General features: G+C 38.7%; 8 protein-coding genes, 1 non-coding gene and 1 pseudogene across 18 annotated transcripts; 7 read left to right on the forward strand and 3 right to left on the reverse strand.

The window, feature by feature from the left end:
• Positions 1–2,396: 2,396 nt before the first annotated feature.
• LOC131330026 (uncharacterized) lies at positions 2,397–3,678 on the forward strand. Of its 2 annotated transcripts, none has more exons than XR_009200932.1 (2): positions 2,397–2,712; positions 2,839–3,308. XR_009200932.1 is itself a non-coding variant. In XM_058363497.1 (2 exons), exons 1-2 carry the CDS (start codon positions 2,568–2,570, stop codon positions 3,493–3,495), a joined length of 303 nt encoding a protein of 100 aa, XP_058219480.1. In that variant the 5' UTR covers positions 2,408–2,567; the 3' UTR covers positions 3,496–3,678. The 2 variants fall into 2 exon arrangements, 1 of the variants encoding a protein (XP_058219480.1); XM_058363497.1 differs by lacking the exon at positions 2,839–3,308 and adding an exon at positions 3,338–3,678 and having other exon boundaries at positions 2,408–2,712.
• A 6,463-nt stretch (positions 3,679–10,141) lies between these two features.
• On the forward strand, positions 10,142–10,746 carry LOC131328565 (cysteine-rich repeat secretory protein 1-like). The gene is made up of 2 exons (XM_058361499.1): positions 10,142–10,480; positions 10,624–10,746. Exons 1-2 carry the CDS (start codon positions 10,142–10,144, stop codon positions 10,744–10,746), a joined length of 462 nt encoding a protein of 153 aa, XP_058217482.1.
• A 15,136-nt stretch (positions 10,747–25,882) lies between these two features.
• Positions 25,883–30,265, forward strand: LOC131330019 (heat stress transcription factor A-4b-like). Of its 3 annotated transcripts, none has more exons than XM_058363478.1 (3): positions 25,883–26,269; positions 26,639–26,914; positions 28,988–30,265. In XM_058363478.1, exons 2-3 carry the CDS (start codon positions 26,699–26,701, stop codon positions 30,047–30,049), a joined length of 1,278 nt encoding a protein of 425 aa, XP_058219461.1. In that variant the 5' UTR covers positions 25,883–26,269; positions 26,639–26,698; the 3' UTR covers positions 30,050–30,265. The 3 variants fall into 3 exon arrangements, with proteins under 3 accessions (XP_058219461.1, XP_058219463.1, XP_058219462.1); XM_058363480.1 differs by having other exon boundaries at positions 25,981–26,269; positions 26,665–26,914; XM_058363479.1 differs by having other exon boundaries at positions 25,982–26,269; positions 26,649–26,914.
• A 3,314-nt stretch (positions 30,266–33,579) lies between these two features.
• LOC131330017 (probable sugar phosphate/phosphate translocator At1g06470) lies at positions 33,580–77,754 on the forward strand. Of its 5 annotated transcripts, XM_058363474.1 has the most exons (14): positions 33,592–33,842; positions 34,117–34,180; positions 35,798–36,361; positions 36,477–36,646; positions 39,093–39,178; positions 39,380–39,429; positions 40,594–40,661; positions 42,071–42,171; positions 42,350–42,362; positions 49,908–50,092; positions 50,330–50,416; positions 52,566–52,660; positions 53,577–53,742; positions 54,377–54,772. In XM_058363474.1, exons 3-13 carry the CDS (start codon positions 35,904–35,906, stop codon positions 53,707–53,709), a joined length of 1,446 nt encoding a protein of 481 aa, XP_058219457.1. In that variant the 5' UTR covers positions 33,592–33,842; positions 34,117–34,180; positions 35,798–35,903; the 3' UTR covers positions 53,710–53,742; positions 54,377–54,772. The 5 variants fall into 5 exon arrangements, 4 of the variants coding, with proteins under 4 accessions (XP_058219459.1, XP_058219456.1, XP_058219458.1 ...); XM_058363476.1 differs by lacking the exons at positions 34,117–34,180; positions 50,330–50,416; positions 52,566–52,660; positions 53,577–53,742; positions 54,377–54,772 and adding exons at positions 73,400–73,486; positions 74,088–74,182; positions 76,677–76,841; positions 77,473–77,754 and having other exon boundaries at positions 33,580–33,842; XM_058363473.1 differs by lacking the exon at positions 34,117–34,180 and having other exon boundaries at positions 33,580–33,842.
• On the forward strand, positions 57,425–59,014 carry LOC131330021 (F-box/kelch-repeat protein At3g23880-like). The gene has a single exon (XM_058363482.1). It carries the CDS (start codon positions 57,538–57,540, stop codon positions 58,780–58,782), a length of 1,245 nt encoding a protein of 414 aa, XP_058219465.1. The 5' UTR covers positions 57,425–57,537; the 3' UTR covers positions 58,783–59,014.
• Positions 62,017–63,819, reverse strand: LOC131330018 (G-type lectin S-receptor-like serine/threonine-protein kinase SD2-5). The gene has a single exon (XM_058363477.1). It carries the CDS (start codon positions 63,675–63,677, stop codon positions 62,250–62,252), a length of 1,428 nt encoding a protein of 475 aa, XP_058219460.1. The 5' UTR covers positions 63,678–63,819; the 3' UTR covers positions 62,017–62,249.
• On the reverse strand, positions 75,246–75,353 carry LOC131331599 (small nucleolar RNA snoR100). Its single transcript, XR_009201413.1, has one exon. It is a non-coding gene; the product is annotated as a small nucleolar RNA snoR100 (small nucleolar RNA).
• Positions 77,755–79,924: 2,170 nt separating the features above from the next.
• Positions 79,925–82,894, reverse strand: LOC131330016 (G-type lectin S-receptor-like serine/threonine-protein kinase SD2-5). 2 transcript variants are annotated; one of them, XM_058363472.1, is made up of 2 exons: positions 81,339–82,894; positions 79,925–81,296 (listed from the first exon to the last, which is right to left on the reverse strand). In XM_058363472.1, the coding sequence occupies exons 1-2, from the start codon at positions 82,669–82,671 to the stop codon at positions 80,158–80,160; spliced, it is 2,472 nt and encodes an 823-aa protein (XP_058219455.1). In that variant the 5' UTR covers positions 82,672–82,894; the 3' UTR covers positions 79,925–80,157. The 2 variants fall into 2 exon arrangements, with proteins under 2 accessions (XP_058219455.1, XP_058219454.1); XM_058363471.1 differs by having other exon boundaries at positions 79,925–82,893.
• LOC131328566 (G-type lectin S-receptor-like serine/threonine-protein kinase SD2-5) lies at positions 82,827–92,600 on the forward strand (annotated as a pseudogene).
• A 6,848-nt stretch (positions 92,601–99,448) lies between these two features.
• LOC131330023 (uncharacterized) lies at positions 99,449–104,511 on the forward strand. Of its 2 annotated transcripts, XM_058363494.1 has the most exons (4): positions 99,449–99,813; positions 100,886–100,991; positions 103,572–104,015; positions 104,093–104,511. In XM_058363494.1, the coding sequence occupies exons 1-4, from the start codon at positions 99,803–99,805 to the stop codon at positions 104,255–104,257; spliced, it is 726 nt and encodes a 241-aa protein (XP_058219477.1). In that variant the 5' UTR covers positions 99,449–99,802; the 3' UTR covers positions 104,258–104,511. The 2 variants fall into 2 exon arrangements, with proteins under 2 accessions (XP_058219477.1, XP_058219476.1); XM_058363493.1 differs by lacking the exons at positions 99,449–99,813; positions 100,886–100,991 and adding an exon at positions 103,135–103,490.
• The last annotated feature ends 19,291 nt before the right edge of the window (positions 104,512–123,802 follow it).

Raw genomic sequence — 123,802 nt, forward strand, 5'->3', positions numbered from 1 at the left:
TGGCAATTTGCTACCAGACCCATGAATTTGTCCACTTATAACCCAATTTGCCCATATTGTATAATAGGTTGAACCCATATGAACCATATTGACATGGATTTCAAAGCTATCTGCTTCTCTTTGGCCACCGCTCGAGCTATCTTGCTCTCTTCTTCCGCCCAGTTTCTGATTTTTATTCAGCCAAAATCCTCTCTTCAAAGTTAGGGTTTTTGCTGTTTAATTTTTCCCTTTACTGTTTTTATATTCCAATATAGGAAGTAAAATTTTCAAATCATTGTAACAAAACAGAAGTGGATATAGCACTGAAGTTATCGTTTAAACGGACCTTCATGTGCTTCTTCTTTGTCTGCATCTCTATATGATTGAACCTCACTAGCAAATCAAGTTATCGTTGTAAAAATACCAAAGCCCTACTGTACTATTTAGACCCCAAATAAAATATCATAAAACCGGTGGGGAAGTGAGAAATTAGATTGACCTCGTCACCATCAGGGCTGGCTCATATATTTTAGAGGTCGAAAGCGAATTACCTATATTGAGCCCTTTACATTCTCATGAATTTCTTAAAAATATGATAAAAGTACAAAAATAACAAAAACATCAAACTAAAAGGATACAATTATGAGTTTTTGAAGAAAATAAGATACAATTGAGTTATCATTTTGGAAACGTTCTAATATTACTATGTAAGTTACATTACAGTAGGGTCTCAATTTGGCCAAAATTCGAGGGTCGGAAGCGGTCGCTTCTCTCGCCTCCCTAATGAGCCGATGGTAATGGCCTGAGGAGGAACAGAGAAGAAGAGAACGATTAATGGTTGTGGGTTTTCTTTGTTGGGTGACAGCGGAAATGTAGAACAATAACGAGGGGAAGATACGAATATTCCATAAAACGACGTCGTTTAGTTGAAACAAAAAGAAGGGCTGTTGTGGGTCGTTGGATTTTCTCATTAATGTGTTGGTAACACCACATTAAAAACCTCACATGATCATCACAGAAAAATTCTCATAGATGATCCGGATCCGATTTCATGAGAAGCCCAGCTTGCGCCTGTGATCACGTGGCACAAATTAATTATTCACCAAAAACCTACATGAATACCATGTGGTTTATATATCTCCAATTCTCTATGATTTTGGTTTTTTTGGCATGAGCAACGAAACCTTATGTGATTAAGAGAGAGAGAGAGAGAGAGAGAGAGAGAGAGAGAGAGAGAGATATTCAATAGCGATAATGAAATTGATCAGTGACGTATGTACACCAAGTTGAACTAATAGGGGTTTTAACCTTTTGCCATGCAACTGGAGGAGACCGTACTCACCAAACAAAAAAGGATTAAATACAAAAGAAATAGTTTATAAATGATAGTATTTATTTAAATCTGCACTATATGTTTAGTGATGAAAAGCATACTAGAATGGAGTGCATCGAAAAATTCACAATCAGAAAACTTAAGAATACAGTGCAGAAAAGAGAAATTAATACTCCACTGGCTATTGGAATTGCTATATAATTGATAATGTTTTCTATGATTCTAAAATTAATTAAAATCTATCAAACAAAATTCATATTGAATATGAAAAATATTACTTTATGAATTAAAACATATAGACAATTTTTTTAGAAGTCCCAAATAGTGAAATATGGGCAACAATTTGGGATGGAGTGGGTATTTTTAATCTCTCAATAACAGGATAATGTTGAACACGTGATAGAGTTTAATAAAGCTTATTTGATTGATCTAAAATTTAATTTGAAACAACCCTCGAATCTTTTATCAGATTTACCCATTGGGTACTTTTTTTTAAAAAAAAAATTCTTACAGAAAAATATACCCCAAAATCGTGGGATTCCTTTTGCCCATGAAATTTTATTAGCTGTAAAAACTAAAAGTTCATTACGTGGTTAGGTTAACTTAATGTAAAGAATGAACAATTTTTAGATGATGACACATGTCGCTCGCAGAGGGCTTCTCACAAAAACATTGCCTGCAAGCTAACTATAGAAGTATAGATGGATTTAAAGATTTCGTACTAAATTGGCCCATGGGATCTTACCAGATCGAGCACTGCATAAATTGTTGGAAAAAAGAGACTCAGTGATAGCATAACCCAATTTGTTTTTCAATTAGAGAGAGAGAGAGAGAGAGAGAGAGAGAGAGATATTTATTATTATTATTTTCATTAGTACAGCATATGGAGGTGGGACAAAATAAATTAAAGAAAGAAGCTCTGATGTAACACATGAAAAAGAAATATTGGACCAAAAAAACCCAAAAGATAAAAGAGAGGAAAGAAAGCATTGGTAATACTATGGAGTATATAAATAGCAATCGAAGGGTTAATTAATTCAGTAAGGCGGCTTATCCTTCCCCTTCCCCTCCATAATTAGAAGCACTTTCGCTTGCCAATTTTGGCTGATTGTGACAATTATGCTCTTCAATTGTTGGCCTTATGTACTGCTGTGGTTGCCCATAATTGTAATTTACCACTTTCCCCACGTGGCACGATGTTCTCACTTGATGACTTTCCACAGTATCAAAAAGAACACGCCATCCCATTTTGCAGATGGCGACAACCACGAAGAAAACCCTCCTCTTCCCACCTCCTTCGCTATTTCTCTCTGTTCCGCCTCTGCCCAACTTCCTCCGCCTCGCTCCGGACTCCGGAGACCACCTTCTGTGGCCTCCTCTTGAGACGATACTGCTCGATGGTACGGATCTCGATCACTGGCTTCTTTGTGATGCCTTCTAGGGTTTCGAATTGATTTCTCGGAATATGTAGACAATTATCCTTGATTGTGTGCTTATTTGTTAATTTTGGGTTGTACTTTTTGTAGGAGAAAGGTTCATGGATCGATGGCTCGTGCTGGTAAGGTGAAAGGCCAAACCCCGAAGGTGGCCAAACAGGACAAGAAGAAGAAGCCAAGTGGCAGGGCTCACAAACGCATGCAGTACGACCGTCGCTTCATTACCGCCAATAATCATCTTTTAATATTTTAGTTTCTGATGTTTTCCCCCTTCTTGATTTCTATTGCATGTTAGTACTGATGGTTTCATTGTTTCGAAATCATAGAGTACGTCTGATTTGTTGATTTTGTGCCAGTTTTTTCAGAAATTCCTCTGTTTGATATGCTTGGCTGGTTTTGATGTTTTTTCCCTTCTTCATTTCTGTTGCATGCTTGCTTTTTCCCCTTTCTTGATTTCTGTTGCATGTTAGTATTGAGGGTCTTGATGTAGGGTTTTTCAGAAATTTCACTATCTGGTATACTTGATTGGTTTGGTAAGTGCAGTATTAGAAAGTGAGGAGTAAGTAATTTTGGGTTGTTCTTTTTGCAGGAAAGGTTCGCGGATCGCTGGCTCGTGCTGGTAAGGTGAGAGGCCAAACCCCAAAGGTGGCCAAACAGGACAAGAAGAAGCCAAGTGGCAGGGCTCACAAGCGCATGCAGTACGACCGTCGCTTCGTTACTGCCAGTAATCATCTTTTAATATTTTAGTTTCTGATGATTTCCCCCTTCTTGATTTCTATTGCATGTTAGTACTGATGGTTTCATTGTTTCGAAATCATAGAGTACTTCTGATTTGTTGATTTTGTGCCAGTTTTTTCAGAAATTCCTCTGTTTGATATGCTTGGCTGGTTTTGATGTTTTTTCCCTTCTTCATTTCTGTTGCATGCTTGCTTTTTCCCCCTTCCTGATTTCTGTTGCATGTTAGTATTGAGGGTCTTGATGTAGGGTTTTTCAGAAATTTCACTGTCTGGTATACTTGATTGGTTTGGTAAGTGTAGTATTAGAAAGTGATGAGTAAGTAAAAATATAGTCTGATTTGTTTGTGTGTTCAGCTACTATTAATATAATAACTTCTAATTGAATATGTGTTGACGTGTTTTTAATTGTTAAAGTACTTGTTTTATATATGATGATTAGAATATACATATGTTGACTTGTGAGTATCATAGATTAACCTTCGAAGAAGTGGATGAGAAGACGAAGCCTTTCCAAGCATCTACTGCTCGCCCTCTCCCCTAAATCTACTGTCCCAAAACCCATTATAATAGCGATTTAGTTTCTGAAGCTTTACGTTAGAGTTTCACTGTTTTTGAAAATTTGAGAAAATTTTGTTGAAAATTAAAATTACATTGAAATGTTGTTTAATTTACGCAGATTTGAGAGTACGTAATTCTCCAACTTTTTTTGTGGTGACCAAAAACGGAAGTTTTAGTTCCGGAAGATAAGTTTTGGCGAAGAGGTCAACGTGTGATTGATCTGATAGCCTTTCAAAAAAAAGTAATTGATCTAATAATTTACTTTCTTATGTATGTTTTCTTTTTCATTAAGTACTTTGTGGTGTATGTTCGCTAAGTATTTTGTAGCAAAATAAGTTAGGGTTTTGGTGAAATAGTGAAGTTGTGATTATGGTGACACCAGTTGTATGGTGCAAAAGCTAGTACAATTTTAATTGGCGAGCTTTGTTTTTTTGGTTTTGTGAACTTATAAGCCATAGCATGTTAGTTTTTATACTTCTGTTTTCTACCTTTTGTAGTTGAACATTCCCTATGAGTTGAGGAGATGTTGCTTTTCAACTCAAACTTCGATGGTACCCAAAGCAACCATGTATATTGTGATTTTGAGAGTTCGGTTTTGTTCTTCAATGGGCAGTTGCCACTTGCTAGAGTTCATGGTATGTAATAGATACATATGGATGTGCTAATTTGTTTGTGGATACATCACTTCATATTTAAACTCCCCCCTGCTCTTCGTCTCTTAATGCATGTATGTGGGCTGCCGGGCAAAGCCTAGCTTGGAGTTGAATCCGCCCGAATAGCACCTGCCCAACAAGGACATAGCAATCGAACCATTGCAAATGAAGAAAAATGGCATCATTAGGTATGCTACTGTTTGACAAATTAAACTATAGTCTCAAAGTAGCGAAAGTTTCTTGGCTTGTGCATAGCTTTTTAAATCCAACGGCTCTTCGGTGTAGACATAAGGAAGCACTCTTTGGTTTACAATTCTTTTGTATGTGCACACCTTTCAGACACAAACAAGGACACAATTCTCTTACAAAACACGAGTCTTGCAGTTTGTAGACCCTGTGTGGATCAAACCCCTAATGAGAATATGTGAAATTGTTATGCGCTCATAAGAAAACTAAAACAAATGCTGGTGTTCGTGGGTATTTGTTGCAGATGTTTGGGTTTTGAGGAGGTTGAGAGCCCCAAGTTTGAATTTAATGTCATTTGGCCAAACCTCCATCATTCTTTCTTCACCTCATCGAGAGAGATCTGGAGACGAAGCTTTCAAAAGGACCATGGATAGCTACAGCAGCCATTGCAGACCCTAAAATTCTCCCTTGAGTTCATCACATCTTCTTCTTTGTATCCAATTTTGAATCATTTGTTTAGACTCTTAAGGTACATTCCTTCTCTCTCTGTTATATTACTGTTTATTTTTGGTAAATTTAGTTATTTGTATGCGGCTACCTTGGTCGTCGAAAGTGGAATTTTTACATTCATTGTATTCTTTTGATTTTTGGCTTATGTGGTTCTTTATTGTTATTTTTTGGTTAGGGAGAAGGATCTTGGCAGATACAATTACGTTGATGGAATAAACTCTACCTAGAGCTTTTGCTTTGTCTGACTAGAATAAACTCTACCTTTTGCTATGTCTAATCCTTTGGCAATTGTATAAATAACCCAATAGCCAAAGTCATGCAAGTAGCTGAATAACTTGAAACCTTTTTTTCAGTGCAAAAACTTATCTAGGCCATAACTTCTACAACTATCAACTTCTGATGATACACTTGATCAAGCTTATCCATATAACCTTTGCTATGATCAACAACAGCCATAATTTAAACAAAATCCAAAACACATCTATACAACAGGCATGAATGACATGTTGTACACGTCGGCATGCACCTAGTTATGAATACAAAAATGTTTAATTTCCCAATTTCAATAGTCGCAATGAAGTTTTTATAATTCTAATGCATAACACATACTTAAAATTATAAACATCTAACATGTTTGTCAATTTAAATTCATATAAATTGTATTTACAAATTATATATGATTTGGACTATCCCAATCTGCTAGGATCTACCAATAATATTGGAATCTCTAATTAGAAATTATACCATTTTATTTGATAGAACTATATCTTAACATCTTAATTTTTTTTTTTATAATTCTAAGATCACTTCTAATGTCCACATATTTTATTTTAATTGTCTCTAGCTAATTCTTATACTTGGATACAGACATTTCTTTGATTACAAAATGAAAACTCTCTTTGACGTATCTTGACGGAAAACTTTCTTTGATCTTCAATTGTTTTTTTTTAAGGCAAAAAATTTCATTAATCATTGAAGTTTTTATAATGACAATAGGAGCAAGGAGAACGGCATCATATTTCATTAATCATTGAAGTTGATAGTCAATTGTAAGCTATTATGTCAGCAATTCTTATAATTATATTTTTTTTCCATATTTTAAGGAATAAATGAAATCAAATTTTCTCAATGTATTTATTGACTGGAGTACTAGACTACCTCATCATTCATTCATCGGATGGACTGCTTCGATGATTCATTCTTTGACTTTTCTTGTTCACTGGATTGCGAAAGTGTCACGATCCCAATCCTAGGGGCGGTCGAATTATCATGACCGGCCAGTGATTCCAATATTCACCTCAGACCTCTTGAAACACAAGTAAAGTACAGAACAATCCTAAAGCTTTAAACAAAACTTTTAAACAGCAAAAGAAAAAAGATTATATCTACAAAATACCGTTAGAGTCGTTCGACAAACATTGATCGAGCATATACAACACTAACGAATTAATCTACTAACGTATAGGAGGGTGGGGAAAAACTTAATTTGTTAGTATAAATAACAAGTTCTTTGGTATATAAGTATTTCTCGGGAATTGAATTTTTGTCACATAATACAACGATTGTAAATCTTTAGGATTTCGATTAAGGAATCAATGTTTATAAGAAATCAAAATGATCAGTTTAGTATGAGGCTTATTATGAAGATGAGTTTGGGTCGAAAGTTTTAAACTTTAATTACAAAGAGGAACACAATATTGGTTTAAAACACAGTCCACTTTTCAAACTATGTTTAGGACTCACCTATAAAATTTATAATATTATTAAGAGTTAAACACACTTTATCAATTCTGATTATATCTAAACATCTCAAATACTTTTTGATATATTTTTTTTATTTTTCCTACTACTTTTTGTAATATCATATGTAAGGGTCAAGCACATCACCTTTTCGCCTTTTCGGGGTATATAGTGTGCATTACGTAACATTTATCCAAAAAAAAAAGACATAATATTTTACCACAAAGAGACATAACATTTTGAATAAAAAAGAGGCATATCCACTGCACCATAATGAGACAAAATATTTCATTCAACTTGGAATTATGTAGAAAGTACTCGTCATTGCACAAGAACGAATATTATCTATACTACAAGATTTGGCTTCAAAAGTGTAATAGTAACTTTTTTCTCTTTATTAAAAAAAATCGCATTTGTTAGTTTTGTGTTAAAATTTTGTAACTTATTGATTCGTCTCAGCGAGAGATTTTAAAAAAATAAATTTTTTTTTATGGAAACTCACAATTTAAAAAAAAAATCCAAATAAGTATAAAAAAAAAAAAAGAAGTTATCTTTTTGACTTATTTTTGTCTTTATTCAAAAAATTTATGAGTTTCGATCAAAATTTTTTGCTTTTCTGATTCCTCTCGTCGAGACGAATCAATAAATTATAAAAGTTTGACTCAAAACTAACAAATGTAAAAAAAAATAAAAAAATCGATCAAATAAAGACAAAAAAAAAATAAGTTACTAAACTTATCAGTCCAAACCCAAAGGTCCATTTGCCCAGGAGAGCTCTAGAAGGTCCAAGTGGCACAAAGTGATTGGCCAAAATGATTAGCTAGTTATTATAGCAATCTAAATGTGGATTGACAAAATTATTAGTGAGCTTACTTGGTTAACTTACCATTTGATTTGAGGGGTAAGCTTTTGAAAATTGACAAAAACGAAAATAATACAATCAAATGACATTCGCAAAATTCTGAATACAAAGCGTACTAATCTATCTTATCCACACCAAGTTCCCGCCAAATATTTGGATATTTTTAACTCATCAACATTTTATTGGCTCACCTATTTACATAAATATGATAACTTATGGATGTGTGTGTACTTTCTAGAGATGGAGCGGACATGTTTTTAACTCATGTATTTAAACCTTAAAAAAAGGAAATTGATTTTGTCACTCTTTTTTTTGTTAATGTCACTCCTCTGTATCTCACAAAACAAATCATCTAATAAAGACAAATGGGATCGACATTAACAAAAATGGGAGTGGCAAAATCACTCTCCAAAAAAAAATCCCAACATGCTGAAGAATTTGATGGGGTGTGCCTCCAACTTCTGGCAAGAGCTAGAATTTTGATTTGCGGGGGCAAACAAGAAAAACAAATTCATTTGAAAAAATATACTTTGTATATTAATGTCTTTTGTATTGTTACGTACGTAATACACTATCTTTTGGTCTTATTGGTCCAATGCAACAAGAAGTATGCAAAGTTATTTGTTTTCTCAGAGTAACTAAAACACCAGTAGTGTACTTATTTCTTAACTATAAAAATAGAGTATTGCTATAAGTACCGATGGGGTGTGTAGGGATTTCGTACCGTCCGGCCGCGCTGGGCCGTCTTCGGCCACCGAACAGCCAATTCGAGCCATCCAAAAATTCTATTAAAAAAAAACCGAGGGGCCTACGCAGGAATCAACGGCATCCGAGGTGTGTAGGGTGCTTGATCCGAACACTCCTTTTTTGTGTATATACACGTATATACATATATACACGAAAAAGTGGTGCTCGGATCAAGCACCGTACACACCTCGGATGCCATTGATTCCCGCGTTGGCTCCCTCGGGTTTTTTTATAGAATTTTTGGACGGCTCGGATCTGCCGTCCGGTGGCCGGAGACAGCCCTATGTGGCCGGTCGGTACGAAATCCCTACACACGGTCGGTACCTCAATCATTTTCGATAAAAATAACTGAGTGAATTTAATACGAATATGTACAATTATTGGAATTATTACTAAATTAAGTAATATATATATGGGGCGGTTCCGAGAACACCTAAAAAAACACATCATAGTTCCCAATCAAATTTTGATGATTCGAGCCGCTCAATGTGATCAGAACGTGATTTTATGGGTACCCATGAGAAATCATCAAATCCGAACAGTTTCGAACAGTTTTTATTGAACGGCTCAAATAAAAACTACTCAAATCAAGCATTTCCCGGCCATTTTTTTTGCTAATTTCTCGCAAGCACCCTTAAAATCACATTCTGCACACATTGAACGGTTGGGATCATAAAAATTCGATCGGGAACTATAAGATTAAGATTTTGGGTGTTTTTTTGGGTGTCCCTTGAACCGCCCCTATATACTCCCTCCGTCCCTTTTTAAATGTCCTACTTCGTAACTCTAACATATTAAAAAAACATCATCGTTATACCTTTCACATCAACTTTTTCCTCCACTTTCTCTACTTACCCATCATCATTACACTTTTTACTCCCTAACTTTTCAAAATGGAATCTACTTTTAAGGACAAAATAGACAATGTACCAACTTTTACCTACTAACTTTACCAAATGGACACTTATTAAGGGACAGCCCAAAATGGAATACTGAACTATAATAAAGGGACGGAGGGAGTATAATTTATGAGATTATTAACTATTTATATGCTAACTATATGAAGAAGTATAGAAAATTATACTAACTTCAAGTAGAAAAATAGACATTTTGGGTGAGGCTTGAGCCTCGTCGGCCCATTATGTTTAGTGTCGTCCTTATTGCGCACTATCTTATTTGCATAGTTTGACAATTTCAAATTAAATAAAAAAAGAGAAAAGAAAAGCCGTCCTTATTCAATGCTTTTTTAATCTTTAGTAAATATGTGTACCTCTAGTTTGATCTTTCATTTTCATTCCTTTCTTGAACATTGCGAAGCAACCCTTAGGATTTTTCCTATAAAAATGCATAAATGTGCCAAGGAATTTAAGCATCCCTCTCATTACCAAACTTAGCATACCATGTCTTCCTCAAGACTTCTCACTCCTCTCTATCTCCCCTCCATCTCCATCCTCCTCCAACTCACCCTCGCAACCAACCCACTCTTCTCTGATTGCCCAAGCTCCGCAAATTTCACTGCCAATGGCCCTTACAACAAGAACTTGAACGGCCTCTTGAGTTATCTCAACTCCAAAACCCCGCTGACCGGGTTTGGTTCTGGCTCATTGGGCATGGGCGGGAATATGACCTATGGCTCCGCTCTTTGCCGAGGTGACATCAATAGCACAGTTTGCCAAGCCTGTGTTGACGAGGCAAGCGTAGAGATTCAGCAAGTTTGCCAATTGAAGGAACAAGCAATCGTATGGTACGAGTATTGTATGTTGAAATACTCGAACGTTAGTTTCTTGGGCAAAATCGATTACAATTGGTGGTACCAGTACAATTGGGTCACTGCAAGTGACCAGATTCCTTCAATGAAAATGTCTTGGAGTTACTTGGTAAGTTGGAGCAAGCAGCTTATGTTAGCCCAAAATTGTATGCTGCTGGGGCCATGAGTGTCGGGACATCGATGGATCTTTATGGGCTTGCTCAATGCACTGGAGATCTTTCTAGTGATGATTGTTAGACCCGTATTGCTTGGGCTATTAGCATGGTTCCGAAAGTTATGTACGGAAAAGAGGAAGGGAAAGTAGAGACCGGGAGTTGTAATTAATGTCCGTTTTGAGATATACCCTTTTTTACTTGCCTAGATAAAATGTAGCAGGGTTCTTAAGGGGGTAACCATCAATAAGTGTTACAAGAACACCAACCACTTGAGTTTGAATAAGGGTAAATCACCCCATTCTCTTTGTGTTAGCTAGAATTGCTGCATGTTTTTTTTAATGTACCAAACTGATAAATGAATATCATGTTTTTTATAAAGAAAGCAAGTATGTGTGTTTAGTATGGTTTCTCGACTTAAATTATCTATCTATACTATATACTAAGCAAATGTAGTTTCCAAATATAAAATCGAGCTCTCGCCTTAATTCTCTCTCCTATGTGGCATTCTCTAAATGAAACTCTCTTTTTCTACAATTTTCAAAATACGAAAACTAAAATAAGAAGTTAGAAAAAAGCTTTTAATCTTCCTTTCATACTCAAACATTCTCTCGTTAAAACTTTAACATTTTATAGTAAATAATAAATAATCAAGGATAAATAACATAACAAAACGTTAATCTTTGCTATAAATAACATGAAACATAATAGGATTTTTTCCGTTCCCGTACATAGCATGGGCATGAAGCTTGTTCCTCTTATACACATGTATGCATGTCACCATCAGACTAAAATGTGTTTATATGTAATTCTTGCAAACCGATCGACTGCCCGGTCGATCAATCAATCAATCGATCCATCTCTTATTTACCAAAAAATATATATATCGATCCGTCTTGCCCCAATATACGACTAAACTATCCAGCAAGCTCTGGAAGATACTCTAACTGCTAAATCGATCGATCTCCTTTCAAACCGATTGATCTAATCTCTTACCTTTGGTCATTTGATTCGCTCTCACACAATCACATAAACGTCACTCCTTTCACTCTCTACTCCTATACAAACTCACTAACTTAGAAAAAAAAAAAGAAACAATATTAGAGCCACAATCGGACTCGTTGCAAGAAAAAGAAGTTGAATGGGGAAGGCCACTTAAACTTGATAAAAATGGGATACAATAAATGGGTGATTTTGTCAATAGAATTGCAACCACATGCAAGGGAACGACAATTGGAGCTTTACAATCTGTTTTAGGTAGTTTCTGGTATATACTAACAAAATGGAGGATTAGTGAGGAGGCCTCATGTGACGACAAGTGCCGCTTATCCATTGGTTAATCTTTTTTAGATTATTTGAGAACCCAAAAATAATGCGATAAAAATACTTACAGATAAGATAGAGATAAGATAGGCTATAGAATAACCAACTCATCTCAAAGTTCCAAAAACTCAATTTATATTAAGTCACTTACAGAAAACTCAAACTCCAACTCCATATATATAGACCAACAATTCACAAAAAATAACCCTTGATTACAGAGCTTTGAGTAGATTCCCTCAAACAATTAGTTTTTCTATTGATACGGTACGTATCGGTACTGATGAGATATCGAGTACCATTTCGGATTTAACTCTATTTGTTAGAAAAAATATATAAAGTAGTCTGATATTGCCCGGTACCAACCCGTATGTATGTCCAGTGCCGGCTCATAAATTTTGGAGGCCGGAAGTGAACCTCTTGAATGAGGCCTCCCTATATTTTTCATACAAAAGTTGGTCTATACAAAGTTTCATAAAAAAAAATATTACAACAGATTTACCATTACAAAATATAAGCATATAGTTGTCCAAAAGTAGTCTGATACTGTCCGGTATTGACAGGTATTTGAGCCAGAACGATATTAGAGGTGTAGGATACTGAATTTGGACAATGTTGGGCCCAGAGTGCCTCGATGGATTTTTTTTTCCGGTCAATCGGAAATTACCCCATGGATTTGGTAGCACAATGTCACTCCTTGCGACCACTTAAAAACAGATTTGCGGGTGCAATGTCGAATATCATGAAAGATTTAATTGAAGCTCTTCCTAACACCAATTGATTTTAGTAGAGATGGTGGAAAAGCGGTCCGACAGACAATACGGTACAGTACGAGATTCATAACCTTGATAGACTAACATTTCACAAAAAATAACTTTTGATTACATAGCTTTGACGAGATCCCCTCAAACAATTAGGCTCCGTTTGTTTCGATGTAAACTGTTTTACAATGGAAAATATTTTTTCACAAAATAAACTTTAAAATTTTTACTTTTCGGTGTTTGGTTGACAATTAAAAAATATTTTCAACAATCGAGAAAATAGTGTAGAGAGAGGGAGGGCTTAAACGGTGAAGAGATCTAAAAATATTGGAATTGAACGTGGGTCAGTACGGACAATCGAGGGAACTGAGCAGTGAAAATTGTAGCACAAGGCAGCCGGTTCATTTCGGAAAATATCTTACAGAATATTTAAGGGCATTTTTTACACAACAAAACACTGAAAAATAGGTAAACCATTTTACGGAAAAATATTTTACGTACAAACAAAGGTAGCCTTAGTTTTTTTTTTCTTTTCTGCGGCCATCTTTATAATAATTCGTACGGATTACAATAATCTTTTGCCTATTTTTATTTCTCGTCTTTTACGTCGTTAATGTCTTCTTTTTGAAAGCAGAGGGTGGGGATGCATTTGGATGGCCTTTCTTGGAGATCATGACGGTGCCGATCGAACAATTAAGCTGTGCTACAAGGAAGAAGGTAACATAAAAAATTAAAATTAAAATAAAATTAAAAACGCGGTTCTTTTATTTCCGAGATCACGATTAAATATGTCATGTGTTCCATAACTAATCATATACTAATTAATATAACAATAATAGTCCCATGATTTAAGGACTTCATAAGGAAAGATCTATATTGATCCATTACCGGGAAATAACTTGGGGATGAAAGGAAAAAATAATTAAGAGGAAATGAGAAGGAAAATTGAAGACAAATGGGGAGGAAAATTGAATCAGAATTTGAAATTTTCCCTTCTCGTTTTTGAAGAACCAAACACGGGAAGAAAAAATATTAAAATCTTCTCTTTTTCTCGACTTCTTTCCACAAGTTCCAAACAGAGCCTTAAAGCTACATCCACGGCCCCATGCACTGCAGTATGCATCCTTTCATGTCACTCGTGGATCATATAATCTCTAACCCTTCATGCACGTCATTGATGAATCTTATAATCTATAACTTCTTCTTTTTTTTTTTGTAGTTCTGAGGTACTTAACATGCATTTTGATCATTTCAGATTCTTAATTTTTTTTTTCCAGCGGTATATAAATCTCATGTTGATGAAGACCGGAATTGGTTTAGTGTTTTCGTTAATTTCCTTTATAACCTGTTTTTTTATCAGGTAATTTTATTGTTTTTTGTATTTTCGTATATGAATACATTAAAACATATCCGTAAATTCGGATATACGTTAGGATGTTGGAAGAAGTACTGAACATATAGGCCAAAAATGGGTTAGTGTTTTCCATGATAGGCATTTAAGTGGTTGGCTACCCACAACTCTCCTCCTCAAATTTTTTTTTTTTTCCGTGTGTGTTGTCAAGTCTATTTTCAAAACTGGGTTAATTTTTTTCGACTATTTTTTTTTTAATTTTGGAACCCTCAAAAAAAGTGTTTCATTTGGAAGTACAACAAATTACTGGTGCATTCTCCCGAAACAGCAATTCCTACAAAAAGAGCAAAAATGAACAGATTTTGTGCATAGATTTGTTGTGGGGCCCACTACGGGTCCCATACAAACGATCTAAGCCATTCATTCAGGTTCCGTTTGTTTCGACGTAAAATATTTTACATGTAAAATATTTTTTCAGAAAACAAACTTCAAGCTTTTAATTTTCAGGCTCCGTTTGTTTGGGCGTAAAATGTTTTCCAGTAAAATATTTTACCTATTTTCCAGCGTTTGGTTGTGTAAAAAATGAGAAAAATATTTTACATGTAAAATATTTTCCATCAATTGGATGAAAATGACTTACTCTCAAATTTTCCGAATAAACCGGCTACCTTCTATTGCAATTCTCACTGCTCAATTTCATCAATCGTCAGTCCTGACCCACGTTCAATTCCAATACTCTCAGATCTCTTCACCGTATAAGCCCCCCACCCTACACTATTTTTTCTATTTTCTTAAAATATTTTTTAAGTGCCAACCAAACACCGAAAAATAAAAGTTGGAAGTTTGTTTTCTGAAAAAGTATTTTACATGGAAAATATTTTACATTGTAAGACATTTTACATCATAACAAACGGCAATGTTTGGTTGACACTTGAAAAATACTTTCAGAAAATAGACAAAATAGTGTAGAGAGAGAGAGAGAGAGAGAGAGAGAGAGAGGGTGAGGCTTAAATAGTAGAGAGATCTGAGAATATTGGAATTGAACATGTGTCAGGACTGACGATCGATGAAATTGAGCAGTGAGAATTGCAGGAGAAGGCAACGAGTTCATTTCGGAAAATAACTTACGGAAAATTTTAGGGTAAATCATTTTCATCCAATTGATAGATAATGTTTTACATGTAAAATATTTTTCTCATTTTTTAGACAACCAAACACCAGAAAATAGATAAAACATTTTACTGAAAAATATTTTACGCCCAAACAAATGGAGCCTAAATGTAAAACATTTTTTCAAGGACTCTTTCAAAAAATCAACTCAATCCGATACTTAGACGTGCTCGATTTAATCATCCAACTTTTCCTTTGGATTTTAGGATAATGAAAAGTTGGATGATTAAATCAAACATCTATATGTATCAAATTGAGCTGATTTTTGGCAGGGGCCCTTAAAAAAATATTTTACGCCCAAACAAACGGAGCCTAAATGTAAAACATTTTTTCAAGGACCCTTTCAAAAAATCAACTCAATCTGATACTTATACGTGTTTGATTTAATCATCCAACTTTTCCTTTGGATTTTAGGATAATGAAAAGTTAGATGATTGAATCGAACACCTATATGTATCAAATTGAGCTGATTTTTGGCAAGGGGCCCTTAAAAAATATTTTAATTTAATGAACGGCTCGGATCATTTGTGTGAGACCCCGAGTGAGCTCCATACACAGATCTTTGCGCGATCTGTGTGGGAAAAGTATGTGTGAACAGACTTACTGCTCCTTAAATTGATGTACGTATCTTTGTCTTCATGGTATATTTGCACTTATTTTGTCTTTATGGTTTAGACAACTAAGACAAGCATGGAAAAATGAATCATTCGGCCAATACTTCAGTAGGAATACCAGGGAACAAGCGGTATTTTGCCACTTCGGAGAAGTTAAAAAATAATAAAATAAGTATTAAGTAGAATGGACCCTACACATCAGCACAAGTTTTTTTTGTTACACCCATATTGTTGGTCTTGTATTCTATTTTTTGGCGTCCCAACATATTTGTCATCTTTGAAAATTCAAATTAAAAAGTGTGTAATTTTACACGAATTACCCATCACTAAGGATTAAAAACAATTTTTAATTAAGCAAATAAGGGGTAAGATTGAAAAACAAATTATCAATCAATTTAAGAAGACATGCACTAATTGCATGTCCTCTTACAAAAGTTTGATTCTCCGTACAAGACAAGTAGACAAGCAATATGGGACGGAGGAATTGTATTTGTCTTGCAACAAACTTCCGTGCATAACATGGACTTTATGCTAGTTTCTCTTCCTCAGGCCCCGTTATAGAAAGAGCTTCTTTTAGGCCGATCTTATGTGAGTGGACTTCTTCCCAACAAGTCCCGCCCAAACTAGCAAACCAAAAGTCACATCTCATCAGGTGATGTCCATAATTTTTGTCCAAAAATACCCACAGGCCCATTAAATACCGCATCCTACACGCTTGCGTGGGATTTATTTCCCTCTGCGGCTATGCCAGTCTGTCAGCGGGTGCAGCAGCATGTGTCGTCTCTTCTCTCTCTTCCTTTACCGGCGTTGACTATTCTCTCCCTTTTCTCTCTTCTCTCAATTAAATTTTAATTAATAGTGATATGATAGTGTTTAAATCGTTCTAAATTTATAATTAACATTTTAAATTAATAATTAAAGTGTAAAATTACAATTATCAATATTATGTTTTTCTAAATTCATAATTAGCACTGTTCATTTGTTTCTAAATTTGAAATTAACAGTGTAAAAATTACAATTAACAACATAAAAATCACAATTAATAGTGTTAATTAGTTAATTGACAGTTTAAATTTACAATTACCAACATTATTTTTTTGTGTGAGTTTTCAAGAAAAGAATTACCATAACATACAATAAAACGTGAAAAAATTAAGCATCATGCAAATTTGGATCTCTATTCTAAATTTACAATTAACATTTTAAATTAATAATTAAAGTGTAAATTTACAATTACCAATATTATGTTTTTCTAAATTCATAATTAGCAACTGTTCATTTATTTCTAAATTTGAAAATAACAGTGTTAAGTAGCAATATTAATTTTTATATAAATTCACACAATAATTAACAGTGTTAATTAACAGTTGGTCCATATAACCTCCTACACCATCACAACTCCACCGCCACCACCATAACACCGCCACAATGACCACAACCACACCGCCGCCGCCATCACAATGACCACAACTACGGTGCCATCACCACAATTAACAGTGTTAATTTTTATCCAAATTAACAGTGTAATTTTTGTCTAAATTAACAATGTTAATTTTTATATAAATTCACAACACAATTAACAGTGTTAATTAATAGTCAGCCCATAAAACCTTCTGCACTACCACCATCACGACGCCGCCACCACCATCACCATCATCACGCCACCACCGTCGCCGCCACCACAATGACCACCATGCCGCCGCCACGCCGCCGCCGCCACGCCGCCACCAACATAATTGACAGCGTTAATTTCTATTTAAATTAACAATATTAATTTCTATATAAATCACACCATAATTAACAGTGTTAATTAACAGTTGGCTCATATAACCTCCTACACCACCACAACGCCGCCACAATGACCACCACCACACCGCCGCCGCCGCCATTGCTATCACCATCACAATGACCATCACTACGCCGCCATCACCAGAATTAACAGTGCTAATTTTTATCTAAATTAGCAGTGTTAATTTTATATACATTCACACTACAATTAACAGTGTTAATTAACAGTCAGCACATAGAACCTCCTGCACCACCACCACCACCGCCGTCACCACAAGGACCACCACGCCACCGCCGCCGCCACCACCATCACAATTAACGGTGTTAATTTTTGTTTAAATTAACTGTGTTAATTTCTATATAAATTCACACCATAATTAACAGTGTTAATTAACAGTTGGCCCATATAACCTCCTACACCGCCACCGCCGCCACAATTAATAGTGTTAAATTCTATCTAAATTTATAATTAACATTTTAAATTAATAATTAAAGTGTAAAATTACAATTACCAATATTATGTTTTTCTAAATTCATAATTAGCACTGTTCATTTATTTCTAAATTTGGAATTAACAGTGTAAAAATTACAATTAACAACATAAAAATCACAATTAACAGTTTAAATTTACAATTACCAACATTATTTTTTTGTGTGTGTTTTCAAGAAAAGAATTACCATAACATACAATAAAACGTGAAAAAATTAAGCATCATGCAAATTTGGATCTCAAATAAAAACAAAACTAAGAAATATTCCCCAACCATCTTCTAAATTTTTAGGACGCAATTGAGCAGGAAAATTACACAACACCAAACAAATTCAAGCACTCACCATTGAATCTGAAGCTAATTCATGGAGTAATAAAAGATCTCCACAACAACATCAAAACAAAAAACTACAAATATTCCTGTGCAAATATACAGACGCATCAGCTTTAATGTATGTGTGTGTGAGAGAGAGAGAGAGAGAGAGCAGCTTCAACAGACGCATCAGCCTCTCGGCGACGAGGATGGTGCTCGAGGAGATCACGGTGAACACCGTTTTCGCCGACGACGCTTGGTTGCGGCGGCGGCGGAAGAAGATGAGGGCTTCGCAGACGACGATTGGTTGCGGTGGCGGCGGAAGGAGACGAGGGCGGTGACGGAGGAGGGGGGAGCTTGGTCCATGAGAGAGAGGCGGTGGTGTAGGGTCTTGCAGAAGCCGCCATTGTCTCTGTGCTTTCAGGAGGAGATCGACGGCGATTAGGGAGAACACATAGCTTCAAGGGAGAGTGACGGCGACTGGGCACAGAACGTGAGGGACGGGAGCGGAGGGCAGCGGTGGCGGGAGGGGGAGGAGGCACTGCCTCTCCCCACCAGAACCCTGAACTTTTGATGTTTCTCCTTCGAGAGGGAGAGAGATGCTGGAGAGTGTTCTGACTTTATGTTGTATATTAGATTGGGTTAAATTGGTAAAATTGCACCTCCAGGACCTACAGGGACATTGCACTAATAGGGCAAGGATTTAGGCCCTGTTTCAAAATACCTTTTTAAAAAATAAGTATTTATTTTATATTTTTAAATTTAAAAATAATTTTTTAATTTTTTTTGCACTGTATTAAAGATCTTGATGAGATTTATCAAATAAGATCCATATTGGTAGGAAAATTATTTGCTTAAGCACGTGCTTTTTGAGCTTGAAATTGCCTTCTTAAAAAATAAATACTTATTTTTCTTTCCGGAACGGAGCCTTAGTGGGCTATGAATTTGAAAAGCTGGACCGGCTGGTCATTTTCTCTTCTAGAAACGGGAATAAGTACTTATTTTTTAAGAAGATAATTTCAAGCTTAAAAATTATGTGTTTATGCAAATAATTTTTTTAGTAATATGGATCTTGTTTGATAGATCTCATTAAGATCTTTTAAACAGTGCAAAAAAATAAAAAAATAATTTTTTATTGACATTATTTTTAAGTTTGAAATGTGAAATAAGCTACTTATTTTTAAAAAAAAATTCTGAAAGGGGGCCTCAAAATACCAAGCATCGAGAATGTCCTTAGATCTCACTATCCTCTTGCCACTTTTGGCACAAAGTAGCTAGTTTGGTTCTCAAAAAAAATTCCTAAGGCATAGTTTTATTATCCCATAAATGGCTGTTAATGGAAGTTCAAGAACCAAAAGACAAGCTCTATAACTTGGGGATCAATATCATTGATCGTTCCGCATGCTCTCTCTCTCTCTCTCTCTCTCTCTCTGATAAGTCTTCTGAAACCCTATGAACCACCTCTTCTTAATTTGAATTAGGCCTATCAATGGGCCGAATTCGATTTGGATCCGATAAATCCGATAGTGGTAATTCGGACCCGAATCCAAAAAATTCGGATCCGATTCGAAAATCAGAATCCGATCCGAAAACTTTTTCACTTCAAAAATTTTAGCAAATTTTTTTTTTTTTTCAAAAAAAAAATTTATCCAAAAAAAAAATTTTAAAATAAAAATAAAACTTCTTAAACATTTTTTTTTTCAAAATAAAAAATTTACTGTTTTTTAAAAAAAAATTTAAAAAATTAAAGCTTGGATTCGGAATTATAATGGATTTAATCAGATCCGATCCGAATTTGAATTACCGGATTCGAATTATCAGATCGACGTTATCGGTTAGGAATCCGGTTTATTGACAGGCCTAATTTGAATGTCCCTTCGATTTCCAACCAAGTATGAGTTGACATTGGATGCTGATCATCGATCTATGCTGCATTCCCAAAGGCCCTGCCCTTAATTTGGTCTCAAAAGTGGACTGGCCGGTTCTCTTCTAATTATAACTTCCAGAGGGAAAGGTTTCCCTAACGCTATAAGAATGCTTGGGTTTGCTGTCTGTCGTTATCTATTTTCTATGGCAAGGAAGGGATAACAGAATTTTAGAGGCATCCAAAAGCTGGCTTCAGCTATTGTTTGTCCGATCAAGTATGAAGTCAAGACCATTACAGCCTGTTTGGATGGGGGAGAAGCTCCCGGATTTGTGAGGTCCCCTGATTACCAATCCTCCTCCTCGCCATATCCGGTGTTTGAAAGAGAAAAGGGACGCTTGATTTGGAAGGGGGATTTGTTACTGTTGGGATTACAAATCAAGGGGAAGGTGGATTTGCTAAAAACTGGGTTACCCCTGTCATTGTTATATCTAGGTTCCCATTTGACTGTTCTGCCCTCCCATTTTATCTTCCATCACCAATGGAGAGAGAGAAGACAAAGACAGAAGACGAAGATAGAGAAAACAAGACAGAAAACGAAGAGAGAGAGAGAGAGAGATCTATGGGTTGTCGCGGTGGGTTTTAGATATGAAATTTTAGGCTCTGTTTGAAACTTAGGAAAAGGAAAATAAAAAAGAAGGAAAATTAGAGGAAAATAGGAAAGAAAATTTACTATTCACTACACTCAAAATCTTTATTTTCTTCTCTCTTTCTCTACAACCAAACAATAGGAGGGAAAATTCTTTAATTTTCCTTTCTTTTCCCTGAGTTACAAACAGAGCCTAATCCCATACAATTCTCTTCTTTTTCTGATCAGAGAGGGCTTTGATCCAAAAGGTGGGATGCCACCCCTTTGATACGGAGGAGTAGTTTTCTTTTTCTTCTCTCTTTTCTAATCTTTTTTTCTCTCCATTAAAATTGAACTTTTCTTACAGTATTCTAGAATCTTCTCACAAATTAAAAAAAAATTGGTTAATGGTATGAAATGAGAGTCATACGAAAAAATAACTCCAATTTTTTTTTGAAAACATATAAGGTTTAAACATTTTAAAGATTTAATGAATTTATTTTATTCCACAATTAATGATAAATATGTATTTATTCTAATTATAGTGAAATTAATCTAATTTGTCCATTAAATTAAAAATATGGGGGCAATAAAGTCATTTCACACTTATCCCATCATATCCACCTTCCAAATCCCCCTTCTCAAAAAACCATCCAAACACCTCATTGTAAATCCACCATTCTTAAGAGGTGGGGCTACCCTTCTTAATATATCACCCCTCATTACATATCCACCTTCAAATCCCCCCTCATTACAAATCCACCCAAAACAAATTCTCCATCAAAACGGGCCGTTAATGCTTTTCAATGCAGGAATATATATCAAGCTTACTCCTTTATTTTTCTTGTAAAGGCTTATGCCTAAGGGACTTGTAACTCTCGAGGATCTCCTCTTGTTAATCTTTCTAATAAATGGTTTGATTACCAATTAAAAAAATTCACAAAAATATTCTCCACAAAAGAGGTATGTAACATAACTATGAAAAAATCTGCAATAAAAAGCTACATTCATGGCTAGTAGAGGGTGAGATTGGATCTCTTCTCCAGGATTACTTGAAGTGCACATAAGTTGGTCCCAACATGCACCCTGAGTTATGAAAAAAAGAAGCTAAGGCCTATTTTGGCAAAATAAGTCAAACATAGCTTAATTATTTTTTTATCTTTATTCAAATTTTGTATCAAATATTTGTGGATTATTGATTCATCTTGATGAGAAAAATTGTAAAAAAGACCAAAATAAGCCATAATTTTTACTCAAAAAAATGAGTTCCGCTCAAGAAACAATTTACTCAAAAATCGAAAAACTAATTTTTACTCAAAAAATTATGAGTTCCACTCAAAATTGTTTACTTTTCCGATTCATCTCGTCGTGACAAATAAATAATCCACAAAAGTTTAATGAAAAGCTAACAAATGTGAATTTTTTTTTTGAATAAAAGCAAAAGGAAAAAAAAAAACAAGCCATTTTGCTTATTTTTCCAAAATGGGCCTAACATCTAGGCAATACTTCAGTGAGACTGATTATTATGATTTGTCTTTTTGGAAATAAAAATAAGGAAATTCTATGTACATTGCTTAAATCACTAGATTCGGTTCTAAAGTATATAATGAATAACCAAATTAAAATTGCCGATTGTTAGATTTTTAAGTACCCTCAGTGACCTTAAAAAATAGAAGAAATAGAGCTGCTTAGGTCTGGCTTAGACCGATTTGACAATTTTTCTAATTTTCTCAAAAACACTACAAGAAAAATTACATTGGGTGACGAATGAAAATCGTCGCAAATTGCATATTTTTCGTCACAAATAATATAGGTGATGAAAAAAAATTTGTCCACTAAAAGTTGTCGAGGATTCTTACCTGGTGACGAAATCTATTTTTTGTCATCTATAGTGCCTTTTGATAACGAAATATTTTGTCACCAAAAAGTGAATAATTGGTGACAAATTTTTTTTCCTCGCTTATTGTGTTTTTTGACAACGAAAAAATTCATCACCGATGGGTCACATAGGTGATCGACGAAATTTTTCGTTGCAAAAGCGTTTTCATATGAGAAAAAAATCCTTCTTTCTTGCTCCTACTAGATTTCGAACCCGAGTCCCTTGAGTTTTTCGCACAAGCTCCGACCAACTACGCCACACACAATTTTCAATAAATATTTAAAATATCTATTATATAACATATATGTTTAACATAAAAATATATTTCGAATGTAATTTTGAACTTTTAAACATTAAAATTAGTAATTTTGATAAACATGAAAGTTGTAGACAATTAAGTTATTGTTCAAATCCAATTTGAATTATCTCAATCAGAGTTTTTAGTAAAGAGTTATGTCCCAAAAAAATATTTAGTGACAAAGCGTAATTCATAAATTTTGTTACCACTTTTTCACCACCAATTTTCATTTTTCTTGTAGTGAAACCTCATAATCTTGAATTGAGAATTTGATATAGACATGTCCACAAGCCTCATTTGTATCATATTTTTAGAATTGCATTGACCTCTCTCTACTTTAGTTGTTGGTTGCAGATTCCTCATATCGCCAGGAGACCAATACTATTAGATGTTTAGGTCTCTAAATTGTTTTTGGTTCTCCAAATATGGTGACTTTATTCTCATTTTTCTAGACAAAATCTCTTAAAAGTACGATGAGTCTCTACTAGATTCTCTCATAAAGTGCAAAATGTGGGAATAAATTACAAAATTTTCCTCCAATATGTCACATTCATTCTCTATTTTGGAGTTTTAAAGATGAGTTTGAGATGCTAAGGGCATCTCCAATCCATCTCTATTCCTCCAAAATAGAGCATGGATGTGACATATTGAAGGGAGATTTTGTAATTTATTACTTTTTTTTTTTTTTCATTTTTTGTACTTTTTGGGAGAAACTTTAAGGAACCCACCGTCCTTTTTAGAGTTTGGTCCTCTAAAAAAAAGAAATTTGGAATACAAAATCTCTCCAAACTCTAAAAGTACGATAGGTCCCTCAAAGATTTTTCCAAAAAATACAACAAGTGAAGAAAAAAGGGAATGAATTATAAAACCTCCATTTAATGTGTCACATCCATCTTCTATTTTGAAAGAATAAAGGTAGATTGGAGATGCTCTAAGTAACGGAAATCGCTGACATCACCAACTAGACCTATTTTGTTACCTATTTTACTCCCGTAAAATGATGATTGGACATCAATGCCCTTCCAAATTTAATTTAAAAGACATTAATGTCCCTAACACCAACTAGACCTATTTTGTTACCTATTTTACTCCCGTAAAATGATGATTGGACATGAATGCCCTTCCAAATTTAATTTAAAAGACATTAATGTCCCTAATGACAATTTCTTAAAAGAGTTTTATACATAAATTAAACACACATACATTGCTTTTAAATATGCATTTATAAATATTTTTGAAGTTTTTGAAGTTTCAAAAAAAATTGAATATTTTTTAAGCCACATGTATTTGTAGGCATATAAACACAAAGAAATTAGAATCTCTTTCCTTCTTTATGATGCTTAAAAAAAAACATTGGCAAAGAATAACAAAAAAAAATCTTGCATATAGGACTTTAAGTTAAGTTAATTTAGGGTACATGTGTTGGATTAGGTTTTATAGAAGGATGTATTTTCTTTTAATAAGGATATTGTTGGATTTTTTATATTTCTGGATGGAAACAATGTAATTCAAACCCACTAGAAGGGAGACTTAGGCCTCATTCTTTTAAACTTTAATTATTTTCTTCGTTTTGTGTGTTTTGCTCGTTTTTTTTTAATTTTAGTTAGATTCGAGTGATATTTTTTGGAGTAATCGTCCATCCAATGAGAAGAGTCTAAAAAATACAAAATTATGACCGAAAACAAAAAGAAGTTCACTCAAGACGAAAAAAGTATCAAACAGTGATCTTATTTGTCTAAAATGTCGTCTTATTTGAATTTTTTCAACATCAATCGATATTTTTATACCGTTCCGATTTGTCTTGTCAAGACAAACAATTAACCCCAAAAATTATGACGAAAAGATAAACAAAAAGTAAAAAATAACAAAATAAGTTTTAGAAAAAGTGCACATTTTGTTATTATTCAATTTTTTTTTGTATTTGTTAATTTTGCGCAAACTTTTATGAATTATTAATTCGTCTCGTTGAGACGAATCAGAAATATATAATTTTTTTATTTTTACCAAAATATTTTAAAAAATAACCACATCTAAGCCAAAAAAAAGTCAAATAAACTACTGTAACAAGCAAAATAAATTGAATAAGAACGAAATGTTCACTTTTTTCTAAAAGTAAAAAAAGTGTCGGTGGACCTCTAGGCTATGAGATCCCTATTTAAGTTTGTCTTTAGCTCTAGGCTGTATGATCCCAATTGATTTTGGCGATCTACTTTTACACACAAGGGCTCTATTTTGTACATAAATTTCACTTTAAAAGTGAAGCGCTAATGTACGGGGTGGAGCGCCAAAATAATTTATAGAATCTAAAGTCTCAATTCTCAAATGGAAATTAATTTCTATACTCTATTTTTTGATATCTATACTTCATTTTTTGTCTTTTAGTAAAAAAAAACACACTTTCAACACTAAAATAAAAAAAAATTGTGATTATCAAAAAAAGAAGTGTAGAAATCAATTCATTTCTCTCAAAATCGAGAAATTTTTCAGTAGTGGGTGGGTACCATGTGGTGTCCTCTCGGCACATCCGAGCCGTCCAATATACTTTTGGAAGGCTCGAATTTGGAGAGAGAAAGAGGAGGGGTGAGAGGAAAGAGAATGTTTTAATCTGAGTCGTTCAAAAGTATATCGAACGGCTCAGAAATACCGAACAGACACCACGTGAGATATATCCACTCGACACCGAAAAATTTCTCCTCGAAATCTCAATCCTTTCTCTCTCCATGTCCCTCCTTCCAAGGACAATTCCATGACCGCGTCTTCTCGAAACCACCCAACCCTCAACAAATTCCACAATAGAAATAGAAATAGAAGCCAAAAACAATCCGTTTCGGAAATCAGACTAGACGGTCCCTTTATCTCGACTCAGAAGCCCGAATCTTCGCCTGGTAAACAGAGTCAAACCCCCCTCTCCTTCCTTCTTCCTTCTCCCTTCTCTCTCTCTCCGCTGCGAAACGTATTGAAAAAAACCCCACAATTCTCCCATCTTCTCTCTCCGTTACAATCACCACTTTTTTCTTTCTAGAAGCTTTCTAGAAGACACGGTTTCCTTTGAAAATTGTTGGATTTGATCCCGTAATCGACTAAAAGGTGGTTAGTGTTCGGTTCTTTGTATTTATAGGCGGGCTTCATGAGGTGATATACTAATTCCTGTATTGTCGTTCGTGCAATATAGTTCGCTCCTGTTAGCTTGATTACTGATTTTTTTTCTGAAACACTTCTCTTTGGGATTTCAATTGTGGGTTTTGACTTAGATTTGGTAATAATCAATGATGTTCAATTTGGGTTTTGATTGGATTATGGAATTGTTTGAGAAATTGATAGCATGCTGTGTTTGTTAACTGTGAATCCTAGACCCATTTAGGTTTAAACTTCATTTTAGGGGTTTTTGTTGTACTTAGGGTTTATACGTTAAGCGTAATGGACAAATTGGGTTCGGTTTAATCCGGGGCATTTGGAGGTCTGCAACTAGTTGAATTTGTGGGTATTAATTTCTTTTTATAGGGAGTTTCAGTTAGTGGGGATTTTAGATTTTGGAGGCTGAGAAGTTAGTAGGATTCAGTGATGGATGGATCTCAAGGTGGTTCTAATGCGCCACCACCTTTTCTCACGAAGACTTACGAGATGGTGGATGACCTGGTGACAAACTCCATTGTTTCATGGAGTCAGAGTGGCCATAGCTTCATTGTTTGGAATCCGCCCGAGTTTGCTAGAGATTTGCTTCCGAAGTACTTCAAGCACAATAATTTCTCCAGTTTTGTCAGGCAGCTCAATACATATGTAAGTGCATCGGTATTATTTTAACTCTGTTTTAAGTTCTTTCTATTTTCTATGGTTCAATTATTCTGGGTAATTTCGTGAAACTTGTAACGCAGTATCCTAGCTCCATTAGCTTGCTGAGAAATTTTTGATCAAGTGAAGAATGTATGATGAATGGAAGAGAAAAAAACTAGAAAAGAACTATAAACATTAAGGCTCCGTTCAGTTGTCGAGAAAGTTGTGTGGGAAATTGGTTCCCAGAAAAAGTGAAGTAAAAGAAAAAGAAAATTATTTTCCTGTGAGTGTTCATTTGACAAAAGAATTTTGCAAGAATAATTAAGGTTTAGTTGTTCATTTGTCAGGAAAAAGAAACTTTCGGAAAAATTTTGTGAGTGTTCACTCATTTTCCTTTTTCCGCGACGCAAAATCCTGTGTTTTTTGCAGGATCACTTTTGCAGGAAAGTAATTCTTGCAGGAAAACTTAAAAACATGTTTCCTACTACTTTCCTGCCAACTGAACACTGCAAAAATCATGGGAAAGTTGATTTTCCCATCCTTTCCTGGCAACTGAACGGGGCCTAAGTGAGAAACGATAACCCCTTTCCCTTGGGGCATTTCCTTCTTCCATTTACTAGTTCCAGGGGGCCAGAACCGTCTTTACACGTGCTAATTTCAGCAGTAAGTATCCAAAATCACAATTATGAAGGTAAGTTTGTTTGATGACAATACTAACATCATTATAGCAAACTAACAAGAAAAAGCAAAGTCCCAACATTTGCATACCTTCATATTGTCCTCACAGTTTAGAATATATAGCAACAAATAGAACACAAAATCCAGCAGGATCTAATCACGAAAGAACATTCCTACTGGCTACTTCCTAGGACATCAAATGACATGTCATGTTACGCCCCCTATTGGCTTTGGTTAGGGTTCTGTTGTAGACGTGATTTTTAGCCACCGTGCATTTTTCACCAACATCTTCACATAAGAGTGAAAGTTGATGTGCACGTTTATGCATCCACATTTGTAGCAGATTAAGGTTCTCCTTGTTGAAAGATGATAAAATAGGGCTAAAGGTTGTTGCAACTTTGATACTGCTGCATTTATAAAGAGGGAGTTCATATCTACCTCGATGTTAAGTAGAACATTAAGGATTTTGCATCTCATGAAAGTTCTTTCTATGTTTATTTTCGCAAAGAGTGTTGCGAGCGTTGCCTCTTCCAGTTCAACTTTATGAAACTCCTACATTGGACATACTTAAAGGGCTTTGATTAGCATCCACCTAATTATAGATACAGCCCATGTAATCTTATATCATTTAGTCACTTGGACAATTCGTTGACAGTGAACAATTGAAGTAAATATAGAATGAGAAAAAGAAATTTAAAACCATTTACCTCTTTGTTTCTACCTTCTATGGTTTGCTCCTGAAATTGTGTATGAGTATGTCCCTTTTGCCTAATGGGTGTAGCCTGTGTGGTGAGTGATGGTTTAGATGGAAAACCAAGAAACAGCGTCTATATACATTTTTTTTATCGGCATCTATATACATTTGTACTAGGTTTGGTCCGTTGATGGTAAATGACTCATCGACACCTTCATAACTCTAAAGACTTGGTTCATTACAACATGTGGGTACAGACAAACAATTACGCTACTGTTTTGGGAAGTGGGAATTAGCACAAAAACATCAGTGGCTGCCATGAATTCCGGAGTGTATCGGTGGCTCCTACTTTTTGGAAGATACCAGGACCATCCTCTATCATTTTAAATCCTATAATCATCAAGTTATTGCATTCTCCTCCAGCTGGTATGGGTACGACTTACGAGAAGATAGGAGGAAGTTTCCAGTTGTAGAATTACTTGGCCAGTTAGGCATATGAGCTTGGATATAAGACTATAAGAGTACAAAAGCTAAAATAAACTAAATGGTGATTAGGTTTGGCTGATAGTAGGTAAACATTGGTGCATGTCCATCTCCCTATATTGTAGTAAGATGGTACAATGAGTCAATCTTTGTTCATTTTTTGTTTAATCTTGTAAATTGGGGTTTGGTATCTGTTTTTTGCTGAGAACTCTTCTTTTATCTAGGGTTTTAGGAAGATTGATCCTGATCAGTGGGAGTTTGGAAATGATGAATTTATCAGAGGACAGAGACATCTTCTAAAGAATATTCACCGTCGCAAGCCAATCCATAGTCATTCTGCACAAAATTCTTCTGTTCCATTAACTGATGCGGAAAGGCAAGAGTTTGAGGAGGAAATTGATAGGCTGAGACGTGATAAGAGCTTACTTCAGTTGGAGCTTGAGTCACATAAACAGGAATATGAATACCAGTTACGATCATTCGGAGAGCGTCTGAAGGCTATAGAACAAAAGCAAAGGCAAATGATAGTGTTCTTGGCGCAAGAATTGCAGGAACCTAGGTTTGGCTTCAGTCACATTCAACTGTCAGAAAATCATAACAAAAAGAGAAGGGTTTTAATATCCAATCGCTTATATGCTGAAGCCAACATGGAAGAAAATCAGATCTTGACTTCCCTTGGGGACAACCCAGATGCTACATTCCCGGTACTGAACTCGGATTTTATTGAGAAGTTGGAATCGTCATTACTTTTCTGGGAAAATTTTCTACAAGGAGTTGATCAAATTCCAAGTGAGGAAATGAATGAAATTGGTTTGCTTCCACTGCCTTCATCCGTCACTATAACGGAGATGCAGGAGTCTTCTAGAGATTCTGATGTGAACGCTGACCCGTCATCGTTTTCACTGAATCCATCATCCCCTGATTCAAGGGATGTTCATTCTTCTCCTGATTTGGCTGGGTCTTCTACCCATTTCGAAGCCCCCGCTACATCGTCTATTGCCCTCCATGTGGACGTGAGGCCCAAACCTTTGGCCATTGACGTAAATTCAAAGCCAGCTGTAACACCTGCAGCTGTGGCAACCGGGGCTAATGATGTTTTCTGGGAACAGTTTCTGACGGAGACTCCTGGGACCTCTCACACACAGGAAGTTCAGTCTGAAAGAAGAGATATTAATGGGAAAAAGAGCGAGAATAAGCCGGATAGCCATAAGTTTTTGTGGAATATGAATAACGTAGATAACCTTACTGAACAGATGGGACATCTCACTCCAGCTGAAAGTATTTGATATGGGTTCTGCATTTTACTCCGCATTTATATCCTGATGGATGGTGTATGATAACTTGAGGTACGAGTGCTTAGGTCATATATCTGTAGATAGTCCACACTTTGAGTTTGATGTTTCAGTGTTTCCTTTGTTTGCTAGATTTTGTGTTTGTACAATATCTGTTGTTATGGGAATTCCGTTCATATGATTTCCTTGCAATTTTGGATTGTTCTGCTATGCTTTTTGAAGTACTTATCTACGATTTTGTCTTTTGTTCTCTGTTTTTATTATGGCGACAGCTGCAATATCATTTCCGGTGGAAATACGTTTAAAACTCACGAATAGATTATATGATTCACATCTTAGGAGTTCTAAACAGTATAGGGGTTTCATTTTTGCTTCCAAATATACTTGGAATTTGGCAACTGCTGGGATTTCATCCTGGTTTACATTTTTAAAGTTTTAAAATGCATATACCATGATCTTTTATTGAATCAGCTTAGTTAACATTGCTTCCCATTTCCTAATTAGTCGAACTTCGGTTGTGCATTGACTAGAAATTCGTGGGAGGGAGCTCCGGTCTGCATGCTCTTTGACTCTTTGTTGTTTGCACAGTTTGGATGGAGGCGGTAAAGTCTCTTAGAACCTAGAATTTTGGTTGCTCTACCGTCCAACTCAACTGTCTAACAAAGCCTTCGTGTATAGTGTTTTTCTCTTTCGTAAATTGAGGGTAAGTTGTGCCACGTGAGATATTACGCAATCGTGGTGAACTCCTGTTTATGTAGCTCAGTATTAACCCATCACGTTAATGAGGGTGACGAGTGAAGTAATCAATAGCTGTAATATGTAGTGTGCGTTCTTGGAATGGGGAAGCTAAGGTGGTACAGTATAATGTATCAACATAAGCTAGAGATAAATTAGTTGGTGACAAAAAAATATGGAGTTCAGCCGGGGTGTGCCAGCTGATATTTGCCCATCAGTTTCTGATCTTGCAAGTGATGATGGTTATGTAGTATACATGTTGGCGTAAACTGTCAAATTTGAGGGTTCCTCTCCACTTCTAACAAATTTGTAAATTCTCCTTCTTTTGCTGCTTATTGTTATCGGTGTTTGTTTTCGATTTGATAGCAGGGCCCTGTATATGCCTTTTCTCGGGTTTTCTGGAAATGCTACAAGGTCAGGGGTTTGTTTCATTAGTTATAGTTTGATGTGTTGATTTTGTTTTGCTTTACGGGAAACTCTATTTTGCGAAAATGACATTTATTGTTGACTGTAGGCGATTTGTGACCGCAGAAAACAGTCTTGTACTTCCCCGTGATACAAATAGTATCTTGTTTTCCGCCCCTTAACAGTCATGTACTTGGGCATGATTGGTTATTTTCAGATAGGATGTCAATAGAGGTCCCGACCGGGTTCCACACCAATCTATGGGATTCCACTTCAGACTGAATAGGCTAGTTAACTGCTATGGTTCTTCCTCTCCCATCTTTGTTGCAAGTGAAAGCCCTGCTTGCTCAATGAGACTTTTGGGATGCATAGCATTTGTTTTCCAGTGTCAAACAGGAGCAGTTTGTTAGTTCTACGAATCTTTCCCGGTAATTGGACGGGGATTTTGTGAAGTAAGAGGATATGGCATGCTTCATGGTCTCGTTGAGTTCCCTTTTTCCCTCAAAAGGCCTCCATAGCGAAGAAGTTCGGAAAAAAAGAGAGGAGGTAAAGCAAGAAAGACATCGTCCTCATTTTGCACCAAAAGGAAACCCTAAAACCACACAGCTTTTGAAAGTACTCAACTTTGAGCTGAAGAGCAGTACATGATCCATGGTCTACTTGAAAATCATTTAGAGAGAAATTTGTACAGCTTTTGAGACAAAACATAGGAGTTGAAACCTTTTTCCGGACTTGCTTATCCGCGGTCCAACTGCAGAGAACCTATGTAGTTATATCATAGCCATTCATCTTTGTATTCAACCGTTCAATTTTTAAAAAACTTTTCTGGGGAAAGTTTAACTTTACTTTTCTCCAGAAAAGTTTTTTTAAAATCTCGACCATTAAAAACACCATCCGATGGTTGCAAACACTCCAATCGCACCTCTACAATTTAAACATGGACTGCATACAAGCCTTGGCCTTTTTCCGGTCCTTCAAATGTATTAGAAGGTCCAGTTTAACATGTTTGTGAGCTCCTTTGGAGTCCACCTCAATGATCCGAATGGTACATATTTTAGAACGCATTTAGAAGACCAATTATGCTAAAAATTACATTGATTGAATATCAATTGTCCAATTGATATGGTTTTGGAACATAAGAAAAATGAGATCAATGTACCACGACTCAGTGCTAAAATTTTTCCTTCAAAATAGATGTGTTTTGAAATGCATGAATCGATATCTGTGCAATGTATGTTTGATATGATGCTCTAGACGAGTTTTCACAGTGAAAGTGGGCTAAAAAAGAGCTCACAAATAACCTAAATTGTACTTTGCAATACATTTAAGGAACTAGAGATGATTCCCAGAACAGACTCACATGGGGTCCCGCGGGGGCACATGCCCCCAATTGATGTCGTAAAATTATAATACTAATGTAGTATTTTTAAATATTTAAATTGTATTCAGTAAATTTATGCTATCATTCCAATAAAATTAATTTAGATTTCTTTTTGAGAATATTTGTCTGATCTATTTCATAAAGTGCCATAATTTTACACCATTTTTTGTGCGAGTACACCCCTTTCTGATAATTATAAGATGGAATTACATACATATGATCACCATTTTGTTATTTCCCAACGAAATATGTATTAATTAAGGAATTATACGCATATAAATTAAGTTTACTAATTTGTGTGCCACACTAATATAGATTTCTGAGTCAATCCCTGATCATGATCAAACTGCCAAACAAATTCTAGATCCATAATACATATCAGAAGTTTTACTCATCATACAGGTATATGTACAGATCACCTTTAATTGGTATGGACCAAGCTCCAAATAAATATTAATGGATTGTAGGAACGGATAAAAAAAAAAAAAAGATTGTATGAAGAAAGTGGGTTTTATGAAGTAAATTATGGGTTGCCAATAGCGGCGGAAAAAAGAAAATCGATGTACAGTATTTTTTACAAGGAAATTGAAATTCATACTTTCTTTTTTTACTATTTACTCTCTCTCTCTTTTTATTTTTTAGCAAACAATTATATACATTTTTAATACTAAAAAATAAATAAATAAGGTAAAACTGAAAGAAAAAAAAGAGTGTAAATATCAATTTTTACTTTTTGCTGGAAAAATACTTTTAAAACGTTAAACCGGTATTGCTATTGTTAGCCCAATAGGATGGCGATAAACACACTATAAGACAAAAAAAATACGCATTTCTGTGTACTTTTTATACCTTTTAATACACATTCACACAATCACAATAATCAGCCACTAGACTAATTTTATAATTTTCCTTAAAACTAATAAACGGCTGTGGGATCTGGCCCCACAAAAAATTCGGGACAGCCTTTCTATGCTTTCGTAACCAAGTACGGACTCACCCTCCGGTGTTGCGCCTCTGTTAGAAAATCGCAAATCTCCCTCTCTCTCTCTCGCTTTGCTTCGTTTTCAATCAAAAATACGTAACAGTCTTCATTTCAAATACCAAAAGCAACGCACCAACTCATCCTCGAGGCGACATTCACATCTAAACCACCGTACGAGTACCCAACACCAAACACTTCCCGATTCCCAATCTTCTCCCCCCGCCAAAACCAGATCAGATCTCTCTCTCCTCGACCAAACGGGCCATCAATCTCTTCGGATCCAGGTCAGTCTCGCTCCGTTTCTCTCTCCCTCCGACTTGGTTGTTTTATTTGGGAATTGCGATTTCATTTATGATCGTGCGCGCCGCTGGTCGTTCTTATTGAGCTCTGATTTGGATTGTCTCGGCTGGAATCCTCTTACATTTTGGTTGAATTTTTTATTTTTTTTGAAAACAAACGGATTACGAGATCTGTCAGTGGCCATAGATCCTTCTTTCAATATTTGGTTGTAATTTCGTTCGTTTAACTCTTGTATGTGTTTGAATGGCGTAATTCCAGCTGTTTTGATGGAACTGGTGGCAATCGCAGGTCCCATTTCAGTTGCTGAAATAATTGGATTCGTGTACTTAACGACGACATTTTCCCTTTTTGATTTCGTGGTTTAGTTTCGGATTTTTTTAGTGGTCACAACTTAAGTCACATAATGTGGGTGGGCTAGCATGAAAGGTCTTTCAAAAACATCTCAAATTACTAAGATTCGAGAGAGCGATCGAAGCTTGAAAGCTTGACGGGAGGCCCTACCGAAGGATTATGTGACTAAGGTCACAACCATGATTTTGAGGTGCCATACATAAAAGTGGTTACAGATCAAGTTGAGATGAAATCTGACCATTGGTTTCCTAAAACTTGGGACACGTGATGGATGTTTTAATGAAACGTGAAGTTAGGTGAAGTGGTTTTGCAACATTTTTACTTACCATACACCGTGAGATCATTGGTGGCTCTAGGAATTTGTAGCAGGGTATTCATAAATTACCTCAACTCTACTAGCTGATCTATGACCATCAATATATGTAGAAATCTCATATATTAGTATAAATAGTGCAGTAAAAAATACTTAAAATCTGTTCTGAAAAAATTATCTACTAGACTACTACCAAATGAGAACTTAAAGAATAAAGATACATATAATTGTGATCTTTTTTTTCTAAAGTTCTTGTATTGCGTGGTGGATTTGAGAATGGAGGGAGTAAGATTTTAATTTGTCCTAGATGAGTTCTCATATGTTGTGCCAACGTTAAACCGACGTCTTAATCTACTAATACCCCTTTGAAAGAAATTGTGGAGAATAGGTTGGGGCTGACCTCTTTAAATGTATGCTATTTTTAGGATGAGATGATGTGATTTTCTATTGTAGTCCTGAATTCGAAGCAATATTGTTCAAGTTAATGAGGTTTTGCAATGTAGTTGAATTTTTTTAAGCTTTGTCCCGAATTTTATAAGCTAACCAAACAAAAAAAAGTTATTGTTATGAATAAGAAAATAACAAATTTAGACCATCCACAATAGACATTGGGAGAGAACGCAGAGCATAACACTTACACAATATATTAATTCTTTCTCTCTCTCTCTTTTTTTTTTTTTCCACATTTCTTTCATTATGATTGTGAGCTTTATTTGAGGTAATGTGTTAGGTGTTCAAATACGAATTACCTGGATTGATGGGTTGTAATTGGGTTCTGGCTCAGTATTCAATTATTTTTGTTTTTGGGCTAGGTGTTCAAGACTGTGATGATTGGGCGTTAAAAAAATAACTAAACCAAAGTTACTACATGTATTCTTACAAAATTAAAAATTAAAAATTAAAAATTATAAGGGTGTTCAAGTGACCATTCATCCCTGGCTGTAGAGCCACCTCTGCGTGAGATACTTGCCAGTGTACATGGGAGCACTAGCAAAAAATTGTGCAACACTTGCCACTATATACAGATGAAGACACTTGTAGTGATTGTGGAGCACTTGAAGTAAATTGTGGAATGGCTCAAATTTTTATTCTTCTTATGGTAAACCAAATCCAATTTTTGCGTACGGTAGATGCACCGCTTCGTTTGAGACCTCTGGATTAGTACATTTATTTTTGTCTGCACAAGCTTTGATTTGCTTTGAGACTTATTCAAGTTGGACACTGTAAGATCTTGTAAGAATAATATGCCTTTTCTTTTTGTATGACACAACTTAGGTTTGTACCGGAAGAAACTGAAGTTAGTCTGAAGTAAAGCTGCGGACAATTGGGTGGGTACGGAGTGTCGGACTGTAGATGGCTCTGTTATCATATAGGCAATGAGATGGTTGAGAGTGATTCTGATACAGAAAAGGTTAATATCACGGGCCATAAGTTTGGTGAGAGAGGAAGTCAAGGGTCAGGTATTCCTAGGGCGCCTTCATTCTCAGGCTGGTGTGACAAAGATGGGGTGACCAGTGCAGATGGTTGTCTAGATACTGCGGATCAAATTGTAGAAGACTTCCACTTCGAATTGCCTTTGGTACATCATGTTGGGTTAGGAAAGGAGCGTTTAAGCGGCGAGATGCAGATGAATGGAAATGGAAAGTCTGTGCCCTTTGATATTGAAATTGGACCGGGGAAAGAGCAAACGCTCTCAAGCCTTGGAAATAATGACTTCAATTCTATGGATGACAATGCACCATCGAAGTCAAAAAGTAACAGCTTGATTTCTGCCGTTGATGTGCTGAAGACATTGTCTTTCATACTTGTCTGGTATTTTTTCAGCACGTCCTTGACCCTGTAAGTTTCTCCTCGACTCACATTATTAATTACATTCTGTACTTGAGTCATCGAACTCTGGCTTTTCACTGCTTGAAGCTTGTTTGGTGTTCTAAATATGGTTCTTTTTGGCCAGGTACAATAAAAATTTACTAGGAGATGATTTAGGAAAGTTCCCAGCTCCTTTATTGATGAATACAGTCCACTTTACTATGCAAGCTCTTTTATCAAATGCCATAACATGGTTCTGGTCTCAAAGATTTAAGCCCACTGTATCTATGTCGTGGAAGGATTACTTTCTAAGAGGTAACTCTATGGCTTTGATGTCCTGTACTTTGCTTCTACTTTTTCGAATCGGGTGCAGGCACAGGTTTTCTGCCCATGTTGAGGAAATTTAGAAAAATTTGGTCGTTGTTTCTGACTGACTTTGTGGATAGCCAGAGTATATGAGGTGCCTTAGCCACTTTACATGCACTCTACCGAAGAAGTATTGAAGTTTAATGGCTTTAATAATCTAGATATGTAACTATTCCACAATAGCCAACCAAGGCCAGTGGTCTGATCATATGGCTTTACGAAGAGAATTTCAATAGTTCAGCCTAGCCTCATGCCTTAACAACTATGCTTAGGTCAATGTTCTAAATGGTGCTTGGCGCTAGTAGGGCGGAGACCCACCTCCAAGCGCCAAGCCGCCTAGGCGGCGCCAAGCAATTCGGCGTTTTTTTTTTTTTTTTTAACAAACCATTATCCAATCAAACTATATTCTATGTATCCATAATACAAGTTCAAAGTTCTACATAACCATAATGCAAAGTTTAATGTACAAACCCAAATGAAATTAAGTAGTAGCAACTAGCAAATAAGTTGAATAAGACAATAAGTAGAAATAAACGAGGTCGGAGATCCCTAATGCCAAGTTAAAAGTTCATCTCCTTTCTATAACTCTTCTCCTCCATACCCTTCCAAAACTTGATCTACATTAGTTTAATACTATACATTTTAGGCCGCCAAAGGCCTCCAAAGACGTTGATGATGCCGCCAAGGCCGCCTAGGCGGCCGCCAAACCTCCCTGGGCGCCAAATCGCCGAGACCGCCATGGCCGCCAAGGCGGCCGCCAAGACCGCCAAGCCCGCCTAGGCGGCCGCCAAACACCGCCAAACCTCCCTGGGCGCCAAATCAAACGCCAAGGGGTATTGGCGTGGCGGCAGGGTACCTCCAAGCGCCTAGGCGGCCTCGGCGGCCGCCATTTAGAACAGAGGCTTAGGTTTGACTAGCATTTGTGGCTTTAGCTTCGATGATGTTATGTCAGGTTTAAGAACTGTTTTACTATAAGTTTAAATACCCAATGGCTCTTCGGCTTTGTTAATGGATTTAATTGGAGGACTTGTCCCACTGCTTTCCAAATCTTTAATATGATCGTATGTCTCTATAAGTTTAAACATCTTGCGGCTCTTCGATTTGCTTAATAAATTTTACTTCAGGAGTTGTCCCAATGCTTCACGAAATACGAATCTTCTATGTTTATGTCATTGTGGACCATATCATATGTTACAAATTTTCAATCGCATTGGTCATTGGGTCTTAGTTTCAGTGAATGGAGGTGAAATACATCTTCAATTGTTAATTATGTTTTTGATAAGTTGTTGAACTGTGGTGATTTTTGTTGTATTTGGATGTTCACTGGTTTAGAGTGGTGTTTGAGAATACATAGGATTTTTTTGCGGATACTTTCACTTAATTGGTCTTCATGCAAGAATTGATAATTTCCTATGTGCATATATAGGAGGTGTTTGGGAGCCTACTTTTTGGCTTTTCATTTTCAGATTTTTGCCTTTTTGACTTTTTGGATTATGGTCAAATTGTGTTTTGAGTATGGTAGGACTGTTTGAGAGATACGTGCAGAATGTATTTTAGGAGAATCCAAAAATGTTTAAAGGAAGGAACCAAATAGCTCCATAAGCAGGAATAAAATGTATTTTTAGTTTCTTGTCCTTCAGAATCAAAGAATATATCCTATTGTCGTGAGCTAGTATTTTTAAGTGATGAGTCTGTTCTTAGGATTTTTGTTATTATGATGAGGCAGTGTTCCAAGCAATTTAACTCTTTTTCAAACACATTTTTAAGGACTGTTTTCTTGATTTTTTCTTTTGTAATATGGAACATATATTCTGCTTAACTGTTGTAGATTTCCGGTAAATATTTATCTATTTATATAGAATTTTATTTATGTTGTGACTTGCAAGCAATATGCAATTTTCTATCTAGTGTAAAAAAAGTGTGTTCCGGCTACTGATCGTTTGTGTATATGATACTTGAAGTGTGCAGGAGGTTCTGGTAATGTGAAAGTCGTTTCTTGTCTGCTAACCAGTCATTTAAGGTGATTGTATCATCACGAATCTGGAATGTATTCAGGAGTGGTCCTAAATGGTTACATTATTGTTTGAAATTCATGACGGTTGGTTTAATTTGCCAACAGAGAAATATTGTGGATTACCTGAATTGGCCCCTGACTGCATTAGTCTGCATTAGTCATTACTCTTTGGCAGATTATATCCTGTCTACTTTACATTCTTCATTTCATATCTGAATGATCGTTCTTTTATGCCTCCTAATCTCTGATGTTGCGCATTCCCATTCTCATCCCCTAGAATTTTTAACCTTCGTCTGTTTAATCTTTTGGGTTTGATATTCTGCTGCCTATCTATTAACTACTCAAATAACTAATGCTACAGATGGACTTTGCCTTTCACAGTTGTACCAACCGCCCTGGGGACAGCACTGGATATCAACTTAAGCAATGCCTCCCTTGTTTTCATCTCCGTTACATTTGCCACTATGGTTGGTGATGTTGGTCTTCCTTTTAATTCTTGTTGCATCTAGTGATAACATACCCATGTGGATCCTTTTCTCATTATTTCTGTTGCCTCGCTCCACCGCGCTCATTAGTTAATGTCAAGTTCTAAAGGGAAAGTCCTATTTATGTTTTCTATCATCATCTTACTGTACTCCTGACTTCAAACTTTTCCTCTGTTTTTGCAGTGCAAATCAGCTTCTCCTATATTTCTCCTTCTATTTGCTTTTGCTTTTAGGTAAAACGTTGTAAAAATACCCATTTTATATTGCTTATCTTTCTGTAGATGTTCCTTAGTTGAACGTTTTGGTATATAAGTTTATAACTAATGGACCTTTGACTTCCTGAATTAACTCATCTATTTCCTGGAATTTTTTATGGAACCCTTTAGTTTGTGGTTGGGATACTTTTCATAAAGACTGTGAATAGCATATTTTTTCTAAGTTTTAAAGAAAGTTGAAGCTGCTAATTGTATACGATCAAGCATTAATGATAATTGTTCAAGATTCATATTGCTTCTGCTCCCAGATTAATCTGATTCCATCTTTGGTCGAACGGCTGCATGATTGGTTGAGGGCTTCATGTGAGCCGCATTCTGATGAATTTAATTTAATTATTTGCACTTATTCTAGATGCAACTGAAATTTAATTGAAACTCCAAGTGAAAAGCTTCTGTCTTTATTTGAAGTTGAAACTGCCTTCAAATTTTGAAATAGTAGTTGCTTTGCATTATCTAACACTCTAATAGGGGAGCCCCCAAAATTTTCAGTTTCCAGCTCTTAGCATGCAAAACTATCCTGAAGGTTTATTTGTTTGAACCCCCAACATTTTCAGTTTCCAGCTCTTAGTGTGCAAAACTATCCTGAAGGTTTATTTGTGTTGCTGTCACCACTTATCCTGAAAGGCTAAGTTATTAGGACAGGTTCAAACAATACATAGTAAGCTCTCCAATACCCTCCCTCGCATGCGAGATGTTGCAGATGGAGATGGGTAGTATCCGATGCGCTGGGAGAAGCAGAGTGCCCAAGAGCCAAGAGTAACATATGCAAGTACGGAAAGGGGAATATATGCAAATGTATAGAATTGAAAATAAGATTTCCCCAACCTGAGCTGTGATAGCAATGTTTGATCGCCGCTTATTCCAAATCGTGTGTTTCATCAGGTGTATCCAAATTAAGGTCACCGGGTGTTACATGTCTTTGTCATTTGATTAAAATCAGGTGTTCTTTTTTGGTACTTTATTTCTGCAATCAATAAAGTATGCGCTGTGATTCTTCAAGATTATATTATTTGATCATCCCTTGACCAGAGTATGGCTACTTACTTGCTTTTTAACTTGTTTTATGGCTGCTGGGATTTATTGGGTCTTTTGGTTTTTTTAATTGGAATGTTTCTGTGGCAGGTTGGAATCGCCAAGCTTTAAACTTTTGGGCATCATCTTTGTCATATCCATTGGAATACTGTTCACAGGTGTGTAGCTTCATCATTTGCATAACTTGCTACTCTAGAAATTTCTTCAGAGTGTTTCTTCTTTTTGCTTCACATATTCTCTTCAAAAGACACTGGCTACGATAATCTTGTACTACTTTTGTTGCAAGTCAGTTTTGATGGTAATAGTTGGTCAATGAAAGCTTTCTTGCATTTCCTTGTTTTTTATTTTGGGAATCCTAAGCTGATAGGATGCAGTGTAGTGGGCTCCTGCCCATTTTGTTTAATGTATATACAAGTAGTATGGTATCACCTTTCTTCTTGCATATTAAGCGGAGCTATCACTTCTGATGGATGAAAAATCATGCATGGGCACAAATGATTTACGTGGTTTGGCTTAAAGCCTATGTTGATATGGGAGGAATTTCACTATGAAAGTGGAGTATGCGATGGGCGAGCAGTAGCCGCAGCTCTCACAATTCACATCAGACCCTTGACCCTCACCCTCAAAGAAAAGATGTATATGAGAACCCTACATACGAAATCGACCAAAAAAGCTACCAATAAGAAATCAGGTCAGACCTAGTGGGTTATTATTGTAGTCTGTGTGGATTCAAGACAACCCACAACATCGATAATACATGACATGGACCAAATGGTGCATGAGAAAGGGATTTCCAATTTCCAGATATTACCTTCTCGTTAATTGCTTGAGGGTAGAAGGGTAAGTGTGATTCTAGGTTGCCTTTGAACTAGTGTTTAGAGATGGATTACCCCTCCATCAGGCCAAATCAAGTTGGTCATTGATTAGTGCATTAGGGACAGAAGCGAATTAGAGGAATCAATGTTCTAAAACAAGGAATTAATCGGTGATCCGATTAATCACTGGCGGGGCCTATTCAGTTAAGTTCGAATAACGAATAATCGCTGATTTTTAATTAATATGCACCGATTAATCCTATTAATTGCTTGAAGGTGGCCGACTACCTGACTAGTGCCCAGCAACTTTGAGAACATTGAGAGGAATCGTTTATAATAGTAATATCATCACTATGCTGGTCTTGCTTTCATGTCTAGGACAATTGGGTCAGTCTGAATTTCTTGGTTGCAATATCCTTTCCTTTTGCTTATGTTGTGGCAGTTAGTCTCTTGTATTGCAACGGGGTGGTACCTAAGTAAGTGACGTATAAATGTAACAAAACCATCTGGCGATGCTATCATTGCATGTAACAGTTGTTTCACATAAACCTTCTTCAAACAAAAAAATGATCTAATTGTCTTTAATCAAACTTATGGCAATGTATTCTGTTTCACCCATTTGAAAAGGAAAATCAATAGCAAGGTAGCAACCAACTCGCAGTTGTTAAGAACATATCAACTTCATTTCTGTTCTATCCTATACTATTGCGGCGGTGGTTATCGGTCCTTACGTACTTCTGTGTGCATCACAGTTGTAAAGGAGACCGAATTTGAGTTCTGGGGATTCGTTTTCGTTATGCTTGCTGCTGTTATGTCTGGCTTTCGTTGGACCATGACTCAAATCCTTCTTCAGGTATGGCTTGTCTCTCTTTGTATTTTGCATACTGTTTGCATGTTCAGTTTTTTTTTCTTCGGTTTCGTTCTTCGTTTCTTGTTGCATGCTTCATAAATGCACTTACTTTATGTTGTCTGCTGGCATGTTACCGGGGAATTTGTTCTGTTGGACGTGCTATAACAAAACGGGCGTAAAGAAAGAAGTATATGGTAAGCATTTTCTTGAAGTTACTTTTTAATGGAAATTTAGCATTTCCGCGGGTGGTTAAATATAAATCCTCATGTCCAGGTCTGTATGATAAAATTTCCCCATTGTGCAGTCAATCCTCATGGTAGAATCTTTTTTGTATAACCATACCCAAAGCCCTGCTTCTTGTTGACGCTTTCTAGAGTCACTGTCTCCTTGGTTATATGCCACATATCCTTGTTATTGTTCCGTTTATCTAAGGAAATATCAACACCTTAGTGGTAAAGTCAATGTTTTCCTTGAAAATATTTGATTTTGTAGTGAATGTGCACTATTATATAACAAGAGGAAATGAACTTCGTGTGGTTTAAGGAACCTCTCAGTAAGGCTGAAGCTGGTATAGATGAGATGCCTTAGTAACAAATACCAGATTTCATATGGAATCCAATGAAAGAATGGTGGGGTTTTGACAGTGCGACATTGAAGCACCACTTTTAGAGGGAAAATGGCTTTGCTGTGAAAAGTCCCACCCCATCATTGGAAAGAAGAAATCTTTCAAAATGCACTTGATGATGTAGTATTAAATGTTAAGAAGTGGATGATAGAAAACAGAGAAACAGAGACGGAAAATACTGATATTATTTCTGAATGAATTACAATGAGGTGAGTACATCTTTAAATAGAGTAAAGCTATGCCTAAGAAAGGAAGATTACAAGATTTGATTACGATATGATTACCCTGTGATTACGATATGATTACCCTATGATTACGCTATGATATGATTACGATATGATTACCCTATGATTATGCTATGATTTGATTACGATACATGTCCTAAAATAGCATATTACAAGAAGATACAGAATATATATTCTAGATACAGAATATATATTCACACCCCCCCCTCAAACTCAAGGTGCGAGGGCAGAGAGCATCGAGAGTTTGTCAAGGAGAAAGCGGAAACGAGCAGCGGTATGGGTCTTCGTGAAGAAATCAGCCAGCTGCAATGTGGAGGAGACGAAGGGTAAAGCAATGGTGCCAGACTGAAGATGCTGACGTATGAAATGACAATCAATCTCAATGTGCTTCGTGCGCTCATGGAAGACCGAGTTGTGGGCAAGCTGAATAGCACTCTTATTGTCGCAGTAAAGAGGCGTAGGAGTAGTAACAGAGACCCCCATATCGGAAATAAGCCAGCGAAGCCAGACGATTTCAGAGGTAGCATGGGCCATGGCACGATATTCAGCTTCCGCGGTGGAGCGAGCAACAACAGATTGCTTTTTGCTTTTCCAAGAGATAAGAGAATCGCCTAGAAAAACACAGAGGCCAGAGGTAGATTTGCGGTCATTGACATCACCTGCCCAGTCAGCATCAGCATAAGCATGGAGGGTTCAGCTTGATGTAGAAGAAATCAGAAGGCACTGATGAAGGGTACCACGAAGATAACGGAGAATACGTAAGAGGGCAGCCCAATGCGTAGTCCGAGGGGCAGAGACAAACTGACTAACAATGTGAACTGCATAAGAAATATCTGGCCGAGTAACAGTAAGATAAACTAAGCAGCCCACCAATTCGCGATATTCCGTAGGATCCTCGAGGGGGACACCATCAGAGGCAGAGAACTTGGCATGGAGTTCAAGGGGAGTATCAACAGTCTTCGTATCCGTGAGACGAGCACGGTGAAGAATATCAGTAACATACTTGGACTGTCCCAAAAGATACCCCTGAGGAGAGGAAGCAACTTCAATACCAAGAAAAAAACGTAGCGGGCCCAAGTCTTTCATTTCGAACTCACGGAAGAGATGACTTTTGACTTCAGCAATAGCAGTAGAATCAGAACCAGTGATGATCATGTCATCAACATAAAGTAAGAGAAGTACCAGGCCATGAGAGGTGCGACGGAGAAATAGAGCAGAGTCATGCATGCTGGGCGTGAAGCCAATCTGAAGAACAACATCCTGGAAGCGTGAATACCAAGCGCGAGGGGACTGTTTCAAGCCATAGAGAGCACGACGCAAGCGACAAACCATACCGGAAGGATGAGAGAAGCCAGGAGGAGGCCGCATATAAACCTCTTCAGAGAGATTGCCATTGAGAAAAGCATTCTTTACATCCAACTGAGAAAGAGGCCACTGGTGCACTGCGGCCACTGAGATCAAGGTGCGAACAGTGGTCATTTTGGCAACGGGGGCAAAAGTTTCCTCATAATCAATCCCATACTCCTGAGAAAACCCTTTAGCAACTAAGCGGGTTTTATACCGTTCTAAAGAACCATCAGAATGAGTCTTAACCTTGTAGACCCATTTGCAACCGATTAGATTCTTACCATCCGGAAGTGAAACCAACTCCCAAGTTTGATTGTGAGCAAGAGCAGTAAGTTCAGCTTGCATGGCATCCATCCAATTGGGATCATTGCAAGCTTCTTTATAGGACCTAGGCTCAAAATAAGTGTGAATGCGGGAAAGGAATGATTGATAAGAGGATGAGAAACAAGTATTAGTAAAGCCATATTTTACCGGTGGTTGACGATTGTCGCGGACGGGATACCGGCGGGCAGGCGGATCAGGATCCGCAGAGGCAGATTGGGGAGCAGCTGTAGAAGTTGGACGACGGGTGTAGACCTGGGTGATAGGAGCACGACGAGGTGATACTGAGGCGGCTGTAGAAATATCAGATACCTGAAGAGTGGAGGTGTACTCTTCGGGAGGCACATCCAGATCCATAGGAAATGGGCCAATATGGATCAAGTCTTCTTTGGCTACTGGAGCAGGGCGAGGTGGAAGAGTAAAATAGGGAAGACGCTCTAAGAAGACAACGTGCCTTGAAACATAAAGCTTTTTGGTCACAGGATCATAGCACCGATACCCTTTTTGATTAATGCCATACCCTAAAAACACACCTAAGACACAGCGGGTGCTGAGCTTAGTGTGGTCTTTCTTGGGGAGGAGAACAAAACAGGTAGAACCAAACACTCGAAGAAGAGAGTAATTAGGAACCTGACCATAAAGCCGCTCATAAGGAGAGCTACCAGAAAGAAGAGGGGTGGGCATCCGATTCAGGAGATAGGCTGCAGTGAGAACAGCTTCTCCCCAGTAACAGGACGGGACGGAGGAAGATAGGAGTAGAGACCGAGCAGTATTAAGAAGGTGACGATGTTTTCTTTCAGCTCTACCATTTTGGGCAGGAGTGTCAGTGCAAGACGATTGGTGGATAGTCCCAAGCGAATCTAGGAATTTATGAAACTCTGAAAGTGAATATTCCCCACCCAAGTCAGACCGAAGAATTTTAACCGATGTAGAAAACTGATTTTGAACCATGGCATGAAAAGTCTTATAAATCGTAAAGAACTCAGATTTGTGTGTCATTAAGTAAACCCAAGTATACCGACTAAAATCATCCACAAAAGAGACATAATAGACAAAACCACCTTTAGTAGCAACCGGAGAAGGGCTCCATAAATCAGTGTGAACAAGCTGAAAAGGCGAAGTAGAAACAGAGGTACTTTTATTAAAAGGTAAAGCTGACATTTTTGCAAACTTACAACCACTGCATTCTGAAATATTACTGACTAAAATATGACCCAAATGACCTGACTTAACTAAAAGTTTTAGACGTTCACTAGACAAATGTCCTAATCTAGAATGCCAAAGATAAAATGGAGATGACTTATGAACTAAACAAAAAGATGACGCAGCAGTGGAAGAAGGTTTTATTGGGAGATGCAAGTGCTCCAAAAGATAGAGATCACCAACTCTACGGCCTGCCCCAATCTGCTTCTTGGAATCCCGATCCTGCACAACACAACCAGAGGAAGAGAAAACAACATCAAAACCAGAGTCGGATAATTGGCTGATTGAAAGTAGGCTCAAAGACAACTGAGGAACATAAAAGACATTAGGAATAGATAGTGAAGGTGCAGTAGAAGATAGAATGGAGCCAATAGAAGCAACATGCATGGGAGAACCATTGGCTGTAGCAATACTAATAGGAAAAGCAGGTGGCACACAATTACTAAGAAGAGACATATCAGGAGTCATATGATGAGAAGAGCCAGAATCAAAGATCCAAGTGGTGGGTTGGATACCTGAGGTGGGAGAACCACGCAAACCTGAGTGAGTGGTAGTCATGGCAGAAGCTTGGGGGGAACCCCCTCGAATGGCTTCCATGTAAGCCTGAAACTGTTGAAATTGCTCATAATCAAACTCTGGAGGTGCACTACTGGAGGCCGGTGCTGCCAAGGCTGCAGGAGGGCGAGAATGCTGTTGTGGTGCCCGAGACTGATGCGGGGCATGAGGACCAGTTGACTGAGTAACATTTCGTCCCTTTGGCTTGGGACGGTTAGGGCATTGATGCTTCCAATGACCCTTCTGATGGCAATAGTTACACTCATCTTCAGGAATTTGAGGCCTTGGCTTGGCCGCAAATTGGACAGGATGAGATGCTGGAGTGGGCGAGTGATGTGTCGGATATTGGCCAGATGGAGCAAATGGAGCAGCAAAGACAGACTGTGAGGGAGGTGCAAGATTAGCCACTTTGAACCGCGTTTCCTCGGCGATAAGCTCATGAACAGCACCATCTACTGAGGGCAATGGAGATCGATGCAAGATAGCCCCACGAAGAGGCTCAAACTGAGGCCGAAGGGCCATGAGAAACTGAACAAGTCGTAGTTCCTCACGAAATCTGACATAACTATCAAGTAGCTGCAAATCTGAAGGTTCCATGAGAGCTAACTGATCCCAATAAGTAGTCATTTCGTTATAAAATTCTTGAATCGATTTATTGTTTTGGGTGGTGTTTCGGATGGACATTTCAAGCTCATATCGTTTAGCAAAATTTGATTCAAGATACAGAGCTTGTAGATAATCCCAAACTTTCTTTGCTGTGTTATATTTCGAAAAATTCATGCCAATACTTGGTTCTACGGAGTTGTGAAACCAAGTCAAAATCTGTGCATTCCCTGTGTTCCATTTTCCCAAGGCAGTGGCATACCCTGGGTCTTTTGGATCAGAAGGAGGTAGCGTAGAACCGTCTACATATCCCCACATTTCTTTACCAACAACAAAATTTTTCATCACATGAGCCCAATAGGAGTAGTTGTTACCGGTCAAACGAACACTAATAGCCTGATTTTTATCGCCAGACATGAAGCTAACAGAGAAACGCAGTCAAAAAAGAAAACAGAATACCAGAGTACCAATCTGCCTTAGATTGGTTCGTCGGAGTTGTAACAGAGGTTGCCGGAGCTACTGCAGTGCCTGCAAGTGCTGCTGGAGGTTGTCGGAGTGTGGGTAGGTCACCGGCGGTTGGGGAGGGATGGGTGTCGGCTGCTGTGGGTATTTCTTGTGATTTGAGTTGCTGAAAAACAGAGAGATGGGGAACGATAGTGGCTGACAGAGGGAAAGAGATTTGAGGATAGAAGACTGATTGGAAAACAGGTTAGGGTTTCGGAATCGGCTCTGATACCATGATAGAAAACAGAGAAACAGAGACGGAAAATACTGATATTATTTCTGAATGAATTACAATGAGGTGAGTACATCTTTAAATAGAGTAAAGCTATGCCTAAGAAAGGAAGATTACAAGATTTGATTACGATATGATTACCCTATGATTACGATATGATTACCCTATGATATGATTACGATATGATTACCCTATGATTATGCTATGATTTGATTACGATACATGTCCTAAAATAGCATATTACAAGAAGATACAGAATATATATTCTAGATACAGAATATATATTCACAGTGGAATCAAGGCTGCCTTAAATCAGACAGGAGCAGCCTCGAGCATTTGATGTTAAGTTGACCGAGGTTTAGGCTAGACTTGGGCGGGATTCCAGGAGAAAGCCCTTCTGAAATTTGAGGATAAATTGCATTTTCATATCCGGCGTGGGGGGGGAGTCAGCTTTGGGTCAAAACTCCTAGTAAGCAGGGAATCAACGAGCAAAAGAACATGAGAGACCCTTTTGAAGAAATACTTGATATTCCCTAGCTGGGAAACCGAAACCGCACCACACACTTGATCAAGAAAGATTTACTTTGGACAAAAAAATTAAAATAATCCTCCAAGGGCTTAGAGTAATGTGCTTTTGATCATTTAGATTTATCTGCAAACGCTATGATAGCTTGGTGGACTTGATTTTTTTAATTTGTACAACCATATTTTAGTTCATATTGCCAGACCAGTACTCTCTTTGAAAATTATATTGCTATGACAAAATGAATAGTGTAATTTAAGGAACCAAAAGATTGTGGATTGCAGTTTGTTTCGGATTAATGCTATTACTCGTGCTTATAATGTGTTAAGCTGCATAAGATGCCTTGAACTATGCGCGTCCTAAATTCATTTTATGGTTCGCTGATTTACCTTAACATGTAGATTACAAAAGGAGCCATAAAAATACTTATCTTAAGTCCTCCTTTTTATTCATTTCAAGGCCCATCAAAATAAGGAAAAAAAAAAACTATTTCTAATGATATTGCACCCAAGGAAATACCCAATGGATACAGTCCATGGTTCCTTATTCTTTTACTTTATTACCATGGGGAGAATATAAAATCTTCTTTCTACAACCTTGGACCAAAATTGTTCTACTCTTAATTTGACGAGAGCTTCGTTGGACAGTTGGGTACCCATTAACACCCTGATTGGGCCTACAGGCCACCATCCATTTATCTTTCTTCTATTTTCCCCAGAATACAATCAGTATTCTCAGTTTGGACGTTTAGGGCCTGTTTGATAGACCGGATTCGAGTGTCGGATTGACCATATATCGAAGGCAGATCAAATCTCGATCAGATGTATAATCCCACAAATTGTGGGACATGTGTTAACTTAGGGGAGTGATATTATAAGTCCGATCAGGCGATCACACAACGTATCGTATGGGACTATACAATTCCTTCACTATTAGTCCCGTCAAACAACAAACAGGCTATGGGAATATTACGCAGTTGCTATTCCAGTACTAGTGTTATTACAGCAGAGATGATGAAGTCCATGCTCAAATTTATCTGTGGAAGTATATTCTTAAACACGTTGATTATTCTCTTTTCGCTTTTTCCTTCGGACGGTTAAAGAAAATGATAAATGTAGAAAGATAAAACCTTAGGAATCCACACCTTTGGAACCCTAGAAATCCGCATTTCGGGGGTTATAGAGGCATCCACACCAATACTCAAGAAAACAATTTCATTTCATTAAACTAAAACAGTATCTGAAGAGTCCTTTAAATAGGCTCTCCAATTGATTTTTTTGATAACCGGATGTCTAGGCCAGGTTGCGCGCACCACGACTATTCGAATTGATAACTGCAAATAAAGATAAGATAACAACATTATCTAATGGATAAATCTAAAATACAACTAAAGCTACTAGATCGTATCCTTATGTGGATAATCATCACACTGATATATATCCTTCAGGATGAAATAAAATAACCGTTCTTTTTCCCTCTAAATTTACAACAAATTTCAAGTGTGTTGATAGAAATACTTGAGTTACTTTTACAAAGGCGACATCACTACTTATTAAATGCTTCGGATTGGTTTGTTTTCAGGGCTGAAAGATCCAATCACCCTTATGAGCTATGTAACTCCAGTAATGGCAGTGTCTACTGCTCTTCTCTCCCTTATTATGGATCCTTGGGATGAGTTCAAAGGAAGCACATACTTTAATAGTTCGAGCCATATCATTCGAAGTTGCCTGCTAATGCTTTTTGGTGGAACTCTTGCCTTTTTTATGGTAGCAATCTTATGCCCTTTATCCGGATGTATTTAGGATCTTTGTTTTTACCTTTTTTTTTATTTTTTCCCCTCGCAAGTCTTCTTGTTGTTGTGTAAGTCGAAACTTGAAATCTACCCTGCATGTTAAAACTGGTGATTTTTTTTTAATCACATTAGAGTATCTGCTCACAGGAGACTTAACCAATTACCTTCTCTTATTATTTTTCGTTGTTTTGGTTCCCATTTTTCTTTCCAGGTGTTGACGGAGTACATTCTTGTTTCAATAACTAGTGCAGTAACTGTGACAATAGCAGGAGTTGTCAAGGAGGCTGTCACTATTTTGGTAAGAGCTGTTCAGATTATTGCCCTGCTTAAAGAAAACATAAATACCTTGGTGGAAGCTATAGATTCTGTGTTTCAATCCCATCTTCCAATATTGGTTAATCCACTATTATAGCCAATGTTCTAAATGGCGCTTGGCGCTAGTAGGGCGGAGACCCAGCGCCAAGCCGCCTAGGCGCCGCCAAGCAATTCGGTGTTTTTTTTTTTTTTTAACAAACCATTATCCAATCAAACTATATTCTATGTATCCATAATACAAGTTCAAAGTTCTACATAACCATAATGCAAAGTTTAATGTACAAATCCAAATGAAATTAAGTAGTAGCAACTAGCAAATAAGTTGAATAAGACAATAAGTAGAAATAAACGAGATCGGAGATCCCTAATGCCAAGTTAAAAGTTCATCTCCTTTCTTTAACTCTTCTCCTCCATACCCTTCCAAAACTTGATCTACATTAGTTTAATACTATACATTTTAGGCCGCCAAAGGCCTCCAAAGACGTCGATGATGCCGCCAAGGCCGCCGCCAAGACCGCCAAGGCCGCCTAGGCGGCCGCCAAACCTCCCTGGGCGCCAAATCGCCGAGACCGCCAAGGTCGCCTAGGCGGCCGCCAAGACCGCCTAGGCCGCCGCCAAACCTCCCTGGGCTCCAAATCAAACGCCAAGGGGTATTGGCGTGGCGGCAGGGTACCTCCAAGCGCCTAGGCGGCCTCGGCGGCCGCCATTTAGAGCAGAGATTATAGCTAAGACTGTCTGATTAGCGATCACACCTTCCCCGGCTGGCCTTGCCTTAGTATCAATGTTTTAAAAGTCGCTAGACGCTAGTCGGGCAGTCAGCCACCTTCGAGCTTCGAGGCCTAATCTTTGATTAATCGGTGCCATAGCAATTAGTCAGATTTATTTTTTCAATATTTCCCGAATGACATCCATTATGCAAACATTAAACATTCATCTATTCATCCATCAAGATCAAACTTTTTTCAAATATAGAGAGATAGAAACTAAGTAGTACCAAATAACTAGTTAATCCATTATGAGAAGTTCAATATTCATAGTTCAAACCAAATGAAACCAAGTACGAAATTACTAGTCAATTACAAAATTCAACGTTCATACCAAATGAAACCACCGGAGTTACTAGTCAATTACTCCCCCTCTTCTTCTCTGTATCCCTCTATATGAGAGAGAGAGAGAGAGAGAGAGAGAGAGAGAGAGAGAGAGAGAGAGAGAGAGAGAGAGAGGATGACTCTGACAACAAGTAAGTACAACAAGAAGACGACTCCGACGACAAGTAATGGTGACGACCGGCAGCGATGATAGGCAGCGAGCTCCAACGACCGGTGGCAAGCAGCAATGAGGGGATGAGAAGGACGATAGATCATGTTTTAGCCTTTTAGGGCTTTACAGAGTGTTTTACAGACTTTGATCGTGTTTGAGTCCTGGGTATTGAGTATATCATACTGAAACTATAGAACAAGCCCTTAAACTCTATTACCACGATAGCTTCACCCCTTAAATTTCCAAAATTACGGATTTTACCCCGATTATATTCGTCAACTACCGCCTAATTGCCGACTATTTGACTACCGCCTAGACCGCTGACCGACTAATGCCGATTAATCTCCCAAGCGCCTAATTAAATGATTATACCATTAATCTAGTTGGATAGGCCCCGCCAATGATTAATTGCCGATTAATTCCGATTTTAGAGCACTGCTAAGTATGTGTATGACATCATGATGGTGCTGCGTCGTTGAAACAATTGCCTTAAAAATGAAAATTTTACTTACAATAGTTGTGCTGAACCTTCATGGGTGATTTTAATGTCGTCCCACTTATCCAGTACCACGACCAAACTACCTAAATAAACTAGTTTTTTTTATAAGTAGAGGTTGTCTTTGATGTTATGTTTTCATGTGTGCTTTAGAGGTTTTCTATCACTGGTCACTGGTCAGGTGTAGTTCTCTCATCTCATGGCTAGAATAATTTTTATTGGGTTCTTTCCCTTCTAATTTGTATTAAGTGATGAGCACAAAATTCATATGTCATGGCTTTTGATCTAACAAGTTTTCAAAGTTGCTCGGTCAGTGTGAGGCTGTTCACCATTTTGTTGACCACTTAATTGCTTATATTGGGTAATTATTGTTTAGGTTGCTGTGTTTTACTTCCATGATCAATTCACTTGGTTGAAAGGGGTTGGTCTGATAATAATCCTGGTTGGTGTGAGCTTATTCAACTGGTACAAGTAAGTAACTCTATACGTTTTTTTAGTAAAAAGTTACCTTAGAGGCTTTTCTTATTTGCATTGCCAAAGCTTAAGTTGATTTGCCACAAGTTCATCCAGAAGATAAATACTTCTACCTTTATTAGGTCAACATTGAATCTTGTACAACTTTCCCTCGTTGGGCTAGTTTATTTGTGATCTTCAGCCATGAGGTTCTTTTAATTCCACGGATTCCGTAGTCATATTCTATCAACTTATGACACATGGAAACTTGTCGCGGTAACTAACAGTTTCATACATTGAACTGGCATTAAAATAGCAATTTGTCGCTGTGTTGCGTAGTTCTTGACAGATTCATGTTTTAAGATGCTTGCAGAATCTGCTATTTTTAATTAAAGTTTAGAGTGGGGAATTGAATCTTTGTTTTCCCAATTTTCAGCCTATGTTAAAAAGATGGTTCAGAATACAATCATTTTGATTTTGGTTAGAGGGAATTTAAAGTTTTTACCCACTCTTAAAGCATCCAACTCAACTGATAGTCTACGAGTGGAGAGGCCGTCCAGCTCACATTCTAGTTTTTGAGGTCACACTTAAGCGATGTGGGACAAGCTCCAACACATATTGCATGTGTGATTACCGACTCACAAGAGAAGAGGTAAACAAAGGATCATTTATATAGGGATCACAAAGAGACAAAGTGCACCGTTTGCATAAACATAGGGGAATCAATCTAGAGCGTCTTTTCCAAAATTCTAATAAAGAGCAAGACTTTAATGGATCCAAGAATTATTAAATACCCCTATAACGTGAAAGAACCTAAAATACATTTCACATACCCAACTTTTAGGGGATTCTACTGTAGGATATACGAACTTGATTTGCTTTGAGATATTCATATAAACCTGTGTGATTTTGTTTTATTTTTTATGCTTCTTAGATACCAAAAGTTACAAAAGGGCGAGCTAGGTGAAGAGAATGTGGCAAAGTCATCGGCAACCAATGCAGCTGCAAGATATGTTATTCTTGAGGAAATGGATGACCTAGATGATGGTCCCCTGAGAGCTCACTAATCAAATCAGTTGAATCTCGTGAATAAACCATAGGTGAGCGTCTGAAGCCATATCCTCTTTACAAGAATTTTGATGATGTAATGGGGAAACCTTGTTCTTTGCTGATCTGTTGATTCTTGTAACGGTTAAATCCAAAGACCTTTGTGAGCTTTAGGTCCAGAGTTGTCATCATTTTAATCATGAACAACGAACACACAATTTCATCTCTACTTTCTTGTACTTATAAATTACTTCTGGGATTTTAACGTACATTGCATATGGTGCAGGTCTTAATTTGGACTTCTCACACTGTCAATGTACCCTTTTTGTTTTCAAATTGAGGAACACTATAGTTTCATTTGAAGTGTAACTGTTTCTAGCTTTGTCACATCTTGATAATCTATGAGATTGTTGGTGGAACATATTCTGTTTTAATGGTAGTTCTATTGCAAATTTCAATCTTACGCCAGTGGTTCATATATAGTTCAGGTGGCCTTCCATTGCCAGGTAAAAAATGTCTGATTGATTGGCAATTGGAATCAAATAGGGCTAAACATTTTCTGTTGGTCGCAACTGGTAAACAAAATGGTAGCAAGAATGGGTCTATCCAGACAGTATGGGTCTATTCAGACAGTGGTTCTCTCTGTACTTACTTGTTTGTCTGAGCTTCTATTCTTTGTAACTGCAGCGAAAGTCGTGGCAGCATTCTTCAAATTCTTCTGGTCTGTTTCTGCGGTTCTTCCACCAGATTGGTGGTTTACAATGAAGTTGTTTCACATTTCAAAGCCCGTAAAGAAATTTTTGATTCCGACTGTCTGCCCACAGCAGTTGATTGTACATTGTATCGGCACTACACGGCATGCTACCAAGTAATAAATTCCCAGTTTGGATATTCATTGTATCTCTGTAACTGCTTTTCCCATTCCTGTTGGGATATTGAGATTGAATTTTTGTCCCCTCTTTGTAGATTTCTAGTATTTCATTGCTATGAATAGTTTCTTGTTTGTCTTGTATGTAATAAATACTTCTATACGGATAAAAAGTTTTTTGCAACATCTAAATGGAGTTGTTACCGACTGACCAAGCTAGTCTTTGATCGACCACTAGCACAACCTACTTGTGGGTAGGCCATCTCCAATAATAGAGTTAAATTTGTGTTGCTATACGAAAAGTGGGACTTAGGCTTGTTCGTTTGGGGGATTTTGGATTTGAATTTGTAATGATTAGGGTAGGGAGATAGGGGTAATGATTGATGTAATGATTGGAGAGAGAGAGAGATAAAATGAAAGTAATTGTTGGAGATAGAGGTAATGAGTGGATTTTGGATTTGGGTAATAATTTGGAGTCTAAAATCTATAAACTCAACCAAACAAGGCCAATTGTTTGTGTTATATGACAATTTATGTGTTTGAATGAGCGCTCCAATAGTGTTGTTAAATTTGTGTCGGCACAAAAGTGAAAAAAGTGGAATCCATTTATTTGTTGTTTTCTTTCTCACTCTTCCCGCTCTCTCATGACTCATTGATGCCCACTAAATTGTACCAGTAGTAGTTACTGGCGCTACAAAGCTGACTTCCCATCAAACTAACTCTCCCAGCTTACAAAACTTCACAATTCCTAAGTAACACAAGTGGACACAAATGAGTGTCCACTAGTGTTGGATGAGTGTGGTTTGCGTAAAGATTCCTGATACTAACATCTCTGATATGTGGGAAAAGGACTGAAGATGTAAAAAGGACTGAAGATGTGAAGTTTCTTGACAAGTCAGTTTGGTTAGAATGAAGATACTACTAGTAATTGGAGGGAGAAAAGCCTAAAGCTGTTCGACTTGGCTCGTTCGGTTTCTTTATCGGTCTCAATTCCTTCTGAGACCTAGGGATGGCCATTTTCGTCTGACTCGTCCATATCTGATCTAATCCCTGCCTCGAATGGATCACAGATTTGGAGATCTGTTTGGGGAACAGGTAGGATATGGAGATATTTTTAAAAAAAAATTGGGGATGGGATAGGAAATGGGGATTAGTCTGTCCCACCCCGAACCCACTCCGAATGAAATTTCAGTCCAATTCTTGCCCCGTCCCTGAATCTCCGCTATATATATATTTTTGAACCAGAAAGAAACATATGTTTGATGAAACTATGGAACTATAGCTAATGTTGTGATCACTTCTGATCTTTTCTTAGTTTCGGTGGAACTATGGAATACTGTTGTGGAAGTTAATGTTGTGATTACTTTTTTACTATTTTAAAGAAGTCATGTAACTCCGTTTTCATGTGCTAGAGCAACTTTTATTTATATATTTTTTCAAAAAACTTTGGATCCTCGAGGGGTTCTCCGTTTTGGATGAGGATGGAGGGTAAAAGCAAATCCTCGTTGTGAATTGGGGAGGGGATGTGATAGGGGTCCGGGCCTCAGGGATCATGTATGGGGAGAGTAATATCGGACCCCAATCCGCCTTGTTGCAATTATTACCGTCTACCCAGACTCTATTTTTGTCCCATACCACATGACCACTGTGATCTTTCCTCCAATTATTTTCTGCTAAGGATTATTAAAAAATAAGAACCTTTTTTAAAGGCTAATACACTCATCGAGGGGGGATGTTTTGATGGATTGGATGAAGCCAGCTTCATGATACATCCTTGAGGTTTTTGACCTTTTTTTTTTTTGTTGACATCATGAATGAAAGGGCTAATCACTTTGCTTGCCGAAAAATGCCATGGCCATATGCCGGAAATATCTAGTCCACAAGGAGGGGGAACTGAAGGGATGCAAATGAAAAAATGATTGGTAAACAAGCTAATACAACCACTGGAACGATTATCCATGTGTCGTTGTGGCCAAACACAAGAACAAGATAAAGTGCAGAGCTGAAGGCCACCACCATGGTTGTTATGGAGAGAAGAAAGGATAACCAAATCTATAATGATCAGCCTATTGGGAAGAACAAAGAGAAATCACCTTTTGCATGGTGTGATATGAGGATGGACAAGTACATCAATAGAGAAGTAGTGGATGTGAACAGATATATTGCTCAAAAACATCAAAGATCGATATTGAATGCCAATTCTTTGAAAAAAATTCTCAACAAAGATACTGTGATGTCGGTACTTTTAATTGTCTAATGGTTACTGTTTTTTTTTTTAAAACAATGGTTACTGTTCAATGAGTGATTCTTTAGAACTCCAAAACATTTTCTCTATATATACATATATCTACCAATTTGTCTCAAAATGCACCTAGTAAAATAAATTCTATAAATTACAAAATATTCTCATCTTTGACCCACCCAACTCTCCTATTCACCATCCTTGTTGGTAAATCCCTAACTGTTGGTAAACAAAACATACGCTTGATCGAACTATGCGCTTGATCCGACCAACGCATACGAAAACAAGGATAACAGACCAAAAGGACTAAAATCCATGGTTTCTATCGGACCTCGATCCGCCTTGTTGCCATCACTATCCAGACCTCAATTTTGTTTCATACTACGTGACCACTGTGATCTTTCCTTCAATTGAGTGAGTTCCGTTGAGAGTTTTTAAAGAATAAGCATTTATTTGTAGTAATTTTTAAGTTTAAAAATAATAAATTTATTGAAATAATTTTTTTGTGCAATATGAAATTGTTTAATAGATATAGATGAGATCTTTTGAACTGTAGAAAAAATCAAAAAATTATTTTCGCAAATACATTATTTTTAAATTTAAAAATTAATAAATACTAAACGGAACAGGGGTCCAGAACTTTCTTGCCTCCATTCCTCTGTATTCAAACGAAAAAGCGATAAATGTTTATCTCACTCTAGAAACCATTGACTCTCTCTCTCTCTCAAGCTCTCAACAATGTCGGACTGCCTACCTCAAAAGGTCCTAACCGAGATCCTCTCAAGGCTCCCAGTACCATCCCTCCTCCGCTTCAGGTGCGTCTGCAAATCTTGGCTCTCTCTCATCTCCACCCCCGACTTCATCTCCAAACACTCCTCCCTTTCCACCACCAAAACCACCACTCCCTTCCTCCTCCTCCTCCGCCGCTACTCCCACCGCAGAGAACGCTTCTCTCTCCACCTCGACACCCAACAAACCTTCCCTAAACTCCGAGACCTCAAATACCCATCTCCCACTCGCCTCAAATACTACTTCCGCATACTGGGTTCTTGCAACGGCTTAGTCTGCTTAACCGATGACTCCTTCGGCAACACCAACACCAACGCTATCAACCTATGGAACCCTTCCATCCAAAAGTCCCTCACCCTTCCCTTACCCAAATCTACCCGCGACTCAGATGGGTCTTTTTTCATGTGTGCACTTGGGTTCGGTTTCGATTCGATGAGTAATGACTACAAGGTCGTGAGGGTTTCGTATTCGGGTGGGGAGGATGGGTTCTGGGTACCTCCTAAAGTGGAGATTTACGCGGTTAGAGAGAAGTCTTGGAGGGATTTTGAGGGTTTCGTGCCGGAGTTTGGGATTACTGAGTATTTCTGGTCACAGGTTTGTGTGAACGGGAATGTTCATTGGGTTGGGTACAAGCGGGTCAACCCAGTTACTAGGGGTTGTTTCGTTGTGGTGTTTGATTTGGGTGGTGAGGTGTTTGGTGAGATGGAGTTGCCGGGGAGTTTGGTTCACGAATTTCCGAGCAACATGATGGTTTCGGTTATGGATGAGTGTCTTTCGGTGCTGGTGTACGATAAGCGAGCGTTTAGTAAGCAATGTACGGTGTGGGTTATGAAGGAGTATGGGGTGGCAGAGTCTTGGAGTAAGCAGTATGAGATTGATTTGGATGGAAGGTTGGTGTTGGTGCTTGGCTTGAGGAAGAACGGTGAAATGCTGTTGGTGATGGGTAAAGAGCTGGTTTCCTATAACCCAGAAAGCGAAGGAATAAAGAAACTTGGTGTGAGTGGTTGCAAAGATTCATTCTGGTTCGGGGATTACACGGAGTCCCTTGTTTTGCTAGGAGGAGCTGATTCTGTTAATGGTGAGGCGGAACCTTCTGTATCAGAGGAAGCGGATGGACTTGAAGACGATGCTGTTGGACTCCGTGCATACTATATGCAAACAATTATGCTTAATGCACCTGAAGCTTGTCTTTAGGATTGCTAAATAGCTTGCTCTAGTTAAAAAAAAACTGCTATCTGTTCTGAACTACTACTAACTAATGGTCAAATTAATAGTCCTTGATTCCTCTTGTGGATGGTAATTTCATGCTGTAGATGAGGCTTACCTTTAGATTTAAAATGTTTTCAGGTGTTTTTGTTGGTGTGTGGACATGATCAATATAGTGGTTGGCTTTGACGTCTGTTTATTCTGGTGTTTTATCATTATAATTCATACAAATTGCTCTTATTTAAATCGATGGTGTTGTTTGCATTGTTTGGGAGAATGGAGCTGCTGGTACTAGTTGGTGTACAATGGTGTAATAAGCATTTCTTTAGACAATAGGCAGCCAAGGTCATACCATGTAGCAATTTTTGGGAAATTAAGTTATATCTTTAGAGTTTTACTATGTATATTTTGTAGATAATATGGATGTACAGATAATAAGTGATGAATAACTGATGCCATATGCTTCTAGATGAGCTGATGGCGCTCGAGCACAGATGAAGTAAATGAATACCAGTACTAAATAGAATCTTTTGCAAAAGATTTACACTGCAGGTTTGTATGCAGTGTCTAGTCATGTGATGTCAAGATGATCCTTTGCACTAATGCTCTTGGTAGCATCGTTTGCTATAGCGTCAATCAGAAAAGTTTTCAGGTATTGATCACCCCCTTATGTTTTTGTGAATGAAATCTTGTCAATACTGTTTTAAACAGGTCTTAGGTTTGTTATAGAATCTCTTGACATTTGATAATTTCCATCATGGTTTGGTTGTAATGCCAGTTTCTAGGCCAGAATTCAAAGTATTCTCTCCATGTCTTGCCATTCCCTACTTTCCTAATCTAGGATAAGCCCAAGTCATGACATCCAGCAGTAGAAAGAGTGAAAGGAAAGAAGTTGTTTTTACATGTAGTGAATTCTATTTTTTCTTATATGTGGTCCTTTCAATTTTCAGTATTTTACTTCCGCAGCTTGCTTAAGTTAATGTAAAAGATCCTGTTATATAGCCTAATGTCATCGTACCTGTTATTCATGCTCTATTATGCCTTTGTAATTGTATGTGGTATGTTATTGTGTGAATGTCTTGATTTGGAGTACGTGCTTCATAGTCATATTGTTCGGTGCTTGATGGAGAGCATCGCCTTACTTAAAAGCTGACCTTGATCCTTATAATAGGCCATGGGCATGGCTGAATGTTCATCAAAGTCTAGGATCACATGGAAGGGATTATGTTTCCTTGATTCCTTGACTATGGGAATGCTTACAAACAGAGTTAAGGCTTATTTTTCTGAGCAAGGATCATTTGATTTGAAAGTTAGTTTCTGGTCAGACCTGGTTTTCCTACATATACTATAATTTTTTAACTGGATCTTTATGCCCTGAAATTAGGCCCGTCTCTGTCTCCACAGTTTTTGAACTTCCACCAACTTCGCCTTTTTGAAAAAAAAAACTTCCACCACCTTCATAACCAAGGAACAATAAATATGCATGTGGTTTCATAATCCCTTGCAATTATTCTTTATGTTATGTAATCGTGAATTGTGAGGCACCATGGGCAGGCCCCACAGTTCCCGTTAAGGAAGATACCGTTAATCGAACTTTGTTTGATTTCACTTTTGGTCATCGTAGGCGACCTGCTCGCATGTCTCTTGGTCACAGGACGGTCAATTTAATGGAAACTGAAGCTAGTCATTCTTTCAGTTATTGCAGTCGATTCGAGTATGGTGGTATTATAGTTCCTCTCTATTTTCTGTTTCAAGATGTAAATTTTTTTCCACAACTTGGTGGACCAAATAGAGACGGCTTTCTAGGTACGCTGAATTAGTGTTGGAATAAGCCTGATACGCAAGTGACCTGGCTTCATATCACCTGGGATTTGTGAGTCATAATTGGAGACATCTATGGCTTCGGAGTTAAGATAAATTTCACAGCATTATTTTCTTTATCGAACTACAAAGATTACTTGATATTTGTTTTTGAAAAGAAATAGAAAGTTTTTTTTTTTTTAAATGTGTTGCTAGTGGTGTGAAAATAGATTGAAATCTAGGCAGTTGTTAGCTTAGCAACATTGCTGCATCTAAATTTAGTTCAGGGCATTTATTCTACTTGATCTTAGGCCAATTGCACTTTCCATGAACTTCTTTCATGCGTAAGTTTTGCTCAAAAATTTTTCTTTATATGTTCTCATCTTCTCATGTGCATGTACATGGTGCATCTCTTTGGAGCCTACTATTTCCGTTTGGTTGGATAATTCCTCCTGTTGGCGTTTCCAGCTGGTCACTTGCTTCTTGTGAAGCCATACATGGTCGCTGTTCAGAGCAACAATGTGACTGCTGTGAATGATGCTCTTAATGAGATTTATGTGGAGGAAGAAGACTGACAGATTGCGAGAATCAATTGACTTGCATGATAGCTTTAATCAGATTGGACTGGCACAGAAGGTAGTTGCAACTCTCTGTAACTTATGCTTCTTCTCTTTGTGAAGTCTGATTTCGCAGACCTATGTGGCTATGTTTGGGCAGATTGAGAAGCACGAGCTTCTGGAGACGAGGCGTTTGCTGTCTATATTTACAAAAAAGCTGGTAGATGGAAGCAGTCTACTGCATTAACAAAGAAAGACAATCTCTACAAAGATGCCATGGAGACTGCCTCACAATCTGGGGATCTCGAACTTGCCGAGGGGTTGCTTGTTTACTTCATTTAACAGGTATGAACCTTGATGCAGACTCCCTTGTTACCGTAGCGGCATGCGTAGAAGCTCCTCTTTTGTTAAGTTCGTGTATTGCATTGGCACCCAAGCTGTATTTTTCTACTCTAGAATTGACATGGTAAGCCTAAATCATGATCAAGCTTAGTTTAGTATGAGGCATTTTTGTTACCTTATGGGGAACCAATTCTCTGAGTAACTTGGGGGAGTAGGAAAATAGACATACTGGCAAATACTATTAAATTTTTCGTGGAAGTTCAGGACAAACTGTTATGAACATACTGTTATGAAATGTTAGGAAACCATTGGATAACCAGGACATGGAATATCCCAAGTCTGACGTACATCCCCATAAAACTAGCACATATGTTTATCATGAGATGTAGGTTTTCACTTTATACGCTTTCAACTAGCTCTTAAAAAGCAATTGGGAATTGCAGCTTTCAGAGGGTTGAAGCAACCATTGGAAATTAAATGCGTGAACTGTGGTAAATTAAATGTGAACTGAAACTAGTAAACCTTCGAAAATGCTCTAATAATAAATATGAATTATCCAGAGATGCTAACGATAACATTACACACAATAGGACAACATTTAGGGTCTTTTGGTACATGTAGTGGTATTATACTGGGATACAGTTACAAGACCTAATAGCTTTCTCAATTCTATCCATCCATGGGTCTCAACGTTTTCATAAGTAAATTAATACCGACAAATGAGCAACTAGAATTGCTAGAAAAACTTACCTTTCATTACCTCGGTCCTGATAAAACTTGTGGAAGTAATACAGTGGCATCGTCTCTAGCATCGCGGTTGCTATCTACAACTGGAGTTGTTCTTGGTATTGGGGGTTTTGTGAAGCGAAAATCCAAATTGCTGTCAACCTCCATTAGACCCTCCAAGACCTTAACAACGACTGAGATCGGAGGCCTCTTAGTAAACTCACTTTGTAAACACCATGCCGAGATCCGTAGCATCTCCGTGACTTCTGCTCCATGTAAATGCATATCTTCGCAGGATTTATCAATTATGTCCATAAGTTGATCCTCTGCTGCTTTCCTCTCGAAAAGACTCAGTAAATGCATTTCCTCCTCGGGTTGATTTCTGTCCAAATTTTTCCTTCCACACAAGATTTCAAGAACCACGACCCCAAAGCTGTAGACGTCGACTTTGTCAGTGATTACAGAGCTCATCCACTCTGGAGCCATATATCCTGGTGTTCCTCTCATTGTTGCCACAACTCGGCTTTGCTCCTTGGCTATCAATTTTGACAAACCGAAGTCGGCAACTTTTGCGTCAAAATTCTCATCCAGAAGGATGTTTTGGGGTTTTATATCCAAGTGCAATATTTTCTGTCTGCATTCTTCGTGGAGATATGCTAGTCCCTTGGCCATGCCTGAGATAATCTTCCTTCTCAATGGCCATTCGAGAGAAAGCAGCTCTTCGTTTTTCCGGAAGATCCATTTGTCCAAGGACCCATTACACATGTACTCGTACACCAAAAGCCTTTTAGATTTTTCAGCACAATATCCTATCAGTCTTACCAAATTGACATGGTGAATGTTGCCTATTGTCTTTACTTCAGCTAAGGATGACTTCTTTACCTGACCTATACCATTAAGCCGTTTGACCGCAACTTTTGTGCCGTTTCCCAGAGTCCCTTCAAAGACAGAACCAAATCCTCCTTGCCCAAGCTTCTTGCTAAAATTCTCTGTTGCAGATTTCAAGTCTTCATAAGAGAATCTTGTAGATACCCCCGGTAATTCATCTATACAGTCGTCATCCTCCTCCAAGTCCTTTTCCTTCCGCAAGTAAAGAATAGCAGCGCCAATTAGAAGTAACACAACAAAAAGTGCTCCGAGGCTTGATCCTATTGGAAGTGCAATATTGTTGCCTTTTCCATTTTTGGGTGCACTAGCTGAAATATTCTGAACATTCTGAACCTTAGCAAATGTTAGTATAGTTTTGTTGTCTTCTTGGCTAGAAGTATACAGAGTTCCATTGCCGGAGACAGTGACTCTATAATTGTTTCCTTCATTCCTCCTGAGCGAAAAGATTTCAGATGGTAAGTAGCAATTTCCCCTTGAAGTATTAACCGAATCGTATCTGAATATGACAGCTTTGCAGGAACAGTTCCTCAAACAGGCAAGTTTGCAATTCTCAACGCCTACATTCTCCATGTCTCGTTGAAAAAAGAAGTAATCAGTGTTTTTGAGCTCGAGGAGTATATGATCTTCGTAACGCTCACAAGAAACGGGCGTAACCAGTTCGCACCTGAGTTTGGGTTGCCCGTTAATGGCTTGAAGTAGATTGAACCATCACTTGCTGCTCCTGGACAACCACATTCCCCCTTTGAACAAACACCATATTTTCCGCAAACCATGGGGTACCCACATTCACCGGTATACGATGTCAGAAGATCCGCTACCTCTCCCCATTCTGATACCCCCCACTCATAAAGCCTAAAATGTCCATCGGGTCCCAACTTCATGAACCGGGCTGCAGACCCGGGCAGGATATCTAGCCCGTATACAGAATCCCTCGAAGCCTTCATTCCCTTGGCAAACACGTACATAGTAAATGCAAAATAAGGGGAAAAGACACCCGGATCCATGATGAAGTAGGATTGAGGTGGGTTGGTATCCACATAACCAATCAATTGCGAACCCTTGATAGCAAGTCCAAACATCCCGTCACTCCAGTTTGATGTTGATGTGCTGGCAGTTAGCTCCATTCCAAAATACAATGTTTGCCCCTCGACCAAAGTATCTGTGGGGTGATCAACCGACTCCCAAACTGTATCATTGTTTTCGTCGAAGAGCTCAAGATTTCCCGATGCGGTCAAGGTTATGCCCGGAACAGACTTACTGCTTGTGTTTGTTGACCAAACTGGAGCGCCATCGACGTCTCCCACTATTAATCCTCCATCTCCTGTTAGTAGCAAAGTTGCACCGGCTTTAACTGGGTTGTCGCGATTGGCGGACCAGACCAGCTCCGGGGACTCTATCCCCGAGCTGCTGGAATTGGGTTTGTTTTGGAAGACGAGGACAGAAAAGAGACATTCAGTGCCATCGAAATTGCAGTAGAAGCCGCAGATGAATTGCGTGTCGTTAGTTCCTCTGTAAAGGAAAGGCGACACTTGCACGAAGGAGCCTTCGATGGGTGAGGGTAAAGAAGTTCTGAAAATGTATTATTTCAGAGAGAATGTTTTTGATACATTACATAACTCAATCAGTATACAACTTAAATACACAAAAGAATGGACTTTTGGCTCCTATGAAAAAGGAAACGTGCTTGATACTAGAGCTGTAAATCAGCCTCACAATATTCTCACAATCTACCCATGATTAGTGCTTAACAGATCTTCCAATTCCTTTAGCACATTTTGTCACATGCTTTATTCCTTTGATATTGTGACTGTGAATTGATTGCCTCACATTCCATATCCCTTGGACCTTGTGATTCTGATTTGATTCCTTCAATATTCCCCCTCAAACTAGGCTGGGGAGATGGCCAAAGGCCTAGTTTGACACGCAAAGCATGAAAAGAGGCACAAGAGAGCGGTTTGGTTAGTATATCAGCAACTTGGTGCCTTGACGTGACGAAACGGGTAATGAGGAAACCTTGTGCCACCTTTTCACGTACAAAATGGTAATCTATCTCAATGTGCTTCATACGAGCATGAAACACTGGATTGATGGTTAGCTGTAAGGCTGAAATATTGTCGCAAAATAGAGTTGCTGGTTGTTGGATAGTGTGACCAATATCATGAAGTAGGTATGAGATCCAAGTTACTTCAGCAGCTGTGGATGCAAGGGCGCGATATTCAGCTTCTGCACTCGATCGTGCCACTGTGGGTTGTTTCTTGGCACTCCAAGAAATACAGTTAGCACCCAAGAAGGTGCAAAATCTAGTTGTGGACCGTCGAGTAGTTGGACAACCACCCCAGTCAGCATCCGAAAATGCATATAGCTCAAGTGATTTGGACGATAGTAAACGTAGACCTTGATCAAGAGTGCCGTGGACATATCGAAGAATTCTTTTCACCAACTGGAAGTGGAATTCTGTGGGAGCATGCATAAATTGACAAACATAATTCACGCTAAATGACAAGTCAGGTCTTGTAAAGGTGAGGTATTGAAGTCCGCCAACTATGCTGCGATATAGGTGAGGATCGGGGAAAGGAGAGTTACCATTAGGTGGAGGGCTAGGTTAAGCAACCATTGGCGTCGAAAGTGGTTTACAATTGCCCATTTGCGCTCGATCAAGAAGCTCGGCAGCATACTTTTTTTGATTGAGTAGGAGTCCACCTGGAAGTTGATGCACTTCAATGCCTAAGAAATAGTGCAAATACCCCAAGTCCTTCATAGAAAATTCCTGATGCAACTTCAACATGAAGTCTTTTAAATAAGCAGAGTTATCACCAGTCAAAATGATATCATCTACATAAAGGAGGAGGACAATGCCATGAGACCCACGACATATAAAGAGCGAAGAATCAGCGGAGCTGCAAAAGAATCCATTGGCAAGAAGAAATGAGCTAAATCTGCCAAACCATGCTCTTGGTGCTTGGCGGAGTCCATAGAGGGCTCGATGTAACTTGCATACATGATTTGGTTTGAGTAAGTCAACAAATCCCGAGGGCTGCTCCATATAAACTTCTTCAGAAATATTTTCATGTAAGAAGGCATTTTTTACATCCATTTGTCGTATATCCCAATTTCGGCAAAGAGCAATGGTCAGAATGATTCGAACGGTTGCTAGCTTAATTACCTGGGAAAATGTCTCGATGAAATCAATTCCTGGTATTTAATTACCAGATCTATTGCCTTTTGCTATCACCCTCTTTGTCTCCTTGTGCTTTATCACAAAATCATTTGCAGAAAACTCGAAATCTTAAGGAAGTTGTTGAGTCAATTGGCTAACTGATAAGAGATTCTTTTTAATATCCGGGACGACTAAAACATTGTTCAAGTTAATCTTCTTATCCCCCATGGTAAGTGAAGCATTTCCAACATGCGTAATGTTTAAAGTATCACCATTTCCCACCATGATTTTATCTGAACCGAAGTAAGGAGCGCAAGTTTGAAGCTTACCATGATCTGCTGTCATATGTTGTGTAGCTCCTGTGTCGGGGAACCAAGCATTGTCTTGTGAATCTGCAATGGTCATGGCTGCAAGTGCTTGGGCAGCATTATCAGGTTGGTAAGTTTGATTGAACCTCTGCCAACAATCAATGGCAGTGTGGTTTGTTTTGTTGCAGATTTGACACATAACTACACCATCTTCACCTTTCTGTTTCTTTTTTGGGGGTCCATTGTGAATGATTGCTGGTGAGTGGTTGTGATTTGCACCTCGGGTTGAGAAACCTCTTGTTTGAACAAATCCACGTCCATTAGAATTGAAGGAAGTTTGCCCTTGTTGCCCTTGTTTGAAGTATTTCCCTCCTTGTGATCGTTGATGCCGATGTCCTACGAACGCGACATTAGGATTTTCACCAACATAAACTTCAGGATTGTGAAACGTTTTCATAGTTTCATGTCCTTGAAGCAAAGGAACTATCTCCTTATATGTAGGAACAGGAGGTTTCATCATTGTGGTGATGAAAGACTCGTAACCAGTACCAAGGCCTTTTAATAAGCCAAACACTTTTTGCCTCTCATGAACCGGTTGCCCAATTGCAGCCAAATCATCGCATATTTCTTTAAAAATGCGAATATAATCAGCCATGGTTTTGCAATCTTTCCTGCTATGGAATTGCAATTTTTGATTTAGGTAGAATTCTCTTTCTTGTGAATCTTGAGCAAAAGACTCCAACAAGGCTGACCATACCTCAGCAGATGTCTCTAGGCCAACAACTAGGCCTAAGACTTCTTCAGACAATGTTCCGGTGATCCACCGACGGAGCAATCGATCTGATCGCCTCCATTGGACATAATCTGGGTTCTTACGTACCTCAGTTGCACCTTCAGCATTTGAGGTAATATTTTCCTTCGGCATGGGGTATCCTCCATCAATAAAGCCCATCATCTCTTGACTTTCAATCAGTCCCATGAATTGGGTCTTTCACAGCAAGAAGTTAGACTAATTTAGCCTAATAGACACAAAGTTACTGATGTTAAGGGTTGAGGGATACGGGTACTTGCTTGTTGAGGAGATGGCCATTTGTGGATTGAATGGAGAGAGAGACAACTAGATAATTTCCCTTACAAAAGGAGTGGCTTTGATACCATAAAGAAGTTCTGAAAATGTATTATTTCAGAGAGAATGTTTTTGATACATTACATAACTCAATCAATATACAACTTAAATACACAAAAGAATGGACTTTTGGCTCCTATGAAAAAGGAAACGTGCTTGATACTAGAGCTGGAAATCAGCCTCATAATATTCTCACAATCTACCCATGATTAGTGTCACGCCCCAAATCCGGGAGCATGACCGGCCGTGTACCATGAAGCAATCATGAGACACGAAGCCTAATTAAAAATATTTCTAACAACTTGAAACAAATAAAGAAAAACTAGATATTTTATTATAATAAAATGCACGACATCAAACTAATGTTTTTTTAAGAAAATGACACAATATCCCATATTTTCCAATCTCCAAACTCCATAATGAACTGCCAATTAATAAAAGTGCGGAAGCTTTTTGACAATAGAAAAAAAATAAAAATGCAGACGCCCTAGAGGTCCAAACACAAGGTCCCGACAATGCTGCAGAGTCCACTGTAATGCTCCATGAACTAACTTGAAAAATAATGTGGAATAATTCCGTCAGCTGGCGAGCTCAATGAGTAGTTAAGCATGCTAACGGTAATACAAAATGGCATACATATAAATGAACGATAACGAGTGCTCCAAAAAAATGGTTTTCAATAGTAATGATCGATGGGTCAACGAATAGCAACAACTAAATAAGAAAGGACAAGATGAACGGCCCAACAAGTAGTATCAATGGCCTCAACAATTGATTAACGAATACCAGGATCAATAATCGAATCGCACTAATGAGCATTTACGTCAAACAGTTTGCCAGATGATTTATGGAAATCCAAATCAAAGTGGGAACCATAATCACCAATTGCCAAATGCCAAATATTTTCTCAGGGCTTAGCCCGTTGGATTCAACACCGTACTTAGAGTCATCATAGGATGGCGCCTGGGACCTTTTCCCTAAGCTGATCCGGAATAGGGTCACAGGGTATTTCACAAGTCTTTTCCCTATCCGTTGAGCACTAGAGTCACAGGGTATTTCACAAGTCTTTTCCCTAGTGGCCAAAGTCACCACGATATCTCACGGGTCTTTTACTTGGACTTTAATAAATATAACATAGTCCATGGTCCCAAACACAAATAAAACAACGGCGAGCCGGAGGCACCTGCACCAGGATTATTCCCCGCACTGTTGCAGAGTCACAATAATATTATGGAGTCAATGAATCGACGACAGTAAAAGTAAGGGCAATCGATGACTAAAAATATCCTCAATTAACCTTGTATGCCAAAGGGTACGTCAATTGTCAATAATTATGAGAGCAATGAATAATATTAATTATCATCGGATCACAAGAAATAACGAAATGTCAAGAATAGATTGGCTCAAGAGGATTCCAAGAAAAGGATCACATGCTTAACCACTCATCTCGATTGGATAGATAAATCGCGAAATGTAATATTGCTCGAGTACTCTGCTAGTTTGAACAAAAGAATGCATTACGAAAATCAATTCAATGAAATTGACTACGCTAGTTACCAGTGAAACTAATACCAATATAGTTACTTCTAATATTGACTTCCCTTAAGTTAACTCCAGGAACAACCTTATGGGTTAATCTCTCAATTCTCTCGCCTCGACACACGCACACGCTGCACATGCATACAGGTTCATAATATACTAATATATATACATATTCTCACACTTGTAAACCAAGCACAACACACACTACAGCCAACACCCCATGCACACAACCTCATCACCATTGCCGCCCCTCCTTCTCTCTCCTCCGTTCACTCGGCACCACCAAACAAAACCCCACTGTTTTCCCAAATCAAAGCCCCTATTTCTATGTGTATGTATAACCATGAACTATATACTCAACAAGGAAGAAAAAGAGACGATGAAAACCTTACCCGAAGATTCACCGATCCGAAAACTACCGCAAACTCTCAACTGTGGCTTCTCTCTTCCTCCCTCTCGTTCTCAACTTTTTGAAATAAAATAACCGTAAACGTTTCCTCACCCTAATAAATTGTCTACGTTCAAACTTAAAACTTATCTAGTCTAATTACACAATCTACCCAATATTATTCTTTACGTTAACTAATCACTTGTGGGGACCCATTCTCAGTTTAACCAGACTTAGGATTTTAAGCGATACATGTAACTGATGCCAAAAATAGGCAGCCCAACATATTTTTTTTTTTAGCAAGAAGTTTGAAAAGAAAAATGAAAGATTTAATTATTTGCGTTAAAAATATTATTATTATTATTATTTTAACTAAAAAAGTGGGATGTCACAATTAGTGCTTAACAGATCTTCCAATTCCTTAAGCACATTTTGTCACATGCTTTATTCCTTTGATATTGTGACTCTGAATTGATTGCCTCACATTCCATATCCCTTGGACCTTGTGATTCTGATTTGATTCCTTAAATAGAGGGGAGGATCTTCCATATCGTTGATCTATTGGCAGTCTTAATTGTAGCTGGATAATCCAAACCTTGACTGTGTCGAATGCACGAGACAAGTAAGAAAGAAAACAACAAACCGGAAATTCTTTTTCTGGTTCGCATTCATTGCTTCCATTCTAGATAGAAACCTATGCCGCAGTTTCAGTTAAAGCTGGGGGAAGAAGCTGAAATCATCCGGTTTGAAAAAGAGAGTTAACTACTACACCTTAGAACAAAACTCAGGCTATAGTGTATTGATCAGTGATTCAATAAACCCAGCAGTTTAGAGAGCACAAGTTGAACCTATGTTGGAGCATCCGAATTGGACTCGTGATTTGTGGACCCTTTTACCGGTAAAGAAACGTGATTGAAGGTGCATGACTGACAATTACTACAACTGTTGAAGAAGTGGAAAAGAAGAGACAAATTAGAAGACAACGTTCAGAAAGACGCGTTGCGTTATCCGTTTCCTGAAGTCTTTGAGTGGACTGGAGACCTTTTGCACGACTTGTGTTAAGAGGGATTGATGGGAATTTCTCTCTATCTCAACTACTATCACTAGGACCACTGCCAAGTCATTCTAGCTAAAACCACAAGAATTCTAGCTACAACCACAATAAGAGTAGTAGAATAGATGACACTCACATATATTTTCATATTCCGAGTGTCATGTATTCGAACATTTTTGTAACCACAAACGCATCACACAAGCAAGCACACAGACACCCACATGAGTGTGTGAGCTCCACACACGCATGTGGAGGTTCAAAAGTCTAGGTACACAGTCATCCAAACACAACACTAAACACAATCCCTCACATACATGTGGAGCCCACATGCAAGCTCATACACACTAGTGCGTGTGGGCTCCAAATGTATGTGAGGGATTGTGTTTGGATGGTTGTGTATGTAGCATTATTGGTGGTGCAATGCATGTGGACCCCACATATCCATTTGCTCTCTGTCCATACCTGATCACTCCAACTCCCTTTCACGAGTGTGATCGATGAGTTTGACTCCGGTGTCTTGGCTTTAGGTGGATTTTCATTTTTGTTTTGTTTTGTTTGGTGTATTTTGTTTTTGTTTGTTGTTTTCTGTATTTCCTCGGTAGTGTCCGCTTTTTATTGTATTGTGTTTTCCTTATATATTATATGCAATTTATAGTTGGTTGAAAATAATTTTCCGGCCCACCACAAGAGCATTGGCATTGGGTGTAACCATAATAAGTGTAGATAAAGAACTAAAAGGTTTTCAATCGTAGCGGCTCCAAAATAATTTTCCTGTTTTGATATCATTTCCGGCTCCAAACAGGTTTTTTTTTTTGAACGAAGCGGCTCCAAAACAGTTGCCAGTGTTTCAGTCGTTAAAGATGTTCTTTCTTTCTTCTTTTTATCCTAGTTAAAGATGTTTCATTCAATATGTATATACCGAATTATGACGTTACGGTTCACAGTTTCGAGAACTAATCCGAAATCCCTTGTCTTTCATTCAGATTTCGAAGATAATTGTGAGGTTTTCTGCTTCACGATCGTTCGAGTTGTGCGATCGACAAGTGGGATTGTGGTAAAGACCATGGAATAATTATCCGTTGGGGAGGGGGCCGGGTATTGGTGGTACAAATCTGGGATTGGGAGAGATGGGGTTTTGGTACAAAAGTCTTAATTAACCTGTATCTAACATGACCAAAGGTCTGATGAAAAAAAAACATGAACATGACCAAAGGTGAGCTTCCATGGTTGGTCGTGAATACTTATTGTGGAGAATACAGGGATAGTTTTGTGATTTTCTAGAGAATATATCACCGTGTAACATTACGCCGAAAAACTTAGGCGGATTCTATTTGCAACGCACAATTTGATCCCTACAACCCACTTCAAATTTAACGATTTTAATACAAAACTGCCCCGAGTGAAATCAACTAAGTTATCCTTCTCATCTTCATTTTTCTCCTTTCCTCTCCTCCCCTCCGCCGCCCAAAGCTCCGCACTTGGATGGGGCACTGAGACAGGCCAAGTTTGTGTTCCCACCAAAATCTCAACCTCCGCCCACCCGTACGAGACCAACTTCGTAGAAGAGTCCATATATACCAAAATCTCAACCTCCGCCCACCCGTACGAGACCAACTTCGTAGAAGAGTCCATATATACAATTTGACAAAATATCCATTACAAGGTTCCTCCATTTCCGAATGCTGCTACGTATTCCTTTTTACAATGCTCTCCCCAACCCACCTTCCAAGTTAAAATACTGTACTGTTACCATCTTCTTTCATTCAATGTTTTGACTGAAATCTTATGCGAACCAACTGTGTGACAAAATATCTCGTTCAAATTTGAGCATTTTTTACCAGGAAAAAAAGAGATGCAACACTCAGGCCGCATTCAAGTCACAGGTGCAATGCCAATCTGTGCAAATTATGGTCCGAGAAATATCGAGTCCTAAGTATAATCTCAAATGTAAATTTGCGTCATGGGTTGCAATATATATTTATGGATTTTCACGTATGAAATTTCGAGTTCGAGTATAGAAATGGTAAAGACAGGAGCAATAACTATGGTCACAATCTTTTAAAATAAGACAGTCACCTGGTGCTAAAAAAAGTCATCGTATCAATTTCAACGACATTTGCTCTTTGACTAAAAGAAAACATCTTAACCTTTTAATTTATAAATGACCCTATACTTGTAAATTCCTGGACTTCCCACTGCTGGTCACCAACTCCTGATATGACAGATAACATCGAAACTGAATGAGTTTGTATTGTTAACACACTGGTTCGGTATAAGCATTAAATCTTTGGCAACGTCGTATCTTGAAGGCAGATTTGTTGTAACGCGGTGCATACCACCTGGTGGGGACAAAAACTATACTTAAGAAAGCGACCCGTAAACATGTATGGAAGGGAAGACTGACTGATGCATATTGCAATTGAAGACTGACTTTTGGGGCAAGTGGGAAGACTCAAGGTCTGAGTCATGGTTCATGGCTTATACGAATGTGTCCTTGGGTTCACGGACGACCATAGAACCTTGCTATCTATTGCATCAAAATTTTAAAATTCTTCGGTTTGTGTATGTGTTCGGACTTTGGATGTCAAACTTGTCAATCCTTTTCTGTTTTTGTCTGAACCATAATCACATTAGAGTATCTGCTCACAGGAGACATATCCAATTACCTTCTCTTCTTATTTGTTTTTCATTGTTTTGGTTCCCATTTTTCTTTCCAGATATTGACGGAATACATTCTTGTTTCAATAACTAGTGCAGTAACTGTGACTATAGCAGGAGTTGTCAAGGAGGCTGTCACTATTTTGGTAAGAGCTGTTCAGATTATTGCCCTGTTTAAAGAAAAGATAAAATACCTTGGTGGAAGCTACAGATTCTGGGTTTCAATCTGATCTTCCAATATTGGTTAATCCACTATAATAGCTAAGAGTGTCTCATAAGCAATCTCACCTTTCCTGAGCTGGCTTTGCCTGAGGATATGTATGACAACATGATTCGTGCTGCGTCGTTGAAACAATTGTCTTAAAAATTAAAATTTGACGTACAATATTTGTGCAAAACCTTCACGGACGATTTTAATGTTGTCCACTTATCCAGTACCACGCCCAAACCACCTAAGTAAACTTGTTTTTTTTTTTCATAGGTAGAGGTTGTCTTTGATGTTATGTCTTTGTGTGTGTGTTACTGCGTTAGAGCTTTTCTATCACTGGTCAGGTGTAGTTCTCTCGTCTCATGCCTAGAAGAATTTTTGTTGGGTTCTTTCCTTTCTAATTTGTATTAAGTGATGAGCACAAATTTCACATGTCATGGCTTTTGGTCTTACAAGTTTTTAAAGTTGCTCGGTCAGTGTGAGGCTGTTGACCATTTTGTTATCCACTTAGTTGCTTATATTGGGTAATTGTTGTTTAGGTTGCTGTGTTTTACTTCCATGATCAGTTCACTTGGTTGAAAGGGGTTGGTCTGATAATAATCCTGGTTGGTGTGAGCTTATTCAACTGGTACAAGTAAGTAACTCTATACAGTTAAAAAATTACCTTAGTTACCTTAGAGGCTTTTCTTATTTGCATTGCCAAAGCTTTAGATGATTCTCCACAAAGTTCATCTCGAAGATAAATACTTCTACCTTTATTAGGTCAACATTGAATCTTCTACAACTTTCCCTCATGGGCTAGTTTATTTGTGATCTTCAGCATGGTTCTTTTAATTCCACGGATTCCATAGTCGTATTCTATCAACTTCTGCACATGGAAACTTGTCGCGGTAATTTTTTTTTTTGATAAGTAATTATATTATAAACTTGGCATTAAGGGAATGCCGCCCTAATCCAAAAAGGCCACCACCACAAAAAGGCCCTATACATCGATCCTACTTGACAAAAAAAAGCTCGAACCAATCTAAAAACTGATCAAAAGCGGGATTACAATCTCCCTTGTCCCAACTATACAAGCTACTAACCACAAAGCTTTTGATTCTAAATAAGGGCTTTTCAATCCCTTCAAAGAATCTCGAATTCCTTTCACGCCAAATAGTTCACATCAAACAAAGAGGGATCATGGTCCATACACGCTTCCTTCTCTTGCCAACTCTAGCTCCATTCCAAGCAATTAAGAGTTCCATAACATTCCTTGACATGGCCCATTTTAAACCAAACCAAGAAAACACCACGGACCAAAGTTCCCAAGCTACCGGGCAATGTATGAGAAGATGATCCACTGTCTCTGCATCCTTTCTACACATGCAACACCTATTAACAATGATTCTCCGCCTCCGAATCAAATTATCGATAGTAAGAATCTTGCCTTGAGCTGCGCACCAAACGAAAAAACTCATCTTCAGCGGTGCCACTGTCTTCCAAATCGCTTTCCAAGGGAGAGAAACATTTTCACCTCCACCTACAACAACAACAACATAACATAACCCATCTAGTCCCCAATCATTGGGGGTATGGGCGGGGGATGATTGGAGACAGACCTAACCTTTGGCAATATATGCACAAAGTGGCTGCTCTCAGAATACCACTAAAACAGTGGCCTCCCTAAACCTCTAAGAACCGAGGAGCTACAAGGACGTTTTGTTGTAAAACCATGCCCCTAAATCAAAGCCAAATGGCATCAGAGAGGGCAGGCCTAGAGACCCAAATTAATTTATGTGCACATTACCATGCTTCTTTCATTGATAGTCCAGAGCATCGGTATGCACAATATTAGCAAAACATTTTCACCTCCACCTAAAGCTTGATAAAAAGATTTCACTTGAAAGTATCCAGATTTAAACAATTTCCAACACATCTCATCCTCTCCTTCTCCTATACCTTGCATACCATACACTCTAGCAAAAAGAGCCAATATAGCCTCTTCCTCTTCCTCCCCATCTCGAACTTGCCTTCTCAAGCGAATGTCCCAAACTATAACCCTCTCATTAAAGGAAAGATAATCGGCAATGGATGCATCCCTATCACGTGCCAGAAGGTAAATGTTGGGGAAAGCATCCCGCAAGCTCACTTCCCCGCACCACACGTCATTCCAAAATGTCACCTTTCTCCCGTCACCAACCACCATATAAGTGTGGCCTATAAAGGTGTCCCACCCATTCATGATACCCCTCCATAGCGCCACCCCATAAGGAAGCCTAACTTTACAAGTAGACTACCCTCCCCTCCCACACCCATATTTTGCTGTAATCACCTTCCTCCACCATTTTTCTCTTTCGCATGCAAATCTCCAAAGCCATTATTCCCCAACAAAGCTTGATTGAATAACTTTAACCTTCTCACTCCCAAACCTCCTTTTCTAATGGGGGTACACACCGTATCCCAATCAACTAGGTGATACTTGTCGCGGTAATTAACAGTTTCATACATTGAATCGGCATTAAAATAGCAATTTGTCGCTGTGTCGCATAGTTCTTGACAGATTAATGTTTGAAGATGCTTGCAGAATCTGCTATTTTTAATGAAAGTTTGTAGTGGGGAATTGAATCTTTGTTTTTCCCAATTTCCAGCCTATGTTAAAAAGATGGTTCAGAACACAATCATTTTGATTTTGGTTAGATGGAATTTAAAGTTTTTATCCACTCTTAAAGCATCCAACTCAACTGATAGTCTACGAGTGGAGAGGCCGTCTGGCTCACATTCTAGTTTTTGAGGTCACACTTAAGCAATGTTGGACAAGCTCCAACACATCCTGCTTGTATGATTACCGACTCACAAGAGAAGAGGTAAACAAAGGATCATTTTTATAGGGATCACAAAGAGACAAAGTGCACCTTTGGCATAAACAAAGGGGAATCAATCTAGAGCGTCTCTTCCAAAATCGTAATAAACAGCAAGACTTTAATAGATCCAAGAATTATTATATACCCCTATAACGTGAAAGAACCTAAAATACATCTCCCATACCCAACTTTTTGGGGATTCTACTGCAAGATATACAAACTTGATTTGCTTTAAGATATTCATATAAGCCTGTGTGATTTCGTTTCCTTTTTTATGCTTCTTAGATACCAAAAGTTACAAAAGGGCGAGCTAGGCGAAGAGAATGTGGCAAAGTCATCGGCAACCAATGCAGCTGCAAGATATGTTATTCTTGAGGAAATGGATGACCTCGATGATGGTCCCCTGAGAGCTCACTAATCATATTAGTTGAATCTCGTGAATAACCATAGGTGAGCGTCTGAAGCCATATCCTCTTTACAAGAATTTTGATGATGTATTTGGGGAAACCTTGTTCATTGCTGATCTGTTGATCTTGTAATGGTTAAATCCAAAGACCTTTGTGAGCTTTAGGTCAAAGTTGTCATCATTTTAATCATGAACAATGAACACACAATTTCATCTCTACTTTTCTGTACATATAAATTACTTCTGGGATTTTAACGTACTTTGCATATGGTGCAGGTCTTAATGGACTTCTCACCTGTGAATGTATCCTTGTTGTTCTCAAATTGAGGACCACTATAGTTTCATTTGAAGTGTAACTGTTTCTACCTTTGTCGCGTCTAGATGATCTATGAGATTGTTGGTGGAACATATTCTGCTTTAATGGTGGTTCTATTGCAAATTACAATCTTACGCCAGTGGGTCATAAATAGTTCAGGTGGCCTCCATTGCCTAGTAAAAAATGTTTGATTGACTGTTTTACAATAAAATTCTTCCCTAATTGGAATCAAATAGCGCTAAACCTTTTCTGATGGTTGCAACTTGTTAAACAAAATGGTGACAAGTATTGGTCTATTCAGACAGTGGTTCTATCTGTACTCGTTTGTTTGTCTAAGCTTCTATTCTTTGAAACTGCAGCGAAAGTCGTGGCAGCATTCTTCAAATTCTTCTGGTCTGTTTCTGTGGTTCTTCCTCCAGATTGGTGGTTTACAATGAAGTTGTTTCACATTGCAAAGCCCGTCAAGACATTTTTTATTCCGACTGTCTGCCCACAGCAGTCGATTGTACATTGTATCGGCACAACTAGGCATGCTACCAAGTAATAAATGCCCAGTTTGGATATTCATTGTATCTCTGTAACTGCGTTTCCCAATTGTGTTGGGATGTTGGGGATTTAGATTGGAACAGCTTGCTCTAAAACATTGAGAGTGAATTCTTGTCCCCTCTTTGTAGATTTCTAGTATTTCATTGCCATGAATGGTTTCTTGTTTGTCTCGTATGTAAATACTACTATACGGATAAAGGTTGTTTGAGGAAATCACATGTTGCAGCATCTAAAAAGGAGTTGTTACTGACCGACCAAGCTAGTCTTCGATCGACCATTAGCTTAGCACAACCTACTCGTGGGTAGGCCATCTCCAATAATAGAGTTAAATTTGTGTTGCTATACGACATAAAGTTGTAAAAAGTGGGACCTAATCGTTTGTGTTGTATGAAAATTTGTGTTTTACTTCTTTTGTCCCATAATGTTTGTCTGGTCTGCAAAACGATGTCTTATATATAACATAATCTTGTCAAGAAAAAATTTAAACTTTTATCATAAATTAAAAAACTCAGTATTATTAATTAGTTTGTTTTTTTTGAATTTTTCTTGCAAAACTTCTACTTTAAGACTCTGTTTTGCGGATCGGACAAAAATTTTGGGACGGAGGGAGTAAATTGCTTTGTGAATGAGTGCTCAAATAGTGTTGTTAAATTTGTGTTGCTATGACACAAAAGTGTAAAAAGCAAAACCCATTTATTTGTTGTTTTCTTTCTCAATCTTCCCAGTTCCTACTCTCTCATAACTCATTGATGCCTCCACTAAATTGTAGTACTTACTGGCGCTACACAGCTAACTTACCATGAAACTAACTCTCCCAGCTTACACAACTTAACAATTCCCGAGCAACCCTAGAGGACACAAATGAGTGTCCAGTAGTGTTGGATGAGGGTGGTGAATGTTCATCGAAGCAGGTGACCTTGATCCTTATAATAGGCCATGGGCATGGCTGAATGTTCATCGAAGTCTAGGATCACATAGAAGGGATTATGTTCCCTTGAGTCCTTGACTATGGGAATGCAGAATGCTAACAAACTGAGTTAAGACTTGGTAGTTTTCTGAGTAGGGATCATTTGATTTGAAAGTTAGTTTCTGGTCAGACCTGGTTTTCCTACATACACTATAATTTTTTAACTGGATCTTTATGCCCTGAAATTAGGCCCATCTCTGTCTCCACAGTTTTTTAACTTCCACCAACTTCGCCTTTCAAATAAAAAATAAAAAAATTTCCACCAACTTCATAACCAAGGAACGATAAAGATGCATGTGGTTTCATAATCTCTTGTGATTATTCTTTATGTTATGTAATCGTGAATTGTGTGACACCATGGACAGGCCTCACAATTCCCGTTAAGGAAGATACCATTAATCGAACTTTGTAATTTGATTTCACTTTTGGTCATCGTAGACACTAGACAACCTGCTCCCATGTCTCTTGGTCACAGGACGGTCAATTTAATGGAAACTGAAGCTAGTCTTTCTTTCAGTTATTGCAGTCGATTTCGTTTTCTGGTTCCAGCCAAATCCTTACAGCTCCATGTCGAGTATGGTGGCATTATAGTTCCTCTCTATTTTCTGTTTTCAAGATGTGAATTTTTTTCCACAACTTTGTGGATCAAATAGAGGTTCATTTTTTGTCTCTTGGGAAAAACTGAGACAATTACGGTTGCAGTTGAAGTTTGAGACGGCTTTCAAGGTATGCTGAATTAGTGTTGGAATATGCCTGATACGGAAGTGACCTGGCTTCATATCACCTGGGATTTGTGGTGTCATAATTGGAGAGATCTATGGCTTCGGAGTCTAAGATGAATTTCACTGCATTATTTTCTTTATCGAACTACAAAGATCACTTGATATTTGTTTTTGAAAAGAAATAGAAAGTTGTTTTTTTTAAAAAGATGGGTTGCTCGTGGTGTGAAAATAGATGGAAATCTAGGCAGCTGTTAGCTTAGCGACATTGCTACATCTAAATTTAGTTCAGGGCATTTATTCTACTTGATCTTTGGGGCCAATTTCACTTTTGAACCTTTTTCATGCAGAAGTTTTGCTCAAAAATTTTACTCCACTTTATAAGTTCTCAACTTTTCATGTGTATGTACAGTTAGGGTGCTTCCTAAATGTATGAAATCCTTTGCCTATCAAAAAAAAAAACTTGTATGAAATCCTTGTGCCAGACAATTGATTATGGATATTTACTTGATTTTGTATCTCATCTGACATCAGTGGTTGGACATCAACAGAACAAAGTATACCATTTAAACATTCATAAATCTTCCATGCAATCAAACATAAATTTTTGGTGTGTCCAATTGTTATTTAACTTGGAATCAGAGGATTACAACACTTTGACATGCTGCAGGGGTGCCTGAAATAGTTATGTTCTTATCGTAAAATGCTAAAACTTGCAAGTTCACATAAAAGCAAAATAAAACAAGAAAACAGTTGAAATTATGTCATTATGACAGATCCTTCTTAATGCATCTATTGGAATTTTTGTTGTTTTACCTCGGTCCTGATAATGTTGATGACGACAACATAGTAGCAGCATGGACGACATCCTCGTTTAGACCTGCTGCCCCAACTTTTCTTGGTATCGCAAGATTTGTGAAGTTATAGTCTAAGTTGGTTTCAACATCGACCAAGCCTTCCAAAACCTTAACCACCACGGACATAGGAGGCCTCTTGACAAAATCACTTTGTAGACACCACGCAGCAATCTTCATCATCTCTACAACTTCTGCTTCATGTTGTTGCATTTCGTCATGGTGTTTGTCTATGATATCTGGTAGCCTTCCTTCTTCTGCTTTTCGCTTGAAAAGAGCGAGTAAATGCATATCTTCCTCAGGCTGAGACCGATCCAAGTTTTTCCTGCCACACAAGATTTCCAATACCACGACACCAAAACTGTAGACATCTACTTTTTCTGTGATAATCGAGTTCAACCATTCAGGAGCCAAGTATCCTGGGGTTCCCCTCAATGTTGTTACAACTTGGCTTTGATCCTTGTCAACTAACTTTGACAATCCAAAATCTGAAACTTTTGCATTCAGATTTTCATCTAAGAGGATGTTTTGGGATTTGATATCCAAATGAATTATTTTCTGTCTGCAATCCTCATGGAGATAGGCTAATCCCTTGGCTATGTCTGAGATGATTTTTCTTCTGGATTGCCACCCAAGAGTGAGCTCATTGGACTTGCAGAAGATCCATTTGTCCAATGATCCGTTAGGCATGTACTCATAAACTAGAAGCCTAAACGTTTTCTCAGCACAAAATCCAATCAACCTCACCAAATTGAAATGATGAATGCTGCCTATTGTCTCAACTTCAGCTAAGAATGAATTCTTAACTTGACCTAAGCCGTCGAGACGCTTCACTGCTACTTTGGTGCCACTGCTTAGTGTCCCTTCAAAGACAGATCCGAACCCTCCTTGGCCAAGCTTGATATTGAAATTGTTGGTCATCGTTTTCAGGTCTTCATAAGAGAATCTAGAAGGCATTCCTGGTACGAGGTCGAGATTAATCTCTTCAAGTTCCTTGGATTCCATGCGCTTTCCGTAACGGAAAAGGAGAAAGGAAACAGCTATCAAAACCACACCTAATAATGCTCCTATGCCGGATTTTCTCAATATGTCCGCAACTGGTCTTGATTTTTTGGAGGAAGGAACTACTACTGAAGGACTTTTTTGATCGGGACTTTCCGGAACTACTGTAGGATTGCTCTGCACTTTAAGGAATGTACTGATGTTGTAAAACATGTCAGCCTCTCGGATTACAAGAGTAAGGACATCCGAAAGTAATAAGCAACTTAGCGCACTTTCATATTGGAATAGAAAGGCTTTGCACGAACAGTTGTGCAAACATGCTTTCTTACAATCCTCTAACTCTTTCTCCTCGTACACAAACCGATAGGAGTTGGAGTAACTAGTGTTTTGAAGCTCCAAAAGGCTTTGGTATTTAGAATAGTTGCACGAAATGGGAGTAATTGGGGAGCATCCTTGGTTGGGTTGCCTAGAGTTTTCTTGCCTGAAAAGGCTTGTTCCATTTTTGGCTTCTCCAGGAGGACAACTACACTGCCCGTTTGAACAAATGCCGTATTTTCCACACGAAAATGGATACCCACAGTCACCAACAGCCGGTGTCAGCAGATCGGCTACCTCATTCCAGTCAGTATCATCACCTACTACCCATTGGTAAACCCTCAAATGACCATCAGGCTCCAACTTCATGAACTGAGCGGGTGATGATGCAGGAGGAATTGACAACTCATTGAAACTTCCATTCTGAAATCGAAGATGCGGCGTAGTACTCCAATTTAGAAGGGACCCATAATAGTACCGGAGTGGATTCAAGTCTGTGTAAGCGTACAAAGCATCACGTTGAGCATCAAGCGTAAAAGTACCTTCACTCCAGTTTGACGACGACACATTGGCGATCAGCTTGTTCCCAAGAGCCAAATTTTGCCCAAGAAGTAACGTGTCAGTTGGGTGATCAAAAGACTGCCAAACCCTCTTGTTGTCTCGATCGAAGAGCACTAGATTTCCCTCTTCAGTCAAGTTTAAGCCAGATACGGACTTTCCTCCTGTCTTTGTAGACCAGACTAAACTGCCATCATCGTCTGCCAAAATCAAATCCCCATGCTCCGTGAATCGCAAGGTTGCGTTATACCGGACTGGTTTGTTCCGGTTTGCAGACCAAACTAGACCCCTGTCCGACGGCTGCAAATAGTCTGCGCTTGGAAAGATTAAGATGGAAAAGAGGCAATTACGGAAGAAGACACTGCACCAGAAGCCGGAGACGAAACCAACTCCAGGATTTGTTCTGATGAGGATGGGTTTGAGAATGAACTTACCGTCAGCAGAGCTGTAAAATTCGGGTATGTCATCCCATGAAGCCCGAAGGTTGGTGACTGAATACTCCCCCACAATTTGGGCATCGATCAATGGCAAAGAAGCCAAGAGGAGAGAATAAACAAGCGCAAAAAGAGCACCAGATGGGTTATTAATCCCACCCATTAGCTTTTGATGATCAAGAGGATTCTAGAGCACAACTAGAGAAGGAAGAAAACTGTGATTCATGAGTTCCATTTTCAGTCTAAGTCTTTCTTTGATGTGTTCATTGGAGCAGCCAAACTTGACTTATGATAGAGTTTTTTCTACCCCCTTCATGCATGGAGTGTAATGTGGGGTGCAAGAAGGCCATATGCGAAGATGACCTGCCTTTCACTGGATTGGGAAAAAGAATAATCATGGTGCGCGTAAGCTCACTAAAAAAATTACAAGAAAATCAAGGGGAAAATGAGTTGCACGTTTTTTGGCTCTCAAGAATATTCCCTTGGACTTTTTTTTGGCGGGGTACTTTGCATAGAATTATCTTTACCAAAAAAAATGTGGTCCAGCCGACTTGATTTGATTTGCCGTGTAAAAGGAAAAGAGACGACTTGACTTTAATCATGAGCCTTGTGCGGGGTCCCTTTCGAGTCAGTTACTGAGTAATTTGATTCAATTTTGTTCGAATCGTCGAGTTAAACATTTATGCAGAAACTAAAATTAATCCCATATGTGAATGAGACTATACATGCTTAAAAATTCGTTAACACGATTCCAGGTCGCACGAAGTTAGAGGGTGTGGGTCCACTGCTTTTTTCAAGTATACGAATATGACATGAATCGTCAACACAATAATTAATCGAGATAAGTACGGGTTGAACTTGTGTAACTTGAGAACGGGTTAACTTCTTCCCTTGATCACTGATGTGCGACTATGAGAATGGCATAATAAAAAAGGCACAGGAGCTATCTCAGCTTTCAAATGCACATTGAATATAAATATCTCCATTTTTAAATTTAATTTTACTTTTAATTACGTATAACTTACTAAATATATAATCATGTCGTCATAGTTCAAATCTTGTTCCAGCGACCCGTCCATCCAGTGCCTTTTCCAATTTACCCCAGTTTTTCGTTTTCCAAAATATTGGTGAGAAAGAGTGTTTCGGTGTCGTAATACTCCATTATTTCCGTTCGTAGTGCAATAACATCGATTACTCCGTTATTTCAGCTAATGCACCCAAAAATGGAAAAGGCAACAATATTGCACTCCCAATAGGATCAAGCCTCGGAGCACTTTTTGTTGTGTTACTTCTAATTGGCGCTGCTATTCTTTACTTGCGGAAGGAAAAGGACTTAGAGGAGGAGGATGACGACTGTATAGATGAATTACCGGGGCTATCTACGAGATTCTCTTATGAAGACTTGAAATCTGCAACAGAGAATTTTAGCAAGAAGCTTGGGCGAGGAGGATTTGGTTCTGTCTTTGAAGGGACTCTGGGAAATGGCACAAAAGTTGCAGTCAAACGGCTTAACGGTATAGGTTAGGTAAAGAAGTCATTCTTAGCTGAAGTAAAGATAATAGGCAACATTCACCATGTCAATTTGGTAAGACTGATAGGATATTGTGCTGAAAAATCTAAAAGGCTTTTGGTGTATGAGTACATGTGCAATTGGTCCTTGGACAAATGGATCTTCCGCAAAAACGAAGAGTTGCTTTCTCTTGAATGGCCATTTAGAAGGAAGATTATCTCAGGCATGGCCAAGGGATGTGGTGCCTCTCAGATTTCCACAACATTTGCAGCAACCCTTCACTACCAAATGGCCGGCCTACCGATTGCAAAACCATGCTTTGGACATGTCTTTACCATATCTCCATGAAGAATGCAGACAGAAAATATTGCACTTGGATATAAAACCCCAAAACATCCTTCTGAATGAGAATTTTGACGCAAAAGTTGCCGACTTTGGTTTGTCAAAATTGATAGCCAAGGAGCAAAGCCGAGTTGTGGCAACAATGAGAGGAACACCAGGATATATGGCTCATGTTTTCCACAAAAAGTGCAAAAACCAAATGGCTAGTGTTGCGGGCGTGCCAGGACTGGATTGCAGTCCAAATTCGTACTAAGGCCTGAATGCCTCAGATCTGACTTCTAATAGAACGATTGCGTACGACCTAAGGGGTGAGATCCTATATGCTTCGTGGTTTGCCTTGTTGGGATAAGGACTTAGAATTTCCTAACCGTTGTTAGAAAACGGGAAAAAAAGAAAAGGAAAAGACTAAAAGATAAAGATAAAACAAACTTTATTAAACGGCTTAACAAAGTTTGGGTACAAGGAAATAAAAGACAAGATCTAGGCTTGGCTAGATTGAACGGGAAAGTAAAATACTTTGCTGAAAAGTAAATGAAAGATAAATTTGGTAAGCTTTGAGCTTGATGGTGTTGGAACCTTTGCCAAGGCCTGAAATTCTGGTATTTATAGTTAGAGGTTCCAGGCCTTGAACTGCTTCAAAATGCAACAATGGGAAGCTGTCACCTGCCCGTAACTTGCTTTTCACTCCAAGAAACCGGCTAAAACTTGAAAAACCTTCATTTCCTGCATAAAAATTGGTAAAAGCAAAAGGAATTTTCAGTGGGTTGCAAAAAATCCAATCCTCTCGGCTTCCTCATTGGCTTTTGAGGTGCTTCCGGAGGGTCCACTTGCTACTTGCAGCATCCAAGTATGTAGGAATATAAAGCACAACTGCTGAACTGCTTGCAAGCTGCTTGTGCTGGCAGCTTGCATGCATTCCAAGTACCCTTGGCCTTTTCTTTGTCAAGAAGAAAGGCCTTGAGCTGCTTGAATCATCTTCTTGCATGGTCGCCATGTGTCCTTGGCCTGGCTGAGCTACTTGAGCTGGCAACTTGCATGCATGCCAAGCACCTTTGGCCTTCGTTCCTCAAGAAGGAAGGTCTTGAGCTGCTTGTATTCCAAGACAGTCTATTCTGCCGCTGAAAACTCTCATTTTTGGCACATGCGTGAATGCGTTGAGTGCGGGCGTGCCAAGACTTGTAGCGCCTAACTTTTGATGATGATTGAATCGTGACTTCTAACGTGTAAGCAATTGTGTGTGACCCAAAGGGTAATGATCACAAGGAGGTTCGTGGTTTGTCACACGGTTGTTGACTTAAAATTTCCTAGTCATATAGGACCGTGAATGTAAAATGTAAACTTTATTACACCGTGATAATAAAGTTTGAGTACAAGAAAAGTAAAATAAAATCCAAACTACTTGATGAAGTGAGTTTGAATGGGGTTGAGTACGAGGTACTTGGATATATCTACTTTGCTGAAAGTAAGAAAGTTTTTGAAGCGTTGGGCTTTGATTGGTGTTGGACCCTTTTTTCATCTTGTGAACTTATATTTATAGGCACAGCAGTAAGCTGATTTAGGTCTGAATCCGAATTCTGCTTTGCACCACAAGCTAACATGTGTCCCATGATGCTCTTTTTTTGCTGCGTGAGTGAGCAGTTATCAGAAACTACGAGCAGTTATCAAGATCATGGGGCCATTTGATAATTACCCCACTCCCTCATTTTATGTTACTGCTCGACATGTGGCCATTGACTGAGTCAATAGCCTTTGAACCTTGGAAGGAAAATAACTGCCTCGAGCCAATAACTAATTCTCCTTAATCCATGGGCCTTGCTCTCGATCCAGATTGGCTTCATCCTCCATGGGTTGTATCTCCTCTATATGAATGAACAATTGGGCCCGAGGACACCTCAGAAAATCCACGGCCCAACATGCTTTTTAACCAATAATCACATAACTTTGGCCCAATCTACTTAAAGAATTAATTAGATGGTCATTCACAGCTAGCCCGATTCGAGGTGCCAAAAATGGGTATAAACATTGCCCCCCATGCCTTGATTCTTGATTTTTAGGATCAAGACATGTATAAAAAGGAAAGTTGTTTTTGGCATCCAAATAGTCATTGAATTCTATTTTAGCATACCCTCTTTTGTTTACCTTGCCTATGGACTTAGTAGGCATTAGGCATCTGTTATGCTCCATTCAGGTCTATGATAATATAAGATCTGTCTTCAGGCCTGAACCATGAAAGGCCTAACAAAAAGGCCTAAAAATACGTTGGAAGGCCTGAACTTCTTCTTGGAATGCTTATAAATGTGGTTTAGGCCTAAACAAAAGGCTCAAAGGGCCTTCCTCTCTATGGAAAAGGCCTTCGTAAATCAATAAAGTCTTGTGTCCAGGCCTGGTTGTAGAGAAACCATAGAATCATGAAAAAGGCTTGACAAGGATTAAAAATATAGTGGAGGGCCTGAACCTCTACTTTGAACTTTCAGGCATGCTCTATGAAATGAAAAGGCCTCCACCTCTGCGGAAAAGGCCTAGCAAAACTCTAATAGGGCCTACTTAATGACTGATAGGCCATGGCCGAACATTTTAGAGATGCTTGTTCGGCCTATGAAGGACTTTTCATTGGCTACTTAGCCCTTTTTACAACCATGACATTTTTGCGTAAGCCAAGTGAATAAGATCCGCTTTTGATGTGTCCCACAAATCCAATGCGGGCTTAGTTCTACAACTTTAAGGCCTACAGTTGGCCTACGCTTGTAATGCCTTTTAGCAGTTTGGACAATGCCAAAAAGGCCTCATTAATAGAGGAAGGAGGGGAATCACCGATTACAAATGAATCGTGATCAAGCCCTGGAGTGTTGTCGGTTTCCTCGTCTTCATTCAGTTCCTCCTGTTCTAGAATGGGTGCAGCATGCAATTCAGACCTGGCCCCAAGGCTAATGGCAGTACTGAATCCTTCCTGACTTGTATCAATGATCTGCTCATTGCCCAGGAGTGAATCTGCGTGTAGTAGTTTTTCACACACTTGAGAAAGTTTCAAAAAGGAGAGAATGGGCTGATCTTGCCTCATAATTGGACTTTCCATGTTCTGGCTTATTCCAAGTCTGAAATCTTGCTCCCTTTACGTTGAAACAGACCTATCTTTTCGCTCCTCCGGGCATGGAAACAGCTTACCATCCAAAAGTTTTTGGAGAACTCCTGAATATTGGCTGCTGCGATCTGGCCTGAAACTGTTGCCACAATCTGTAGGCCTTGTTGCTGTTCAGGAATCTTCAAAGGCCTGAACTAGGACTCTTGCCCCCCGAGTCGAAGTCCTTGGCCTCTTTGCCCCCCGAGTGTATGGTTTTTGGAAGCTAAGGGCTAAGAGAAGCCTGGAGGCCTAGTGTGCTTGCTAGAAGCTTGCTTAGAGACATTCAGGCCTGAAGTTTGGCCTAAAGTGCTAAATTGTGATATCTGTGGTGGAAAAGGAGTTGATATCCGTGCTAAATTGTCTTCAATGGCCTTTTTGGATTTGATTAGACATTCTTCAACATTACGAAAACATTCATCCCAGGGATCAATGAATTCCTGTGAGAGTCCATCGTTGGATGCAATTGTACAGGACTGAATACCCATGTGTTCTTCAACTTGATCCCCAAAGGTCTGAGTAGGAGGATCATCAAGCCCACCATTTTTGAATTCATGTTGTTTGGGCAGGGCTGAATACATAATGCTTGAATAGCCACGTGACTTGGCACTAAAGAGACCGTTTACCTTATAGTGTAATTGGCGATCCTCCTCTTCAAGCCTATCAACTTCATCTTCAAGCCCTCGAATTTCATCGTTGAAGCGATTTTGTGCATCAAGAAACCAATCCTCCATAGGATTGAGTCGATGCCTCTCACAATCAAGGCGGTAGATTTTGTCTTCAAGTTCGTCGACCTTATCATCACACCAACAAAATTCTTCTTTACATCGCCGAATCTCAACATCCAATTCAACGTATCGAATTGATATGCGAACGAATCAGCGTAATACCACTTGAAACGACTAGGGTCCCACCGGGCGTGCCAATGAAAACTCTCATTTTGGCACAGACGTGAATGCATTAAGCGCGGGCGTGCCAAGACTTGTAGCGCCCAATTTTTTATGGCGATTGCTGTGAATCGTGACTTTTAACTTGTAAGTGATTGTGTGTGACCCAAAGGGTAATGATCACAAGGAGGTTCGTGGTTTGTCACACGGTTGTGAACTTAAAATTTCCTAGTCGTATAGGAAAGTGAACGTAAAACATAGACTTTATTACACCGTGATAATCAAGTTTGAGTACAAGAAAAGCAAAATAAAATCCAAACTACTTGATGAAGTGAGTTTGAATGGGGTTGAGTACTCGGTACTCGGATATGTCTACTTTGTTGAAAGTAGGAAAGTTTTTGAAGCGCTGGGCTTTGATTGGTGTTGGACCATTTTTCCATCTTGTGAACTTGTATTTATATGCACAGCAGTAAGCTGATTCAGGCCTGAATCCGAATTCTGCTTTGCACCACAAGCTGACATGTGTCCTACGATGCTCCTCTTTTGCTGGGTGAGTGAGCAGTTATCAGAAACTAAGAGTAGTTATCAAGATCATGGGTCCATTTGATAACTACCCCACTCCCTCATTTTATGCTACTGCTCGACATGTGGCCATTGACTGAGTCAATAGCCTTTGAACCTTGGAAGGAAAATAACTGCCTCGAGCCAATAACTAATTCTCCTTAATCCATGGGCCTTGCTCTCAATCCAGATTGGTTTCATCCTCCATGGGTTGTATCTCCTTTGTATGAATGAACAATTGGGCCCGAGAACGCTACAGAAAATCCACGGCCCAACACGTTTTTTAAACAATAACCACATTACTTTGGCCCAATCTACTTAAAAAATTAATTAGATGGCCATTCACAGCTAGTCCGATCCGAGGTGCCAAAAACAGGTATAAACAGCCGCTCACAGACTTTCCTGGCCATTAAACAATTATTCCATGTTCCCTTCCTCACCATATTCCCATGGACCATGTTTTGATTGGTTTAAGTACATTCTAGAACTTGGCAAGAACATGGAATGTGAAACTGGGCCTCTAAGGGTCCAGGTCTTCTTAGTTTCTTAGTTTGGGCTTGAGAAGAAGGCTTTAACTGATTTGGACCTACTATAAGTCCCAGAAATAGGCCCAAGCCCGGAAAGTAAGCTCTTGGGCCCTAAGCTTTAGGAAGTCCACTTGAAAACTACTTAAGAACTGGGGAGATTCTGGCCCAAGATAAATTCGGATTGGGCCAATATCCATGAAACTCCTTGAACATTAAACTGGCCCAATCTCACGAAACTTTGGTGCGGCCCATTGATCTTCTATACGCCCAAAAAATGAGAGGCTCATTGCACGACTCCTCTAAGGCTAAAAAATAATGGCTCTTTTAACCATTAATTTTTAATTAATCCATGCTCCTAAATTTTGATCAAAATTGGGTGTAAACAGCTCCACCAGAGTGGATGAGCTCTGTAATCACTGATAAAGTCGACATCTACAACTTTGGGGTCGTGGTTCTTGAAATCCTGCGTGGAAGGAAAAACTTGGACAGAGATCAATCTGAGGAGGAAATGCTTTACTGAGTCTTTTCGAGAGGAAAGCAGCAGATGATAGACTTATGGACATAATTGATAAATTCAGCGAAGATATGCAGTTACATGGAGCAGAAGTCACGGAGATGCTAAGGAACGCAGCATGGTGTTTACAAAGTGCGTTTACTAAGAGGCCTATGATCTCAGTCGTAGTTAAGGTCTTGGAGGGTCTAATGGAGGTTGACAGCAATTTGGATTTTCACTTTACAAAACCCCCAGTGCCAATAACAACTCCAGTTGTAGATAGCAACGCGATGCCAGCGACGATGCCACAATATTACTTCCACAAGTTTTATCAAGACCGAGGTAATTGACCGCGTCATTCCGTGTCAAAAACAAATTTATAAAAATCAAGAATTAACTATTACTCCGTAGAATAATGGTTAAGATCAAGTATCGTTCCAATAAGGACTGAATGGCTAAGTTATGACAAATTAGATTAGTCTGCAGATTAGTTCGGAAAGAAAAGAGTTGATTGATTTGGTTTGTTTGGAATAACCTAATTAAATTAAAACAATGAATTAAAAGGTTTGAAAATGATGGAGGAAAATATCTAGGGTTTGGAATCTACTTCGACCACGTAACTCCAGCATTCATAGGCGAGGCTAATTATTTGAATCAGAAGGGATTATCATTAGGGCTTGCAAACCCTAACGATAATCATTAAGAAAATAATCGAATTGTTAAAAGGCATAGACTATCCCATAGCATGAACCATCTCTCAGTAGCACGATCTGGCCACTTAATGGCACGATCAGTCTTACGAGCATAATCTATCTCAGAACTCCAACCACAATCAGTGAAAACCATTTCAAAACTAGGTATTTGAAATCTAGAATACAAATACTCAATCGATAGAAAGAATTAAAATCAATTCATTCAATTGAAACGAAAAGGGTTCTGAGTTTTACAATTGACTCGAATAATAATCCAAAACCTATGCATAAAAGAAGTTACTTAGTGCAGAGTTTCATTGTCCCCCTAGACAAAGGGCTTAGCCGGCCATGGAAACGTGCGCAACTCTTTTTTCTATTCTGCTCCCTGCCGAATGCTCTCTGAAGCGTACTCCTGTTATGTGTGTGGCCTCCTCTTACATATGCTGCCAAGGCAATAACCTATTTACCTTTTTTATTGGTACATGCCGAAAGAGTTCACCCAGGAAAACAATTCCTTTTAACTCTTTCTCCGTCGGCCAAGGATTGATTTTTAACCAAACATAATTGTAACTTCTGGCCCCACCAAGTTCACGTGTATTAACAAAAGGAAAATTCAAAAGCCCAAGTCCATTGCTATTTTATTTTCTCCACCGAACATATGCTCACCAATCTTCACGATAATCTGCACGTCTTTGCGCTCATCTGTTTTCAAGGCCTACAACAGAGGCGGCTCCATTTGTGTCTTTCCATAGTCAACTGACCACCCTAAAAAAAAAATTTCTTAGAATACATGTAAAATTTTTGGACTAGCCTTACTTTGAATACCCAATTCAATTGTCAATGAACACCCAATCCAATTGTTTGAACACCCAACCCAAATGTTAATGAACACTCACCCCAAAAATAGCCCACAAATTAATCCACTTGAAATTGAAAGCAATCTGCGCAATCGAATGGAAGATCAATGGATGAATGATTACTTAATTACTTATATAGAGAGTGATGTTGTAGAGACCCGTAAATTTCTTTATTTAATTTTAATGTTTGTAATTGAGACAAAAGGGATGAAAATGGCGTGAATGTGAATGTGGAGATTGAATGTGCAAGGGTTTGAAAAATATGGGTGTTAGTGTGATATGGTACATTATATGTGTGTGGTGAATGGCAGGGGATTTATTTTCCCCTCTCCATTTCTCGGTCTCTCACCCTCTCTCCCGACTCTTTCTCGACTCTCTCTATCTCTCTCACTCTCTCACCCAATCACTCAAAACCCACAACAATCAACCTCAACTCCATCTTCTACTTGCGCATTGGGGCTCGTATCACGTTGGATAGAGCTCGGTTCGGTGTATTTAGCTCGGTTTGGATTCCGGAAGCTAGGGTTTGCTCAATCTCTTCGATTTTGGCTTGGATACTCGAGGTAGGGAATTCTATCTCTCTTCATATGTTATTTGAGTGTTTCTATGCCTTTCTCGAGCTTGTATTGGTTATTATTGAGATTAGATTGAAATATGAAATTCCTGTCAAAATCGCCTGAAAGACACTCTTCCTACCGGTAGAAACTTTTCATCTATCGATAGGACAAGTGAGAAATTATTTCCCAACCAGCTCAACGTACTTTAGCTGCTCAAAATACTCATTCTCCTACCGGTAAGTACTTTTTTTTTCTACCGGTAGGCCAAGTACAAGACTGTTACGTTCAAAATGTTGGCCTTTCTGTTTCCAGTTTCTACCGGTAGGAACTTTCACCTACCAGTTGGTCAAGTGCAGAATTCTTCTCTTCTATCGGTAGGACTCATTCACCTACCGGTAGGCACAGTGTCTAAGAGTTGCTTTTTCTACGTCTCCCAAATCACTTTTTGGAGCTTCTCATCGACTCTAATGAGTTTGTTTATGCATTCTTTCAAGTGTTTTGGAGAGTTTTACTTGTTTCACACAAAAGTGGTATTCGATGGACTTGAATGAACTCATTGAGTTAAGAAATGTGAAATGTACGTTATTGCACGTTGAAATACGAACGATACACATGAGCATGTGAACGACGCGCAAACACTCGGGGCCCATCGACGGGTGGGTGCCTGGTAGGGGATGTCGAGATTCCATAACTGACTCGGTAGGAGCTAATGCTCGTATTGAACACTCAAGGCCTAACCTACAAGGTGGGCGCTTGGCAGGGGATATCGAGATCCCATAATTGACCCGGCAAGAGCTTTGGCTCAGACACATAAAGGATACGAGATGTTGTGACACGAGTAGAATGGACAAGACTTAAGAGTATGTCAAGAAGAAGGATTGGTGATAGTTGGACACTTTGATCATGATAAGTTGTGCTTATATCCATTGTCGTTTGGTTTCTATCATTTGTCCTTCCGTTTTGCTCACTTGCATATAGAGTTTGCGAAGACTTTTTACTGGGCTAGTGTAGCTCAAGCCTTGCATCATTTTTAGGTGCTAACCCAGATCCATAGCTTGCATGCTTGGAGTGTGGACATTATTTTGAAAGCTAACCAAAGGAGTCACTTATTCATCTTTATAAATTTCTTTGAAAGATGTATTTGTAACTTATATTGTAAATTCTTTTGACTAAGGAATAGTTGTAAACTCTTATCTCTCTTGACACATGATACTTATGTTAATTTGGGGCCGTTGAGCCAATGATATAATATTTTGGAATCTAATAGACTTGGAGGCATAATTATGGGAAATGAAATACAGTAATCTTTTGGGTATTGAATGGGATATCGTGATGTTTTATTTATGGAAATATTTTATACTTATGTTGAAAATTGAGGACGTGACAGTTGTACTTGATACCGGTGATAACGAGGATATTATGCATCGATTTCAAAATATGAAAACTCGTCGAGGACAATTGTAATAGCTTATATACTTTGCTATTTTTGGGTCGCATTTTAGATATTATGTATACAGTTAGCATCACCTAAGGGCGTCCTCATTTAGCAAAGTGCGAACGTCCCCTCTTCAGATTGAATTTCAATGATCTGAGCAGCTCAATGTAATCAAAATGTGATTTTAAGGGTCATTGTTAGAAACAGCAAAAAAAAAAAAAAAGACCGAGAAGAGCTTCATCCGAGAAGTTTTTATTGAACGGTTCAAAAAAAATGCTCAGATGGAGCCCTTCCCGGTCTTTTTTTTTTTTTGCCGATTTCTTGAGTGCACCCTTAGAATCACGTTTTGAACACATTGAGTGGCTCAGATCATCGAAATTCGGTCGAAAAATGTGAAGTCCTTACCTAAGCTATGTAAGGACTCCTTTGTAAGAAGGGGACTAATTATGTATAACTTTTTGTTTATATATAGTTGTGGTTCCTCAAGATAGTATAGTACAATTTCTGAACACTCTTAGAAGAATTCCTAGAGCCGCCACTGGCCTATAAACACTACAAACCACTAAAATATATCAAGTACCAATGTAAACTGACCGACAAAGTGTATATTAGAGGGATTAAATGAGTGCTTTTCAGCACCTATTAGTAATGAAAGGTAAGTTTTTCTAGCAATTCTAGTTGCTCATTTGTCGGCATTAATTTACTTATGATACTTCCATTTCATATTGGGATGAAAACGTTGAGACCCGTGGATGGATAGAATTGAGAAAGCTACTGGGTCTTGTAACTGTATCCTAGTATAATACCACTGCATGTACCAAAAGACCCTAGATGTTGTCCTATTGCATGTAATGTTATCGTTAGCATCTCTGAATAATTCATAATCTTTGCGTGCGTCTGTGTTTGTTAGTCCACAAACATGCTTTTTTAAGTCCTAAAAAGATTGTCCATGTAGTTATATCAATGTGCAGAGGAGAGGGGATTTCCATTCTTACCCTTTCTTTTTTGTGTAGTCACATCAATATTTCAAATTTTACTTTTGAGCCAAATTTTTAATTGACGGGCAAACGAGGAAATTTATCTTACAGAAAGAAACAATATTTTGTCCCCTTAATAAGTTGAATTTTCCAAAATGGACCACCAAAGGTGGACGAAGGGAGTATTTATTATTAGAGCATTTTCGAAGGTTTAATTCCAAGTTTCTGTTCACATATAATTTATGTAAAGCCCGATATTTAAAAAAATGCACTTATGTGACGCTAAGCAGGTTACGGTATTTTAAAAGAAATGTGATTAAGGTTAAAGGAATATTTTCAATCGACGTTTTTAGGACACGAAGATAGCATGATATAATTTTAGGGGTTCAACACTTTTCTTTAAGAAGCGAACGACACCTTAATGGTCTACACATTTTAATTAGCCTATGTTGGATTTTTGAGATTTTTAGGAGAATGAAATTCAAACGCGTTCGGATAGAAATTGCAACACACGGGTGCACAATGCTACGTGTCACGTTGGGGTGACATAGGAATCACAGGTGTCCTTTGGAAAGGAAAGTAGGGTCCTGTTTCAACTTCAGCCACCGAAATACATGTATATAATTCACCTAGGAGTATAATTAAACTTTACATAAAGCAAAATAAGTTAGAAAAGAAAAAGAGAAGAAACAGCTAGAAGAGAGAAGGGGGAACGGTGAAGGAAAAGATAGAGGAGCAGTTCGTGCACCCGTCCTCTGATTCAACCGACTTTCGATTCCTTCTGTGCGCCGCCGGAAATTAGTTGGTAATTAACCTCTCTCCCCGTCTCTCTCTCTCTCTTGTCCCTATGCAGACCACCGTACGCGGCGGCGACCATGGCTGGACCTTTCCATATTTTTCTTCTCCTTCCTTTCCTCGGATAGAAAAATAACACAAAATACATGAGGTTTAGCCGCGGCAACGCCGCGGCTGTTTAGGTTGTGTGCCGTGTGTGTATGATGCACTCCGTTTTGTGTGAGTGTGATATATGTATTTAGATATTGGATGTTTAGGTACACATGTAGTCCTTAATCAAGCCTTGATTTGCTTAGGCTAAAATAATACAGATAGTCAGTTTTGAGTTCTATTAAATTACTGGTAATGATCATATATGTGTACACGTTGGTAAATCGCCTAATCACTGAAATGAAGTTAAGTTAAATCATTTTTAGGTAACTACCCAACTGTGTTGAATTTCAAAGTATCTGTACTTATGAAACGAGAGTTGGTACGTGTATTCATCAATGCGTGTAACGACTATTTAACCCTCTGGTCGTCTCTAAATCGAGAAAGGCCAACTCACAAACGAGAAAGCCTAAAGTAACTAGTTAAATTTCGGATATAGGAATCTTAGCTAACATCAGAACATTACGTGTTTTGGTGCAAGTACTGTGAAGTGAGGTGACGCGTGTAAAGTGGCCACTACTTCTTTTTGGTGAGTTGCGCATACCTTAGTTACATGTCTTTTCTAAATTTTTGGAATAAAATGCCATTGCTTGAATATGCAAAAAAAAATGTGGGATTTGAGCTTCTTTCTTGGTTTAATTACTGTTGTTAAATAGAAATACTTGCGATGGCATGTTTATAAATCTTATGTGTTACGGTTAAAGACTAGACCATGGCAATATGTTTTGGAAACTAGAATTGTTACTAGTACATGCTTGTGATAATATGATTCATTCGAACGGTGTCCCGAGCGTTAGGGGACGGGTAAAGATACTAGTGGCATGAAGTAATAAGGTGAGAGATGCAGCCAGGCATCACCGGGTAATGATATCTTACCACTCTTCAATGGGGTCGCTCCCCAACCGACTGGCAAAAATACCGTTGAATGATATTATCGCTCAAAAGTGCAAAAGTTGAAAGAAAAATGAAATGAAAAGGTCCTTGGACCAAAGAAATGAGCTTACGAGCTAAAATGCATGTACTGGATGTTCAATGAAATATTTGGATTGTTGCTTTGAACTGTTTCATAATGTGGGGTATTTTCATGGTCAAACTTGTAACTTTGGTATATGTTTCTCATCCGAGCTTTGGCTTATGAAAACCTTTTCCAATTTTTCAGGTTATGGTAGATAGCAAGTTGTGGACTGAATGAAGGTGCTAGAATAACCGTGGGGAATCATGTGTAGTCTAATGGTTTGTAATTTTATACTTGTACACTTAGAAGCTCTGGGATTATGTTATTTATTCTACGCTTCCGCATACTTAGCTTATATGGTTTAAATTGACAATGATAAGTGAGAAATCCTTAAACTAGAATATGTGCCGGCCTTCGGCGGCTTAACACCCGCTTGGCCGGTCACGACTTCCAAGGTAGGTTTTGGGTCGTGACAATTTTCGACAGTTTTTTTTTATCCGCAAAAGGGTGGGAGGGGGCAACCAGAGCAGCAACCCCCATGGCCATGGGCGAGACCATAGGGGCTCCTTGTCCGCCGATGGAAGAACGGGCCATCACCATGGCACCACCTAGTACACAGTTAGCATAAGCTCCCCCCCTCAATGGTCTGAAGACTCATCGGCCCGCGGAATTGAGGCCAAGCCACCTGCCGGGACTCGAACCCACGTCTTCGTCGAGGAGGATAGTGAACCCTGCCAACTGGACTACCACCTCAGTGGCATTTAACAGTTAATTTCCAATGGTTGCTTCAACCCTCTGAATGCTGCAATTCCCAATCGCTTTTTTAAGAGCTAGTTGAAAGCGTGTATAAAGTGAAAACCTACATCTCATGATAAACGTATCTGCTACTTTTATGGGGATGTACGTTAGACTTGGGATATTCCACGTCCTGGTCATCCAATGTTTTCCTAACATTTCATAGAAAGCTTCAAGCAAAATCAAGGGCCATATGAATGAAAGGCCAATATGATAGTTAGTCGAGCCTTCCATATAATTTGCAAATCAGAATCAGAATCTCTAGCTTGGGAGTTCGGACAAATAAGCCACAGTGGTTTATTTTTTGTCTTTATTCAAATTTTTTTCGTATCACTTGGCTTATTGTCATTTTTTTGGGGATTATTGCATCCTCACGACAAGAGGAATCTAAAAAGTAAAATTTTTTGACCGAAATCCAATTTTTTTTGAATAAAGACGAAAAAATTGGCTTATTGATTTACTTTCGTCTTTATTCAAAAAAAATTGGATTTCGGTAAAAAAAATTTACTTTTTAGATTCCTCTTGTCGTGAGGATGCAATAATCCCAAAAAAAATGACAATAAGCCAAGTGATACAAAAAAAAATTGAATAAGGACAAAAAATAAGCCATTTTGGCTTATTTGTCCGAACACAGAGTCTGTCCATCTATCTGACTCTCTCACTCATCTGCCTCACAAAATCAGGGAGTGAACAAGGTTGCAACGGGTAGATAAACTGAAACATACAGTTACAAAAAAAAACTTACTAATACTATTAATAACTAAACAAATATTAGGTGAATCCATTTGTATATATGTTTAAGGTTGAGTTATATAATGAAAGTCCATTTGTCTATGAATTGCTTAGAGACCTGAAATTAATTCAAAGAAAGGTTATTGGTATGTGAACGTACGTAATTTTCTGCAAATGGGTCAATCCTTAATTTAGTATTTTTTCCTATTTTGGTTCTTGGTGTGTAGAGTTATTCTATAGCATGATTAACATATAAAATGTCTAGAAAAGAAAACCACAACTAAAGGGAGATAGAATTCGGAATTTATTCCCATATTAAATGTGGAACTTTACTACTATTAATATATTGGAAAAACGAGTCCGGCTATGATGCTTCCAAGTGGTTTGGGAGCATCATACTCCCAATTTGTACTAACACTTCCTTCATCATTGGATTGAAGAACAAAGATCTCCACCGTTAAATTTCTAAAAGCCCAACAGGTTACAAGCCGGTAAAATTTCAGCTGGGAGTTGAGACAAATTATCAGTCTTACCTTTCTCTTGGGAAAAATTATTCGGTGCTCCTCTTACTTATATAAGTTTTGAATTTTTTTTCACGGATATTAGTTTTGAATTCAAAGTACTCCAATTGAAAGTGTACAAACTGATTGGTGTTTTGCACTTCAAAAAAAAATTTCCCTTTATTCAAATTTTTGGGTAATAATAATAATCCGCCTCACGAGTGGATTATTTTTACGTATTTAAAAAAAATTGTCAAATTTCAAGAATAATGTGTTCATCTCGATGAGAATAACAAAAAAAGAACAAAAATATGAATCAAACTTAAAAAACCGTTTGTTTTTACTATTTTTGTCTTCAGTAAACATTTCTAAGCGTTTGATAATATTTTTTACATTTTAGTTTCATCTCATTTAGATGAACAAATACTCCAAAAAAAAAATACAAAACACAAAAAATGTTGAATAAAAACAAAAAAAAATTAAAAAAAGTTAAACCAAATCAGGCTGAGAGTGTGAGGAGCCCATTTTTAGCTGGACTAATTTTACGCATTAAATAAGGATGGATAGCGGATAAAATGGTTGAAGAGGAGATTGTTTTAGGGTGCCCCTATTCGCAGCCCTTTATTTTCTCCCGTAGCCCACTGCATTTCGGTAAATGGTTGTTGAAAATCATAAATAACATTTCGGTAAATTGCTGTTGAAAACAAGATTATATTTCGGTAACTACATGTCGAAAATATGTTCAACTTTCAGTAAACAACTGCCGAACATGCATTTTCGGTAAACATCTGTTGAAAAAAATATTATATTTCGGTAATTGGATGCTGAAAATATATCTCAATTTCGGTAACTAACTGTCGAGTATAATTGAAAATTTTTAACGGGCTATGGGAGTAAATAGAGAGCTGCGAATAGCAGCGCCCTTGTTTTATTGGAGGTTTATGGAGAGAGTGGGAGGTGACTATAAATTCCTTGATGGCTTAATTGCAAGGACACCCCTTCAACTATCATGATTTGTCAACATCACCCCCCAACTACAAAACTCATCCATTTACCCCCTCAACTATTAAAACTCGACAACTTCACCCCTTGTGTCAAATTCTGTTTAAAAATTGGACGGCAACGAGTGAAAGGACAATTATACCCTTTCGTATGTTAAAAATAGTTTTCGTACTGAGAATCACTAAATCACTCGCACTTCTCTTCTACCCTTTACATCGCCGACCCTCTCACTCCTCTCCTCTGAAAACCAGTTGAGAGAACAGAAAACCAGTCGAGAACACCAGTCGAGAAACACGATGAGAACCCTACAACCCACATGAAATCATCGACTTCCACCCACAACCGACAGCTTAATTTCTGCTCGCAGCTTCGAAAACCCTAAAGTGTGGACAAACAACCGGCCGTTTCTGCGATGTCCACCATGTAAGTCGCACCATATCTGTTCATTTTAAGTTCAATTTTGAACCCTAAACCATTGATCGAAGTTGTCACATGTTTTACATGGTTTTTCAGTTCAAAATTTGGGTTTTCAACTGAAACCCTAAAATTTCGAAATAAAAATTAGGGATATTCTCATATACGTACATATTTGTTCATTGTCAGTAAGATTTTGAACCCTAAACCTTTGGTCGAAGTGGCAGAGGAATGACGTGGGTTTTTCAGTTCAAAATTTGGGTTTTGTAAGTGAAACCCTAAAATTTAGAATTAAAAATGCTCAAAACCCTAAAATTTTGAATTAAAAATTAGGGATATTCTAATTATATTCTTATTTTAGTTACAATGTGGAACCCTAAACCTTCTTTTTACACTTACCCATTTGGGGATTTGAACTGAAACCCTAAAAGTAGGAATTAAAAATTGGCGATCTTCTCATTTTACATGTTATATGCATACGATTGTGGGCTCAAACCCTAAAAGCATGAAACCATAAAAGCACGAATTATGGCTTTAAAAATTGGGGGTTTTGTTTTGGCACTTAAAAAATTGGGGTTCTCTTTTTGGGTCTCGATTATGTTTTTGCTATGATTTCGTGTAATTGAAATTGGAATGTGATCATTTTTCTTGCATGTTACTTGATTTTCTGTTATGTTATTTCATTGATTTAAGTTTTCAGACTTCGAACAGGACTTGATTTGTTTGTAAACTGGTCAAACTTTGAGGGGTGATCAATCTGGTTGTTAACATGGATAACTTGGACCCTGATCTCTCTGGTTTTGGTCCAATAGGCCTTGTTAGTTTTGATGAGCATGTGTATATTATTGTTAATGTAATATATTAACAGTAATATATTTGTTAATGTAAAAAGCATGTGTATATTACTGTTAATATAATATATTATCAGTTTTGGGATTTGGGTCATGGATGGATTTGTACATGTATATAGCCTAATGTTAATGTAATGAGCATGTTTCTGTATTATTATCATATTTTTTACTTTTTTTGTCTACATTGTTCAACCAGTGGTCTTATTGATAATCTGACTTAATCGTTGCAGAGAAAACAATCTTGACTTTAGGTGTACTTTGGAAATTCATGTTGGTGGTAAACTTGTGAGGGGGGCCCAGGTTGAATACTTGGGTGGGTTTGTTGCACAAAGCAAGGTAGATCCAGATTTCTTCTCATTTTATGACTTCATGACTGTAATTAAGGAGTGTGGGTATTCACAAGAAGATAACATTAGTGTGTTTTATAGACTTCCCAACATTGACATGAACAATGGCTTAGTTGCATTGACTTCTCATGATGAAATGCTTAACATGTTTGCAACACATTCTCCTGGTATGAAGTATTTCTGTATTGATATATATGTTGACTGTCCTAATGTGTTTGATTCAGAGGATGAGGAGGTGATAGGTAGAGACACGAACACTGTAGACGAAGGTTGCTTAACTGAGTTGGGATTTGACTTATAAGTAGAGGAAGGACAGGGAGGTGTTGACTTAGGAGTAAAGGAAGGACAAGAAGTTGTTGACTTAGAAGTTGAAGGTGTGGATGCAAATGAAACTGGTCATATGGAGATCCAAATGGATGATGATGATAGCTCAGACATTGAGTGGTTGCCCTATGATGATTGCTCAACTTCCACTGGGTCTTTACAATATTCTCTTGGTAGGTTTAGGTAAAAACTTGGGTGATAACATAAGTGATGAAGAAGAGGACCTTAGTTTTGACAGTGATGATAACAATTTGGTTGATGATGTGATTGATGAGGATGGGAAACCTATTTTTCCTGAGTTCAAAGAACATTACATGAAGAAGCCTGAATTAATAGAAGGGATGAAGTTCCCTAATGTGCAAGTTTTTAGGAAACTGTTGAGAGAATCTCATATAAAGGAGGAGTATACATTTACATTTTTGAAGAATGAGTCTAAAAGGGTCACTGTGAAGTGTATACATGATTGTGGCTTTAGACTGCATGCCTCTCCCATGTACGAAGAGAGATCCTTCCAAATAAAAAAGATAAATCAACAACATTCATGTACTAGGAAGTACACTAATAATAATGCAACCTCGTCTTGGCTTTCCCAAAAGTACTTAGCAAAAGTTAGTGATGCCCCAGAGACTAAGGTCAGTTCAACGAAGAAAATAGTTAGGAAGGAATGGTTGTTAAATGTTTCAGAGAACAAGGTCTATAGAGCAAAGAGGAAGGCACTTGAACTGATTCAAGGAGATCACAGAGTTCAGTATGTGAGGTTGTGGGACTACTGTGAAATGGTAAGAATGCAGAATCCAAGTAGTACTGCTAAGTTGAAGGTGGATAGGCCCTTGCCAGATGAAGGACCAGTGTTTAAAAGGATGTTCATAAGCTATGCTGCACAACTGAGGGGATTTTTAGCAGGTTGTAGACCAATAATTAGGTTAGATGCTTATTTTTTAAAAGGGCCATTTGATGGTCAGTTGATGCATGCAACTGCCAAAGATGCTAACAATCAAATGTTTCCTTTGGCATTTGCCATTGTGGAGGATGAAACAAAAGAGAGTTGGACTTGGTTCTTGGAGAGTTTGATGGACGTGATAGGCAATCCAGTGGAAAGGGTTGGTGCTTCATTTCTGACAGGCAGAAGGTATACCTAACTATATTTGTGCTTAATCACTGCTTTTGTTTACTTCATTAACTGTTGCCTATATGTTAACATTGAACTTTTTCCTATTTCAATCAGGGATTGACACAAACGTTTGCATAGTTATACCCCAATGTGGAACATAGATACTACATTAGGTACATGTACTCTAATTTCAGTAAAGTGTATAAGGGTAAAGAGTGGAAAGACCTCATGTGGAGGGCTGCATCTGTGTACACAATTCCTGAGTTTGAGCAAGCTATGCAGGCCATTAAAGCAATTGATGTGAATGCATATAAGTATTTGATGAGTGAACAACCCTCAACATGGGCTAGGTGCATGTATGGAACAAGGTCTAAATGCAATAGAATGGACAATAACACAAGTGAAGCATTCAATAGGTCAATCAAAGATGCTAGGGACCAACCAATTCTAACCATGGCTGAAAGTATTAGAAGGTCCTTAATGACAAGGTTGCAAAAAAGAAATCAATTGTGCCAAGGCTGGAAGGGTAATGTCTGTCCAAGAATTAGAAGAAGGGTTGAGAAAGCATGCAAGTTAATGGGGGAGTGTGAGGTGATTTACAGTGGTGGCAGAATATTTGAAATACTTACTATACTTAGGACCCATGTTGTGGACATAGGAGAGAGAACGTGCACATGCAGGAAGTAGGATGTAAGTGGGATACCATGTTCACATGGAATGGCTGCAATTATAAAAGACAAAAGTGATCCATTGGACTTTGTTCATGAGTGCTTTCATATAAGTACATTTTCCAAGATATACAACTTCATCATCAAACCAATTCCTGACCAAACAATGTGGGTTCATACAGCGTTTGATCCTATAGGTCCTCCCCCTTTAAGAAAGAAGAGTGGGAGAACTAAGAAGAATAGGAGGAAAGGGCACGATGAACCAAAGAAACCCAACGGAGGTGTTAGGAAGTATTACACAACTCTCAAGTGTAAAGTATACAAGCAGCGAGGACATAATGCCAGAACATGCTCTGAAAAGGCAAACAGCACTACTGTTGACCAAGTAAGGAAAATCCAATTTTTTTTTACCATTGTCCTTTATTGTTTTTTAAGGCATATTTGAAATGTTAAATTTTCTGTACAGGAGTGTGAAGTGGCAGTGGAAACAACAGTGATTGGAGGACATGAAATTGAAGTGCCAGAGGAAACAAGAGCCAATAGTGGGAGAGGTGGTGGTAGAGGAGGGAGAGGAAGTCGAGGGAAGATTGCCAGAGGAGGTAAGAGTGCTAGAGGAGGGAAGACTACTAGAGGAAGTGGTGCAATGGTGGTTGGAGGCACGGGAAGAGGTGGTGATCCTGCATCAAAGCATGGCACTATTGCCCCAAGAGGTAAAGGAAGAGGAAGGGGTGGAACCTCTGCTCCACTTCATGGAGTTATGATTAGAGAAACAAATCCAAACACTAGGACCCATGTTGGAAGAGACAAAGGTGTAAACTGTGGGAAGGGTAAACAACCCATAGTTTATAGAGGCAAATCACCAACAACAAGGTTTGGAGGTGCTCCAATGGTGGGTCTGCCACCACCACAGGTAATACACTAATCTCATGCCCATACTTAGTAGTTTATTCCATAGTATAAGCTAAGTTATGAATGGTGTCAATGTAGGGATGGAGAAGATCCACAAGGATGGGGAATGCCCTTTTTTGGACTCAGCCAGAAACAACTTCATCTGCAGCATCATGTGGCAGTGGTGGTGGAAGTGGCAGTGCCACAATGCCGACCACTCAACCATCAAGTTCAACCCCAAGTACCCAGAAATCAGCCACTTGAATCTGCTTTACGGAATGGATTAGGATAAGTCTTTTAGAACCAATGTGTAATGTTTAGGAGTCTTTTGGTTTAGGATAAGTCTTTTGGCACCAATGTGTAATGTTTACACACAGTTGGAACAATGTGTAATCCATTAACTATTACTTTAATGTTTCTTTTATGGGTTGGAATTCAAATATTAGCTATTGTATGCAATCAATGTAATGTGACACTTGACTGGAATACTTATTGGGCCATTTTTATTGGCTTGCCAATAGGTAATGTAACCTTTTGAATGAATGAAATGTAACGTTTTGAATTGAATGAATGGTGCATGCTACTGCTATACATAAAAAATCTGGGCTGCTGTCCAACTAGTACTGTTGAATGAATGAATGGTGCATGCTATTGTCCAGCTGGTACTGTTGTCTTGGTACATAAAAAATGTGGGCTATTGTTTGGAGTCCCCAGCTCTCATCTACATATTTCCTGCTATGGTTGTTTGTTCTAGCTGTTATGGCTGTTTATGGTGTGGCCGAATGCCTTACTGCTACTGTAGTTTGTTCACACAGCTGCTGCTGCTGTATTCTATGTTGCTTCTAGGAGTCTTCTTTTGTTTTTCTGCTGCTATAGGACCTCTGTTATGCTGCTGTTCTGCTAGTTCAGGAATGGGGTAGTGGCATCTGCTATTATTGCACCTTTTTATGCTATCTGGCTTCTAATTGTCTATACATGCTCTGCTTATTGTGGACAGTGGACCAGTTTTCTATCTTTGCTTTTCAACATTAATTCTTGATCAGTTTTGTCTTATTAAATGTTGCAGAAAGGGTATCCTTTTGATTCTGTAGCTTATAACAATCCGAGCATCATTAGCCAGAAGGTTCCAAAAGCTTAAACTCCCTGGTACTCCGTAAGGTTGTTATTTACCTTTGAAGTTACTGTGGATCAAAACTGTACTGAATCTTCACGTACAAGATAGAAATCATTTCTACATAGTAGTTATAGTCTCCTTGCTGGTATGAATTGTTAAAATTAATGCCTTGTCTTATTTTGTTGCAATGTTCTAGTGCTTATGTTAGTTTTGTAATTGGTTTAAGTAATGAAAAGGTGAGAAGCAGCCTGTGAGAGTGAACTGCCCCATTCGATCAGATCCAGAGAGAGCAGCCCCATTGTCTTTGTTTTTCATTTGCCCTGTTTTCCAGAGAGAAAACTCTATCCTCCCCTGTTCTTGATGTTCTGCCAACTACTTTAGGCAGTCTATTTTCTTGTTTCTTTTTTATTCTTCCTAATCTATTATGCATAATCTGAAATACCATGGTGAAAAAGCATGCTTTTCATTCATAGTTAAGGCAAATACAAATATGTTTTCTTAGGGTTATTATGGTTCACACTTGACATAAGCACACCAATCACAAACACAATGACTACCACTACTATGATGTTCCTACAATAACTTGGTCCGATCTCTCTAGTCTTCCTTGCTCCAATCTGTGCATTTAGGGCTTCAATAGTAGTTGTAAGGTTGACATTCATTTCAGTCAAGTCTGCCAATTTGACAACCAGTGCATCATTTTCTTCTTCCACCATTTGTCTTCCTCTTTCCAACCTCTTAGTTATCATTTTCAACTCTTCAACTTATTTCTCAAGTTCTTCCTTTTTCGCTTGCATGATCTTCGCATATTCCAATCCTCTAGGGCACATTTCAGGATCTATCCAGACAAAGAAATTGCATCCATTTTTTGTTTTTTTGAAAATAAAACATAAGCATATTGCAGTATCTAATTTTATTTATATGTACCAACACTTAGATAATTTGGTGTATTAAAAAAATTACCTTGTAGTTGGTACACCCAAGGAACCTTCTTCCTAGATTTTTCACGATTAGTGACGTTTGCATCACAACCCTCCCACCACATCTGCATCTTTCATCTCCATCGTACTGAGATAAGTTGGTTGTGTAGCTACTAGAGCTGCTCATGGTGAATTTGGATTTTATTTGAGTGGGTTTTTTTGGGTTTGTGGTTTGAGAGTTTGGTTTCAAATCTGGATTTAGATGGGTTGAAATCCGGAGTTAGATGGGGTGGGGTGGGGAGGGGAGGGGAGGGGGGGATGACTATTGAGATGAGAGGGCAAGAGAGTGGGGGGAGAGAAAGAAACCTGGGTTTCCAAATTTCAATATCTGACTTTTCTTTTGAAAATAAATGGGGGAGTAGAAGAAGTAGATGGGGAGTACAAAGAGAGCAGTAGAGATTAGAGAGAGACCTGCTTTGGTGGGTGAGAGAGATCAGAGATCAGAGAGATGAAAGAGAGGTGAGAGACTCAGACAGAGGTCGGAGAGAGAGAGAGAGAGAGAGAGAGAGAGAGAGAGAGAGAGAGAGAGAGAGAGAGAGTATGATTTGGGTTTTGGTGTATGTGGTGTATGTTAAGAGGTATAAATACCCAAAACTATTTTCCCGCCCAATAGCCAAGGGCATTTTTGGGTCCAAATCTGTTTTTCCGTCCAATTTAACCTTTAAACTTAACATTTCTGAGCAAAACTGGACGGAAGGGGTGAAGTTGTCCAGTTTTAATAGTTGAGGGGATGAAGTTGATGAGTTTTGTAGTTGAGGGGGTGATGTTAACAAACTGTGATAGTTGAAGGGGTGTCCTTGCAATTAAGCATTACAGAGCGACTTTCTTCATGAGAAAAATAAACATTACGAACTACAAATAAATAGTTCAAATCGTCAAGTGCAATCATAGTAGATCTCATTTTGCATCACATGGGAGTTGCATGAGAGGATCCCCACTAAGTAGTATCATATAGTTCCAATTTGTGCCGCGTGTACAATTGATGAATTTATATGTATGATGCCGTTCAAAAAAAAAAAGATGAATTTATATGATTATATATAATTGGGTGGATCAATACTTTAGTGATAGTTTACTCCTAGTAGTCACAATGAGTTTTCGTTTGGGTCACTCAATAAAAGAGATTGTTTACATTATGTACGAAGTAAAAAGTACAAATTGGGGATAATAAACAAATTGTGAGAGCTCACAAGACAATCAATGCTAACAACTTCCAATGTAATAAATAAGCCCATGATAGTTAAAAATAAATAAAGAAAGTAAATGTCCTTATAAGGAAGAACACTCACACGTAAGTGGAAAGATTTGAAATCCTGACATCCTTATGCGATACAACAGTTCTAACCAACAAAGTTAGCTAGCCCAGTTGGTTAGCCATAATGAGATAATCGCACCTAAGTAATAGCTCCATAGTTATAGTGGTAAGTATGATTAGGTTTTTGTGGTATTCGTAGCCTTATTTTATGGTAACTATATATGGACATTAGATTAAAAACTGGTCAAGACAAATAATATCTCAATTAGTGGTAAAAACTGTTCTACATGGTGATATAAAACTCATACAATATGGTAAGCGTGACCATAATAAATTTTAAAAATGTGCTTTAACTAAAAATTCAAACTAAATAGGATCCCAAGCAGTGACAAGAAATTGTAAATCCGTGGTTAGCTTGGCTTTTGAAAGTTTGGAAGTTTCTTCTTCAATATTCATTTTTTTGAAAAGAAGAGAGATGAATGGGAGTTAGAGTGGATAAGTTCGAAGAGTTTAACGTAGGTATGGAGAAATCTAATACCATTAGTTAGTGCTATAATTGGTGGTAGGTAAGAAGGCAATGTCAAAACGTGCTAACTTTCTGTGGTAAATGTGGTTTCAGCATATAGTCATTGCTACCTTTTAAGTTTTAACGAAGTAAAAAAAAAAAGTAAAAAAATGGTAAGTGTGTGGGCTCCCCACCCTGACGCGCGCCTGAAGAGTCACCACCTGGATTTTTGAGACTGATGATCCGAGAAACCAAGAACTTGCTTGGAAAAGGCTTTTGGTCTAATGAAAACATTGAGACTTTGGGTTCGGGAGCCACATTTTGAATGGGAAAGGTTTTGTCGAAAAGCACCACATTCGCTCGGTAAACCGGTCTCTACTAAACATTTTAAAAGGAGAATTTTAAATACCTTTCAAAAAGTCAAGCTCTTTAATAAAACAAATAAAGGGGAAAGGGACATGGGAGAATATATCACATCGACGTGCACGTGGTGCTATTTGTATAGGGATGATAAAGATCATGAAGAAGAGAAGAACTTCTCGACAAAACTGTCTGGACAACAGCATTTTCCTTCACGACGTATTATAATACCGCGCACGGCGCAACAATACACCGTGCGGGGTACTTGTTCTGTTATTGGACTATCATCAGCTTCCAAAACACGGCCCGGCATATTGTATGTTATGTGCGAGATTTTTAACAGTCATCAAAAAGTGCTCAGTCACTGGATCATTTTGGGGGAATACCATTTCTTCAAGCCATAAGCATAAAACGACTTTTGATGCATTCAATCATTTGAGATGATTCAGAAAACTTTATTTATAAGACAAAACATGACTTGTAGATATGGTCTTCTTCTGGGAGTATTGATAAATGATATCTCAGTAACAATAACAAGCCTGATGGAGGATAGCTATGATCCAAACAGTTTAAACAAGAAATCAGTAGCCACTGGAAGGTCGTGCGTCTGAGTACACTACGACGTGCGACGCATTAAAGCGCCACACGGCGTAGTGCGCCCAGCACAGTGACTATTTTATTTTTGAAAATGGTTTTTAAATCAGTATTTAACCGAAAGGGATTAAGTCTGACTACAGAAAAAGTTCCCTCAGGGATAAGGACAGAGCCTATCCCCAGAAAACTTAGTTTTTACCTTTGATCTTGAGCTTGGATGAGGATGGGTGACGATGGATGAGTGTGAGCAAGACCGGTTGAGGAAAGACGAGTGCGGGTGTTTGTGGTTGTTGGGTGTTTTGGTAGGTAGGACCTCAAAGTGAGTAAAAGAGCTCACTTTAATGGTGAGGAGAAAAATGTAAGACTTTTTAGGAAGAAAGAGCCTAGAGAATGTTTTTTAGAGCAAACTTTCTCAAGACTTGGAAGTGAGGAGTGGGTGTGAAAGCATGATGAGAGAGAATGAGGATTCAATGCCATTTTCTCTTGAGTGGAGGGGTGTATTTATAGGTAAGAGCCAAGGATTTTGAATTCAAATGGGGAAAGTATTTTCTGGGTGGGCTAGAAGTGCTTTTTCAGCTAAGCCAACTTGTAGTTGTGGCTTAAGTGGGTATGACCGACAGCTTACTGAGCCAGTCAGAACTTTACCTAAAATGCCATGCGGTTGACCTCATGATGTCGCATGGTGTAATGAACTTTATTATACTGCGCGTTGTAGGTGTGTTCCGTGTGGTATTTCAGGTTTAGTCCAGGGCTTTTAAGTTTCTCTAGGCTTTTTGGGTTATTGGGTTATTTGGGTTGAGGGAGTCCTTTATCCAAGCTCGCAAATGTATTGTTTCCTTTATTTCATCATCGGGACATTCAAAGATCCTCCGAGGTTCGGATTGAGGTGTCTACAAAGTATTTGTGAACAAGAGTTAGCCTGTGATAAAAAATTCAGCTTTTGTGATATCTGTAGCCTTATTCAATGGAAAGTAAGACATTAATGACGGGTAAGCATACATTTATGTATCAACATTAATGTGCTAAAGGGTATGGGTACATACCAAATTAAAGTTACTTAGGATCTACTTGTATTACTTTTATGATAAATTAAATAAATGTGTATTAGTTTTCTATTTAATGAAATTACTTTTAAAGTTTATGAAAATAAAGGATTAGAATGAGATATTTCAATTTACTGATTTATTAGTGGTTACTCCTACATTTGCCAAGTAATCAATGTTAATCACCAAGACTGTTACTGCTTCATTTGCCAAGTAATTAATCAATGCTAACCGTAAAGTAATCAATTTTGAAATTTGCTAAGCAACACTATTAGTTGTTAGATTTGTAAATTATTTCATAATGATAACAGTAAAATATTTCAATTGAATTGAATAATTTAATTTTATTAATTACGATCATTAATTCAATTTTGAAATTTGCTAAGCAACTCTATTAGTTGTTAGATTTGTAAATTATTTCATAATGATAACTGTAAACTATTTTAATTGAATTAATTTAATAATTTAATTTAATTAATTATGATCATTAATTCAATTGAGAATTTTACTAAGTCATTCGCCATTTATTAATGTGAAAATAAGGTATTATTTAATATTTTGATAACTTACAAATTTAGTTAATATATCTACTATAAATTAATGCTATAAGTTGATTGTTACAACAAAATTCAACGATAAATATTTTTTTGCATAATAATATTTAAAATCAAATTAATTAAATATATTCGTAATAAAAAATTGTTTGCATAATTTTTTATGATCAAATAATTGTTCTAATTATATCTTAAGGCCAAATTAAAATTTTAAACTAAATTTATAATTGAATATCATTTTAAAGGTTGCTCACTCCCGAATTGTTAGCAAAAAGATAAAAAATATAATGTATATAGTTTAAAGTGGTGTGCATACACACACACAAATATATATTCCTAAAATCTCAAAATTTTCCCGCCAAAAAAGGGTACCTTGCTACCTGAGCAATTGGTTGTAGTAAATGTAGTCATACTTTATAGTAAGTTTAGCCTACTAGATAGTAAATGTTACCTTAGTCGATGGTATAAAAATCTATTTATGTGGTAAGTAATCATACATTTTTTTATCAAAAGTTCAAAAAATCATCTTGTTTTTAACAAAACTACTCTACTTTTTGTTGGTGATTTTGATCCAAAGGCTATGATTTACCTATTTTCAATCAAATGTTCCATATTTATTGGGAGTATGATGCTCCCATACCATTTAGGAGCATCATAGAAGTTTTGAACAAGTGATAGATTTCAAATGTTATCAATAATTGGTGATAAAACAAAAAAAAAAAAAAAACTACTTCCTTTGTGTCAATTTGCTTTGCCCTTTTGGGGAAGCGAGTTTTTATACTACTATATATATTAAAAAAAATTGATGAAAAATAAAATCGGTATTGACTTTTTCAATTTGCCCCTACACTTCAAGTAGAAAAGAGTGGGTGAAAGAATAATGTTGCACAACTTTATGCTTACTTTTTGAAATGGACATTCATTTGAGGTTTGTAAAAAGAAAAGAAAGACTAGCAATATGGAACGGAGGGAGTACTTATCGGGTGGGCAATACTCTAGTCAAGTGCAAATCCCAAAAGAAATGTGAGATTTAGTACTAAAATGTGACTATAAAAAAAAAACTTTTTGCACTCAAAATTTTCATAACTAAAAGCATAAATTCTCCTTAGCTAAGTATAGAGATGCATCTCTCCAATGTTTCATTTTTTCAAATAGCATAGGTGCATAGGTACATGAGGCTCTTTGAGATATCATCATAACTAAGCAGTCATAAAAACCTAATTCATATAAAAACTAGGTTAATCTGATGACTATAATCACATGATTAAGATAAATTTATCTTCATTCCCTTAATTATACTAACCATCCATTTTGTAAACACATATGTCATCCAATGAGGTGTCTATTTTTATCCGATTAACATGTTTTTTTTGTTCTAATATAGCTCAATAAATAGTATAAAATGAATTATTCAAATTGACATGGTAATATAGGTCTCAAAGTGCTATAATCTTGTAATGCGCCAGTGCACCAACTCTAATCAAAATAAGAGGTGCTATTGACACTGTAGAGACCCGTAAATTTTCTTATTTATTTTTAATGTTAATAAAAGAAAAGAAAAGAAAAGAAAAGAAAAGGACGAAAATGGTTTAATTATGAATGTGGGGGTCTTATGTGCAAGGTTTGAAAGTTGTGGGTTTTGGGATAATATTGTGCATGTGTGTTCGTGTATACCAGGGAGGTGTTTTCCTTCTTTTTATTTTCATTTTCATTCCCAGCTCTCTCTCGTCTCTCGATCTCTCTCACTCTCTCACCCAATCACTCAAAAACCCATACCAATCAACTCACAAACCAGTTTCTACTTGCATTTTGGGACTTGTATCTCGTTGGATAAGGCTTGGTTCGGAGAATTTTCGCTTGATTTGAATCCGGAAACTAGAGCTTGCACAATCTTCTTGATTTGGGTTTGGATACTCGAGGTAGGAAATTCTACCTTTCTTTATATGTTGTTTGAGTGTTCCTTTGCCGTATTTGAGCTTGTATTGGTTGTTATTGAGATTGGATCAAAATCTGTCATGTTGTGAAAAATCGCCAAAATTTATGAATTCCTACCGGTAGGATATTTTTTCTCTACCGGTAGAATTTTGTTGCCTTGATAATTTGTACCCACTGTTTTGAGTTTGTACGAATAGGATTTATTACCTACCGGTAGAATTACTACTTTTCTCCATTTTTCGTTGAACTCTATCGGTACCATTTTTCTATCTGCCGGTAGAACTCTTCCGGATCAAAGCTGTGCTCCTCCTGTTTCCAGTTTGTACCGGTAGGTGCCCATTCCCTACCGATAGGTCACCTGCAAAAAAATTGAATCCCCTGACACATTGAAATCCCATTTTTCTTTCCAATGTTCTAAGTCATGCCTTGGATTATGTGATTTTATATATATATATATATATATATATATATATATATATATATAACAATATATAACAAGAGAATTGGCAGCCACCCCCACGTTTCTTTCCTTTTCTTTTTGAATGACGTGGCACACACCTGGGGTTGATCAGTTGGTGGGGTCATGGGGTGATAAGAATGGGTTTCTGACACGATATTGGTACGAACAATACACTTGAGTATGTACATGACGCGCGAACATTCGGGGCCCATCGACGGGTGGGTGCCTGGCAGGGGATATTAGGGTCCCATAATTAGCCTGGCAGGAGCTAATGCTCAAAATAATTACTCAAGGCTCAACCTTCAAGGTGGGTGCTTGGCAGGGGATATCGGGGTCCTAAAATTAGCCCGGCAGGAGCTTCGGCTCAGACACATTGACGATTCGAGTTATTGAGACACAAATGAATCGAACAGGATATAAGAGTATGTCGAGATGACGGTTTGGAGATATTGGAACACTTGATTATCATAGTTATGTTTCCTTCGTTGTCATTTGATTTCCCATCATGCGTTCATTCGTCTCGCTCATTTGCATATAGAGTTTGCGTAGATTTTTCTACTGGGTTAGTGTAGCTCAAATCTTATATTATTTTCAGGTGCTAACCCGGGACCATAGCTTGCATTGCTTGGCGTGCTTGGAGTGTGGACATTATTTTTGAAAGCTAACAGAAGGAGTTACTTATTCATCTTTGTAAATTTATTTTGAAGAGATGTATTTGTAACTTAAATTGTAATTCTTTGACTTAGAATATTGTAACCCTTAATCTCTTTGAAATTCGATACTTATGATGATTTGGGGCCGTCGAGCTGGCATTGTAATATTTGGAAATCTTCCGGACTTGGAAGTGTAATTAATGGAATGAAAACACAGTGATCTTTTGGGTACCGTATGGATATTTGTGAGTATTTTTATTATGTAAATCATTTATAATTATGTTTAAAATCGAGGACGTGACAGACACAAACAATCTGTGTGCAAATCGTGCACATTTTGTGGTCTAAGGTCCACTGCGGGTCTCACACAAACGATCCGAGCTATTCATTAAATTTAAAATAATTTCTAAGGGCTCGCAAAAATCGGCTCAATCCGATACTTATAAGTACTTAATCTAATCGTATAACGATTCGAGTCGTTCATACAATTTAAACAATTTTTCAAGGGCTCTAGCAAAAAATCGGCTCAATTCAATACCTATAAGTATTCGATCTAATAACTTAACTTTTCATTTAGGTTAGATGATTAGATCGAATATTAATAATTGTGGGCATGCGTGCCATTTTCTCCTCGGGAAAAGGATTCTGTTCCCTTCTCGAAAGAAAGTGCCGGTTCGAAGGAGCGCTAAGCTGGACGATGAGCGCTCGCAAAATACAAAGTCGCCACTCGGGTTTGAAGGTCCGACACCTAAGGAACCATATTTCGAAGCACTTGCCCGCGCTGTTTATTTTGAAAAAGTTAAGGAACCAGTCCGTCATAACCATATCTGGGTTTGGAAGCCAGGTTACGAGAGGGGAATGGTTTTATGGCACCCCTCTCGCCCAATCCGGAGATCGGTCTCTACTTAAGCATTTGTGAAAATGTTTGTTTGCGATTTTGTTTGATTAATCAATTTTTTTAGCCAATTAGGGCGGGGGAACAATTAATCGAGGATTAAAATTGTAACATGTTTGCAGGATGTGATAGATAGCATGCATGGATGAGCAGTTAGTATAGGATGAGAACAGACTCCTGTGGGAGTTTAAACAAACTGGGATGCTCCTGTTTTGGAGTGGCGTGCGCAGGAAAAAACCAACATGCAATGAACGAGTCACTGCATGTTGTTTACTCCTGCGCGCACAACTCCGAGACACACGCGCGCCGGTGAGCTCAAACCCACAGCTCTTATTCTCAAACTCTCTGCTCTGGAAGGACCAGTGCACACCCAGGACAAACCACGCAGTTTATAGCAGCATAATATACAGTTTAAAGGCAGTAAAACCCTACAAATTAATAAAACACCCCATAAACAGTGTGGGGACAAAATAATGGCCTAAGGCCGAGCTACCCGTGCAAGGCCATTCACTGGTCAGAGGCAGACAGTCGCGCGATGGAGTCACTCTGGCGCGCGATGGTGCGCCCTGACGCTCTATCGCGTGATGGAGCCAGTCTGGCGCGCGATGGTGCGCTCTGGCGCGGGAGGGCCACGCCCTGGCGCAACCAGACCAGTGCTTGGTTTACACATTTCTGGGTTCTGGGACAGGTCCAGAATGATCCCAAGGGTACTCCAAAACAGCAGAAACTCATATTGAACTACAAACTAGCAGTTTATACTAAAGAAAGCAGTAAAGTGATTTTTATCATACTTAACAGTGATCTATATGAAATAAAAGCATAAAACAGTAGGAAACCAATCCCCACGTGGTCCAACGCGTGCAACAACAGAGTGTCGCGCGTGAGAGTGGGACCGTCGCGCGCTGGTATTACCACGACGGTTTTTGAAACCTTGCCAGCTTTAGGACCAGGACTGGTATTGATTACCAGCCTTGGCCCTGCCAGCCCCCCCTCAGGGATCAGAACAGAAAACAGAACAAAGGTAAGCTATACCTTCGGTTTTGAGTTTGAAAGAGTATTTGAGCTTTTGATGTTTGAAGTTGATTGGGGTGTGTAAAGACCCGTAAATTTCCGTTATTAATTTTTTAATTTTTTTATAAATGAATAAGTGTTGGATTATTGAGAATATTAAAGCTGTGGGTCAAAGTGTGAAAAGTTGAAAGTAATGGGTGCTAGAGTAATTTTTGGTGCATGTGTGTGTGTGTGCGCCGTGTATTACCTGGGGAAATTTTTTTCCCTTTTCACTTTTTCTTTTCATCTCTCTCTCAGCTCTCTCTCTCTTGATCTTTCTCACTCTCTCAACCAAAAACTCAAAGACCCGCACTAATCAACTCCCAAACCATTTTCTACTTGCATTTTGGGACTCGTATCTCGTTGGACAAAGTTTGGTTCGGTGTATTGTTGCTTGATTTGGACTCCGGAAGCTAGGGTTTGCACAATCTTCTTGATTTTGGTTTGGATACTTGAGGTTTGAGATTCTACCTCTCTTTATATGTTATTTGGGTTCTTCTATGTCTTATTTGAGTATTCTCATGCTTTGTTTGAGCTTGTATTGGTTGCTGTTTGGTCTGAATCAAAATCTGTTATCTGATGAAAAATCGCCAAATTCCGGATTCCTACCGGTAGGATATTTTCCTCTACCGGTAGAACTTTGTTGTTGTAAAAAATGTGTACTCTCTGTTTTGATTTTGTACCGGTAGAAGCTATTTCCTACTGGTAGAATTACTAATTTTTCTCGGACTCCTACCGGTACCATTTTTCCTCCTACCGGTAGAATTCTTGCGAGCCAAAATTGTGTCCCCTCTGTTTCCGGTTTGTACCGGTAGTACCCCACTACCTACCGGTAGGCCACTAGTCAAATCCAAAAATCTCCTATGTCGTTGCAATCCCATTTCTTCCTGAAACCTTGACCACTTCTATGGGATTTCATACTTGTTTATTTATATAATAAGACATTAAGTAGCCTTGTTTGACTTCATGTGCAGTGTGACATATATATATAGATATGGAATTGTTCGAAATGGTGGAATTATGGGAGGATAAGAATGGGTTACTGTAGACACCCCATTCTGGACTGTCCAGATAACGTTATTTGTCGATCGTTTATTTCCCCAATGATGATTATAGTCGAAAACAGATCAAGGACAAGGGTGTGCTTAAGCCTTGAGCGTCCAAAACCCATTTCAAACCTTTCAAACCAGAGCCAAACGGCCCCAGCAAAACCCAACTGGCATACGCCAGTGTCTTGGTGACGTACGCCAGTAAGATGCCACGTGTCAGTCATCGACCAGTGGTCCAGCTTATACTGGCGCACGCCAGTAAGAAATGGCGCACGCCAGTCAAACCCAGTCAAATCAACTTTATTCAGCCACTTGGGCGGGACTTTTGTGCCACCCTGACGTCGGCCACAGTGTCCCTGATGATAGCTTTCGGCAGGGGCGTCCCCTCTCTCTCCTACACCCCCCATCAACTAGTCCCATGCATTTAATGCATGGAAGGCCTCTTTTGTTCCTAAGACCAGCCAAACAAGGCCTGGCCTTAACTGATCTCAGTCCATTTCCCTCTTTAAATACCCCCCCTTGCATTCATTTGCAAGGGGTTAGCCACATTAAGAAGGTGCCATCTCTCTTCTTCTCCTTTCTTCAAGCCTTCTATCTCCTTTCATCCATTGAAGGAGAAGAAAAGGTCATACACTTCCACACATCCTGCTGGAACCCAGTCATCATATAAGCCACCATCTTCAACCCTCAAGTTCAAAAGCAACCACCAAACCACAATACTAAGAGGTATACCACCTTTGTGTTCTTTTCTGTTTTCAACTCCTGAGGGGGACCAGTAAGGCCCAGGCTAGTAGATAATACTAGTCCTGGCCTTAAACAGATAAAATACAGCTATCGTATGTGATGATACATGGCGCACGCCAGTTTACAAAGGCCGTACGCCAGTCATGGCAGTATGGGCATAACTGGCGTGGGGATCATGGATCGTCATTCCTTTTGTTTTATCTTTCTGTCGATCACCTTAGCATGCTAATAACCAGTTTACTGCTTTCCATATTTAGAACTGTTTAGTGGTGGCATCCTATCTTGTTCATTTCTGTCATGTAAAGGCCTCTGGGATCCTTCTGGTCATGTTCCAGAACCCAGATGATGCAAAGCCAAACACTGGAATCAAAGGCAAAGTGGCGTACGACAGTAATATACTGGCGTACGGCAGTAGGCTTCTGGGTCCAGTGACTGGCCCTTGCATCTGAAGCGTAAGATAGGCCTATCTTCTGTCCCACACTGTTTTGGGGTGTTCTGCTTTCTTTCATGGCCTAAAGCTATTCATTTTGCCTGTGACTGTGTATATTCTGCTATATTAAACTGCGTGGTTTGCCCTGGGTGTGCGCTGGTCCTTTTCCAGAGCCCAGAGGGTTGCAAACAAAGACTGAGAGATCCAACAAGTGGAGTACGCCAGTTTATATGTGGCGTGCGCAGGTTGTATCACCATGTAGTGGCTCGACCAGTGCATGCTGGCAGAATCTGCTCACGTCACCTTGTGACGGCGTACTGCAGTTTGCTCGGGATGCTCAGTGCTTGTTCTCAATCTATACTTAGCATCGCAATCAAATCATTCATAATCATTTTGTCACATAAACTGCAATTTGTTACCGCTTTCGTCCCCATTAACTGTTCCCCCGCCCTAACTGGCTAAAGAATGATCAAATGAGAGAAAAATGCAAGCGCTTTTACAAAATGCCCGAGTAGAGACCGATCTCCGGATTGGGCAAGAGGGGTGCCATAAAACCCTTCCCCTCTCGTAACCTGGCTCCCGAACCTCAGATATCGAAGGTGACGACGGACCGGTCTATGCCTTTTTCAAATTCAAACAAACGTGGCAAAAACGTTTTCGAGTTCGGTTCCTTGGGTGTTCCTACCGCTAAAACCCGAGTGGCGACTCTGAATCGAGGCGTTTCGCCGCGCATTTCCAAAAGAGGGCCGCGCTAAGTCTTTAAAAAGGGAACCCAAAGATGCGAGCGATTTTCGGGGCGCGTGCCCACAGTGGCGACTCTGCTGGGGACATTGCGTTGATTGATATTTGGCGATTAATACATAATTGAACAATTCTCAAAAAGCTTGTCAAAACAGTACGCTCCGCGCTACTGAAGAACGGAATGGTAACGTAACAGGATCTCAGCATCCGACCAATCCAAACTGGGGCTTTTACTATTGTTCACTTGTGTAATTTTCGCCAAGTATTAATTAATAAAAGTGAGCCAAACTTCAAAAGGCATTTTTTTCAAAACGTTGCATTTCTCTCTCGTCGAATCATTCTTCGGCATTCTCCGTTCGTATCGATGGTTGGTCAGCCCCGTTGAGGTGTTTTGGGTAACCGGCACAGTTTACTGGAGCCCGGGGTCCTCGAACGCCCAACAACCTTGGACGATGATGAGTCGTACTACCGTTCGACCTTTGCTTTGCTCTACGCGTTGCAATGGGAGGTATATCGCGGCTCTAGTCAGAGGAACCCCTTTAAGCCAAAACCGGCCTCTACAGCGTTTACAAAGCACTAGAACCTTTCAACATAAGACAGGAACCCGCAGGGTAGGATTACTTGTTTCTAACCCCATATCCTGTCTATGTGTTACCGCTCTCCTTATCGCATGCTTGTACATTCATTCGTGACCGTTTTTTCGTAGGAGCATGCTAGGGCGGCTTCTAGGGTATCTTTTGTCGAGTCTGTCTTGCGCCCGTTCGGCGTTGCCTTGAACCGATGACGAGTCGTGCATCTCGATGTTGCACGTTATCAAAAATTTTCAAGTCCTTAATCAATGAGACTTCGGGAAATCAATACTTTCTAAGTCTTTATCTAACGCCCGATCGAGGTTTCAAACTGAAAAGCTAGGAACAACGGAGAGGATGTCGTGATGCTTACACCGCTCAGGCTCCAGCACAGTGCTGCTTATGCCACTTTGGTTACAGTATCACGCCATCTACACTGAGTCATTCCGAGCTCAAAACTTTGAAACTTCGAGAAGGGAAAAGTCAAAGGCTCAGGCTGTTTTGGCATCTCTTAGTAACATTCGATTCAATCAAGGATACACCGTCGAAAAGAAAATCCGAGGAAATTAGGCAACTGTCCGAGTATCGTAGGGCAGACTCTCTCTAGCTCTAGAGTCTAGGAGGACACCGACGACGATGACATGCGCGTTGCATTCCTTCAAAATTCTTTCAAAAGCTTGCTGCAGGAACACCACTGAGTTCTCATTTACTTTGCTGTCAAAAGCTCTAGGCCGTTTCACCAAAAGAAAGAGCCAAGCCTACTCGGGAGGGTCTGCCAGGGCCATTTCACTATCACTTCCAAAGCCATATCACCCTCCTCAACCATTAATCCAAAATGGCAGCACAAACAGAGCTGGCTGAGCTAAAGAGGGTTGTTCAAGAAATGAACCAGAAAATGGACAAACAAATGGCTATGGTCCAGGGACTGGTTGACCTTTTTGCCTCTGTCATTTCAAAGACAGATCTGGGGCTAGTCAAAGAACCTCTTCAGGCCCGCCACGCTCCTGCGGTTGGAACCAAGCTGTGCTCGAAAGGCGTGTTCAAAGACCTGGTTGAGTTTCATAAAGCCAGGACTCACCCGGAGGAGAATGTTGAATCCTTGTTCAAAGCCAACGTCGAAAGGGAGGATATGTGCGACAAAGAAATCAATCCCAAGGGCAAAAGAGTGCACCCTGTTGATGGTGCAATGTTGTGCAACTACAAAGCAAGCAAAGGCTCCACCTTGAACCCCCAATCCAATCGCCGAAACCCACCAAGGACCTTCTCCCGTTTCTCCACGCCTTTGTCCTCGGTTTATGAGAAGCTCCTCGAAGCTGGCTTCCTCAAGCCACTCCTTCCAACTCCTTCGCCTCGAACATTCCCGGCATCCTACAACCCAAACGCCTATTGTGCTTTCCATCAAATGCCCGGCCATCTCACCGATGCCTGCTTCCGCCTTCGACATGAAATTCAAAATCTCATTGACAATGGCACTATTCAAGCTCCACTCCCATCAAAGCCCAGCGTCATATCCAACTTCATGCTCCAACACGGTTCCAACCCATGTGTTAGCCAGATATCCATCAACTCTACTCAAATCAACTCAAGCTCCACTCAAATCAAACCTAGCTCCACCATATTCAGCCCAACCCTTTTCATTAGCCCAGAAAATCAAACCAAGCCAATTTTGTCTCTCCCATCCGAACCTGAGGTTAACCTGATGGCCATAGGTGCGATCGAGGTCCTTACCGCTGATACCTGGGTTGACAGTGATGAGCAGTCTACAAAGGAGGAACTCAAGAGGAAGCTTAATCAATCAAAGGAGAAAACGGACTGGCTTGGATCCTTCAATCATGAGAATTTGGGGCTGTTGTTCAAGGAGTTCTCTCAAGTGGGTTTGGACGAAGAAGCTGAAGAAGCCGAAGTGCTATTGCTTGAGCCTGTTGTCCTCTAGCTCCCACCTCTCTGCGAGGAAGTCAAGGGTAACTATAAAAGTTGCATTTTCAAATCGCGTCTCTTTTGCATTGACATTTTCGAGTCTGAGTCTGACGCAGTGTCTGTCAAGTCGTCTAAGTCTAGCTCTGAGTCGGAGCTCGTGCCTCTTGGCCCTCCATGTCGTCGCTTCTATTCTAAATTTGAGTCTTTTTGCTGTACTTGGCAACCCCGAGGGTTCTTATGATATGCATTATCCTGCTTTTAAATACTTTGCTGGCTTTTGAATAAACCGTGTCGACCCCGACGACGAAGGGATAGATTTCGATGGGATCATCCCCAAGGAAATGTGTTCCCTCGCCGAAAGGGAAGACGAAAGGCATGCTTAGCCTCTAAAAAGAAGAAGTAATTTCAAATAAACTTGAAAGATGGGGCAGACCCCCGGATGGTTCAAATTGGTTCAACGCTATCCCCATAAGAGTATTGCGCCCGTTCAGACTTGTTCAAAGAATTCAACAATACCTTGGCATGGTCTCACAAAGACTGGCGTTGATCATGGGATAAAGAAATATCAAATTCCCGGCTACCGGATGCCAAGCCAGAAAGCAGCAGCTCAGAAGGCTCCAGGCCTCGTACCATACGCAAAACAGTAACAGCAGCGTTCTATCAAGCGCACATTATAAGGGTGCAAAAATGGCCTGGAGCGAGGCATTTCCAATTATAGCAGTCATGACCCTTTCACTATCAAAGCCGTTCTATCTGGGGCTACAATCAAAGATCATCGACCTCGACGGTAGCACATCAATACCTCGGTCAACATGGATCGACACAAGTGTTGCTTTTTCCTGAGAGAAGCTCGTTGGACTGAAAACCCCAAGGGTGGGCAGTTCCAAGCAAAAGTTAGAGCAGCCTGCTAGACCGAAAACCTATGAAGGCGGTCTAGGCAAAAGTTGGCAAAAAGTCGAAAGCTCGCTAGACCGAAAACCTGAAAAGGCGGTACTAGGCAAAAGTTAGAGCATAAAAGGAGAGGTAGAACACACGAGTGAACCTTTGCCTGAACTACGTTTTGACCTGATTCCCAGAAAGGGATACGTAGGCAGTCTCTCTTCGAGGCTCGGTCATACTTTATCAATTGGATCCAAGGTTGACGTTTTGGTGCACATCAAGGGTCAAGAAAGGTTGAGAACAAGACAAGCCGAAGTACTGACTGGTAGGCTGAAGTCCATTGATTCATTGGAGAATCAGAAGGGGTAAGCCATTCGTCTTTCAAGTTTAATGCAAACTGCTATTTCAATTTTAAAGCTGAGCAAAAGCCTTAAAATATTTTGAAGCATCAAAAACAGAACGAAATGCTTATGAGGCCTAACGGCTCACGGTTTATTCTAGGTTCAGCAACGTTTATTTTAAGCGGCTGCAGCAGCTTTGCAATTTCGCGCGCTAGTTTGAGGTTCACACGCACTCGTACAAAAGCGATGCGCGTTGATCTTAAGCATGCGCGTGCTTCTTCATTCCCTGCAGCAGACAGCAGTAGGCAGCTATCACGCCTAACAAAGATTTTCGAACCCTCGGGGGCATATTTCAAATTCAAAGCACCTCGAATCTCGTTCAAGGGGCTTTTACTAAGTCTTGTCATGCTGTGCAAGTCATATGGTCCTAGTGTGACTGTACAGAGGTGTCGGTTTCAGTCCGGGCCTATATGAGTCGTCATTTGCGTCTTTGTCCATCTTTGCAACACTTTTCAAGTTTTTCAATCCATTGTCATATCGGGATGCTTTTCCTAGTTTTAACAATTTGTACAGGTCAATGTACATTTGTTTGACCTTATGCAAGTGTCAGTTTCACCTGTCTAAGGGATACTGTGAATTTTGGCACGTTAATGCCCAAAATTTCATTGTTTTCCATATGTCTAGGGGTCCGTGACGTATCCGGGGCTCTTCTTCCTTTCTCATTTGAGCTAGGCGAGTCTGTACATATGTGTGTGTTTGTCGATTCAGTTCGCTTGTCAATGCAAATTAGATATTAGTGATTGGTTTATGCATTCTTTTAGACATTCTCAAAAGAGAGTCAAATAAACTGAAAATTGCAATTTACATTGCTACTCTACCATCTGTGGTCCACAAGCAGTGGAGTCTTGTGAGCAGCGAGGGCATGTCGGCTCAGGGCCAAGCAAAGCTTATCTATGGGGCTCATTCGCCCAAGCATCAAAGGAAAAGGGCACGTCGACCCAATGCCACTCCTAAATGTCAACTGGGGCAGGCCAGTCCGCTCAACGTCTATCTATCTAAGGACACATCTCAGAAGCAAAGGACAGTAAAGTAAAGAGGCTCAATGGTAGTCCTCAGTGGTAGAGCTCAGCCTCGTTCTCGTCGTTGTCGTCACTCTTGATCTCCTTGAGTACCTGGGGCTCCTATCCCATCCGCCTCTTCTGAGGAGGCTTTCGCTGATGGACTCTTTCTCTCTCACTCTCTCTTAATCTCTTAGACTACTCTCTCTGAACCTCTGAAAACTCTTTGGCGCGAGCCACCCTTTCTATGGGCCTTTCTTTCAACTGCACACCTCTAGCCGCTGGTTATCTATTGCTCGCGTATCTCTGAGCTGTGGCTAAGGTGACAGTACCACTTTCTGTAACTCCCGTTTATGTGGCCATCCTAGGCCATCATCCTCTAGAAGCCGCCCTAGTCTGCTCTTGCATTTTCAATTTATGCATTCAATTCCGTACATATCATTGCATATTGTATATCAACTGTTGAAAACAGGGAAAATCTATCCAGTGTCAAAGCATGCCTGTCCAGTATCGAAAGCAGCAAGTAATCAGGATTTTAGGGGTTCATACCTGGGATCTAGTCACTACTGGAACTGGAGCCGAAGCTGCTGCTCTGGGAAAGTGCAATTGTAAGGGGGGTGCCACATGTTGTTCTACCTATCCATTTCTCCATGGCAAATGTCAAGCACACAGCCTCACTGTCC

This window comes from Rhododendron vialii, chromosome 6a, assembly GCF_030253575.1.
Source record: "Rhododendron vialii isolate Sample 1 chromosome 6a, ASM3025357v1".
Classification (NCBI taxonomy): Eukaryota; Viridiplantae; Streptophyta; class Magnoliopsida; order Ericales; family Ericaceae; genus Rhododendron; species Rhododendron vialii.

Coding starts and splice junctions, on each gene's coding strand:
- LOC131330026 (XM_058363497.1), top strand. CDS start 2,568: ATGGCGACAACCACGAAGAAAACCCTCCTCTTCCCACCTCCTTCGCTA. Junction 2,713..3,337: donor TGAGACGATACTGCTCGATG/GTACGGATCTCG, acceptor TTCTTTTTGCAG/GAAAGGTTCGCGGATCGCTG.
- LOC131328565 (XM_058361499.1), top strand. CDS start 10,142: ATGTCTTCCTCAAGACTTCTCACTCCTCTCTATCTCCCCTCCATCTCC. Junction 10,481..10,623: donor AATTGAAGGAACAAGCAATC/GTATGGTACGAG, acceptor TTACTTGGTAAG/TTGGAGCAAGCAGCTTATGT.
- LOC131330019 (XM_058363478.1), top strand. CDS start 26,699: ATGGATGGATCTCAAGGTGGTTCTAATGCGCCACCACCTTTTCTCACG. Junction 26,915..28,987: donor TCAGGCAGCTCAATACATAT/GTAAGTGCATCG, acceptor TCTTTTATCTAG/GGTTTTAGGAAGATTGATCC.
- LOC131330017 (XM_058363476.1), top strand. CDS start 35,904: ATGGTTGAGAGTGATTCTGATACAGAAAAGGTTAATATCACGGGCCAT. Junction 36,362..36,476: donor TTCAGCACGTCCTTGACCCT/GTAAGTTTCTCC, acceptor CTTTTTGGCCAG/GTACAATAAAAATTTACTAG. Junction 73,487..74,087: donor AGGAGGCTGTCACTATTTTG/GTAAGAGCTGTT, acceptor ATTGTTGTTTAG/GTTGCTGTGTTTTACTTCCA.
- LOC131330021 (XM_058363482.1), top strand. CDS start 57,538: ATGTCGGACTGCCTACCTCAAAAGGTCCTAACCGAGATCCTCTCAAGG.
- LOC131330018 (XM_058363477.1), bottom strand. CDS start 63,677: ATGGAGAATGTAGGCGTTGAGAATTGCAAACTTGCCTGTTTGAGGAAC.
- LOC131330016 (XM_058363471.1), bottom strand. CDS start 82,671: ATGGGTGGGATTAATAACCCATCTGGTGCTCTTTTTGCGCTTGTTTAT.
- LOC131330023 (XM_058363493.1), top strand. CDS start 103,155: ATGGCTGCAATTATAAAAGACAAAAGTGATCCATTGGACTTTGTTCAT. Junction 103,491..103,571: donor ACAGCACTACTGTTGACCAA/GTAAGGAAAATC, acceptor TTTTCTGTACAG/GAGTGTGAAGTGGCAGTGGA. Junction 104,016..104,092: donor TGGGTCTGCCACCACCACAG/GTAATACACTAA, acceptor GTGTCAATGTAG/GGATGGAGAAGATCCACAAG.